This window comes from Zosterops lateralis, assembly GCF_965231275.1.
Source record: "Zosterops lateralis genome assembly, chromosome: Z".
NCBI classification, from domain to species: domain Eukaryota; kingdom Metazoa; phylum Chordata; class Aves; order Passeriformes; family Zosteropidae; genus Zosterops; species Zosterops lateralis.
In genome coordinates, this window is record NC_139800.1 from 32,202,173 (window position 1) to 32,346,351 (window position 144,179).

At 39.0% G+C, this 144,179-nt stretch overlaps 3 protein-coding genes across 3 annotated transcripts in view; 1 reads left to right on the plus strand and 2 right to left on the minus strand.

Moving 5' to 3' along the window:
* Positions 1–15,031: 15,031 nt before the first annotated feature.
* TTC39B (tetratricopeptide repeat domain 39B) lies at positions 15,032–83,031 on the minus strand. The gene is made up of 19 exons (XM_083883748.1): positions 82,908–83,031; positions 58,056–58,090; positions 36,437–36,541; positions 35,240–35,371; positions 33,391–33,467; positions 32,205–32,272; positions 30,203–30,267; positions 29,951–30,056; positions 28,566–28,631; positions 26,890–26,998; positions 25,990–26,057; positions 25,841–25,900; positions 25,378–25,539; positions 24,207–24,298; positions 23,801–23,921; positions 21,745–21,856; positions 18,349–18,466; positions 17,245–17,361; positions 15,032–16,289 (listed from the first exon to the last, which is right to left on the minus strand). Exons 1-19 carry the CDS (start codon positions 82,956–82,958, stop codon positions 16,193–16,195), a joined length of 1,761 nt encoding a protein of 586 aa, XP_083739874.1. The 5' UTR covers positions 82,959–83,031; the 3' UTR covers positions 15,032–16,192.
* A 31,081-nt stretch (positions 83,032–114,112) lies between these two features.
* SNAPC3 (small nuclear RNA activating complex polypeptide 3) lies at positions 114,113–127,986 on the plus strand. The gene is made up of 8 exons (XM_083884319.1): positions 114,113–114,184; positions 115,418–115,502; positions 117,772–117,876; positions 118,389–118,538; positions 121,041–121,123; positions 122,264–122,428; positions 124,057–124,164; positions 125,837–127,986. Exons 1-8 carry the CDS (start codon positions 114,120–114,122, stop codon positions 125,982–125,984), a joined length of 909 nt encoding a protein of 302 aa, XP_083740445.1. The 5' UTR covers positions 114,113–114,119; the 3' UTR covers positions 125,985–127,986.
* Positions 127,987–131,666: 3,680 nt separating this feature from the next.
* Positions 131,667–144,179, minus strand: part of PSIP1 (PC4 and SRSF1 interacting protein 1) — a 33,303-nt gene continuing 20,790 nt past the window's right edge. Inside the window, exons 10-15 of the mRNA XM_083883749.1 lie at positions 143,434–143,489; positions 141,785–141,855; positions 138,061–138,162; positions 137,155–137,374; positions 134,240–134,351; positions 131,667–132,433 (exon numbers count right to left, since the gene is read on the minus strand). Of these exons, the coding sequence (XP_083739875.1) occupies positions 132,370–132,433; positions 134,240–134,351; positions 137,155–137,374; positions 138,061–138,162; positions 141,785–141,855; positions 143,434–143,489 (625 nt within the window). The 3' untranslated portion in view covers positions 131,667–132,369. The remainder of the gene's footprint in view (positions 132,434–134,239; positions 134,352–137,154; positions 137,375–138,060; positions 138,163–141,784; positions 141,856–143,433; positions 143,490–144,179) is intronic.

Sequence of the window (144,179 nt, forward strand, 5' to 3'; positions counted from 1 at the left end):
TTTTTCTCCAGGTAGTGAGTTATAAAATTCAAGCTTTCTCATTCTTATAATAGTCAGAAGCAGATCTTAAGGACCATGATCTCAAAACCTTCCCCCATTTCTGTGCTTTGAGCCTCTCTTATTGATTAGGAGAGGAACACTTTCCTCACAGTAGTATGCTGCACTTTATTTCACATACAATACTGCTTATTCCTTACTGGAATATGTCTTAATCTTCCATTTTAGCCCCAGCAGAGCTAGTGTAAAGATCCCGGGGCCTCCTGAGGAAGGCTATGACCTCCCACTGTTTTGTTTTCCTTTGTAAGGGACCAGTTTTCCTCCAGGACATAAAACTGCCACATCCTAAACTGAGTGCATAGATGAAAATATGAGGAGTTGGTTGCATGTAGAAAGTACATTGGGAAAAAGAGGAGGAAAAAATAGGGCCAGAATACAGAGATAAAATCTCACCTTAAACTTTGGGAGATAACATGATTAAGATGAATGCAATTTCAGACAGGATCTAGAGGTAATACGGGGAATATGCAGCGTATAGAGAGAGCACAAGTGAGGAGATAGAAAATAGGCGTTGTATTGTGAATATGATCACACCAGGTGATTATGTTAATAGATCTACTGAGCCTGCTGGTTAAAGGATGAAGAAATACATGGCAGGGGAGAAGGAGAGGCAGGCAAGGGCTGCAAAGATAGTAAAGATTTGATCCAAGGATGAGAAAAGTATTAACAGAGTTCTCCCACAGAAAGACAATATGCATTCCTCAGTTTAAATGGATGGTGTAGGTTTGGGTCCTCCAGTTCAAAAAGCAGATGTTAGGTTTTAAAACAACTCCCATCATTGTTTCAGGCTCTCATAGTTGGAAATGCAAATAAGCAAGCACAGAGTAATGAAATGATCTGCCACTGGATGCATGGCTTGTCATCATTACCACTCAGAAGAACTGAAATTCCAGTTCAGGCCACAGTTCCTTTCCAATCTGACTGGCTTCAGTTTTCCCCTCCAACACACTTCATTCTTGCTAATGAGGAAGCAATTGCTTTTCATAGACCCAGAAATATTCCCACAGAGAACTTGCTTGCAGTGGAATAGAGGGCCTTTGTTCTTTGTCTAAATTCAATGTCGTTAAAAACAAGCCAAACAGCTGCAACAACAGTTTCAACCAAACAGTCATCCCAAGCCTGAACCTCCCTGTCTCTTTTCAAATCTTTGTTAAAATCTCTCCATTGCTTGTTTCTTTCCATAGTTCTCTTCACTGCCTCTTCCTAGTGAAGAAACAACACAGAAAAAATATCCACAGAAAAAATATGCACATTACATGCACGATGTCTTTTACTGTGCATATGATCACAAATGTTTCCAGGGTTTTTGAAAAGAGCTAGGTCACAGCATTTTATGTTTTCAGCTCTTTTCTTAGTGCCCCTGTGCATCAGATATCCACTTTTTTCCTTTCAAATTCTGCTAAGATGTAAGTTTCTCTGCAAAGCCCACGGATGATTAGCAGAAATGCCACTGGCCCATCCCAAGGCATATCTGGCTCTCAATTTCACCTGCCTACTTTGTGTCACTCCTTGAATTAGATTCCGGTTCCTGAAACACAGGAGCAATTTTTATTATATGCCAGAGGGACCTCTTCAGTTTCCTGAAGATGATCCTTGTTTCTGTAATATGAAGGATGCCGTGTGCTCCCTCACACTTAATGATACTAAAGAAATGGTACCACCAGAGGATACTTATTATTCCCAAAAGAAATGGCAGTGCTTTTTTCTTATTTTAACTAATGTTTGATCTATCATATAAAAAAATCAGACCTGTGTTTCATGGATACATTATTTTTCTTTTTAAATAGCAAAAAGGGACATTTTTCCTGTTGCTTATTCACTAACCTCAAAGAGCAGTACAAACGGAGAGTAAATACTCCATTACAGCAGCTATATGCTTTTTCACAGATCAGCTCAGAAAAGAAAATGTTTGAACTAGGGGCAATAATAGCTCCTTTTTGGCAAGCGAAAGAAGGCAAATATTATTTGGATGAGGTCCAAGCAAAGCTTTTCCAGCACACGTTATTTCATCTGAGGTTAAAGGCCTACCAAAAAAAATTCCACCCAGCTACAGTTTGTGAAGTTTGCCACCTACTGAGGAAAGCACAGCACAGCAATACCAGAAAAGACAAGGTGAAAAAAAAAATTTAATTGTGCTGAAGCTATTAGATGTTATACACGTATTTGCTCTCATAGACTCTTCATAAAGCCTCTATACATCTTCCAAAGAACCAAATAAACAATAAAAATACTTCTCCTCTTGCTCCTCCTTGATACATAAAGCCTTAAAGGCAGTGTTTTACCCTGAATCAGTCCTAGATTTTGCCTTATAAACCTAGAAATGACTGAAAAAAATTACTCCCACCTTCAGCAAGGAACAGAATTTCTCAGCGATCTGAGTTGTTGAGATGTCCTAAGTCACAAATTGCTAGGTAATAAAGTCATGCTGTAGCCATTGCTAGAATTATATTGGTAATTTCTATTTACCCCACAGGCCCATTAGAAGTACTGTTAAAAAACTAAGAGTCTGCCTTTACAGCAGGAGCATTGAGAAATACTACCTGTTAAAGTTCAGAAAGATCTGCTGTGGTGTGGAAAGATCTCTCAGCCTGCTTTAATGTGAAATGCATAGAATATAACACAACCCTGGAGCAAGCCAGAGGACGCTCATACAGGATGTAGAGACATCACTGAGCATGACAGGGTTGCTTTCATTTCACATTCACTTAGTAAAATAGGTATAAACACAAAAATGCTATTGATAACCTTAATGGAGCCATGGGGGGAAAAATCTTGTTTTTCCTTAGCACGTGATCATGAGGGTACAAAGAAAGCCTCATCAAAATATACCTCCCAACTAACAGGTGAGTTTGCTGCCTTGACCAGCAGAGAGCAACAACTACACAGCAGATTTCATCTGCCTCCCATTGCAAAAATCATTGGCTGTGGCTGCTCACAGGTGGGTGTTGTGAGTGAAGTGGGAGCTTCAGATAAAGTTTATTAAAGCCCTGCCACTGAGTGAAAAGGTGCCAAGAAAATTCCCTTCCTTTCTAAACTCCTCCTCAGAGAGAGGAGTCTTGGGGAAGTTGGATCTCATTTTAGCCTCAGACTGTCAGCAGTTTAAGTTTTCATAACTATGTCCCACAAGTTTTAAAGATGGCAAATCAGACATATTTATAAAAGATGAGTTGTTTATTAAAAGAAATCAAGAGACAGACATCCTGTATCAGAATTACAGTACAAAAGCTAAAAAACTACTCATCTATATCATAAAATGGCAAAATGCACTATATTAAAGCAATTACGAATTAAAGCTAGCCAAAGAAACTTTAAGTAGAAGTCTTGATGTATCTCACCACAGTTCTTTTTGTGGAATACTTCTTCCTCTTTATATCAATCCCTGGGAAGCAATCATGAAGAGGCATTCCAATCCATGGGAAAAACTCCATATACTTCACATGGAAGAATCCTAGTGAATGAAAGTACGCTGGATTTTTTAGGATAAAGAATTTGGCGACCAGTCATTTGTCTTCAGGAGAATTTAGCATCTTATCTGTCAAACCTTACTTCAAAGGGACAGACGTGTTTGAAGGTGGTAAGCCAAGTAAAGGTTTTAGGATATCCAATACCAAAAATTACTGGCACCTCCAGTAGCTCACCACAAATAGTATGCATTTTTTGTATCTTCCGACTGGATTCCAAGCAGATAAGCTTTGTCAGGGTGAAGTATTCTGCTCCAAGTGGGCACTTGTTTGAATCTGGGAATCAGAGCTACTAAGGTCATCCTGCACCAGAAGCAATCACACCTCAACAGCATCATCAGCATCATATCACTCAGCAAATGAGTATCTCTGCCTGAGCACGCGACAGTGACACCACCACCCTCTGGATAGAGGGAGTCAGCTGGGCTTACCTCCTACAATAAACCTCTCTGCGCTAGTGCCTGTGCTGCAGCTGCAGGGCAAGCATTAACACAGGAGAAATGTTCTCCAAGCACAAAGGAATTAATAATCTTAAGGTTGACATTGCTATGTGAAATTATGCCCAAGTGGAATAATTTTAATTTATTTTAAATACATGTTTAAATAGCACATATATTTATGCACATATTTTCATATGTATGTCTGTATCTGCAAGAATGTGTACATTTACATGGCAACCAATCTCAAACAAATACATTTCAATAGAGATGCACATGAAACACATGTACAATACAACAAAGATGCTGAACAAAGTCCCAGGTTCTGGTAAATTGGTAGCATCATTCAAAGTCTTCACCTCTGAGAGAAATGGTTCTGCAGAATAATATCCACATGGATAAATATGGAGAAACATTTCATCCTACACAGCTAGAAAATCTGTGTTTGGCTGGTACAGCCTGAAACTCAAAAATACTTCTTGACAAAAAAAATGTTACTACTGCAAGGCTCTGGGAGTGGCATATGCAACCCTATCAATTACTACAGACTCAGTGTGCTTCTAGCCCCACACAAAGGTTTAATTCACTACACACTGAGCTGGTGTCCACTGCTGTGAATGTCTGTGTCAGTGCTTTCTGAGCCCCACACTCATCAGGGCACTCATCAGGACTGCACAGAGCCCATGGGGCTCTGACACATGCAAGGCAAGAGTGCTCTGCTTCCCAGAGCACTAGGGGAAAAGTGTAATTGCTGGTCTTCCAGAATATAGGTTGAGAAAGTGACTGGTTGAGTGAATGGCTTACTTTTTCAGGGGGCAAATTGAACCCCCTGCTGAGATGCTTCTAGTCAATCAAATTGTAATGCCAGAGCAAAGCTGACATACTCCATTCATGCAGTGATGAAGAGAGCAGTGGCTACTGGAAAACTTGCTCCAAGAAAATTTTATAACATTGGCCCCTAATAGAAAAGTAATTTATTTTAAAATTATTGTAGTCAATTCAAGATTATGATATAGATTTGTACATGCCATACTTCTTTGAGTTTCTTTCTGGTGGGCTAATTAAGTTAGAGGAGAATGTTTTGGCTTTTAAGTGTATTAAAATCTTTATTTACTTGGAAGCAATTTGCACAGAATGTCCCAAAAAAATCAGCTGCATGGCCATCTGGCTCTGGTGCTTTATTAAGTAATATTTCTTTCAGGTCTTCTTTATTTCTTCCAAGTCATACACTTTGGCTAACTCTTTTGGTTCTCATAGCAAGAGCAGGAAGGAGCTGACAGGAGATACCACCTCTCTGGTTACTGCTATGCTGGCCGTCCACACTCACAGCATGCACAGCTCTTTTCTAAGTAGCCCCTAATTTACATTCCCTTCTCATTTTCAACATCTATCTCAAATCCCCTAGTTGGAAAGTTGAAGATTTGAAGTTCCGCAATGCTTGCTTTCTCTTCTGTGGGTGGAGCAAGAATCAGTGCATTAGGAACCTTAAGTGCAGTAACAAGCACCAGGCTCAGCTTCTATCTGTCCGCCACAGTTGCACTCCTGCTCTTCTCCAAAATAGGAATAGACTCCAAGTGTGAATTGCATGAGATCCAAATGGGCAATGCACAAGACTCAGAGAGGTCTGAAAATAATTAACATCCATCTGTCTCAACCACTCCCTCCAATGTTATTTCAGATACCTCTTTACCCTTCCCATCCCAAATGTCTAAAGAAGGCTCTCCAGCCCCCATAGCAGGCAGCTCCATGCTTTGGATTTGTCAGGCACTGTACCTACAGACCTCCATACCAAAGCGTCCTCTGAGCTGGTATTTTGGCTGTCTGCCCTGTCATGTACTCATGCACCTGCAGGCAATGCAGCCAAAAAGGCAATGACCAATTTACCAGTTTCTGGAACCACAAGCCCATGACATCAGTTTTTAAAGAAGTTTTGCCTCGGTGATACCAATAGCATGTTTTTTAGTCTCAAAATCTTGCCTTCTGCCTTTGAGAGAGTACTGTTTTCTCTGTGAGTAACCTTTCTCTATAACCTTCAGATGTCTGTATTCAGTCCTCCAACTGACTCTCCAGCAATTAGAAGACTGTCCTCAGTAACACTGCACACATTTCCAAGCTTCTGCTAATCTTATTACAGCTACAGCTATTTCTTTCATATCCTGGAAAATAAGTCCCACAGCATTTTGTATTCTCATTGTCAATTAGCTTCCATAAAGAGCAACCCCACCCCCTTTTTTTCCTGTTATTTCAGAATCCTTTGTTGTCTGTGTTGTCAAGGATGAGGTTAGCTTCTGGCAGCCAGTTCCCTGAGGAATAGTCTTTCCCTTCCAAGCAGCGCTGATCTCGTCATTTAAGTTATCTTCTTGGAACAATATAAAGACAGTAGAGGGGAAGAAAAAAAATGAAGAAGTTGCAAGATCCCATGACAAGTGTTTCAGTGTCCCTGCCCAGTACTGCAAGTCTGGGGCAGCACAATAAGCCTGCAGTTTCTGCTGTACTCATATTGACCAGCATGTTAAGACGTCTGGAGCATCTCAAGCTCAAGGCTGTTTTTACACACATAAATGTGCATATTACTTTCACATGAACATCAGTAAATATCTCAATTACAACCAGCTCTACATGCAAATTGTGATCGGGGATCAGCAGGGAGGAACATTTTGTCATTGAGGACTCTTCGAAACTGGGACGTTCCAGGCTCTTCTGCTCTGTGACACAGAGGTGAGTGGCTGTGACTAGTTTATTCTCACTGATGGTGGCCTGTCTCACATTCAGCAGAAAAGCTTGTTTTCTCTGCTGACCCATGGTTCTGGCCATCCTGTATCTCATGTTCTGCAGCTGAGCAAGCTCACAGTGTCTTTTTTTGATACTGCAGTCTCATTTTAAATGCTCTGAGTGTGAGAAATGCTTGTGTGATGCACCTCGTGTCTAGGAAGGTGTCAAAGCAGCAGTTCAAGCCTGGAGAGACTGCTAACCTGGAGCACTCTGCTTAGAGGGAAGTTCCACCATAGGAACCACTTAGCCCAGTTCCCAGTGTGCACTTCCTGGCCAGCAGAGATGACTGTGACCCCCAGCTGTTAGAAGGCTTACTCCATACTAAGGCATGCTGCAACCTCCCCAACAGACCAGTCCAAGGTCTGGTGAGTCTCCAATCTCCAATGTGCTGCTGCCAAAAGCAGGTCTGTGATGGACAACATAGGGTTCTTGTTTGCTGGGGATTTTTAAAAACGGCACCTTGCAGGCATCCTCTTTGTCTTCTCACTTGTCCCTGCTCATGTTCACCACGTATGCCTGCCATTAACCAGGGTCACTTCCACACACAGCCAAGCCAGCAGGAATGTGAGCCAGTAACAGACAAAGCCAAGTGACCAGGATATGGGCTGCTTCCCTGGCTGTAAATGGTACCCCTGGTGCATCTGTCTTCAATAGAGAGTGCCATTTCCCTGCTCTGTCAGATGCTGGACTGTGTCATACTGTCTGCCCCTCTCATTTACTTGGCAAACAGGGAGAGCTAGGCAGAAACCTGCTGATATACGCCTGAATTTTCATGAAGTTGGGAGAAGAGAGAGATGATAAACTACGTTTTGCTAAGGGTGGAGCATGGCAGCAGGAAATATTCTTTGAACAAGACCACCATCCCTCCCCGCTTCTCTTTTCCACATCTGAAACCTGGAAGATGCATAGAAGGCACTAGTCACAAAAGGAAGGTGAAATCTACAAGTGATGAAGGGCCTGTTGTCTGCTACAGAAGCTGGACAAGATGCCTACAAAGTAAGACTGAGTAAGCTAAATTTTATTCTGTAACTATTACTTTCCTGTGAAAAACTTCTATCCTCTGTGCATTCTGCTTAGATTGAATCACATAGTGTTCAAACTCCTGTCTGAAGTCCCAAAAAGAAGGGATTTTATGTGGCATGTGTTTGTGGTCAGCTACCACTAAGGTACCTTTGTAAATAAGTAAGAAGCAATGAACACTATTTCCATCTGGCATCTATGAGTCAATTTTACTGGTCTTGAAGGAATCAGAATGTATACAGCTGAGACTTGAATTTGGTCCTTAAAACAGTTCTAATTTGGCCTCTAAAAGGCTCTGAGGCAGCACTATGATTGTTAATAAACAGCTGTTTCCACAAACGGTGTTGGAGGTAATCCAATAGAAGCAAACTCTTGCTTGCAATGGTATATTGTTTCCTAGGGCCTGACTGGGAGCAGGGTACTGCAGGAGCAGGAAAAAATCCTACACCAATAAACTGCTAAACGGCACAGCAGGGCACTCTGGAACTCCATATGATGCCACTGCTGCAATGGAACCTCCTGTTTGTTTACAAGACATTGCAAGCTACTTTGAAGGCCTCTTCAGTAACCAAAACCACACGTGTTTTCCAGGCATAGAGTACAGATGCCCACAGGAGACTAGTTAACAGGATCAGAGAGCCAAGTTGCATCAAGCACACTGGAATCCACACGGACACACTGGGCAGATAATGGTGGATTGCTTGGCATATACAGAGCAGGAGTTATAATGCAGTCTCTCTTCTGCGACATCCAGTAGGGCTACTGACCCAGACTACTGCCATGGAATTTGGGTAGCAGCTGCTAATATTTAGTTAGGACAGCTTAAGTGTTCCTCAAATGTTCCCTAAGAAATAGCTGGGAGACAGAGCCTAGAGCTCCACTCTTCTATTTTCTGATAAGCAATGCTTTTGATTATAATATTTAACAATACAATGGACTCTAATTGCTATAAATGTTCGCCTATTGACAGAGCTGTCAGAGCCATGCTACAGAAACAACATTGTAACCTAAGAACATCCAGACGGAGGAACTATTTCTGAAATGTGTAACACCCCTGCAGGTTCTCCCTGTCGCAAAATGAGTGGTCTGGGGTTTTTTGGTTGGTTGGTTTTCTTTTTTGTTCTTGCTTGAGTATTTTTGATCTTTGTTGGTTTAGGACACCACCACCTCTGGATTACATTGCCTCCATTTAGTTAGTGAGTACTCTGCACTGTAATTTCTCTTTCTGGACACCTATGTCTTTGTGATAAAAGTCTTTGTTTCATCCTTTCATATTACTCTATTTGGTCCCACAGTCTAAGCTGACATCAATTGTTCACATGCTACAGAAAGTCCTATCCAACACATTCCTATTTTTTATCCTTCACAAATGCATTTCTCTTATATTTTCTCCCTTTCCTAGTGGGTATCCTCTTTCCCAACTAAGTGGGGGCAATTACCACAGGCAGACAAGCAGCTATCTCAGGTGCACTTTATTCCAGGGAAGCATGGAGCTACACGCTCATGAAAAACAAATTATTTTTCTTTGAAGAATCCTACCAATTTCAGACAGTCTAGAAGAAAGGTGAGAATAGGAATCCAACCTTGCTGTCCTAGAAAAGTGGTAAAAATGCAAGGAAAAAAAATTAAACCAAAGCTTCTTTCTCAGCTACAGAATTCTCCAGAAGTAAAACAGCTGTTGACAAATTCTCACTACTGCAAACAGGGTTTCAAACACCAGGAACATTGGGCATGTAACTTTCCAAAGTCCATCAAGACAAAATTTCCAGATGACACACTATTGGATATTCAGATTGGTAGACTTGGGTGGTATAGGTAAGATTCCTGAAGTTAAGGAAACTTGCTTGTTTCAGAAACCAGAATTCCATTTTTTGTCCTGCTAATGTCAATCAGTAAAATTTAAATTCAATTTTGCAGTGAAATCAGTACCAAAACAATATCTTTATTGCAAAATACTCTTTGAGTAACACATCAAATAAACATAGATGCTTTAATTAAATAATAATAATTCATAATGTAAGGCCCACCAATTTACCAAGCAGCACTGACAATCAGAAGTGTTTAGACAAGAAAATATATAACTTGACTCTAAATAGATTGCTTGACTCTAAAGTCCCAAAGGTATCAATGGAGAGAGATATCTCCTAGGGAGAAAGGCGTGAGGGGATGGTTGATGAAAATCTCATCATGAACTGACAATTCATGCTTGTAGCCCAGAAAGCCAAACCACCCTGGGCTGCATCAAAAAAAGCTTCCTGGCCAGCAGGGTGAGGGAGGGGATTCAGGACCTGTAGCAATAGAACAAGGAGGAATGAGTACAAGTTGAAGGAGGGAAAATCCATGTTGGAGATTAGGAAGAAATTCTTTACTGTGAGGTGCTGGTGAGGCACTGGAATAGGTTACATAGAGAAACTCTGGTATTGCTGAAGGCCTGCTTGGATAATGCCTTGAGCAACTTGGTTTAGAGTGAGATGCCCCTGCCCATGGTGGGGGTGGGGTTGGGACCAGATGATCTTTAAGGTCCCTTCCAAGATGTAACACTCTATAAGTAACTTTTCACATACAGCACATATCCAGCATCTTAAATTAGCTTATCTGGCTCTTTCACAGATTTCCTCAAAAGACTGACTTGTTCAGTAAGAACAGTAAGTAAGTTTGATTTTTCAGCCAAGGCTTATTTTTTTTTTTTTTCTGCCTAAACTATTAAAATCTTAGCTTGTAGAAAAACAGCCTGTAAGTTGATATTCACTAGATGTATTGTCACAGGCCTCCAGAGTACACTGCATTTGAAGTAATGTCCTGATCTAACTGTTCATCTTCTACAGCCACCCTGAACTCCCCAGAACACATTTCGCTTTCACATTTTTTTCCTTTTCTTTCAACTCACAAAAATCTGATTGAAAGCAGCTTCCACTTCAAAGATTCATTATGAAGTAGACACAATGATTATAGTATTAGTAGAATACTACTGATTGCAATAAATGAAGTAAGTTGCTTCCACAGCATATGAACAGTCTAATAAAATTAATGTAAACTATTGGAGGAATATTTTCCATTTGGGTTGTGAAAAGAAACTGATCTTGAACTTTATGTGTATTATAGGAGAAAAAAAGTCTAAACTTTCTTCAAAGTGTAAAACCGATTAATAGTAGGTGATGGAACATCTGACATTCTCTCATTATCAAGAAAAAGTTTTCAATGTTCCTATTTAAAAAATAATACAGATGGATTTGAGGCAACTTCATTGGTATGACTGGAATTTGGAGATTTAAGATATGCATCTTTTCCAAGTAAAGCTTGAGCATGTATATTCTATACCATTTACCATTTTAAACTACAGTTAGATTCCTTTTTAGAATACTTCTTAAGTAAGTTCATCAACGCATGCAATACAGACCTGCTCTTAATAGAGCAAGTGGGGTGGGATCAAGGCGGGCTGGGTGTTAAAAACTCAAGTTTTATATCTGTACCTGAGTATATTTAAGCATTGTGTTTTGCCTGGATGAAAGTCCATCACCTTGAGCAAAACTGTAATAAAAATAAAATCATACTTAAATTCATACTGCCCTCTTTTCTATAACCAACTTTAATTCTGAAGATTATCTAATGCTCTGGAACAAGTTACACCTAAGTATATAAGGTATATAAGTAGCATTAGCCTAATTTTACATATCCCTCCACCTTGACTGCAAATACTGAAGTATCTACACGTATAAACATGTCATTCAACTATGTCAATAAAATTATACTTACATACTCTTGTTCCACTTTACAGTAAGAAAATTGAGTTTTGAGGTCCACATTTACATGCTCAAGCAGGTAAGACCATTAACCTCTCAGGCAAGATTTTAGCAAAACTTTAATTTTTCTCACATTCACATGACATGAATACTGAGTATCCTCCATGTTTCTATGGCATAGATACTGAATCTGTCCTATTGTGATTTTCATGGAACAGAAGACCTAACACAGGAAACAGAAGTATCTCCTACTGCTTGTGTGTTTGAAGCAGTTCTCTCTTTAGGTAAGTGACTAAATTGACTCTACAGACTGGAACTACAAACTTACACTACTACATAAAGGAAACTATTTAATCTTGCAATCATTAAGCATTAAAGCATTAAATTATTATGATAACCATGGACTGCTGATCTTTTTTTCCAGAAGGTATTCTTCTATCAACTGTAAAGTTAAGAGCCACACTCTGTTTCTTTATGAAGCTGTCCTATAGCATTTTTTACTAATTAAGGAAAAAACGAAAAAACAAAACCAAAACCTGAAACCCAAAATACATTTTTTAAAAAAGTCCCAAAACACCAGCAGCACAACAAAACTGCCCAAAACAAACAAAACTCCCCAGTATCTTATTTTATATTTACTATCTACATTCTAAAGACCCTTTAGTCACTCAATTACCTTGACAGCTTTGTACAACCTCACAGTCTGGACAGGTTGTATAAGAGCTCTATGCCTAAGGTAGCATTTTTAAACTAGAGATCAGGACTTCTTTGATGATGATGCTTTGGTAAATCTCAGCTGAATGTTCTTGATGTACAACTAGAATACAGTGCCAAATTCAGGACTCAGTAGCACAAGTGTATGATTTATTCCTCTGAAGTGAAAATCCATTCCTATGCATCACAATGGACATTTCCACATGCTCTTTAAACCAGAACATACTTCATTCTCATTTTCTGTTTTTCTGCCCTCATTGTTTACTCATCAAGTATCAGATAAGAACATGTGCAAACCTCAGTAGATTAGAAGCAAAAAGACTGCAGCACCAGGGCAAATATAAACATTCTTTGTTGAACTAGGCAGTGTAAGAATATACAGAGACAAAAGACATGAAACATTAAGATTAGTAATAAAATAACTGCAAAGTCTAAGTTGAATTTGATACAAGAAATTACTCATTTTACACATTACTTTGCAAGGTGTTTAGAAACACAGCAAGATTTGATTATTGTACATTTCTCTGGCCATAAAGTGCTACATAGAGCTGCTACCCCATGTATACTAGAACAGGTATGTAACCATCTTGCATTAGCTTTCTTTTAACATATACTTGCTTTCAATTTCTGTTAAAAAGTGAAGAATGAAGACTTACAAACCATAATCAACAGCTTAAACATTTGACTGATATGTACAGACAAGAAGTTTTTTGTAATAGCTTCTAAGTAGGCAATTCTTAATCAAAGAGAAGCTTTGCCCTATAACCAGGCTAATTTATTATTGCTTACCTTAAAAAAAAGTACATCTATTATCAGAAATAACTAAATGATCTTTTGTCATAATGTAACTGTAAGCTTAGCTTTGCTTGTTTAAACTAACAAATTAAATTTGCTCTTGTATATATTATAATTCCTACTATTATCAAGAGAGGCTAAAGCATCGTAAGTAAATGACCAGCTTTGCTCAGTTAAGTCTCAGCACAATATTCAAAATTCCCATGGAGGATGAGCATGTGCGGTGAATATTACGAACAGCAGTTAAGATTAAATCAGAGCTATATTTAAGGCCCAGTACAGAATACACCAGATTAAAAAAAAAAAGTGTCACAGACCCTTTGTCTGAACTCAGACAGAAAATACAACTCAGAAGACATAATGTCCTAAATAATACTGCATCACTGATGCATTGTGTCAGAGACACATGCACTTTTCAGCAGCATTTGGAAAACTAAGCATTTCTTGCCGCTCTGTGGAGACCTAATTTAACTGAAAGGTTACAAATCACTCTCACACATTTATATTTCCACTGGTAACGACTTGGAAAAAAATATCCAGAATAAAGCTTAAAGCTAAGAATCCTGATCCATCAATCTTTCTAGCAAAGTTTGGAACAGCAGCACAGAAAGAAGACAAGCTCTAAATAGTGCTTAATATTAGGTCCTCGAAATTGCAGAGGGTACTGCAAATTTGTGTCAATGAGCCTGTTCTGTGGGGAAGTGCCAAAAGGCTGATCCCAAAAGAAACACAGTAAAACATACACAGAGAGCTAATATTACCTTTGGAAGGCTGAACTGAAGAAAATAGCTCTTTTTACTCGCTCTTCAGTCAGTAACATCATCCATGGAAAAAACTACTCTGCTTCTTGAAGCTTTGTACTAAACTTTGAAAAAGATCTGTTTCTAAGGAAGATATTTTTTTGTTAATTTTGATTTCTATCTCAAATCACCCACAAAATCTTAGCTGTAAGACATTCCCCACAAAAACAAGACATCAGAGACTACATCATGCTCCACCCTGTCTGAGAGAGTCTGTAGTCCCAGTTATAACTCTTCTAGAATGAAGTGCTACTTGGAACACCAACCACAGTTCTACTGGCAATTGCTCCCGTCACCTTCCACAGAAAAAAGCAGCAGACCTCAACCCAACAATCAGATTAAACCAAAATAACCTGAACTGAACATATAATGCCCACATATGCATTAAAAGTATTTTCTGAAAATATATGATTTTATGCTCACTACAGTTTACAATCAGATATATATAAAAATGGGCAAATCTTTAGAGAAGTCAATTGACAGCATACGCTAATCTCTGCTTTGAAGTTTAGCCACAGTTAACTGAATATATTTGAAAATAAGCACACTTATTTTATCAGTAATTCAGTGTCTTGGATATCTAAGATTCAAACCTACATGTGTATAATTTTACACAATAACTTAGTTACACATTTACAATAGGCACAAATCCAAACCAACAAAGAAAGACTTTGGATCAGGTTTCCATTTTGAAAGACCCATTATGTTTATTTAGCTAGCATTTTTAAATTCTTACTTCTCCTGTAAATATACCACTGTATTACAGAATTATAAGCAATTAAATGACCCCATTATTTATAAGTCATAGAAGAAAACTGTGTTCTCAGTAACCTGAGAAGCATTTAGATTATATTGACTGTTCGATTAGAAACTTTCATTACTCATTTACTGAGGACATATTTTTCACCCATTTCTTTTATCCTGATTTTGCTTGGGTGGTAGTTAAGGGCAGAAAATCACATACATGAGCACAGGTGCTATGAACTTACTGTGCAGAAATAAACATGCTGGACATAGATAAAATATGGAAATGGCAAGTTTTGCAATAGCTAGTGAAAGAAGAGTTATTGGGTGCATACTTAAGTAAAAATCAAATATATTTTTATTTTTAAGAACAGACTGCTAGAGAATCTGAGTATCTAAATAAATGGGAAATTCAATTTGATACTGCTGTTTGCATATAAGCATGAAAAGAAAAATGCATGCACTTGTAAGTATCTCAATTTTACTGCATATTTTTGGTAGAAGTTAGACTAGAATTATGGACATTTTCTTAACTGTAAGTTTAAAAGTGGATTCACTTTTTGAGGCAAAATCAGCTTCTGTTAATATGAATTATAAGTACTTATTAGGAAAATACATAAATCCACCAATTTTTTATTTACTTTGGTTGGGATCCAAGAACAGAGAATACCAACTAGGGTGCTAGTCTACAAATATTAAACGACTGCTTCAAAAAGGAAAAGAACAATTCTTTCTCTGGATCTATGACAGGCAAGATGGGAAACAATCAGTTTCAGTTGTGCCAAGAATTATTTGGGGTAGACATCAGGCAAATTTTCCCAGTCTTTTCTCACCGGGAAATATATCCTGTGTAAGATCCAAAATTACTATTCTCAGTGCCTTTTTTTTTTTTTTTTTTTTTTTTTTTTTTTTTTTTTTTTTTTTGGTTAAACAGGTGAAATAAATCTGTCAGGATCAACTGAAGACTGCTGATTCCACTTTAGAACAAGGACATAATATCCTTTGTAGCTCTGCTTTTCTACAAGTGAAAAATATCCCCTGTAAGCACTTCTTTTGAGTGAAACAGACCTGCAAAGACATTGTAACTGTAGCCCTGCTTACCTTCGTCTGACAGAGTAAAAATATTGCACTTCAGACAGATTCATTTTGTTCCCAAAATGAAATTAAGTCAAAGATGACTAATTCTTTCCTCTGGAACACAAATTTCAGAGTATGGTATGCCAAAAAACTGTAAGGTTATCTGCAGACATTCAATTTTTTTTCCAGAGGGAAAAAAAAGTCTCAAGTGTACTGCAGAAAATCAAACTTTCAAAAAATGCAGATATTATCACCAGTTCCACTGCATAACCTGCATCTGCTCTTATATTTTAAAAAATTAAGTATTTTCATTAAACTTTATTGCACCATCACCTTTTTTTTAAAAAATATCCCCCCTTCAAGTCAAATATTAAATTATTTTTATCAAACAAAATATAAGGTCTTCTTTAAAAGAGCGTGTAGATACAGTATAGGCGCTATACAGAAAACGTCTAAAGGAATGACATACATCAAATCAGGAAACAATCATTATGTTCTTTTCTATGATTAAAAAAAAGATTGTAAAAAGATTGTGTAGGCTATTTATTGTATGCATGAAAAGCATCCTTCTTCATTCAAGGAGTTGAAGCAGGTGACACCTTCAAGCTGTCAAGTGCTGCATGAATTCTGAAGTGCAACCTGGACTCCATTGAATATTCCTTGTAGTTGTTTCTGCAAAACAGACAACTTATTTTAGGAAAAAGATTTTGGACTGGATTGTTTCTACTTCATGTGTTTGCAAGTTAACAGTCTATTCCTTCAACAGGAAATGGGGATCGACACACAGATGAGTTATGATACATTTAAAGCTACATCCACAAACTGAGCAAAGACATAGACCAGTACTAAAATTAAATGTCCTGATAAACTGAACCTGTGTCTTAGCATCTCTTTCTCTTATTTTGATCGTTTTAACAGTCCTTCCAGTTACTGAAATTTGCTATGAAAAGGCAAGCCAAAATGCTACAGAAAAGGGTGTTAGTAGAAAATGTATGTTCCAACTCAGAACACAATTCTGCCAAAGTAATAAACATCATATTTATAGAAATTGTACTCTGTGAATCCCAGCTCCCTAAAACAAACAAACAAAAAAACCTATGAGGAGACATTATTACAAGACTGGGCTACTTCTCTGTAAACACAAGGGACATCATGCTGCTCTACAGTAAATTAAACTCTCAGCTGCTCTTCTGTGACACCATGTGAAAGAAAAAACGGGTGTGGTCAGATTGGTGTACTGGCTTTTAACCTATTCTTATGAACACCTTTAGCGGAGTTGATCTAATTTCCACAGCTGCCCTCTGGGACAGAATGGTGCATATCCCTTCCCTGGACTCTCCAGCTTCATCCCATGCAGGCAGTAGACCCTCGGCATCTCTGAAGCCCATATGAGAAGGAAACATTTTCCCTTCATACTGTGTCTTATTTGAATCTGTCTACTCCACTGTGTCTGAAGGACAGTTTCATGAAACTGCAAAATTCAACTATATTGGACAAGTTCTGAAAATCAAGAACACAAATTTATAATTACTTGTATTTTGCAAGGAAGCTGTCAGGAAAAACACTTCACTGCTACAAATACACAGCTATTCTTAATTTAGAAGGCGATTAAAAAAATTCCACTTACTTTGCAGTTTCTATGTATCTTATTGCTTTTTCTCTCTCATCCTGTTGTTTGTATAGAAGACCCAATTCATACAGTGTAAATGGCACCAAGTAACTGTCATATTTTATTTGCTTCTCACTAGAAAATCAGAAAAATACAGAAATGTTTACTTACAACCTTGTCTCAAGTGACCAGTTAACTTCTAAAAGGAATCACTGCCGGTAACAGCACATAGCCAGAAAAACCATTCTGAAGCCTTCTTTACTGGTTAATTCTGTACACACTGATAAACAGTCTTAAATCACTATTGCAGCCCTAAACATGTAGAAAATAATGCTGAACAAAATGTAGGTACTCTATTACCAGAAAACTTTTCCTCTCACCCATGCAAAACATACACTTTATGTTGTCTTTACATTTTTAAAATATCTCAGCTATAAAAGCCTGCCTGTTGCCATCTACCTTCGGAAAAAGATGTTTCAGAAATAACTGTTCCTTCAACTTGCAATCGATCAAGCCCCTCTGCCCTGTAACTTGCAATGTGCTTGACTAAACTCACATAGGATCTTAGAAACAATAAGAGAAAACAAGATAGCACAAGAATAAAAACATATGTAATTCTCAATAAAAAATTCTATTAATTATTAATTTTTCTGAATCACTTGGTAGAAATATTGCACATGTAAAAATGCTTCTTCAGCCCAAATACCTAAAAACTTCTATGAAGTTTTCAACTACAACCAGTACCTGACTCATGTTTTATACAGAAAAGCTATTACACCTAGTATGGATCTGATAACTGAAAATATGTAACACAGGAAAAAAGTCTTCAATTATGAATTGTCCTTACTCACAGGTAGCTCTGCAAATACAATTCGAGATGTATGTTACCTGGCACTTTGATTTATTTAGCCTCAAACACCACACATATAAAGCTATATCAAGTGTTAAATTACTACAGAAAAACACAGCAAAGTTTTCTGGTTCTCTGACTACTTTCATAGGTATTTTAATTGCAGCTCCTTAACACAATTTCTAATTACTCAAAATTCTAACATGACAGCTGCAACAGGAGTACCAAAAATGTCACCAAAAGCTAGAAAATCTAATTCTGTTATTTTTTACCTTTGAATGACTTTACTGAAACATAATTCAGCTTGCATGAGTCTTCCCAAGTGTTTCAGGCAGAGGCCTTTCAGTAGCTGCAACATGCATGCATCATCCACATAGTATTCACTGTGATCTAAGTGTAAAAGTGAAATATTTGTCAAACAATTTAAAGACATCATGAAAAGGAAAATTAGATTTTCAGTAGGGAGTATGTATTCAGACTCAGGACATTGTTTCTCATGTTCTATACCTCAAAATGTACATAACCTTCAGACGATTTAAAATACTGTCTACTAAAGAAGATGTGTCTATGACATCCATATCTTCTTCTTAAAAGACAGGCCAAGTAGAAACAGGAAGAAATTGAAACATCCAACAAACAGGCATAAATGTAATTAATTGGAGATTAAACAGTCATTAATTAAATACATTACATTACATAAACAGTCATTAATTAAAGATTTCTTACTTGCAATAGCTAAAACTACAGAGAGACAGAAACTACCATATTATTTGAATAGCTTCCCCTATTACAGAGCACTGGCAGACCTCCAGTAGTACCAGTAACATAAAAAAACCTGTAAAACCACACCATGACTCTGTCCTACAGAACACTTCAGAGGCATCATTTTGCAGTGCAAATTCAAGAAACCATGTTTACTAGCATTTTTATCACCTCTAATGTTTGAGAAGCCTCAGTAGTAATGTATAATATTCAAAAAATTAAAAAATTTTATGTTCAATAGGACTAAAAATACCAGATGAAAGAGGTGTTTGAATAAATTCAAAATTTACTTAACAAGTGTCATCCTTTTTAGTTTCCTTAGTTTGTAGCATTTGCTGGGTACAAGGAAGGAAAAGAAAGGAAAGAAAACACATATGGATAGACAGATGGCACCACATACATTAACAATTTGGGAAGCAAAACACCCTCCCTTCTGATCATGTTGTTTACAACTAATTACCAGCTCTCTAAGGTCACATTATTTTTTTTCCTTAACAGTCTGCCAAAGAAATCCTACGTAAACAGTTCTGAAATGTGCAAGACTAATGCATTTTAGGACTCCGCAAAGTGCTTTGCCACCATATTCAGCCTTATTTCTGTTTGTGTTTAAAGCCAGAAAGTCTTGATAGATTGTAACTGACAGACTGCGCTTTTAGTGATAGTAGAAGTGCAGTGCATGAGTACTTAGCATTCTCTCTAGCCTGTTTTGCTAAGCTAAGGTATTGGTTCTGCCGCTGTCTCCTGAAGGACTCATTCATTGAAATTCTGGGGGCATGCACCCGGGTCAGTAAGGGCTTGCCAGCCTTTAACAACTTCAACTACTAGTCTTATTTCCCAGAAGAATAAAAGCTATTATGCCAAAACATTAACACTAAATGACAACAAATGCACAGGCCAATTTAACACAGACAACTTTGCAATATATGTGGGAGAACCATCTTCGCAGCTGCAGTGCTCTACATCAAAGGAAGTATCATTACCAGGACAAAAAAAAAAAAAGGAAGGAATTATTTTTTCTTGAAGCTACATATTCTTTTTTATATATTGGAAATAGGGTGAAAAAAAAAAGATTCCCAGAAATCCTGTGGGAGGAAAAGAAAAAACAAATATCTCTAATGTCTTTCATTTTTTCCTTCTACGATCTCTATTTTCAGGTCTATACAACATAAAATTACTTTCAGTCCCTGAGAGATTCCATGCTGTGCCTGTTCATGTGATGCAAATGAAGTAGAAACAGTTTTAAGAAATCTCAGTCCCTAAGTGATCTTTGTGTATAATCAACATTCTTTTTTCACAGCACCTTAGCAATCTTTTGACATTACTACTACTATTAAAACTGTCTCTTAAAATTGTAATGTAACCTTGTCATACTCTGGTAGCAGCCTAACTCACTTTTTTTTAAGGGATTCAGAAGCAACTCTGACAATCAGTCTATTTTCACTGCTTCTGTATCTTTAAAAGTAGATCAAGATCACATGTGAAATCCAAAATAAAAACACATCTGACAGACGTTTTTACTAAAAAAATCACAGAGAAAGTATATACACTTCCAGACTATGTCTTGTTTGCAAACAGTGAATTTCCATAGGAAAACCACAGTGGTTTTATTTCCATTGCTTTTATTTTGGTACTTTGCATATCTCTACTTAGGGATTTGATAAGAAATTTACTTCACTGCTACAACTGATGAGCACTTCTAGTACAAACTTCTGCACCAATGCAGCACTGGATTCCCAGCAGGTTTTGCCAGAACCCTACTCGTGGAGTTCATGGGATTGACTTTATTTGCAAGTATCTTGCATATCACTGCACTTTTGTTTTAATATCACAGTAACAAAAAAGGAAAACACTTGAGATTTCAGAGGCACGCTACTGATTCTGCAGAAAAGTGAAGAGCAACACAAAATAAAGGAACCCAATTCAAACATGGCTATGCAGGTTACTCTCATCTGGTTTGCTATACCATCTGGATTTGACCATTATATATTTCTTGCATGTCCCTGTGTACTTTCTTATGCATTGCTTCAATTTACACGGTAAATCATACCTAGCAATTCTGAAATGTAAGATATATCTGTTTTAACTACTGGTAATATTAAGTCACTAAATTGTTCATAAGTATGACTAAAATCTGGGTTCAATAAAAAAATTATTTTCAGTGAATTATCATTTTTAAAGCTTCACATGCAAAACCGTTATATTCATTCTAAAAAAAAATCTAAAGAAAAATCTACCAAAAAAAATCATATGACGGCTGACAGAACCACACTGATAAAATCTGATAAAATCAAGTACTTGTGCAGTAAGCCAGTTGCAATAATTCCATTTAAATTCTTTCAGGAGTAAGTTATGGGCTGATTCTTTGAATGTTACCCCAAGATGTAAAACCATGCTCAAAGTTTATTTAAGTATGTTTCATTTTATGACTAATAAATATGTTTATATTTTGCCAGCAAGTAAAACAAAAAAACCAGACTCATTCATGCATAATACTTCATTATATCTTTTATGCTTTGTCATATTCTATGCAGCATGTGTCTTCTGTAATAAAGAGTGATATCAATTTGTTTAAAACCAGTATTTTTCAGACATTTAATACATTAGCAGATTATGGTCCAAGAACACTCTCAAAGACAAGAAAAACTAAGCTAGAGTAGTCATGTTCTGTAACTAATAATCTCATGTCCTTGAGTCTTCTGTAGTCATCTGCAGCATCCATCGAGCTACATAAAGAACATATTGAAGAACCACTCGTAACTTTCACGTGGCTCCAAAATTTCCATACTTGGAGTTAATTAGCACATGGTCAAAGCCAACACTTACTTGCAGAATATCAGAAGACAGAAGCATAGAAAATGTCAACACTTCTTATAAGATTAATAATTCCATCTTAATTCATCACTTACTAGTTTCGCTTTGTAGAGCTGTTTCTTCTTTTTCAATTGTTACCAGTAAGTTTTCAGTGAGGTCCGCCCTTTTGCCCACAATTGCAAATCCATTCCAGACATACATCATTTCCTGAGTTAAAACAAAACAAAACAAAACAAAACAAAACACCCCCCAAACAAACAAAAAGTTAAGAAAAACCCATGGAATTGCATAAGCATTTAATTAAAGAGTGCCTCTGAAAAGGCTGTTGTGGAACATTTTTGAATACACAAAAAATATTACCACAGCTTGTTTTGGTACAAAACATCTAGGAACAGGAAAGGAAGAATTATGTTGAATGTGTGTTGACAAAGTTAACCTGGGTTTCTAAGTTTTGAATGTTATGAAGCCTTTTTAATGGATTCTTCTTTCACATACTTTCACAGATCTTCAAAAATTAAACTGAATTTGTAAGATTTTATAAGGACAGTTTACCATCATCCACATAACACATCAGCAAAACTGGATGCTTTAGGTTCAACTTGTGGCGTCTGTCGCATGAACTAAATAAAGAGCTGAAAGTATTTTCTTTCCAAAGGATGACAGGTAAATTTGGTGTGCATTTGAGTATGTGCTTGTATATACAGTACACTTATTAAAGTATGCACTCAAAAAACACTCTTGTGTTTTTATACATGTATGTAGAGAGAGAGAGATGCTCTAATCTATCCCTTCTGTACAGAGCAAAACTGAAAGTAGATACAACATTCTGGATAAAAATGTAATTCCAGTACCCGCATTTTACTATAATTTCTACAAAATCTTGTTGGAAAAAAACCAAGGCAAATCTTGGAAAAAAATCTTTGCAGATGCCTCAGTACAACAGTAAGCAATAAGCTTGTTTTGATACATTACCACACTGTAAAACTTAAGGAGAATGAGGATTAATGCTAATCAAGAAGGAGCCAAGATCTTAACTCAGTCATCACATACTACAGTATCATTTGTTCTACTGCAATTGAAATTACACTGCTGAAATATGAAGCCTAATGTCATTTTGAAGCTGATACAATACATCAGTATAATAGTTCCCTTTGAATCTGCATGCTAAATATGTAGCTTTTCAGACAGAGAAAAAAATCTGGCTCTATCAAAGTGTTATTAGCATCATCAACTACATCATGCTAGATCTGTTTCAATTCTGCAGTCTTGTCTAACTCACACTTACTGAAATAAACCACTCACTATGTTTGGTTATGCCTAATCCATGATGAAAAAAATCCTAATTAAAAGATACTGGATTTGACAGCAAGACCAAATATATTATACTCACAACTTACAAGCACTCTGCTGTACAAGCCCAAGAAAAATTTTACTTAGTCCTCTACATACAATTTAATATAGAGTGAATTTTAGAGCCAGTGGATTCATTTTCTTTGGACTCTTCTTTCTATATCAGTGAGCTTTAACATAAGAAATTCCTTCTTGAATTAGGTTTTTCATGTACCGTTGTTGGTAAATTATGTATGTACAAAGATTTTAGCATACTCGTATGAAAAGTATCACTACTGTGCACATATAAACAGACTGCAATCGTAATGACTCTGAAGTTAAAATATGGGAAATTAGAATAGCATTCATAAATTATCTTTAACTTCTGCATGTTTCAATCAGACTCAATACAAGCAAAAAAACCCAAAAAACACCACAACAAAACCAAGCACCACTGTTCATTTCATCAGAAAACCAGAAAGTACCAAAGCACTCCACAATGTCCTAATGAGTCTAGAAGACAAGGACTAAAATTATGCCAGCCTAAAAAGGATGTGAACGCAGTTTTGTATATGCTGAACTTTTCACATAAAAAGTCTGGTGCTAGTTTCAGATTGCTGCTTTGCTGGTAATATGATCCAGTCCCTAATACTGTTCACGAAAATCACATTGCATGAATGTAGTACTTCTTTAAAAAATTTAAAATGCAGACACATAATACCGGACAATATTATTCCTTCCCTGTATAATGATGCAATTTTTTTTTATAATGTAAAATTCTTTTTTTTTTGAAAATTATGAAAACAAAGCAAGAATAAATACCAAGGCAGGTAATATCAGCTTCACTGGTTGAGGACATGCATAGCGTCGAGCTTTCCTTACTGCAAACTTCTCAGTTGGGATAGATTTTCCTGCAATTCTCTGTTTTAGACCATCCACTTGTCTACAAGAAGGGAAAATGGAACTTGTTTACTGGTACTGTTTTTTCACCTCATTTCAGTTAGATTTACTGTTTTTCTCTGACATGTAACATCTTAAAAATCTTAAAGTTGTTTTACACCATGGAGACCAGAGATGTAGGATATACCTTTGCTGATAAAAGCAATTTTAATTCTAACTGCAAAGAGAAAAAATGAAGTGTTTATGGTTAAAAGCAAGAAGTAAGTCACACAAGAGAAAGATATGGGAAGAAAAAGAGGGTATATTCAGCTGCTTTATAAAAGCTTACCTGAATAAAGACACTATGTCCTCACCAGTCCTCTTCAAATCATCCTCTGGAAGCATACACAGAATTGCTGCCTTCTGGAATACATATATTGCCTATTTCAAAAAGAAACAGAAACAGATTACTGCATCTGATTTTCTGTGTTTAATCAATACACTAAAGACTCCAATCTCTCACCCCCACTGCTACATCAAAGTCTTTCCATAATTATCAGGCAGGTAGAACTATAAAAGTTTAGCATTCCCTTTGTCGCAGAGTTTATGCTGTAATTTTTTTAATTGTATTTATCACTGTTTTATATTAGTCAGAAAGTTAAATTCTCCTGCAAAAAACAGGAGAATTTATTATGCAAACCACTATCAAAGAGATGAGGTTAAATGACTTAACTGTTCTAAAGTCCACAACTATTATTATATGATCTATTACATGTAGAGACATGCTTGAAAAGAACAAAAGGAAATATCTGACTACTGATTTAAGGGAAGCTTAATAACTGGGTTTTGCAGAAAAAAAAATCACAATTCTATTAAAGACACTTGCACTTCATATTGTATATACTATTCTCTTCCTCTTTTGCCAAGAATTAGATGTTCTAATTCTAATTAGATAGAATTATACCTTTTTAATTAAGATAATAAACAGTAATCTACAGAGGAACAGACAACAATAATGTATAAAAGATTACTGACACATTGTGCTTGGTTTATACTCTGAGAAACGTTTTTTACAAGGAAAAAGTTATTTGATAGCCCAGCTTTCCTTGTGAGATCCTGTCCCCAGCAGCTTTTCTCATTTTGTGTCACAAAGCATCTGCTGAGTAGGTGTGTCTGTTTATAAACACCAAACACAGTTTCTTCAGCCAAGTTTTACCAGTGAGTGTTAGAACTTGAGAGACAAGTTTACAATTTTCCTATCCCTCTTCCTCCTTCCACCTTGGGCAAGCACCTCCATTTTTGGAGAGACCAAAGCATTGCTGCTTATGGCTCTGCTACTTCAAAACATGAAATAAAAATTCACCCTTTACCACCCAGTTAAAACATTTTGGTGTCATTGTGTTTTTGCTTACGAGTTTCTCAGGAAGGCAAGCATTACACCTGTTGTGCAAAAAGAAAAGTAACTCTAACTGTAGAGACCACTGGTACATCACAACAAAGTCTACCACCTGCCCATTTACCTTAGACCACCTGCTCTCTTTGCTGAGCAGGTCTGCATACCGATAGGCTTGAAGCCAGTCCTGCTGGAAGGTGTAGCTCCACATAAGTTCCCAGTAACACAGATGATGAATCTGTTTCCACTCTTGCTGGGCTGCTATGCAGTCTTGGAACCTCAATTGTGCCTATGAGTAGTTAAGGAAGAATGATGAAAACTGGCCCAATTACAACTCCATGTGAGACCAATGTCTAATTACAAAGCAAATTCTTACCTAGCACCCAGGTGGAGAACACCTGACAAGTAAAATGAGATAAACTTCCCTTTCAGTATTACTTAGATAGAGAGCTGGAATCAACACTGACAGTGAATGTGAACAGGGATAACAGCATACTTAATGAGTCCAACTGATATGTAGATTAATTAATTATTTTCCGCCCCTCAGGCTAAACACTAAACAAGAACCTGAGAAAGAAAAAATTATTTACCTTTTCAAAATTTCCTTTCAGTATATCTATTCTGGCGGCATAAAACAGAATAATGGAACCCTTGAAAAGAGATGGGAAAAATAACCAGTTAGGAGTTTGAGCTTAAGGAAGTATATATTTCTGTTGTAAAATTTATTAAAAATACACACCTTTGGAAATTTCTGGAGGTAGGGTTCTAGGAGACTGTCTGCTTCCTGAAGGTTGGCTTCCCCTGTACCTAAAAAACATAATAAACCAACCTCAATGTACTTTAAAAAATCCAAGTTTCGTAGAGTAAGATTTTGTTTTCAAATCATATTTGACAGATCAATGGATGATTGCTTTATGTGAAAGTAGAATTATTTCATAATATTCTGTTTCTATAAAACTAAATTCTTGTCCCAAAGACACTAAGTGCTTTAAAAATACTAAATGTCTGTAAGGAAAAACAGACTACAATTACAGGAATATTTTTTAGATTGTTCAATTATTGATCCTAGTTATAATTTTAAATCCCTTTAATTGTTTTAGCAAGTTAGGAAAACATTTCTCAGCTGCCTCTTCTCCTTATCTTGAACTCAGTAATGACATACAGGTGATGCTGGAATAAATGAAGTTCTCCTTAATTTCCTGATGAGCCTGAGGGACAAGTACTAAAATACTTAAACATTAAAGAATGTGAAAATATATGGCAAAGAAGCATATAGAATTAATCATAACTTTTAGCTCTAAATGGCAAAAGCAATTAATTCTGGTGTATAGGCTTTTTTCTGGAGATAGTTTTCACAACATCTGATGTTAATTTATGTATAATGACTTTTCTAACTTAATACTGCTTTGCAATATTTTGCTGTTGAGACAGCCCTGCAAATGGAGCAAGATGTTGGTATAATGCTATCCACCCTCACTGTTTCTGCAGACACAGCTTTGTCATGGATATTAATTTTAGATCATAATTAAGTATACAGCAAATTCCTATTTGGCCACTATTTTGAAATTCAATTATAAAAATAAATCACAGTATCTATCATAAGGTGTAGCATGACTGAAAAGCTACACAGTGGTCTCACCAAGGATTAAGGAGACGTAAGTATGATAAACCAACAGGGTGAAAGTACACAGAATGGCCCTCAAACTGCTGCCAGATGCGCCTTCCCGTAGTTGGCAGAGGCCCAACTCCTAAGAAATATCACAAACACATGCAGAATTAACTATGAGTATACAGAGTTACTATTAATTTTTTCTGGCTAACCAAAATTCAGTTTTCCTTTCAGATGTAAGTATTTCGTAATTCAGTACTTATCTCAAATCCAACACATCCCTCAACCAAAACATTTCTGTCACAGCAAATAGCACTCAGGAAGGAGAAGACTAATCTAACTCTTAATAAAATCATGCATTTCAGTGCTCTGGTGAAATGGGAACACCACATGAACGATGCAGACACACAGGTCTACAACACTTTCCCATTATGTTCTGACTATGAGACTTCCAGAATAACATCCTTCAACCTGTGTTTGGTGGTAAACTCTCCCAACTGCTCCCGTGCTACTTTTTGGTGTGAATCTTCCTTCACAGAAAACCCTGGTTTATCCTCAACTCTCTTCCATTAAGTCAATAACTACTTTGAGGTTCTGACCAAGATATTACTTCTGCTGATACATCAGCATCGAAGGACAGATCCAGATTCATGGAGCCTTACGAAGCTCTTAACACATGAGATTTCCCTTATGTTCCTGTTTAAACCCACTGGATAACAGCTTGACTTTTTGGAGAGTGTTGAGATGAGTTCAGAGCTTCCCTGACCAAAAACAGTGACTTCTCAGAAACATAATTTTGCCTCAAAACAAGTATTAACAGACCAGTTTTATTGCAGAGCAACTTGATGAATTATAGGAGAATTCAAGCACCACACAAAAAAATTGTGATGATATTTCAAAATTGCTCCTTTTCTTTCAGCACTTATTGCATTTTTAGTCAGGGAAAATGTATTTTGGAAGAGCTTTGGCATGAACCAAGCTTTTCAGAGGAAGAAACAGAATAAACAGGTCTCTACTGAAATCTAATTTTACAACAGGAGAACCATATTGTGGACAAGCTAACAGCAGTAAGACCATATGGTGACTGTAGCATTAGTAACTTAAAAGTTCAGTTGTGTACTGAATTCTGTGGGTTATTTTATTAGGGTTTTTTGCTTGAGTTTTGTTTGGGTTTTTTTCATTTTTATGGGGGCCAAAAGGAGTTTTAAAGAGCTGTAAAATACTTTAAAAAAATAACAAATATTTTTTCATCCACAAGAGAAAGACGTTCCTAGATTCCAAGGTGACACATGATATTCGGATTTTTTTTTTTTTTTCCAAAGAAATGGGCCGAGATTTTGGGTGGAAAAATGTAGAACTGTGATTTTTCCCTCAGTTACTGGCAAGGAATGTCAACTTCTGACTATATCAACTAGAAAATAAAGCTGACCTCCTCTACTTAAAGACCAGCAAAAGGAAAAGAAATTGCCTTGGCAGAATCTCCTTTTAAGTAAACTGGTCATTTCCTATGGTTGTTAAAGAGTGGAGTGTCACCATATATGTGCTTTTATGCCTGTATCATCTAATCCATTTATCTTTTTAACAACACTAAAATACTGATAAACAATCGAGATTATACTTCTAGTGTAGAATATATGACATCAAATCCATACATTCTTTTACTGGAGAAAAAATTAATTTGAAAAGGCAAGTATCAAATCTAATACCCTATTGCCAGAAAATCCAATAAATTCTAAAAGTCGGAGGATCCTTCCTGGTAAAAGTGACAGCATCTGAAATATATTTAAAAATAAAAGGATAATTAAAAATATGTACACTTTAAAAAATAGTTAGATTGCTATAAATGTGAACCAAAGAGGCCAGCTACTATGTTAAATGCTATTACACATTAGTAAAAAAGTAAAACACAAACGAACTTGAAAGTAAACTTATATAGTCAGAATTCTGATGATCAAGCAGCATGAGACTAGACAGAGTCCAGCTGTGCTTCCCTAGTTAATGACAGATGTATCTACCTTCAGCTGGTGAGAAATTGCTTGAAAATTGTGGGTCTTCTGGAATTAAAATCTTATCTATTTTAGTATTACTTACAACCTACAACTGTAACCTTCCTTTGCCACTATTCCATTTTATTGGGAGTATCACAGAAGCTCTACTTGTTCTTCCTGTGGGAGATGATTCAGTAATCAGCACAATGGTTCTAGAAATACCAGCTGTTGCTATAACCCTTTAGCCCTTTATTAAAGGCATCTTTGTTCCTTCTGTAACTGCATCCTCCACATCCTACACAACAGAAAATGTACAAACACCATAACCACCTTATCAAATGAGCATTAAGGAGCAGGTCAACTTAAGGGTCAGTTTTTAGAAAGCTCCATTCACCCATAATACATTCTACCCATCAGACACTTTTTCTGTTAAGCTTCCTACTGAGAAGACTCCATAAAGAATAGGAGAGGTCAGGACACTTAGGAACACAGTTGCTTGAATTTTAAAGTCTGGTGTGGATAGACCTGAGTTCTGACCATACTCAAAATTGGCCATCTCCAATCAAAAATGATACAGAAATTAACATACTGACAGAAATCAACTTTCATCATTGCCATGAGAGAGGTGTAAGTGTAGCAAAGCGTAAAGAAAACGCAATTTTCTTTTACACAAACTTAGTAAACTATTGTTCATTCTTCTAACTATAATTATCTATATGAATCTAGAGTATGTCACTGAAGCAAAAGAACAGGATACATGGGGAGCTAGAATTAAACAGTCACTCCAGCTATTCTTTAACCACAGTGCAAGCATCTTTTAAAATCCTGCTACACACAGGTAGATGGAGCTGCTTTTTCACTTCAGAAATACACATATTAGTTATTCCCAGAGAATCAAACAGTTCAGAATAAACTAGTAGAAACAACCCAGAAATCACACATGTCAGAAGTTGCAGCTGGTTTCATAATTGCATAAAGCCTCCAAAGCCTGTATCTCTACTTTAAAAATGTGTAAATGTTAAATCAGTTAGTACTGAATATACAAAGAAAGACAGTTCTACAGAATTATCCCAAAACCCTTTCTGTAGTGGAACAAGTCATACCAAGTTGAATGCCCCAATTCCAAGTTTTACTCCTCCTTCAAACTGGTAGTACGTTTCATTTTTGCTTTTGTTCCCCTGAGTCATCTGTAGCACCTGATGACATTCCCTTGTGATGGAGAAAAAAAGGAGGGAAGGGGAAACACGACATAGAAATTTTATTTGTGACTATGACTGATACAAAAATATTCCTTTCTATTTTGGGGGCAGTAATGCCACTCCAACTGCTTATATTAATGTTTTCTAATAGCTTACTTGTATATTTGGTAACTTGTCCTAATTTTGAGGCCACCTTTGATAAAGTTGATCATATTTTCATCCTGGAAGAAAAGGATATAACTATAAAATATTGTGCATTCATATTACACATAACAGGTACATAAAAATCCTCCAGGTACATTTACATTTATGTGGAAGTTAATGCCATAGGAAACACTGAAAATGTTTTTCAGTTACCAGCTGCGTATCTAAGACTGAAGTAAACACTTGCTCTAAGTTGTCCGGGAAACACTTCTTTGGTACATGTTACAAATCTTAAAACTGAAGAGAAAGGTGAAAAGGAGAGTCAAAGTGCTACTTTTAGCAGAATTTGCAATGGATATAAATGAACCATGAAAGCTCTCCACCAGATGGTGCTGCAGGAACCGTTGGAAATGGTGATTCTGACACGCACAAGGACGCCTACAGAAACTGGCAGAAGGCAAACTGAAGAACTCCCTGAACAGATGAAATTCCACTGCCAGTCAAAAGTAACTACATGTATTACTCAGTTTATGCACTTACTAACCTCTAGACAAATCAAAACAAAGCCACAATGTACTTGTCATCAAAACTAAATTCCTGAAAACCAAGATATGATCAGTTCAATGGAAAGAAATTTTTTCTCCTAGAGTTCACACAAAAGAACATGTGCTGGCATTTCAGAAATGCACATTTAAATACTTAGGGACAGTATATACAAGATGGAAAATGAAAAAGCACCAAAAAAAGGCCTCAGAACGATCAACCAAAGGAAATTCTGGCTTCCATGAAAGGATCACCATTTCAAAAGACCTCTTCTGTCTTGTCTGCAAGTCTGAACACCCAAATGAAAGTGTTTTTAGTACAAGAATTCTATTTCCCTCTGAGTGGTTACATTTTTGTTATCATCACCATCCTAAGATGAATCATGGTCAGCCAAAGATAAAAAAATATGGGGCAGCACAGCAACCAGCAGAGTGGAGTATTTCAGTCAAAAGCAATACAGATGTGGTGTTTTAGAGAAAATACACACCTAATACACATTTTTTATTATTTGATACAGTCCTAACTCACCTCCTTCAACAACTGTTTCAAAATTCTTTTCATGGTTAAAACAAACTTCACCCACCCAACAAAAATAAAGAGGGTTGCTTCCACTTAGTTAGTAAAGGAGCAAGCTATAGGAAAGACTAACATACCATTAATAATATTTCCTGATACTTCTGGCCAAATAGTGGATCAAGTAGTTTATATGTATTTGCAAAAGGAACTTAATCTGACCTTAGTATCTATGTGCCTTGCTTCTTTCCCATAATTTATACTGGAAGAGATTATCTAAAATATATTCAATAAATACTTGTTAAATGCTTACATATGTTAAAAAAGTATGACTAACTCCTGTTTTCAGGAATGAAATTCCAAACTGAATTTGAAAACTCTGTAGTATGAAGTTCCTGAATCACAACCTAAATCAACAGCACCACACAGTATAAAATACCACACCCTTCTGTGAGCTGAACTGTTACCTCAGCAATGCTAAGGCATGCCCATTTTATAAACATTTGTTACTGCATTATTCATGACATTACGTACATAGAGAGCAAGACTGAATTGGAAATTACATGTGTGTACTGGCTGAAGTTATGTTAGCTGGAAAACATTCTACCTGTTTATGCAAAAAATAACTTGCAGTTTCAAACAACACACTTCCTCATACTGGAATGTATTTTTATACGGGCACAGGATGCCGTTCAGTGTAATGCAAATCATTTGATCATACCACCTTGGATAACAGAGCAATACACCTTGGTATCTGAACATTGTCTTTCGTTATTCATACCAAGAGAGAACTTTGTTGAGCAGTACAGGATTTACCATACTTTCAATCACTGTCATGAAATAACATTCACTAGCAAAAAATATGGTTTTAAATATCACGTCTATTGTTGGAATGATGTTTTACAAGTACTAATCTCTCTCCATTACACAGTCACACAAAATCGAAAATTGGCTTTACCTGTACGAAGGTGAGAGCTGCTTTCTGTAGTAAGCATTCAGCATAGCAGATTTCAGCATGCATTTCCTCTATATAAGAAAGAAAAGTTATTTATTATCAGCAAATTCATTGTCAATATTGTCATCTTGGGGTCAATGGAACAAACAAAATGCTGCCAAGACAAGGAAAAAAAAAAAAGGAAGCAAAATTCTGCTGTTGCCATTTCAATAACTGAGTAGTAGCTGTAACACGCAAATCCCAACAGAATTCTATATCCCTTCTTCTCAGACAAAACATTGTCAGAACTCACCTCAGTCTATGGAAAAAGCTATTTGACATTCTGGTAGATGGTCTCCTGTATTTTTCATTGACTCTAAGCCTAACAGCCCACAGCAACTCATTCCTTCAGCCCTCCTTTCACATCTTACAAGAAATTTCTGTAGAATGAATGGTAACCCTTACAGAGGTTCAGGCTTTTTCTACATCCACTGAGACATTATGAACAGATTTTCACCAAGTCATGCTTAACAAACTGAAAGCCCCAGGCAGATTTTCTCTCTTCATGCAGCGCTAAAGTACATTTGATTTAACACACATGACACGAGTTGCTCTGCACCCATGCTGCAAGACCAGCCACATGCACAAGGCTGCTGTATGTACAGTGCATACGTGGTGAGTTTGATGTCCAAGTATTAAAGAGGATTCTTGTGCCAGGTTAGAAAAAAATGCATACTTGATTCTGCCTGAATCAGAAATAGGAGATCAGCATTTTCAGAGCCATGAACAATGTACTGATACCATTTCCCAAAACACCTTAAGGCAAAACAGACAAGCACAAAACTTGTTAATATATTCAGATTCCAATGCAACTAATGACAAGGATGTACTCCTCTGCATCAATGACTCTTAAACTTTCGGGAGCTGTCTTAAGTAAGAAAAAGGAAATTTCCCTTCAGCCCTATAATGTGTTGTGAAAGGCATTCCTTTCTTAATTCATGCATGCTCAGAGACAAAAAAAAAATAAGGCTGAATTCTCCACTGAAGCTTTGCATTCAAATTAGAAAAAAAAATTATATACATGGTTTGCATGTTTATTACTGTAAGATACTACTCAAGTCACAGAGTTAAGCATATTTGTACACATTGGCAGGGATAGTTTTGAACTTTATTCACTTTTTAATTTTAACTGTATTATTTAACCACTTACCTTCACTCAACTGATCCACTGTCTGTTTAGAAACTAGATTGGACAAGGATTCCACCACTGTGTTTTTTTTCCTGAATCTAAACAAGTTGCGCAAGGAAGAAAAGAAAGCCATACATTTTAACACAAACCTGAATTTAATTATTGGAATTCTTAATCATTTCCAACCAAAATTTACAGAGATTCTTAGCAAAATGATCATTTGTCAACTTTTTCAATTCTTTCAGTAGTCTAAAGACTTGTATGCCCTCTAGGCTAAAAAGCCTACCCAACATTAAATGCATGCTTGCAATTTCAATTCATCTACTTTAGATGTATGGCAGCTTCAACCTCACTGCCACTCACCAGAAGCTTGCCTCTGATGCTGGGCAAGACACTTGAACTTGACTTTGAAGTTTTACGAATTGTTTTTTTCTGTTTTTCAAACTTGTGCTCAGAATTAGAATGAAAAATCGAAAAGGAACTGTTTTCAATATAAATGCTTCAGTATTTTATGGTGGTTTATGACAAATAAAATGCCAAAACAGTCACATAGTTTACTTCCAAGAGATCTCAACTGTATTTCGTAATTCCAAAAACTGATTTTTGACAACAAATTACAAACAACTCAGCTTTATGAAGAAGCTAGAGAAACAATTCTACATTTAGAAAATGAATGCACTCCGTAAGCCAGAGAGTCACTCACTATAAATACTAAGCATTAGATTATAATTTGTTTACACTACTCTTCACATTGACAATTGTTGGATCCTGACAATAAGATTATGACATTACACATTAATATAATGCTTACAAGAATTAAGGTACACAGTTATGCTAATTATTCACCTTTGAATGTTTAATTGCCTTTCCCTTGCATTTTTATGAGTTTTGTGACAGACTAGATCAGAGTACTCATGAATTAAAGTTTATATCCTGCAGAGATGAAATCCTGTACTGCAGCTGTCCAGACTAGAGGAACATCTAATCTTCAGACACACTGAACAACATAGCTCAGATGAAACTGCGAATTGATAGCACATCTAAAAAAGATGCAGAAACTGCTGACACCTTCTCTTCTTCAGATAGCATCTGATAAGTGTTTCTTTTCTTTTTTGCCATGGCTAAGACAATGATATTAAATGTCAACACTAATATTTAGCAGGAATTTCTTAAATCGCTGTGATAAAATATAGCCTAACTAATATGATGAAGAACTAATAAACCAGAAATCTCTTCTATTTTTGTCATAAGTTTGTTAAAACTTTAGCTTTCACAACCCATTTTCTAAGGATTTTTTTGCTGTTCAAAGGAGGACCAGAAGCAAAATGTTCAGTGGGGTGATTTCTGATGTGAGTAACAGCTCTTTCATTTTACAGGAAGCTAAACACATTTGTAAAAATAAAAAAAAACCCTTATTTGGTTTTCAGAAGAAACCTTAGTACAAGCTTAATTGTTTTAGACTCTTGGTTCAACCTTTGGAAACAACTTCTTAAAAAAGAATGTTTTCACGCTGAGAGGGAAATTTCAAAATATAGGCCTTTAAAGTGTTGGAAAACAAAAAGTCACAGTTGTCAATAGCTCAGACAGTTCAATCATGAAATGTCAACTTACGTGTAGGTTTACACAGTGAAGCAATCTTTAGTGGCTATTAATACCCAGACAGGACAAGTCTGTTGTTTCCACAATACCATGAGGAAAAATATCCTCACCAGTAATAATTGTGTAGTGAAACTTACTCCACCTTTACAAAATTAGACTACTATGATACAGACAAGAGTCTGCTTTAAAAGCATACAGAGAACTGGGGTATTTCACCAAGAATGCTTATTGGATTTAATATCTCATAGCTGTTGGGCTTGCTTGGGCTTACCTTTGGCAGGTTTGCAAAGCGTCCTTCATAGTAGAAATTCCCACTTGTATATCCTGCTGTTCAAAGGTCATTGCAGCTTGCATAACTAAAATAGTGCTGTACCCAAGTGCATGGTACATGCTATCTTTGGACCTAGGGAAAACATGAATCGTGTGCATTTAAGCAATACTGTACATTGCAATACAAAATTAAATGCAGAGGCGCTTGTATTAATTTGTGAAGAGGCGGAAGAATTAAACAGGGAGGTAACAGACCTGAGAATATAACCTAGTAATATCACTGTTCAAGAAGCTTGAGTTTAACTACAGCTAATTTTAAGAGATAATACCCCTGGCCTACCACCTTCCTCACTTGAGCTCTCCAGAGCACTAAAAGCAAACACTTGGTAACTGTGTCATACTTCTCATGTTTCATTTAAAGCTGTCTTGAACTTGTTTGTACAACACCAACACATCACCCTTAATCCATTCTTACTATCACCAAACTGCAGAGGAAGAACATTACTCCATTCTATTAACATGGGCTACATATATGCCTCTTGCCAACACACCCCTCAGTGCCACATGCTCCTTTCAGACACAGACAGGAGAAGAACAGTGGAAGGGATTCAGATCCCAGTCCTAAAGGTCAGCTACCTAGATCGCCTCCAAACAAAGTCACAGATAAGACAGGTTTCACCTGTGAACCTCTTCATATTCTTTAATTCCCTACATCTCCACTGCCATGCTTTTCTTCTCAGTGGACGAAAGGCAACAAGGGAACAAGGAGAATTACTTAGAAAATCAAGATCAAAAGATGAGCTTAAAGATAAACACCAGACTCAAACATAATATAAAACACAACAGAAAGAGTATTCTGGAGTTTTGTTCCAGCTTTTCTGTATTGTCAAAAGCAGTTTTATTGTACAAATTATTTGATCAAAGATTCATTGAATAAGGTCTTGCTCCCCAGCTTTTCTCCTCTGTGTGAGGAAAGACAGCTTGAATAATAAATTCAAACATAACAATTCAGTGCTTAATCAACAGTTTTTGAATTTAACAGTTTTAAATTAAAATAACCCAAATAAGGAGAAATGCCTTCAGGTAAAATAGAATAAATTAAACCTACTATCCTCAGAGGCTTTAAATTAATCTTCAGGTACTAGATACTGTCTAGTATCTAGTTGTACAACAACTTCAGAAAATAACAGAATCTCACCATGGACGAAGTAGTTCCAGTGCTTCAGAGAACTTATTATTTAGAAATAAGTTCAGTGCCATCGAACATTCTTCCAGAGCACACTTGAGATCCATCTTGGATGCCCTAAAAAACAGATTCTTAGTTTACTCAAAATAAAAGATAGACAAACAAACAAAAAAGTCTTTTCCTTATGTAACACAGAAGGTCTTTTGTGGTGATTTTGTTTTATTTTGCTTTCAAAATTCAGCTTTTCAAAACCAAACCATATGCTTAACACTTTATCTATGTTACCCTGGTGCACCCTCTGCTCATTTAAGCAATGTTTATGGCTTTGTCCTCCTATTCTTACTGGAGAAATTCTCAAAATTTATCACTAAGCTGTCCATCTTTCCTATCAGTACAAATGCTGTTCCAGACTCTGTATCCATATCAGAATCTCAAAAAAGGTCACATCATAAGGTAATATTTTCATAAAAAAACCAGCAAACAGATATTCATTCACCAAAGAGGTTTACTACAAAGCGTCCTGTCAGAAACCTGTAGATATGCCAGAGCTTTTGTTTGTCCTAATTCACTTCAAGTAAAAGCACCTGCACTTGCTTAAGAAGAAGCCATCTCAACAAATCCATTCTTTGGCCAGTTCTGCTTAAAATACTCAGAAGCACTCACGAATTATTCTGTGGACCAAAATGGGGACAAGGTGACAATCGCGGTAGCGACATACAGTAGAAGCTACACAGCCACCAATGTGCACAGCTGGATCTGGAAAAGATAATCTCTCTACAGCTTTAAAACAACAGGTTTAAACTAGATAATGGGCTTTCTCCAAGTAAGGTTAAGTGGTAAGCAGTGGTAAGCAACAGATCATGTCAATGAGATAAATATTTAAGTAGTGACCAGAAGAGAAGAACTCTAAAGGAGGAGTTTAAGAAGAGAATAGAGTGCAGCTGCTCTAAATCTAACAGTAAGACACATGCAAAACAAAGAGACGTGGACATGAAAACATGACGAGACAGGGGGCTTTTTTACCCTCCAAAGAACAATGTTAAAAAAATTTTAAAAGGCTTGCTTATAAAGACCAAATATTTCTTTAACCACTCCATTTTATTAGCTAATTGCAGGAATACCATCTACTAGCAAAAAAAAAAAAAAAAAAAGCCAAGTAAGTATTTTTTAGCTGGATTTAAAGACTGATTTTCTTCCTACTACACAAGCAAGGACCTGAGATAACACATCATCACTAACCCCTCTGTGTTCCCATGCTTCTATATCTTCTTTTCACATTTGTGTTTACCAAAACTCTTTCACTTGGTCCATGCCTAGTTAAGATTACTCATTCCATTTGCTCTGCCTTTCCTGCTAGGAAGAATGGGTAAGTTGCTTTCAAAAGTTTTTCAAGAAGGTAAAAAAACGTGGGAGGAGAGTGGGGGATGGAAATTTTCCTTCCTTTAAGTACCAAATTGGCACTGGTTGTCTTTAGTGGCAAAATAAAAAAACACCACCACAACAGTAACTGAAGTTCATATCTACTAGACAGCAAGAATGAGTTTTTATTTTTTCATACTTGCACACTACAATTATTTTTTGACTAGCGCTGAAGCTGTGGCCTATTCCAAGTCTCTTCCCAAACAAATGCCAGGGTCCATACTAAGGTGAGTGGAATCTTCAAAATTACAGAGGACAAATGGCCCTTTTGATCCACTCCCCTTTGCAGGCATGATTACTAACTTCGTGGTGGGCCGAGAGCTCTCTCAACTATGGGAAAAGAAAAACCCCATGTGAGGCAATGTTCTGTTACACAGATTATGGAGAATATGAACAGTCATCTGAAGTCAAGAGAGGGAAGAGGATGGTAAGCAAGATATGTAAGAACCACACAGTTCATAAAACAATCTGAGGGAAGGCAGATCACTGGTAACTGCAGGTAATTTAACAACTGATGACATACACTTAGTTTCAAAATACTTCTGTTTAGCTTCAAAAGTGTATTCTTCTCATGTGAGAAGCAACAGGCAGAGAAATAGTGTTACAGTACTCTACCACTGTAGCACTTTTCCAAAGACAAGGATCAAGGTGCAAGGGCAGTGTTTTGTTTCCAACTGCTTAACTAAGCCTCATCTTAGTGAACTCATAGTGAAATACATTTTCTTTACTTGTATGTTGTAAATCTGCACACTTCCTACTCTGCAATCAGAAACTGCTGGAACTTCTCCTGGACAGAAGATCAAATCTTTATTTCATCTAACACACCCATGGACATGATAGCATTTTTGAGCTGTTGATATGGATGGTTTTCCATCAGGCTCCCAAATCCCATCATACCAGCAGCTTGAGCATCACCACAATACATACCAGTATTTGCAAAATGGTTCCATAAATGAGAGTCCTTAAACAACTGGCACCACGACAAACTATGTTCTCCCAGTTAAATGGGTAAGCAGCAGATCGCTCCAGCACCTGGCTCTTATGTTTTTTCACTCTATTACAGACTAGTTACCCTGACTCTGCCTATATGAGACTGAAGTGTGCAGACAATGCAAACAGTATTCCTTAAGTTAAGGAATCATCAAGCATGCTTATGAAGCCACTCTGCGACTTCAGATATAAAACTTGGGAAGCTAATTTTCTCAAACTGTTATTTCTGATAAGTGAATCATTTTCTCTACCAGAGAATTCCTGATTCCTGTTTCATTACTCTTCATATATATTTTCTACTGTTTTCCTACTTTCTGCAGCAGAGGAACTTAACCAGAAGGACTGATTTCAACTCAGATTCATAACTTGATACCAGAACAGTCAGAAGAAAGAAGTACACTGACTCAGAAGCAACTTGGCTATCTTTGCTGGTATTTCTATAAGGAGGCTCAGAATAAGCACATTTCTAATCCCAAAACATCACAAACCAACTTCTATAGCTAGTTACCAGACTGATGAACAGTTCAGTCAGTAATGCTACACACTCTGCTTCTGACTCATGTTGATTTCCTTCTATCTTATTTTTTCCCCTACTGCCACTACAGTTTTCCTGGAATGGACAGAAACTTTATACATTTTAGCACATCGGATGAGCATATTCTTCAATTTACCCCAGAGCAGACTGGATTAACACTGCTTCAGTGATATTATTATGGATTTTACACCTGGTGTCATGGTTTAACCTCAGCTAACAGCCAAGCTCTATGAAGGCACTCGCTCTCTCACTCCCCCACCAGCAGGAACAGCGAGAGAACTGAAAGGGTAGAAGCTGGAAAACTCATGGGTTAAGATAAAGACAGTTTAACAGGAAAAGCAAAAGCTGTGCACACAAGCAGAGCAAAACAAGAACCTAATTTACTGCTTCCCATGGGCAGACAAGTGTTCAGCCATCTCCGGCATAGCAGGGGCCCCAATCACAGGTAACAGTGACTTGAGAAGACAAACACCCTCACTACCAATGTCCACTTTTCCTCCTTCTTCCCCCAAATCTATATACTGAGCATGACGTCATATGGTACCCCTTTTGGGCCCAGTTTGGGTCACCTGCCCATGATGCTGGGTCTTTTCCCAACTTGCCACATACACACAGTCTCCTTGCTAGTGTGACTACATGAAAAGCAGAAAAGGTCTTGCCTGTGTTTAAGTCCTGATCAGCAGTAACAGACACAGTTCCACATTATCAACCCTTTGCTCAGCACAAATCTGAAACACAACCCCCTACCAGCCACTGTACAGAAGGCTAACTCTACCCTAGCCAAAACTAACACTCATCCACCCCTTTATTCCATACCCCTTATGTCACAGCAATTTTCACACTTCCCAATATCCCACCACTTCCCTTCTCATCTATTTTGATAGATATACAGACAGACATTCCTCTAGTCTGTGGAACACCTCTGTCAAATATTTGTAAAACATCCACAAAAAAAAAAGTTTGCTGAATCCATGCAGTTGGCCTTCACCCATGCTAACAGCTTTCCAACCAGGCAGTGATGTCTTGCCACAACTTAGCAGTCCAGATGGGCTCACTCCTAGGTTGCCAGTTATTCTGCTTCCATTGCTGTCACCACCCCCACAGGGCCACCCTTCACAAATCACTACAGAGATTAAAAAAAAAAAAGCATTGGCCATTTCTCTCCTTCTGCAATGTCTAAGGCCAACTGGATGGCTTTCATCTCTGCGTATTGACTCAATTCATGTTCTTCTCCAGCAATTTCTGTGACTTGTCATAGGAGACTCCATACAGCTGCTTTCCCACAAGACAGAAGGATTCATCAGTAAACATGGCATATTGCTTCTCAGTTTCTGGGAATTTATTATCTAGTGGGGCCTCTTCAGCAGAAGCCTGGTGACATTCCAAAAATCTTTGTTGTCTGGCCAGTCCATGATTAATTCTAAGCTTACTGTATGGCAAGGATTTCCTATGCAAATTCTTTACGTGATCAGTGCAACCTCTTTACTCCATGTAGCATTTACTGCATGATGATCTTCTGCTCCCTTTGAGCATCCATTCAGTGCAGGTAACTGTGGTGCTAGAAGCTGTGTTTCAGTACCAATCATTTTTGAAGCAGCTAAGACACTTTGAAAGCTGCCAGTATCTCCTTTTCAGTTAAAGTATAGGGGGCTTCAGATCCTCTGCATGCTCAGCTCCAAAAACCTAGAGGTCAGCCTCAAGACTCCTCTGGTGCTTTCTGCCAGAGGTTCCAGGTAGGTCCATTCTCTCCAGCTGCATTAAAAAACACATTTTTTACATCTTGCTCTGTTCAGATTGGCCCAAGGGCTACCGCATGAACTATTTCCTACCTGATTTGTCCAGTGGCTTGTTGCTGCTCAGGGGGCTATTTGAAATCATTCTTCTTCCAGGTCACTTGGTAGAGAGGGCTTACAAGCTGACTGCAAACTGGAATGTGCATTCTCCAAAATCCCACAACACCTAAAAAATCTTGTCTTTTTCTTGTTAGCTGCTGGAGACATCACTGTTGTGTTAATTACAACCACTGGGACCTGACATTGTCCATCTTGACATTTGATTCCTAAAAGTTGTATTCCTTTACCTTATACTGTTTTATGGCAAAAACTTTTAAAAGGATCGGATTATTTCTGTCCTGTGGTCAAAAACTTCTGCTGCATTTTCTCACTAAATGGTATCACTAACACATTGCAGGGGTTCCAGAGGTTCACCCTGTTCCAATCTTCATCAGCCTGTGGCAGATGATACAGCTGTGTTTCTTTCCCACCTGCAGTCAATCCCAGGTACTATAGACACAGCTCCAAACAAAAGCAAACTGTAGCCTGCACTCCTCTGCCAAAGGTATTAATAAAAACATAATAGCAGTATCAATTGTGGCACAACATGGCTGCCTTTGAGTCCAGTTCATGTGGAATTTTCAATATCTCCAGTACACCAGGACTCAGAGGTGATACAACTTCATTCAGGCCACAATAGTTTACTGTCGGCCTCCACTCTCCACTGGACTTTCATACTGGCCATATGGGGCTGTTAAAGGGTAAGCAGGTCTTGCTGATCACTCCTTGGCTCTCGAGGTGACAAATTAGTTTATAAATGGGGATTTACAGAGTCTAGATTGTGAGACACTGCTTCTGTTGTACTGTTGTGGTGGCAATTGGCACCTACTGTTCTTCAGCCCAGAACTACAGGACATCTGAAATTTCCTCCATCTACAGGGCAGTTATACTGAAAGCCCACCAACAGCCTTTTGAATCCTTGAGATATCCTCTCCTGAGATAGTCTATGCAAGGATGAATGGAGCCTCTGTTCCCATCAAGATAGGGTACTTCTGCCACTCAGGCCAGTCAGGCTGGTCTCAGCCGCCAATACAGTCTGCTGTTTGGATCCCTCTGTCACCCCAAAAATCCAAATGGATTCCATCCCTTTGTAGCTTGATGACATCAAGGTACACTGTGCACCAGCACCTACTAAAGCCTTGTTCTCCTGTGGGGCAGCTGTGTCAGGCCATCAAACCCACACAGTCCAATAAACCTGGTTATTTCTCTCCACCCTCAGGTGAAGGTAGGGCATCTCCAATAGTGGTCACAATGTTCCTCACTAACCCCTTGCAAAAATGGATTAGTAATTCCCACCCATAAAGTCAGTGGTTTGACTGTATCTTTCAATCTCCCTGAAAAACTGTTCACGGGAGACTGGAGCAGCAACTTTCCTGGGAAAACTTCCAGTTATGGTTGTTTTTCCCTGCAATTCCAGCACCAGTGCATGTAGAATCGAGGTATTCCCATCCATCCCACTTCCTTCTATCATCTCCAAGGTCCCACAGGTAAAACCATAGGATACCCCATGGTGTATATCTTCTATATCCTCTCTCTTGAGGAAGAGGATACCTGCTGTCAGTTACTCAAATACAGGCCCACACAGATGGGGAGCATGACATATTCCCTTTGAATTGCTGGAGCTCCTGAGTGAGTTTATTGGTTAGCTTCTCCACAGATGCTATGATGAAGGAAGGAATATTACTTCCTATTTTTTTTAATTATTTTCATATTGTTTTCATATTACCTGAGCTGCAAACCGCATCAACTGCTGTTGGAAGTGCATCATCTTTCCAAATCACTGTTGTCAAGGGGTTTCACGTGCCCTTGCTGCACTCCAGAAATTTCTGCCACATGGGTAATTAACAGAAGATGTGGTGTGGATTGGTGGGGACCTTGGCATTGTTCATGTCAAAATACCTCATTTCCTTAACAGTTAATTCCCTTAGGAATTGAGTCACTTTCCCTATTGCATTCCATCTGTCTAAATTACATGGAATATAATCTTTACAGGGATACCTTTCCACCTCACACTTGATAAGAATTGCATCCAGAGACTAAGACTTGTTTTGTCTTCCCCATTGCTTTGTTAATGTCTGGGTCCTCAGCAAGGGATCCCAGCCTGGCTTCCTTTACCCTCTCATTTTACACTGTTGGTTCCATTGTCCCATCAGCAGATTCGCCAGACAGTAATACCCTTATGGATGACTGCTGAAATCTTTTCTTGTCTCCCAGAGCTCACTCAGTCCTGTGATTAATAATGATAATGGCTCTGAAAAATCGCCCTTGTGATAGTTTTGCTGCATCATCTTCATTCTCCTCGTCTTTGACTGTTTTTGCTGTTTTGACTGAGTGATTTTCATGTACATTCCTTCTGCTTCTGTGCAAGGGCCACTGACACCAGCTCATGCTGGTTCTTTGCTTTAGTGGTTTCAGTGGCAGTGCCACAGTCAGTGGGAGTGGAGCAGTCACAGTGTCTTTCAGGTGGCTGGAGCAGCTGCAGGGCATATTGTCATCTCACTGTCATATTTAGAGGCCGCCTTTTCCTTCTGCAGGTACTACGCAGTGTCGAACATCATAACAGAACAACTTTTTTCAGTATTTTACTAGTTTTTCTGCACTTGTTCAGGAGTAAGGTGCAAGCACCCTGAAGGTGTTCACTTCCCTAGGCACTGGTCCATACAACCTCAAACGCTCTGCCATTCTGAATTATCCAGCTTTTGGGCAGATGTCTGAGTTATTAGTTGTTTGTCTGACCTTAAACAAGACCTGAACCATATGCAACAATATGCTGGCTCCTAGTGAAAAAAAAAAAACCCAGGCTGGTTTCAAAGGATATTCAAAATCTTTAAAATCTTGACTACTGTAACCAGCCTGGAAGACTCCTTTCAGTCAGTTGTAGAGAATACAGATACTGTCACTATACAGAATGTTTATATACCTCCTGAAGTAGATTTTTCCCTTTGCAGCAATGAATTGGTGCAAAAAACCTCAACATTGAACTGTTTATGTTCTACCATATCAAAAAGAGTAACTATCTTGTTGTCAGTCTTAAAAAGCCACAACACAACCTCCTAATGGCAAGTAACAGTTGACCCTCAGTAGAATCTAATCCACAGTTCCATTTCCTTGGCTAGAAGGCTCTGGGTATTTCTGTACACTGCTCTACTTCAACTTCACAAACCCTTGGAATGTCCAAGAACAGTGGTAATTTTAAATCTTTTTACTTGATAGGATCCCACTTTCCCTCCCTCCATGTATCACAGGGATTATGTGCAGACCACACTATGCTTCTTCCACACATGTGGCCCTGTGCTGTGTACTTCCATGTACAAAATAAACTCAAATCCAGCCCTGTGCGGGCTGGAACCCACTGTTTCCTTGGAAGATTTTCCCCCAGCCAAGATCAAAAGCTGTACTAAAACTACAGTATCAAAGGTCATATTTTACAGATTACAGAGATATTATTAAATCATCACTTCATGTTCATGCCTTGCATAGCTTTACACTGCCAAAATGCACTTGAAGGCCTCTTGCCTGGTTTTACTACATAGCAAATATCCGAAACACTTGAAAAACTGTCACCACCATATTACTACTCTTTCTTTAGATTCAGTTGACCCAGACACCTTGTATTACTGTAGCAGAAGTTTTTTCCAGGCATTCTGCTTTTTCCTGTGTTTTAATTTTAAACTATGCTTCAGATTAGAAGTATATCACTAGAACAAGAATACTAACATTCATAATTCTGCAATATTTAAATTTTTTTTTTTTATTTAAGCATAAATAAAAGAAAGAAAAAGGAAGTTGTTAAGGAACAGGTTCTTTGTTGTTGATTTCTGTCAGTCTTCAAACATCCAAACACTGGAACAAGTCCTGTCATAGTCCACTGTTACTTTGGTCTCAGTAAAGTGGAAAGAGTCATTCTTTACTATGGCAGAGATTGTTTTACAGAGCTAGGCTTTTTTTCTGCCTAGCTCTGTAAAATACTAGTACAAATCTCATATCTCTTATTTTCTTCCTATTTTATCTTCCACCAACATGTCAATTCCTCTTATGATTCAACAAGACCTTGCCTCTGTAAGGTGTCATATTCTTTCAATAAACTTTAAGCAGAAAAGACAATCTGCGTCTCTGTCTGTGGGTAACAGGAAACATCTCTACCATGTTTATAAAGGAAACACCAAGGAAGTATAGTTCTTAGTATTTAATGTTCCTCCAAATAGAGGGCAGTCCTCTATGTCTGAAAAGCTTGCAGGATTGCTTATCTTCTCATGAACATTTTTTGATGTTATTGTCCTTGAAATATCCATTTTTAGGCTGCATTTGATGTATTTATATGCACAGTTAGTAACTAAAAAGATCTGAAATATTCAGCAGGAACTACTTTCACATTAAGACTAGCATATGTCCATTGGTATTCATTTTATCTGAACAACCTCACAGAAAAGTCAGATATTACTTCTGCTGTCTGGAAATATTTCTTCATGTTTTGAAGCACTAGATTCCTTACCATTAAGTTTGTCATTTGAAAAGAAAAATGGCTTTTCCATCTTATGCTCATCCATCATTCCTATATGAGCTAACAGTAATACTCCAGTTTTCTGTCTAGTGCTCTGCCAAAATTTAGTTTAGATCACTTCTTAAGGGACAGGATTATCCACTATCACTTTTTTTAGTTGTTTGCACAAACAAAGTTGCAACACAAGTCATCAAATAGAACGTGAGGTACTTGAGGTACTACCTATCCACCGCAGAGCGGTGTATTGCACTAGTGCTCATGGCAAACCCCCACCAAGAGCATCATGAAATGAAGCAAAACAACTTGTTGCAAAATCCTACTGAGATACTGTGTTAGGTCTACATTTTATGTTCTAGAGTGAAGGAATTAGTGAAGCACGGCTGAAGGCAATATAATCCACTGACATAAAGGAAATGCTCAAAAAACCAAATGGAAATAGCTGTTTAGTTGTGCTGGATTTTCTTATCCAAGGGATTACTTATAAATCTCCCAAGTGAGAGACTTCTGTATGATTTGGTTTTAAACAAAAACTAGCAGAAATGCATGACCTTCAGGAACTATTCCTGTATCAAGTCTGAAACGAAGGAATTATCACAGAATAACATTCACTGTTCTGAGGGAATACTGACATGCAAGGAACTGCACATACACCTCAATCCAAAACTACACTAGAGCTGACATGTCTTACGGTATCATGTTGGACAGGTACAGGACTCAGCCTCTGAAGGGCCATCAGAAAAGCCTCATGAGGCTGAATTTTATTCCTTCACCTACAGACATGCTAGGGATACCTCTCACCCAGAGAATGATTCAGAAATGCAGGATCTAATTGAGTAACCGGTCTCACAGTTGAACATTTCTTGGTGCTAAGATATTGAAGCATATTATACCCTTAACATTAAAGGGATCACAGTATTTTTAAAAGGCCAATCACATGCAGTATATGAACAAAAAAGATTCTTAAACCATTTGTGCTAGTTTAAAGTTATCCTGGAGAAATATAAGATCACGTGATCACTATTTTTTAATGAAAACAGAAAAACTGTTTTACCAACTCTTATAATTTAATCTAAAACTAGGCCTTCAACACCACTTATAATCACACAACAGAAAAATGGCTAAATGACATAAGAAGAATGCCTTAAGGCATACTGCTAAGCATTTGAAATTATCTGCAATATATATAAAGCAATTCCTATCCAAGCCTATTACTATTAATTCAGAAAGTCTGAAAACTTCAGCCAACTGCTCGATATAGTAAATAATAACTTTTTTTACTCATGTATTAAATCCACTAGTCATACCTCCACACCAAATTCTGCATTCATGATGCACACACCCCTTTTATGAGAAGCATGGATTTTATGTAAATAAGTATTTATGATAAGCACTGAAAAATTTCTTGCCAATGCAAGGCAGACTTTATTCCTTTGAAGCCTCCACTGTCTTACTGTTTCAGACCTTCACCAATGTCTGCAATATTCTGTATGCTGAACATTCCTTTAAAAAAACCCAACTGGCAGCAAAACTATGCAGTACTGTGCTAGCCAAATTTGCAAACAGGCAGAGATTACTTTAAAAGCTCACTATAATAAAATACATTCTACATCAGGCAATTTTTTAAAAGAAAGCAACGAACAAAAATAATCATTTAAAAAACCCACCAGAAAATGCACAACTGACGAACACCTCCTAAACGGCTACTTAATTTAAATTACTTTAGGTTACACAGCTTGGTAGTCATGCAAAACCATCAGGGTAACACACTTATTTTCACTTACTCTCCCCTTAGTACTTTCTTTCACTGTATTTGAAGTCTTATTCTACAGCAGAGAGAGACAAACAGCATTGTTCTTACCAAAACCCTTCCTTGGTACTAGCTTCCATTTGAATTTCTGGACACATCTATGCACCCAAAGAGCTGGTAATAGCACATGAAGCAAATACCGTGCTAGAAAGCAATTCACATCACTGTTGTTGCACCTTCCTTCTCAGCACTACCTGACTATGAGATAGCCACATTTAGCCAGCCAGTTGTAAATCTGTATCAGTGAATTTCTGGATCATTGCGGCAATACTAATGGATCTGCCTATGCAATCCTTTGAATGATCAAGCCAATTCACCGCTAGGGCATTTTCCTTTCCTTTAATAGCACTGGGGGGGTTGTTTCATTGTTCTGGGGTTTTGCTTACTGGATTAGGATTTTCTAAATTATTTCTTCTCCCTCACCTTACAGCTGTGGCAGAAAATATGATGCAGAGCAAAAAGAAACAGTAGCTAGCTGATATTACACATTTGTATACATAAAGAGAAACCATTGAAAACTATTTTTCAAAAGGAAGAGCTGTGGAAAAGAAGTTGGAACTCTCAGAAAAACAGTGAGAAGGAAGGAGGTAACTAAGGGAGAAAAAAGGAGGTACCTGTTCCTATTAAAAACGAACTATTATTAAAATAATATGCACCAAAATGAGCTGAGAATGGCTTTACAGTTTTTATAATTACCTTAGCATTGTCAAAACAAGGTCAAGCTGACAGCTTTTCATAGACTACCAGAACTTCACTGACAGAGAATTTTAATTGATCCACTGCTATACGTTAATAGGTATAATGTTACGTGTTATGTAAAAACAAGGCAAGGGCAAGGACGGCAGATACACCCCTGTCTTACAGGGTGTATGGGGGGACAGGGGAAACTGCTAGTTTTTTTTTTTGTTGTTGTTGTTTTTTTGTTGGTTTTTTTTTTTTGTGCTAGAAGTTCCATTCTTAGCTCGTTCTATTTTTGGAGTTATTACTGCTCACAGCAGCAGAAGTATTTGTAATGCTGTCTTACAAATAAAATGTAAAATGTAAAGGCCATCAAACAAACCAAAACTCTCTATACAAACAATAATTCCTTCTTAGAAGTCTCATCTGATCTTGAAATTTAAATGTCACATCACCATGTGTCAAGAGACAATAATGTTTATTTGCTTTACATTCTGCATATAAGTTTTGTTGCGATCTCCAACTTAAGAGGGCATGCCTTCTAGTCAGAAAGCAGCTCAGCACTCACAGTGCTAAATTCCCTCTAAGTTTAGCCAGCCCACTAAATTCCCTCATGGGAATCTAACAATTGACTACAAGAAAGTGATCAAGAGGTTTAGCTTCCAAATATTTTAATGACTGAGAGGGCAGGGAGGGACGATGAGATAAGGAACTTGCCTAGTGGTCTGTCTCATTCAAAACATGGATTTTGCTTATCTACGTATCTATTATCAATGCAGCATCTAAACACCAGAAGAAAATACTGGTGAAACCTCTACAGATGCAACAAAGCAACCGAATAAGCACAAACAAAGAAAATCTAGGCAAAGGTGACCATCTGCTTGATTTCAGGTGCCACAGGATATAGCGCCAAGATGAAGCTCATCTTGCTGGCTTACTATCAACCCACCATTGCCAACCGAGTCTGCTACTCTGAAAATAACACAAGCTACGTTTCTTTACTATCTCATTTGTGTTTTTGAAAAGAAACATGAGCATAGCCAAATGCTTCCATTTTTGACTGATTATTATTCATATTCAGTAAGCCAAAAATCAATTTCTTTCAAGTCAGACATTTTATCGTCCAACAAACATCAGCAGCTTTATCTGACACCAAATTTTTAAGTTCAACAGCAGATTGCACTGCACATGGACAAAAGGGAGACCCAAATTTCCCACAAGGACTCAGCCATATTGTGAAAACTAGACATGCTAACTCCTTAGGTTACTATTTACCCACCTGAATAGGCATACACAGTTCATCTGATCACTAAAATGATTACAAAATAATCCTATTTAATCCTATATCAAGCCTCTCCAGCATGAATTTGACACAACATATACATAAGCTTAAAAACTGCCAGCAAAACAATCAAATCACAGGCATTTAGAATTGACCGCAGTCTGATTGAGAAGGAAGAAAAATTAAATAAGTACCAATATTGGTTTGCAGGTAGAGAAAAATCTGATTGATACTATTCTGTTCAACACTAAAGGGAATACACAGCAGTATAAAAGGTTATCAGATGTATTTAATGGAACTCAGTGGTTAGACAGCATTTTTAGATGTAAGTTTTAACATGAGATCTTTGCAGGTAAACTCAGTATTTATTACATTTGAATACTCCTTATCAGACTAATAGTTTATATCAAATAATTAGCTGAGGTCAATGCATGCATTACAGTGTACAAAAATGATCACCTGAACATGGCAGAGAGCAATACTGCCAAAACTTTATATACAGCATGTAGATAGAGACAAATAGATGATCACCACAAAAAAATACATAATTTTGATCTGTTCAACATTTCTGCTTGAAAGTAGGTCTAAATAAGGCATGCTGACAAGAAAATAGGTTGAGAAAAAACCTCCTTGAAAAACTAGCATATATGAATAATAATGACAGTTCAGTGGCAGTTTTACATGAAATGAATAAAAATTTAACTTATCTTGCTATGAAAAAAAAGAAAAAAATAAATCATGCTGCAAGTAGGACACCAGATCAGGCCAGATGTTTATGGGACTAACACTGCGTCACACAAATATTGGCCCAGATCCAAAGAGACAATTAGGACACCATGATCCCAGCAAGACACTCTTCCGAAACTTCAAACCAATTTACTTGAATTTATTACATAGCAAACTTACAGCCTATGCTGGAGGTATTCTGAAATAATTAAAGTCTCTAAAAGCACACTGCATTATACTTAACATTTAATACTTTGAAAGCACTGCACTGCATCCCATGAAATAAATTATTTATGTTTAAGTAAAAAATTATATAACCTCAAATGGTTAAATCAGCACAGCTACCAGGAGCAGGAGACATAGTCTATAAATGGAAAAAGTAGCTGTAAGTCTGATACTGTCCTTAAATTACCATATTTTAAAGAATGGCATCCCAAAATACACACCTTGCAGTGTTCTACATGCTACAGTATCTGAGCTGATTAAGCACTGACATCAGCAGAGAAGCTTCTGCTCTCTAAAAGCATTGTTCACCACTGCAAAGTGCACAAAGAGAAACATTATTTCATAATCCCACTGTGAATATATAAATTTTCCTTTATTTTCAAGGAAATCTACAGAAAAAAACAATGTTGTAGTTTGACATACATTCCAAAGCAATTTTCCCAGACAAAATCCCATGAATCTTACTACCACATTCATGATTTCAAGGACCAGTAGGCAAAGATAATATACTTACAGTATTAATTCAGTTAACTTCAGGTATGTAAATACAGTCCTTGCGTAAAAATAAGCGCTGTTTCTTTCACTCTTTTTCCACCGTGCACACACACACACACAAAAAAAAAAAAGGCAAAAAGACAAAGAAAAGCATAAAGAGAAAGGTGATTCTGTTTTATTTCTCGATATCCATGAGGTTTCATTAATGAGTTATCAAGCAAAAAGACTAAAAGTTTCCATGCCAGCAGCTGACAACAGAGGCACTCTCCACAGCCGAATTCAAAAGAAATGTCAGTGAGAGTGGCAGCAGCTACAGTCAATGCTGGAAACTGATGCCTCTGCAGGAAGAGGATGCTGGGAGATTCTCCCAATCTGTGCTGCAGCCTAATTCTAATCCATCACTCCTAACTGCAAGGGGAAAATGGAGACATGAGGAATGCAAAGTAATTTATATTTAAAGACAACAAAGGAGTCACCTTAGTGTTTCCTGAATATATAAAAAAAGAAGCCACAGTTAAAGTCAGATAGAAAAGGAAAAGTATGCTAATGACACTGCAGTAAAGTATGTTAAAGCAAGTGCAGGAAAACTAGATTAAATGCATGAGAGTTGATAGCAAGCAACACTGAAGAAAAATAACTAGCTCATGTTTGATTTTCTTTATTTGACAGTACTCAAACATCACTTTTTTTTAATTAACCCTTTCACATTTTTCCCCCCAGAAATCTAAATTTTTAGCTAGAGTTCCAGGACCAAAACAAATTACTAACACAGAGTGCTGTTAATAAACAGTTCTCTTCATGAATATCAGCTGCAATAGAAGAAAGCAGGAGTCAAAAGCGAAACAGCTACAACAAAGATAGTTTCATTCCCTTGGTCTAATCTCTCTAGATGAGATATGGTGAAAGCTCAGTAAATGAGAACAACATGAGTGGAAAATTAAAATATGTCCTCCACTATTACCTTCAAAAGGTATTCTTTAAAGCTGTTCCAACTGGACTAATAGTACCTATTTTTAGCTATGTTTACAGTTACAAACTGAGATTTACTCCCAAAATTCTCTCAAACAAGTCCTTTAATGCAAAATGCAGGAAATCACAGGTCTGCGTTTACTTGTTTTAGGTGTGTGCTAAGTAGTATCAGCAGTAATACTTCAAACCAATTTATTTAAACAACTTACTTTTCTTAAAACATTCTTACTTGTAACATACTGGGAAAGAATTGCATAGTATTTCCTACAACACCTGTGCGAAGGGCTATGACCAGGTAAAGGTTTCATAAATCTTGTAAACCTTTCAAAGAGATGAGATTGATACCTTTAATTTATGGACAACAGCACCTTTAAAATCAGGACATTCTATCTTTTCCATAAAACTTGACCCAGTAGTGTTAAAGACCAAGGAGTTCAGAGGTATATATTTAAATTCTCTACCATGTCATTTGAAGCAGTGTTTATGCCTACTGTCAGTTAATATACTAACAATATTAGGGGCAGGGAAAGTTAAAAGTGCCAGGATTTCTGTGACCTTGTCTATACACGAAGAGTAGACAAGTTTCAGTCAAGGTTTCCCAGTCACATAGAAGTCAACTCAATTTCCCCACAAAACATACTATGTTCTGTTTTTAACACGGTGTAAGTTTCAGACAGTCCACATTTGATGGCTCAGAAACTATTTTTTAGAAAAAGCTGAGTGAGTCAGGAGAACACTTCCACAAACCTGACAAAAGTAAGCTTTCTGTCTGCAAATATCAACCCATGCTTGAAAGCTTCTTCCTGGACTGACTTAAAAGAAAATAATTTTTTCTACTAAACTGAATACACCTTCCACTCAGATTGATTCCCAAAACACTATGCGACAGCATTTAATCATTAGGGAAGGGGAAGGAGTGGACATGACATAACCAAATCAAACAACCAAAACAACATTATAAAAAAACAGGATTCTTTTTTTTTTTTTTTTGTTAGATAGCTTAAAATAAACAAACAGGCAAATCCGAGTTTCAATCAGTTTTCCTTAAAAACAATCCTACTTCTCAACATCTGACCAATTCATTCTTTTTCTTCATCAATGAGTTAAAACTCATCTTTCCATTTTCTTATCTAAAGCACTTACATCTTAACGGTTGTACCACTAATCCAAAAGTCTACATCAGTTCCCAGGTTTTTCAGAAGTTAATCAGGCAAGGCAATTCTTAAGCTGCAAGGCTACCAATAGTGTTATGCAGTCTTACTAAAGCACAGAAAAAATATTACTTTCTTGAAAGACATTTAAAGAAAGACAATACTTTTTGATCATGCATTCCAGCAGAATATCAAGACTCCAACACGATACTTAAATAAATTCCAGAAGTCTCCAGAAAGCCCCACCCCAAAAATATGATGTGAGTTTAAAGCCATGGTGTTAATTAATTTGCAATGAAAGAACAAGCCACAGAGCAGCAAAAAAATACTTAGGCTCAATTAAGACAGATTTCTTTTGGTGAACATGGGATAACAGAAAAATATGCTGTGGTATCTTTCTGTGCAGTGGACTTTCAGCAAAGGCTTGCAAAAAGATTAACAGGGTGTGAAAAACATGCAGAATTTTGGGCATTTCCATGTACAATGTCTCTGAAACAGTTTGTTTGGCTTAGGATCTTTGTCTACCTCCTCTCTAAGGAGATATGAACGCAAGTGGAAATACACACTTCAAAGTGAACAGAAGATACCAATACAAAAAATAGCACGGTGTGGCCTGAAGTCTTCAACTGAAATACAAACCCAGAGAAATCCTACAGCACAGGCAAAAGATGTAGTGGCAATAAACATGTGTTAGGAATGACAAAATTACTGCCCAATGAAAAGCTCTCCAAGTTTAGGAATTTATAATCCTGGAACGGTTTGGGGTGAGGAAAGATCAGAGAGGTAAGGCTGCTGTACCATTACTGCTCTTTCAAATACTGAAACTTACAATATAAAGTAACTTATTGTGTCATATTCTTATATTTATGCAGCTATGAAAATATTATCTTCTAGACACAAAAACTGCCTTTACTGGATTTTTTTTTCCCCATTAACCTTGAGGGTCAAGCATAAGAAAATAAAATTTTGATCCCTTAAATTGTCACAGATGTTTCTCACCATCTCAAGACAATGTCAGAATGTGAGTTTAAACTTATGAAGACAGTAACTCTTTGTAAAAGTTATTGGCTCTCTGAATTAAAATCTGAATTTAGAGCCATTTCTTTAACTGTTTAGTTTTGTTCACTGACAAAATACTTGCAGGTGTAACTGAAATCTTAACTACACATCTAAGATTACAAGGATAACCTGCTCTAACTTCCTTAAACACTTCTGGTCCTTAATCCATCACCCCAGTAATACCAGACAGAGCTGCTTTGCTAGGATCAAGGATTAACAGCTTTGGATAGGCAAAGACAACGTGAAAGAGAATCAATGCCTCTTTTTGCTGAAAGTGATAAAGACAAAAAATACCAAGAGTTCCATTCTTGATCAAAAATCATCTGTCTGCTTTGCTTATAGAATAGATGCTCCCACTCTACTCTTTCAATGCTTCATGTTTTAAATGTGTTTAAATGAGATCTCACTATCTTTCCACTGATGACATAACTCAGGGTTTGGTGTCTGAAATTTCTATATAAATAGCACAACATGAAGACTTCCTCTGCATATGAGCTGCTTGCAGCAGTCAGGCAGACTACTCTGCTTCTTTACAAAGACAGCTACAAAACATCTTCTATAAACATACCCACACAGCTATCATAATACAGTTGCTCTAAATGCTGCTATTCATTTCCATAAGCCTCCGATATGGGGGTAGTAAATAAAGGCACTATCTAAGGAAGATTGCATGGACAAACACAACAACTTGATGGCTACTTAGTCCTTTCACATACAGATGACACTTTAAGGAACAGTAAGTAAAATGAGATGGACAGAAATACCAACAGAATTAGTATTTCATACATGTTCTAAACAAATTAAGAACTTCAGAGCATAAAATACATACAGAAATCAAAATAGCCGTGGCAAGGTTAGTACACGCTAAGTGTAATACAGTGATAGTTAAAAACTGTTGAGACCTCAAACCATTTTCAGTCTAGTTGTAAAGCCAAAGACAAAATAATTCAGAAAAATACACTCTGGCAACAGAAAACATGAGTATCTGCATTCTACAAAGAGATATTCAGAATAATTTGAGTAAAAATTAAGGTAGCAGAAATACATTGAAAAAATTCTAAGAAATAAAGAATTATCTTGTTCAATAAGACTAAAACTAAAGTTGCCATTTTTTCACAGTAAGATTTGGGTATTGATGAGGCATTTTTAGCAAGCATTAAATAAAAAAAATAAACCACACAGAAATCTGTTCCATTTATATATGTTTTTGAACCTGTAGATGCTTGGCAGCTATTAGGTAACTTCGTCAAACACATCCACCCATCCCAAACCTCGGAAGCAAACACTTCAGTGGAAAATGGTAAAAAGCAGCATACCACCACAAAACTACTTGGCAGAGGCTTCCATTTCCACAACAGAAATGACAGTTTGTCTCCAGTTACTCAGTTCCTTTTACAACAGAATACACCAATCAAACTAGTTCTGAGTTAACACAAACAGGCAATGGTGAATTTACTTTGACATATATCCCATCTAATATCTTTGGAAGGTTGAAGATGTTCTGTCAAGTGTTACTATCAAACCAGTACTTTGAAAACTCAGTTACTTTTGTTGGCAGAGAAGACATTAAACACTAGTGCTTGCTTTAAATAAAATAGCAGAGTGACATAGTGTAATAGTCCTTCTTCAGTTTAGCACCAGTGAACAAAATTTACAGTAAACAACTCTATTTAAAGGTTTCTTCATTTTTCTACAAAGCAAGTATTTTGTGATCATTATATATTTTGGAGTTGCTGTTTATATCTACAGTAGCTACCATGGGTGGAAGATGACAAAAGAGTCTAGACAGAGAACCGAGTACACTTAACACCACTGCAGCAAAGACTGATTTCCTCCTGGGCCTATGACAGCCAGCACATGAGATTTAGAGAAGGATTTTGCCATATTAAGGTAACTCATTGCCCTTTCAACATCTAACCGGCACAATCTGGTATCTACAGGTATGAAATTATACTTAAAGAATGAGCCAGTTAAAGTCAAGAATAGAAAAACCATTCACTAGCATCTACTGCTGCAAAAGACAGAGCCATGTTATTCTGTACATATTTTATACCAAGAATTGCAGAGTGGTATATGAAATACTATGAAGATCTGGTTGTTACACATTCTTTCCCAACTCTCTAAACCAACATGATGATCTGACAGAACCTGAACCAAAAACTGATCTCAAAAGTAAATATGAGTATTGATTGACACAACTCCCTGTAAAAAAGGTCCATTTTAGTTAAATTCAATTGGATATAACTAACTGCAAAAAGGACTCAAATTAATGTCAGGCATATCATCACAGAGCTCTAACAATGCCACCTTCCTATCCAAAATAAGGGAGAATGAAACACTGACACAGGAAAACGAGGAAAGTGAATGTTACCAACAGCAAAATCAAAAAATAGAGATAGCTTCCCAGAAGCCTGAATCTCTGGCCATTCACTGTTTCAATATAGTAATGAAAAACCTAGAGTTAATTCCCTGTTAAAAGAAAAAGGTCAGGAACAACCAGTATGGCATTAGACTTACTAAAGGCTCTCCCTTAGGCAAACTACTAGCATCATTTGAAAACTACAATCAAATCATTTTAAGAAAGATTACACTGAAGATTTGCACAAAACATTCAAAGACTTTTTTTCCGTTCCTTAGGCACATTTTTTTAAATAGCCATATCTCTGAAAGAATTTGAGAGAGTCCAGTCCTCTAAAGAATCTTGCCCAGATACAAAAAAATACACACATTCACTATGCTAAATGTGATGTTAAGTAACAACACAATTTTTTGTCCCATCAATACTCTATAATCTTCCATTTACTTTTCTATATAATGCTTATTGTAGATGGAAGCAATAGCAGCCAGAATAAACTGACATCATAACTTCTATCATAAAAAGTGCATCCATAAGACAGCTATGAACACAAAAGAGACACTCAGGAAGAACAAACCAAACCTCTGCATGCCAAAAATAAACAACCATGCCCAGCTCAGACATTAACAGAAAACAATAAAACCACTTTCTCATAAAAGGAATGAATATTGGATAAATATTCTCATACAGTATTTCAAAGTTACTCTTGTCCCTGTCACAGGGGAAAACAGTAGCCAAAGAGGTAAGTTACCCAGTCATACACAAACCGCTAGGCAGTCAAAGGAAGATTAAGCAATCAGTAATACAAAGAATTCTCAACTTGAACATACCAGGTTCTTGTCTCCTTATGAGTGTCAGCAAACAATGTTTAATTTTTCTCAGTTTTACACAGATCGGACCTTCCTACTCTAGGTAAGATACAAACAGAGGGTCTGGCAAAACTGTAAAATACAGTTTGCCAAGACCATGGATGTTCTGGCCATGAAGTTCAGGCCAAACCTACTCCTGGGTCTAGAAGTGTTTTAGCAATCTGAGGACTTCAGCAGAAGTCCCCTTCTCATGTGCTTCATGGCACAAAAATGCAATAAAATCCTAGAGAAGAACTAAAACCACTTACAAACAGCATCATGCGTTTTCATCACAGTTTAAGGAAGGTGTTGCTTCAGCATGAGACCTTACACCAGAGATGTTACTGTATTTCACTTCATTAGGGGAAAACATCTGTGGAGCAGCATATTACAAGACACAGCAATTTCCCTTTGAAAATCTTGCTTAGATGGTCTTGCATAATGCGTGATCTAAAGTTTTCCTAATAATGTTAAGCGCCTATTTTTTCACCACACAAAAATGTCTAGAGCTGCTGGTATGTAACTAAGTTACTATTTTTAATTCTTTACGATTGTCATATTTGTTGACAAATATTTCATGACCTATATCAATCTGATTACACTTCTGTTTCTGAACTCTTGAAGACTTCAACTGTTCTGAAAAACATTAATGTAGTCAGTGCATATAAAATTATGTTTCCCTGGAATGGTGTGCACACAGTATTCCACTCCTGCATAAGCAGTTTTAAAAAACAAACATTTTAAAAAATTCTACTTACACGGGGATGTTTTCATAGGCATCTTCAAAGTTTTCCTGCAGAAGAAAAAAAAAAGTTTCAATCTAATATATGTATATACACATGTTTGTATTACAGCTGAAATTTACCATTACCAGATAGCAATTACTTCTGCAACAGGCAGTAAATATCAGAATTTTCACAGTCTACTGACTGTTGGTAAGCTTTCATTGCAAATCATTACACAGAGAGATATCCTATGTGCCTACAACATCAGACTACAGATAAATTAAACCAAAGATCTTTTCCTTTTTAGATTCTAAACTTCCACCATGCAGATCACAGAAAGCAATACAGGCTTATGCACTTGAGATGTGTTTGGGATGCACTAGCTGAATAGTATACCTACACAGGAGATAAAAGGCGTTCTGTGCATATACCGAATTTGCGGGTTGTCCAGAGTACATTCAAGAGATCTGGAGTGCATGACAGACAGCACACATGTACAGCCAGCTCACACATTAAAAGCAGTTATGTGAACAGCTTAGTCCAGAAACCTAGAAGTTGTTTCTTTCCACCTAGATTCAAAGCTCTTTCAACCTAGGTTCAAATTTCGAATTGAAATAAAGGGAGAAAAGCACAAAAGTGAAAATGAGCCGAACAGCTCAGCTCAAAGATCATTTATTTCTGTATACAGTTTCCAAAACTGCGCTCTAGAAGTGTTTGGCAAGAACAAATGGGCAAACAGCCCTCCACCTCACACTTTCCAGCCTCTGGCAACTATGGGAATTCCATGACTAAATACATTCATCTTGTGATTTTCAGTAGATCTCTGTTCCAAATACCAGTCTGATTTCCTCAACCCCACATAGACTTTGTTTTATTAATGAGTTATATTATTAATAAGGAATTTCATGAGCCTGATACCCAATTCATGCAAAAGAAGAATTTCTATTTGAACTCAGCTCCAATTACCTTTGTTTAACAATCCCTAGCTTCATTTATTCAAAACCAGTAAAGAATCAATTCATACTTGCTCTTTCCTTGACACTTAAAATTTTGAAAGCTTTTGTTACATCATTCAGCTTATCTCTCTTCTGAGACAAAGACTGCTACGTTATTCAGTCGACCTTCAAACAGAAACTATTTCCTACTTCTTTGTAACTGTGCCTTCTGCTCTTTCCTTACGAAAATTGGAAGCATGATGGAACAGATTTTTAGCATATCCCAGGAAGATACCTGGAGGAGACTGATCCTCACTTCCGTACAAACCTTTTCAGTTAGCTGTGGAGAGTCATAAGATCTCTCTGGATTCTTCCTTTCTCCAGGCTAAACATCCCCAGCTAACTAAGCCCCTCCTCACAGGATTTGTGCTCAAGACCCTTAACCAGTTCCATTGTCCTTCTCTGGACACACCACAGCATCTCACTCTCTGTCTTGGAATGAGGGGCCTAAACCAGAACACAGAATTTCAAGACTGGCCTCACCAGTGCCAAGTACAGGGTAAACTTAAAAGAACTCAGAAAAAGCCAATTAAATGATCCTCCTGGTCTGAGGAGAACTGGTGTTTCAAAAAGCTGAATAGAAAGCAACAGGAACATCCTGAACAGAAATTTTGTTACCTGTGTCTCACCCCAGACACTGAGAGAAGTCACCTGTCTTCCAACAAACTCCTTCTCTAAAGTCTAATTGCCTCCTTGAGACACTTCAGGAGACAAAAGAAGAAATAACAGAATAAAAACAGAATAAACAAGCAAAACACAGCTTCTTGAGCACAATTCCAGTTTCTCCTAAGACAACAAACTTGAAAAGCAAGAGTCAAGGTACTTTTAAACATCAAGTACTTAATAAAGAATAATAATGACCGGAAGTTCGATTCCTGTCATTCACACTGGTCAAATGGCTGCCCAAACATTTAAAAGGATGAAGTACAACCTAAGTGTTTTTCCCCAAACATCAAGGCATAGGGAATAGTCACAGCCTTTCTGTGTGACTTTCAGGGACTCCTCAAAGTCCATTTTTAGGTTTTTTTCTGAAGTTTCTCATGTCTTCCTATTCCCACTGCCTATGAAATAGGTATTAGAAAGTATTCAAATTAGTATCTCAGTCCCATTTCCACAGACTTACAGAAGTTTGCAGTTGACTCTACAGAAAAAAAGCTGGAGGGAGTAGAAGAGAAGCCCAGCCATTTTGTACTCCATTTCATGCCCATTACAAAAAAAAAGTGACATCAACCTAAGGTGTAAAGAAAAGGACTGCGACAGAAGTAATTAGAATAGCTCCTCCCCCATCAAGTTCTACGAGTGATCACATTCCTACCAAAAAACAAGTAATTTAAAAAGTACTCAGAACATAATTCACTTCTTTTCCAGTAGCCTGGTAAAATCTATTTGTAATTAGGCCTGTTCAACAAAAATTTGAGTGAAGTGTTACATACAATGCACCGCATCTTAAAGGCCTAAGGCCATATTTAATATACAAATATGTACATGTATGCATATAATACACGTCAATATGAAAAATAAACTCAAGTGATTGGTAATGTTTGTGTATTCTTCAGAGTACAGAAGGAGACCAAATGCACATTCTTGTGCAATTAAAGCCTAGTAAAGTGTCTATTTTCAAGAGCTCATTCCAGCACTGCAAGTTTCAGATGACACAGCTGAGATGCCACAACAGTTTCCAGAGGTGCTCATTCATTCAGGCTGCAGCAAAGCAGGCTATTTAATGCAAAGGAAGCGTTTTTACTTAGCACCAATAAAAGGGCATTGTCAGGCATTGGCCTTCAAGACTGAATGTGACCTCCACACTTTAGCACAGAACACTCTGTCCATTATTTATTTACATGGCTGAAGAGATTAAGGTGGATGCAGTCCTCCGTTCATTTCCTTCACCAGATCCAGGTCTGTCCTGCAGCAGGTCCCAAAGTTCCTGCTCTAGTATGTCCTTGTTATAATGGTGTTCTGTCCACAGGACATACAGCAGAAACCTGGAAATATGACCTGTAGTTAAATCCACAAAAAGGACAACCAGATCTTCTACTCAGAAAAAGAAACATATGAACACATAAGCTAGTACCAAGAGAAACAGTGTAACAACCATCTCACTCAGTACAACATTGATTAATGCTGCAATCCACAGATTTTTAGTGCACTTTTTCCAGAGTGCACATCCATCCAAGAATTTAAACTGCAGAAATATACGTAAAACTGCCACTAGATGGCACGACTCAGACATTTTCAAAGATTTTAGAAAATCATTAGCACAAAATTTAGCAAAATCAAGCTGTCTCAAAATTATGTTTCTTGAATCACAGTCTTTTTTTCTTTGTTTGTTTGATAATTGCATTATTTCTTTAAACCTTTATGATGTATCCTTTCCAAAATGCAAGCAGGCTTAAAAACAATTAAGTTTACAAAACTTAGAGATACTAATATTTTTTGAAGCAAAGAAAGTCCAAGTCAGACAGACATAAATGGATACTTGCTAATGGAGAAAAACAGAAGAGTTCCTGCACTCTAGCAATGAGAGCAGAAACAAGGACTCACAGCAGACACTTCATCTCTCAAGCCTCACAAAAGTAGCATGTAAGGGACGTTGTTCAACAAATACAGGACATATATCAGTACCTACACTTTTGTTCTAACGCACTGGGAGAAAGAAGAAACACTGCTTATTAGAGATTCCAGCATCAAATGGGAACTCTACTTTTTTCCACACTCATCATAAATCAACTCTAAGGAAATTCCAGACTATATCCCATGACTCGTAAACTGTTAAGTTCACCTAATGTTTTATCAAGTTAAGTGTTTAAATACTGCTCTTTTCAAAATGAAGCAGGCCAATTTAATAAATCTAAACTATTCCTTTAAGCCACTCTTTTAAAATTCAGGTTTATGACAAGATATGACTACCAAGTAGGGTATAAAGCATCTAGATCCTCCACACTGAAAACGACGTAACTTCAGAAAACTAAATCCAAATTCAACAGATAAATGAGATCGCATAAAATAGTTATGAATTCCTACCCAGAATTTAATATTATTGCTGTGCCACATTACTTGTTCTTGTCACAGCTTTACTTTGTCAGTAGTAAATAAACAACAGTTTTAAGGTGACTTGAAAAACCACAAATTTATCAGTAACACCCTCCTTGGGAAGCGCACATATTAAGGTATTGCAAAACATGGGAATCTATAAAGACAGTTGCATATTTAGGAAGTACATGCACTTCAAGATGTTTTGTCAAAACTTCTGTTCAAGTATGGGTACATCTAACTACTTTTGTACTCTTTTGTAATTCAGTCCCACAACAACCTTCTCAAAAAAGAAATCAATGCTAGGTGAAAATGATGCACAAGAAACCCAGTCTCTGGCCTGAGGCATGCTGCCCTGCCTACTCCTCATTGCCTGCAGCTGCCCATGAGCTGCCCTGAGCTGCCCACTAGCTCAGTTACTAGTTTGGAAGTCGGTGACTGGATTCTATATAAAGAGAAAAAGGCTTCACTGAGAGGTCTAAAATTTCTCAGTTGAAAAGAAAGGGTAACACACCTTTCACTGTGTTCATGTTAAAATTATCATTCTGTATGCAGATTCATCTCACAGAACTTAAGGGATTTTAAATAAATAAAACTTAGCTGACAAGCTCAGAAGCAGCTTTCTAAAATCACAGGAGAGGCTTCCTATTGACCTTAGCTAAAAGTTGGCAGACAGCCAAAATAGCACGAGTATATACACTGCATCTGAGAGTATGAATTAAACCTCTTTTCTCTTGGTAATAGTGAACACAGGAGAAACACGCAACCACGGGAAGACAATGGGTGAGATATAAGAAGAAACTGACCTAAAATGCTTATAAGATGAACTGAGACTACAGAAGAAAGACCTCCCATATGGTCTTCATTTCAACAAGGAAACCAGTTTCTTAGCTTCTCTAAGCCACCAGTCACTACACATTTTTATTATCAAATGGAAGAAATTATAAATACATACACCTTTTTTTTCCCCTTTTCTGTTATGAAACTTTGTGAATATTTGCTTCTCCTTAGCCTTAATCAAGACTACACTAAAAATGATTCAAAGAAACTGGTGGTTAAGAATTTTACACTTCAGGTCCACTGAAGTGATAACTTAAAATCACTGCTCATTTAAAACTTACCAAACATTACAGCAATATGAAAGCTCCTTAGAATATTACTCAAGGATACCAAACAACAGCATACTGTCTCTCCCCTTAGTTGACTTGACTGAACTGAGAACTGCTAACAGAAGCTGGAAAGTAACAAAGAACAGCAGCGCAATCAGCAAAACTCCCAGAAGTACAAGTCAAGAAGATCCTTGCTTAACTGAACACCCATCCCTGTGATTATGTAACTTGCATGGAAATCACTAACTAAACAAAATAGAAGGGCTTTACTTTGGTGATTGTTAGTATTGAACTCTGTGCACAAATAATGGCACAGGAAGTCTGGTAGGGCATGTTTGACTTGTGGAATGCCACAGAGCATCCAGGCTGGTGCAACTCTGAAATAAATAATCAATGTCTCTCTTGTGTAATTACTAGCTTGCCGCACATCAGTTACCAAATCTGATTTTTGTGGACAACACTTTGAGGCATTAAACATCAGAAATTGCTACTTCATAAAAAAGAATGATGGAGATGAACAACAGAGCAACTCACTGGTGTTAAATTACGGAAATTTAGCCTGCAAGACTGCTCAGTCCAAAATAAATACATTTGGCTACAAAAAATGGGTTTGATTCACCTGCACTTTCTTAACTGAATCTCCTACACACATCTACAAACTACAGACAGTACCTGCACCAACTCAAAAAAGTAAAGTAGTTCTGAGAACCTGACTTATGAAACATAATCTGCTATGGACACCTTTCCTGCATATTAACAACCAGATGACAGTGTCACGTAAGGACAGAATTCAACTGTTGCTTAAATAGGCAGTTGCATGAGAAAACACAACTCAGGCCTGCATATTTTCCCACACATTAAGAAACAAAAATACCCAGCATTACAGCAGGACCCAAAAGTTAATTTGTCACATATCTTCAGCTAATTCATACAGTACTGATGTAAAGAATAGGTATTTTGATGAGGCAAATAAAATTTAGCTTTAATCTCAAAAAAATAAGATGCTTTTCATTTATTAATATTTCTGTAGAACTGACAATACTCTGCATTATAAAGTGCTTAAAAATCCTAACATTTTAGCTACTGCTTCATTATACTTCATAGCAATTTCTTACAGAAAAGAGCAGTCTACTCTACAGACCAGCAGAAAAATAACATGGAAGTTAACCTACAACTTTATGTTTACTGTCAAAACATAACATAGGAGAGAAACATAGGAGAGAAACATCATTTCAATATTGTCTTGGCAGAGAAACTACTTGGGGTAGCAGAGAAAGGAAAAGATATCTCCAACTTTCATCTCTGTCACCTACAGGTGCTTTATGTGACACTTCAACACCAGATCCTGGTATTAATAATTAATAGCCTAGGAACAGAAAAACATGAGTAACACTCAGTTCAAAGAGGAAGGAGATGATGAAGCTGTTACAAAACAGGAAAATTATTTCCCCTTCCCAGAGACAGAAATATCCTTGAGGCAACAAAAATGGAAATGCACAAACTCTGCTCCATACAGTACAACCAATTTTCATACTAAAAGTGAAAAGAGAAATTCATTCCTCTGAAAGAAAAAATGCACATATTTCTGTGGTTACATAATACTTCAGATTTATTTGTTTGAACTATAAACATAACTTATCTGCTTTTTAAAAATTCCCAAGATTATTTGCCTAAAATAATTTGCCAGCGTTTTTCCAGAGAGCTGAGTGGACAGACAACAGCGGTTGTTTTGGAGAAGCTGTGTTTTCCACCACAGATGAAGAAAGTCTGTAGTCAGAAGCCAAAGATGAGACTTGGTAATTCAGACTTACTTATTCACTCTCATCTAAATAGAACATGCAACATTCAAGACGTGACTGGAAGTCATACTTTAAAGAGCAAAAAACAACAACAAACCATACTAAAACCAAACACAAAACGAAACAAGACAGCAAATATCACAACCCCAGAAATATACCCACACACCAAGAAGAAACAAAGGATTGGTAAAGTAAAACTCACTTTTGCTAGAAGTTAGGTTAACTAAAGAGCTGATGAACAATTAGAAATTAAAACAAATTTCAGTGTCATTTAGCTGAAAAATTAGATGTCAGTAACCACAAGAACAAAGGTTTCTCAATTAGTATAGAAGGCAGCGGCGCTTTGATGCTGCTGGTCGCCCAAAAATTTCCAGAAGATATAAAAAAAATGAAAATATCTACCCATTTTCTACAGAGAACAGACATTTGCAATGGAAACAACTGTTATAAATAAGAGCAGCTAATCAACACGTTATAGAAAGTGGACAATTCCTGCTCTGCCTTCAGCTGGAAGCAAGCCAGACAATTCTTAGACAGTCATACTGTATAAACCAGGACCAAGAACAAATCTCAACCAAAGGAACTGCAGTCAGACATTGTCAGTCAGGCTGGTTGCATGCCAGAGGCAGACTCAAGATGAAGGTTTTTCTGAACCTACTTGTAAAGATGGGGCACCAGGCAGTCACATTTTAATAAACTGACATCGCTCTCACCGTTGTAAACAACTGGATGAGCTTCTACTGTTTTAAACAGCACCTCTCCCTCATGACTGATAAGTGGAAATCAGCAGATTCAGTTACACACTCACCAAGTAAAGCATAACAACTACTTTAAATTACATGCAAAAGGCTGGTGTCAATAGTTATACATGTTTGGATTCATATCCAACACTGTTGTGTTGTGTTGGATTCATATGCAAACTGTAGTTTCTGCTGTCCAAGAAAGCAGAATAGAATTTCACTTAAAAGTTGGCTAAACACCAAGACACCTTTCCTTACTGTTTATAGTGGCCCCTCCTTGCTATTCAATCTGCAGTTGTTTCTGCAGAGAAAGCACTTCTAAGAGGCAGAAGAATAGGTAGTAGCATAGAACTTCACTGCTGCAATAAAGCTCTGATCTTTCTAGCTGATCAGAGCTTTATTGTCTCACACAAACCTCCTGGGTCATCCCCAAGACTACAGGAGTTTCTATTTGTTTGAAAGTGATACCAGAAAAAAAAAAAAAAAAAAAAAAACCAAAATGCAACAGAACAAACAAATTATATACTCAACCAAGAGTTCAACATTCAGTACGCTTGCAACAAAGTGCACTTCTCATAGAAAATATCTGTAAGTATCGCATATGATGCTATTCTTGGTCAACTTCATTACACAAAACTGATTGCCAAGCAATCCTAAACTGAAAGGCAAAAACAAACAACCACCTTGTCTGGGCACATATTCCTTTTCCTATTGTAGGAAGAGAGATTTGAGAAGAATGCGAAGGCAACTAACGAGCCTAAGAAGACAGAAAGATACACAAGCATTCTTCTCAAAACAGACAGTACACAAGGGAAAACACTAAGTTTGTCCTTCCTAGCCATAAGAAAGATTATTCAATCAAATTAATTCTTCTTGCAGCAGACAAACTTCTAAGTATTGCAAGAACTTTTTGTCAAGCTCATCAGTTTTTGTAAAATCTTGTACCATCATTCAGTCATTCCACAGAAACTGCATAAAACCTCAATGAAATCAAAACAAATTTTAGGATGCTATTATTATATTTACAAAGTTAGTGAGAGTTCTGCTACATCTTTCCAGTCCTAATAACTCGAACACCATAACCAGTAGGTACAGCTGTATTTTCCAGGACAGTGGTCACAAACATGGATGAGATACCACTGCTGAAAGACCAATCTAATAAAGACTTTCCTACTTTAAGCCACACAGCTTAACAATAAACTTTTAGTAAACTTCTGTTGGTTTCCAAATAAGACTATTGTTATTTTTCATTCAGTGTAAGAGGTAGACACAATGCAATTTCAGAGACACAAACAGAGAGTACTTTCAGATACTAATTGAAGGTAGAGCAGCAGAAACAGAGTAAGTGTTTACTCTCTTAATGTGCTGTAGGCAAGGCACGAGCAACTTGAAAATCACTAGCCACACTGCAACTCAACAGAAAAAGCTTGGTCTTTCCTAATCTAGCAAGGCTAGTATTTCCCAGTCAGTGACTTATCATCTATTTTAGTTCAGAACTCGCTCTCTCTCAAGTTTAACCTTCCACGACCAGGTAACAGTCATAGAAACTTCAGCTCAGTTTTGTCAAAGGATCACTAGACAGTTTGCTGATAACAAAATGTTATCACTTCAAGAGATACAGTATCAGTAGATAAAAAGCTAAGATACTTTTTGCCCTCACTTGAGTCAACATAACATACCAAATAAAATTAATGTTATGTGAAGAGGAAAGAAAAACATGGTTTGAAGATCCATTTAACAAATACCTGAAAATAAAGCTCTTCTTGGAGATGGAGTAAGGTGCTTCCTGTCCCACAAGGATAGGTCTATTTAGCAGTTTTATCTAACCTTCCCACCTTCATTCCCATACTTCAGTGTTTGTGATGGCACTGATGAGGCAGAACCTATCAGTTTTCAGTTACACATAATTCACACATATCAGGATGGATCAAACACAAAGACACAGTGAAAGTCAAGCTGCAATTACAATTAAGAGACAGTCTTGAATCAACATAAGAAACAGAGTGGAATCCACTTCCCACTAAAGTAAAATACAGATAGCTAAGAGGAAGAGCACATTGTGTTGTCCTGGACTTTTACCAAGCAATTTTATATAAAGATGCTTGATACTTACTGCTTCCAATAGACATCTAAAGCTACCTGGAAAAACCCTAATTATGGTTTCCCATGCACTTAATATACACTATCCAGACAAAATCAAATTACAGATTCCCTAGAGGGATATTTGGACAATGTTCCAGAATGCTTATCAACCACAATGTAATCAACAATCTTAACTAAGTCTCATTAAAGACACATTACCTTATCACTATTGGGGAGCAGAGAAGGTTAACCTCATATTAAAAACAACCTCCCTATAACTAACCAAGGCCAGCTTTGCATATAACTAAAAAAAAAAAAAAAAAAAAAAAAAAAAATGAGCATCTTAGGTTTTAACTTGAGGTCTTCCTCAAGTTAAATATCCTCTTGACTATACAGCTGGTCACTCATTTGTAAAGAATGCAACAGCAGTTGCTGCAAATTTAGCACCACAAGGTCCTATTTTATAGTGAAAAAAGCAATTTAAGTTACTCTTCTTGACTGTTTCATTTATTTTAAAAGAAGATCTTACTGCATTAATGGTGACTCCAACAACTCTAATTTTGATAAAGTTGTTCTTACTTCAGAACTTCAAAGTCTCTGATATTTTCTGATCCATTAGCACGACAAGTACTAACTGCAGTAACAGAAGAGACCTTTAGAAGTCAACATTATCTGGAGTTAAAAGTGTCTATAATACAAGATTAAAGCAGTAACTTTCGGCCAGAGCACAGGTTGTTCTCTCTGTGCAAGATCAGTTTCCATCTCTTCTGGAAACCACTTTATATTCATTAACAGAAAAGTACTGTCTCAAGGTTGTGGTAATTTAACTTCATTACTTCACCACTAGTATAAAATTAAATAATTATTAACTGATTTATACTAGCATTCTAGAGAGTTTGTTCTTTCCACCAGAAAAAAAAAGCCAAACACCTAACACTAAAATACAGTGTCACATTCAGACCAAGTATCACATCAAATTATGCTAAGCAGAATCAGATCTTGACTTAACCAGCCAGTAAGCTAAAGTGTTAGTTTTTCCTCGGCTACTTAGAGACAAACACAAAAAGAATACATTCTCACTTGAAGTTACAATAATTCTTACCAAGAAAATAAAACAGAAAAACAAATAGCACAAAATTTCATCAACATAAGTAATAGTTAGCATGATAATGCCCCCTAAATTTTGGTAATGTATCAAGGGTTCATAAAAGTCTACAGCCTTCCTTCCTCCGTCATGACTCCCTCAATATCGATTCTTCACGCAGTCCATTCCCAAGCACACATGGGAATTCTTCAGGTACTGCAGGACAGCTACAGGATCCAGAAGAGGGACACCAGACAGACTACACAGGCGCACTGAAAGCATCCTGCTTTCCCAGTTGGAAGTCGTAGCATTTGACAGACATTGACAGACAGTCACACTTCCACCTTCCAGCATGCATACCCCCATACAGCTTACTGACCTCATGGGGAATTTATAGCCTTTGAGAATTCTAGCTGGCATGCAATAACAAGGACAGGATTGACACAGAGTTGTCACCAGATTTGTCACTCCTTCTACCCAAAAGGGTTACTTTACCACAAAGGTAAGTTTACAGTATGTCAGTGCCTCTAGGCAACTGTTCATGCACACAGACTCCCTCCTCCTCCTGCTTCTAAGTACTCATGGGCAACCAGAGCACTGTTTCCTCTACAGCAAGCCCACACTGCAGCACTTGCCTCTGGCTCCCGTGACTCACATACTGCCAAAGGAAATCCTGCACAACTACACTATGCTTCAGTACAAAGCACTGAGACTCCCCTTGCAGACTTCTTCCTTCCACCGGCACCCAGAGATACAGAATAGAAAAAAGCCTCATGTTATATGAGGTGTAGAAAACTTCTTTTAAATTATAGAAAGCGAAGTACCAGACAGACAATTTTCCAGGCTGCCAGGAAACTATTTATCTCTCAGCTGATCTCTACCTATTGCTAGTATCCTTATCTATTTTCACTTTAGCCCACAGTCATTATATACCAGAAAGGCTTTATCAATTGGTGGATACTGTTGCAAAGGCTTTTTGAAATTTCACATGGATTTTTTAATTACTTCATCAGACCACACCAATGCTTACCAAAGGTTGAGTATTTTTTAATGTTAGAAAGATACCATTTAGGCAAAATTCTGCAACGATTAAAATCTAAGGTCAGTAGCTACCACACCTCATATACATAAACTGAGACATCAAATGCTATGGTATGATCTACAAAGACATGAACCATGAAATTAATATAGAGTTTATCTTCCCATCATAAAACTGCTTTATCTCTTCTACATTAAAGAGCAGACCTAAAACAAAGGAAAAGGATCAGACACAAAACTTTCAGTCAAGGATAAGAGAAGCATGTTTCAGAGACAACTGCGAAGGAAAGCCCTATATCCTTGGTTGCCATCACAAGATGTAACCTGAGCTTCCCCTTCTTGCACTCCACCTGTCCTTGTAACACCAGAGGGCTTCACAAACATCAAACACAAAACAACACTTTATGTGCGTTTAAAAAATAAAAAGCAACTAAGCCAAAATATTAACAACTGGATGTCAGCTCTTTCAATTACGTCAGGTGACTTCCTTCCTCTACTCCACCAGAAGAACACGCACGCTCAGAAACACTGACAGAAATTCAAGGCAACTGTACAAATCCCATTGGCCAAGCCAAGCTGCTTTTTGTAGAGAAACTAGCTAACACAGGACCACAAACCGTGTTCCATATTGCAACTCAAACTATTCAGAGAAAGTGCATAAGCCACTTCTACCGTGTAATCTCTAGTCTTTGTCCCCATGATGTTTTCTTTACTATTCCTCCAGTTGTGCCCATGCATAGCTACCCGTGATGACACACCTGTAACCTGAACATCCTGATTCAGCATGAAACCCCCAATGCAAGGCACATGAACACAGAGGTGTATAGTCTATCCAGTAATTCTTGCCTACTTTCCCTTAGAGACCAGACTTGAATATCCTCCTCTTCACTCACACACATTACTATTTAAAAATACAACTACCTTTTCAGTGCTCCAGTGTACAAATTCATGACAAGCACAAACTGAGAAAGCAGTTAGGAGAAATCTTTCACAGTGGAACTCTGAACTGCAGAAGTGAATAAATACAGAGTACAATTTTCAGAAAGATCCTCCTACCTGGGACCTGATTTATGACACTGACATAGACCCTATAGTTCTGTTTTCAGTTCACAAGAAAGAACTAAGCCAGGAAATCTGCATTTAGTTTGCACTTCCATTCAAAATGTAACTTAATGAACTCAGCAGCTAAAAATCCCACCATTCAAATAAGTAAAATGGATTTTTAAACACCCTATCATAATTTTGTTTGGTTTTTTTTACTTGGATTTTAAGACTCCTTTGGTTCCACTTGCTGAGAAATACATTCACTCTGAAGCTTAACTATACAACTTTGGCCATCCCTTCAACTCAGCATGACGTGAAATTACATAGTTCACATTTAACAGAAGATACAGCACTTTGGCAAAGCAGCAAACTGAGTATGCCATCCTCTAGAAGTGAATGGCCAGGAGCTAATTTCCAGAGCTATAACCATAGATGGCACTTTAATTCAAACTACATTACAAGACACATACTGAGCTGCTACTGAATGTCTCTTTCTCAAGGTTTTAAGAAAACTTTGCTTAAACCCAGCAGACCACACCTTAATAGAGCCAGCTACTTCAGTTGTGTCAAGCAGGACTATACGGGCAGGTATGTTTCTGCTAAGATTCTCCATCTGGACATGGCACAGATTTTAATATTCTTTAGCAATATGCTTAAACCACCAAGTCTTATCTTAAAGTTCTTCCTCTGGTCCAAACCGCACACTTAAATTTAGGCAGACTGCTTTGTCTCCAAAGTTTAGTTCCTAAACTTTTCACATTTCTCTTGAGAAGGAACATAATATCTAACATTATAAGATTACATCTTTATTGTCTATTAACAATAATATAATACTTAGATTAAAATGGCTCAAACCCCATCATTCTCCCTCAATGTAGTTAACAGAATTACTTTTCTAAATACTTTTCTTACTGGAAAGAGCAAAAAAACTTCTACTTCATTAAGTATTAGGTTATGCCACAGTTTATCAAAAAAGTAAAAAAGCACTTCAGTTTCACATTCCATATTATATATGACTTTTCTCAAAGTAATTTTATATTGTTTCTGTAACAAATTACTGTTTCCCCAAATTAAGGTTGGAGAGTTTTGTCAAAAATATGGAATACTTCAGTTTTTGCATGTTTCTTCAGTTCCTTCTAGCCAGCTGAGCTAGAAGAACCTTTAACATCTGTGTAAGAGACCTCACTGCTGCTTTTGGCCAGGGTAGACTTAATTTCCTTCACAGTGGCTGATATGGGCTGTGTTTAGGATTTTCGCTGAACACAAGAGTTGATAATAGAGAGATGTTTTCATTACTGCTGAGAGGAGCTTACACACAGGTAAGGCCTTTTCTGCTTTCTGTATTCCGGTCTGGGGAGGAACCTGGGGGTACATGGTAGGTTGGGAGGGGACACAGCAGGGGCAGGTGACCCAAGCTGACCAGAGGGATATTCCAGAGTATGCGGCATCATGCTCAGTACACAAAGGGGAGGAAGAAGAAAGCAGGGGAATCTATGGAGTGTCTAAAGACATTTGACTTCCCAAGTCACTGTCACCTGGGAGGGAGTCCTGCTCTTCTGGTGATGGCTGAACATCTGCCTGCCCATGGGAAGCACTGAATTAACTCCTTGCTTTGCTTTGGTTTTGTGCACAGCTTTTGCTTTCCCTAGTAAACATTCTTTCTCTCAACCTATTAGTTCTCGACCTTTTACCCTTCTGATTCTCCCCCAAATCCCACTGGTGGGGGAGTGAGCAAGTGGCTGTGTGAGCTGTCAGTTGGGCTTAATATTCAGCTAAAAAGAAATGGATTTTCCAAATCCACAACTGGTAATTCTACTTCTCCACCTTATTTCCAGTGGCAAGCTCAAGTTTTGCCACAGGACTTTGGAGCAGCCATTTAACCATAAATTACCATACATACTAAAGAGGGGGGAGAAAAAATATTAAATATTTTCCAGGCCTGCAAACTTACTAAGTTTGCAGAAAAGGGAAAAAAATAAAACCAACCAAGCAACCAAAACCACAAAAAACAAAAATAAACAAAATCCACCAATCTCAAAACACATACAAATAAACAAAAAAAAAACACAAAATCAAAACAAAAACAAACAAACACAGACACAGCCATGAAGTCATTAAGTAGCTGCCTCCCTGAATTTGGTGAGAGTCCTAAGGGAGAGAATCCAAATAAAACATCTTCATCTTAGTCCATTATTTCTTGGTGTAAATAAAAGCCAGTGTGATATACTCTATCACCACTATAATCTCACTTTGCTCAACTAAAGCTAATAGGAATATTTTTTTCTTTCCTCTGGCATACTACTATTTACTGATAAGTATTTCTATTCACCTACCCAACACTACACTTTTTAGAAGAACCAGTTGTCAGACACACAATTATTTTCAGGAATAGGTCTTCCACAAACCTCTCTGTTTGGATGACAGACTGTCCTTGTACACCCTCCAGTGAGAGGATTTCTGGAGACCAAGAGTGTGTGTGACTTCTGGGGATGACAAGAAATCAAAGGAGTGTTGCACACCCAAACAATGGCTTGCAAAAGTTTATAAGTGAATGCGTAAGAGAACTGGAGTAAAAACATGATACATTCACCGCATCACAACAAAAAATACCATTGCTACTAAAATATTAGATTATCTTGCGTTAGTATGGGGTAATAGCACTACTTCCTTACTCCAGAATAAGATGACAAGCAAGTCTTGACTTGCTTGCTAAGAAAACTTTACCATTAGCACTTGGTGTTTGGGCATAAGTTCACATGTCAGTGATATTTACTTATGTTAACTTAGCAGAAACCTTTTTTTGAACCTAAGAGGGCTTAGAAAAGGAATGTTTAGCTCTTACAAATTCTCACATCCCCTACAATTGGAGCAGACACGACCAACTGTGGCAAGCAGGTCTTGGCTATGTCCAGGTTCTAATCAGAACACATACCAACAGCAGCGTGTGTCCAACTCTCAGACTGCTTCTCAAATCTTCTCAAGTCTTTAGCTGCTCAGTTTTGCTGCCTTTTCAAAATGCGTGTGGTGATCCAACATTTTTGTTCCCTCTAATATCATTCTGTTTCTATTAATCTAGAAGAAACAGCATGTGTTAAATTTGCTGGGCATGGTCTGCTGGTCTGTATTCCTGCCAGCCTGTCACCAACAACGGCAATCTTATTGCTACCCCCTGTGCTGGTGTCACACAGGAAAAGAAAACCATACTAGTTGCAGTAGCAAGGAAATTTTCAATACATCCTTATGGTTAGGCAAGCTATAGGGGATTTACCTAAGACAGGAGGTGTAAGATCAGACATGCCTGTCACCTACTCCTATGCTGAGTCACCCTGGCCAATGCTGGTAAGTAATTCACGGTCTGCCAAGAAGCAACTAAGTCCCTTTCCTCTTTCAACACATAACCTCTTTGCCAAGAGAGGGGCCTGGCAAGAACTTTTATCAAAGCCAAGGCATCAACTTCTAGCCATCTCAACAAGCTCCTCAGATCTAGGAGTTTTTACAAGCATATTGTAAAAACTCATTGCATACGTCAGCAAAAAAAGAACAAACATTTGCAGAACCAAACACGTTTCTACAAATTCATAACTCTCACATAGATTGACTGGAACTACAAGAAGCAAATCATTCCCCTTTTAGCTTATATATGAAACAGAACTGTCTTTCCATATTGGTTGTGGAAGAAATACAGCTGTCTTTCTAGAGTTGTGGACGGCTCAACCCTGGTGGCGTTCAAGGCTAGGATGGACAAGGCCTGGAACGATCTGGTCTACTGGGAGGTGTCCCTGCCCTGGGTTGGGGGGTGGGTAGATTATCTTTCCCTTCAATCCCTTAACATTCTGTGATTCTACAGTGGCTGGCGAGCTTTTAGCTACAATTACCAAGGCAATTGTACAATTAACAATTGTAATGACAGTAACTTCCACTGCTCCAAGGAAAGATATAGGATGCTACTTCCCACACCAGAATAGCAGCAGTTCGATACACAAAGGATACCCAAAACTTTAAGAAAACAGCTAACTCTTCCTTTTGGTTATACTGTTTTCCATTCATATACAAGTAGGTACTTAAGCATCATCACTTCACACCCTTCATCCAAGAAAACAAACAAACAAACCCAAAAACCAAACCAAACCTCAGAAAAGTAAAATAAAAATTTACTTCTCTTTAAAAATTCACTTCAGAGGTACATAGCTTTCCCAACTTACATCAGCTATTTCTCCCTAAGAGGCACATGGTTCTTTCCACAGTGATCTCACCTCACCTTTTCCCATATCTTCTGCATTTTTTATCTCTACCTCTGAAGAGAAACGACTCACAGGTTAATAATAGTGAATATTAAATAAGAAAATTTAATTGGAATACTGCATACTCCTTTTTCCCTCCAGTAAATCAATAAAGACTTGGTTTCTTTGGCTACCCAGCTTTCAGATTCGGTTGCAGTCAACCAAGGATCGCAATTCCATGACTCCAGGAAGTAAATAAGAAATAGAAAATCACAAAAAATACAAGTAAGCCATCTCAGAACAACACAGGTAGTATAAAATTGGAGTACATATCGTTATTTTGAATAGTAGTCACAAGGAAACACAGTACCTCTTAACAGGTACACAGGTATACTCAACAGGTATAAGTAAAGCAAACTTATTTGAACTCAAGAAACTCAGAATCTTGGAAGGAGACACAGCAACCTAATTTTATTTAATAAAATAGAAATTACTAGTCATGTTTAGTTTTCCATTTGTGCTGCTGAAACAGAATGATCCTCATCTTAGATGCAGATGTGCTCTGACTGTAGAAAGACCAACACAGAACCTGGAAAAATAGATGAGCCACGTGCCAAAGAACAACACTTTGGAAAAAGACAAGCAGAGTACAAATTTTACATTCTTCAGTTGACCAAAGTCTACTTCTCAAAGAAACAAAACCATACAAGTCAGATGAGGATGTTTAAAAAAAAAATTATTTATCCTTCAGCAGAGGAAGTACCCCCAACTACCACTTCCCACCACATTCTAGTTTTTAAGGTGAAAAAGGCAGCAGAGTAGCTTGCTTCCGGTTTCTCAAAGTCTCTGTGGAAATGCAGCTACCATCGCCTCTCACCACTGAGACTGCTGAAGAATCCTCAGCATAAACATGAGAGAGAAAATAGCCAGTGCTGCACATTCTAAAGTGCATTATTTGATTAAGCTACCGATGTAAAGAAGCATACCACTAGCAAGTTCTTTTATCGTAAGTGCAGCAGCTGCTACAGCAGTGGATGAAACTCTTGAGTACTTAAACCAAGTACTAACCGGCTTTTGAATTAAAAGATGATGCTGGTTTCATTTGAAATTAGCTCTGAAGATAAACTGGCCAGGCTAGTAAAGCCAGACTATACAGTGTTTATCCCTGCTTGGGCAGTTCAAAAGAGTACAACATGCATCATTAAGACCTTCATTACCTAAATTTTCCTTAATAGCTTAGTTTAGAGATGAGGCGCAGATTAGCTGAATTGGCCAAGCTGTCCTTAATACAAGCCTGTCATGGCTTGTACCTACAACTAAGCCGGCAACTAAATACCATGCATATGCTCATTCACCCCATCACACCTCACATCCCCCACCCCAGCCCTCGAGCAGGGCTGTGACGCCTGGGGGACTCAGTTCCAGGTGTACCTGACATCTCTCCAAGTGAAAGCAAACTCTGGCCTACACTCTGCTGCGAAAGAGATTGAGAAAAATGCATTAACAATATCAGTTGATTCCAGCTGTTATTGAAGTCACAGCATGTCCAGTACAGCAGCACTTGGAGGTGGCATGACTTTGATCACGCCACAAGAGTCTACTGTCAAACTCCACTCTCCCTTAGATTTAACTGCTTGTATGGTGCTAGCAAAGGGTAAGCGGGTCCTGCTGATCTCTCCTTGGCTCTGGAGACGACTGATCAGATTCTGCGTGAGAACCATGGTGTCTCTGCTGGTGCTAGGCAGAGACACCAAAAGCCCACCGGCGCCTTTTTGAGCCCTTGAAATGTAGCCTCCTGAAGTAGCCTGTGCCAAGGATGCACAGGCCTCTGGGGGCCATCACAGTAAGGTACATCATTTGCCACTCATTCCCAGTCAAGCTCACTTCAGCCTCCAACACCATCAGCTACTGGAATGCCCTTGTCATTCCAAAAGTACAAATGGGCTCTAACTCTTTACAGCTTGAGTGTGCTCTGGTGTCTGCTAGAGCCTTATACACCCATGGGTCTGACATGCTAGGCCATCAGATCCACAGAGTCCAATAAAAATGCTTGCCTCCCTCCTCCACCTGGCTGGAGAAGGGCCCTTCCACTCCTGATCACTGGACTGTCCATTTCATATAAAGAAAACAAGATTAGAATTTCTTTCCAAAAAATAGGAGTAAGATAGGACTTCCCACTCTGGTGAACTGCCCACTGGAGACTAGAGGAACAACTTTCCTGGTAAAAAAACTACATGGGATTGATTTTTCCCTACAATTCAAGCACCAATGCCTCTAGGGTCAAAGGTAGGTTTTCTATCCCAGTTTCTCCGCTCTGCGATCTGTCAGATAAAAACACAGAGCAACACACTGTGTCTACCTTCTTCATCCTCTGTCTTGAGCAAAAGAACACGTACTGTTAAGAGCAGAGATAGTATGTCATACAAATGGGGAGTAGGATCTATCTTTTTTGTTGCTGAAACTTCTGGAACAGTTTTTCCCATTTTTCAAGCAGTTTTTCCATAGCAAAGACCAGCACAGCCAGGGACTTAGTACTACCAGAGCTGGCAAGCCACTCTGCCCACCACCACTGCCTCTCTGTCTCCCAGCGACCCAGCTTTGTCTCATTACCACCAATAAAGTGGCACACAACAATGGTGCATGGTGCACTCCAGTCATTACCACCACAATGGGTCATGTGCACTAGATTTCACCTGGATGTGTGGGTAACTGTACACTGTTTTGGTCATAATAAATCATCTCTAGCATGGTTAATTCCCTCAAGTACTAAACATGGTGGTCCACTTGCCTGGGTGACATTTAACATCTGCCTTGAAAGCACACCTCTCCTTCATACGAGACAGAAGTCATGTCCAGAGGATGACGTATCCTTTTCTTAATTGCTTTGCTAATGCCCCTTCTGCAGAAAGAAATCCCTGCTGCTCCTCTACTCTAAAATTCCAAGCTACTAGCCCTGTTACTGCAGCACCAGAGCCAGCAGATAACGATGTGCTCATCTGGACAATGGCTGAAGTCTCTTCACATATTCCACAGTTTACTCAGAGATAGGTATTGAATTACTGTCTCTCTTCCATCTTTTCCTCCTGCTCTTGTGATAGCCCTGCTTCACCCTACTTTATTATGAGCTAACTTCTGTGTCCATTTCTTCTTGTTTATACAAGTGACTGATACCTGTAAGGGTTGTTTCAGCTGCAATGACCACCACTGGAGTGAGAGCCTGTGACCTTCTTGGCATATCTGAAGACCTTCTCTTCCTCTGAGGGTACTGAGGAGGACTTTCCCTTACTGAAGCTATACTGGCTCTGACCAACACCTGCATTGTCCTTCTCTTGTTTTTCAGTAATTCCCAGAATAGTATTCTCCACACTTTTACCAGTCACTGAAGCGAGACTGAGAGGCCTGCAGTTTGCAGGATCATCTTTGTAGTGCCTTCTCTTGGGAAAATGTTAGCCAGATTGCAAACTGACTGGGACCTCTCCAGATTCCCAAGATCATTCAAAAATCATTGAAAGAGATCTTGTGATTAATGATATCAGCCAGCTCTTTTGAGTACTCTTGGCTGAATCTCATCAGGCCCCACAGACTTCTGGGGATCCAGCTAGTTTTTCATGCTCATGGCCATGGTCCTCCAGCTCAGGGTGCTGGGACATGCTTAGCCCATTTTCAGCCTTGTCTATGTCTCCATTTGTGAAGTGATCGTGATCATCCTCATCCTGTAATGGGCTAACGTTATTTCTGCACTGCCTTTTGCTACTGACATATCAAAAAAAAAACCACCCTTTTTTTATTGTTCTAACAGTCCTGGCCATCTTCAGCTGAGCACAGATTGCATGCACAAATTTTCTCCTTACAATGGGGAGCAGCATCTCTGTATTCCTCCCATGTCACTAATATAACAAATGCTTTTAAAAATTTGTTCTAACACATTCTAGTCAGATTTGTTATCTGAACTCATCATACCTCCTGTTGGGCACAAGAAAAAGACTGTCTTGGTTTAACACCAGTCAGCAACCAACATCCCACAGCCAGTCAATCTGCTCTCCCCTCTTGCCAGTGAGACAGGAATAAGATCAGGTGGAAAATGTAAAATCAATGGGTTGAGAGAAAGGCAGTTAAATAATTGAAATAAAGTAAAATTAATAACAGTATAGAAAGGGGAAAAGAGAAAGGAATAAAACCCAAAAGAATGCAGTGATCCACCATACAATTTCTCACCTCATCCAGACTATCCCCAGGCAGTGACTGGCCCCTCCCAGCCAACTGCCCCCAGTTTATATATTGGGCATGATGCTCAAGGGTATGGAACGTATCTTTGGCCAGTTCAGGCCACCTGTCTTGGTCATGGTCTCTCGCACCTGGCAGTGCATGAGACACTGAGAAAGTTCTTGGTTTAGGGTAAGCACTACTTTGCAACAACTAGAAATCACTGTTATTCAAAGGATTCTCATACTAAATCCAAAACACAACATTGCACCAATTAACTCTATCCCAGCCAAAGTCAGGACAAAGCCTTAAGATTTTACCACAGCAAGGACACCAAATCACCTTCAGATCTGTAAATAATCCTTAGTCTGGCTCCCTTTGGCCAAGCCAGGAATTCTTTTAGCATCTAGATGTTTCTTGATCCTAAACATTTCTGTCTAGCCACAACCCTCAGATGTATAAGGACCTTGGTTGGGTTTGTGGGTTAATTTTTTTTAATTGATAGGGAATCCCCAAGTAACCAATTAAGCTGGCTTTAAGACTTTGAAAAACCAGGGCAGCAAAGAGTGAACTTAATGGGAAGCAGATCTGTCCCGCTATTTTAAGTAATCTTTAGACAGTGGGGGGGGGGGGCAGCAGGGGGGATGGGAAGAGGGTGAATGGGGAGAAGAATTAAAGTTTTGCTTGAAGACTCTAGTGGCTGGGAATGCTACTTTGCCCTTAACATTAAGTATATCTGTCCTATATTTCCAACCCATTCCAAAGGAATACCAGTATGAATTCTTTTAGGGGGTGAATTCGGTATCATACAGCAGTTTAAGTGGCGATGGTATTTCATGTTTGAGCTCACAACCGGCCACACCACAAGTCAGCAATTTAATCATGTAGTAATCAGGAAATTGCTCCCTAGAAGAGAATGACCACAGACACACTTCAACACCACAGAAGCAACACTGCACTCAGGAAAATCGTGAGTTTAACAGCAATTTGTTTTTCCAGATGGTATACCCATAACACTAGCTCATTTATACAGCCTCTTAGTCTTAAGTCTTTGGTTCCTCTTGGTGGGTTTCTTTTCCTTTAAATAAAAAACACCAAGAGACTAATACACTTCTCTTAGTTGGGTTAAAAAAAAATCCAAAGATTTATTTGCACTTTATACTATTTTCTTGATGTTCCCACCAGAAAGCCACTGCTGCAGGACAATGAGACATAAATCCGCAAAAAAAACCCCAAAAAACAAAACAAAAAACCAACCCATGATATCTGGCGCTTCCTTGAGCTGCAAGAAGCACCAGGAAAAGCACAAACTTTATTCAGGAACAGACTACAGCAAGGGGCAGCTACCTGGTACCATACGCTTGGATTTCAGAAGAAAGGTTCTTGCTAGTCTAAGTCCTGTTAAGTAGGAAACAACTTCAAGGTTTAGCTTAACATACTCCTCTTTAAAACTTCAGGAGAGAAGTATTCACAAGTCCCTGCAAAGCAAAATTCTATGCTAAAAGCTATATTCATACGGTACTAAGCGTTTACACTTAAATCAGGAAGCAGAGCTACCATCCACTATGCTCTGTGTAAACAACACTATTTAGAAGCATGCAGCTCATAAACAAAACGTTTATAGAGGTGTTCTGCTACCTCTGTTTCTCAGCATCACAGCCACTGCAAACACCAAAAAAAAAAATCTAAGACACTTAAAAACAATTACTATGTGCATGAAATCACAACAAGCTCATTTATTTGTTAGTAAAGAGACTATACTGAACCTGTAGGCAAAGATAGTCTACAGTGGTCTAAACAACTTCTGTTAGAAAAGCAGTGACTATCCCCAAGATAATCATCTGCCCTCTCCTCCTGAACTCTGGAATCTGACCAGGAAAAATCTAAGTACTTTTTGCATTACCACTACAGGCCTGTTTCAGATTCTAAAGAATCAAGCACATGCAAAGGGCATGAGATCTTTCAGGCTTATACTGAGAAAACTTTACACTTTCTGCAAAGTATTGCTCAAATAACGCCTCTTTCATGGTCTTTTATGCCTATCTTTCCTGGGTTTTTTATGTCAGCTTCTTTTCCTCTAAAAAGCATCAACATTTAACACCAAACTCAAGGAAGTATATTCTTTCCTATGTTCACACAGAACAGCCAGGCTACAACGAAGTTGCTGACTATCTGTTTCAACAACCGTGAATTTCGACTATTTGCTTACTGAAAGCTGCAAGAGCTAGTTAATAACTTTTTTCTCCCTACTCTGGAAAAAAAAAATCTCAGCTTCACAGAGATGACTTTATCACTTTACAGTGATTCACTCTGCAAATTCAAATTCAAGCATTTCATATCCTCTTCACTGCTGCCACATATAACCTTACGAAGTAGAAACTTTCACAGCATGCTCTGAAATACAGGCTAACATACATTCCCGTTCTCTAACTAAGAACAAGGACAAGCTAGCTCCACTGAACTACCCAGCACAGCAAGCCCTGCATTAGTCACTTGTCCCATCGTATAAAACACTGCCACATCTCAAACACCGGGCACTGAATTAAACCCAAGCTATTACGTACTCATTCATAAACTGTCTTCAGCAAAATTTGGGCAGATTTGCCTTGCCAATTTTCCTGAAGAAACTGCTGGATGCATGCAACACTAAAATCGTTCATTCTAGACTGTGCAGTCAAAAATCAAGTCTCTATTCCCAGGCACGCACGCCAGGACTGCCATCGATGTTTAAAAGCACGTTCCAGGTAAAGCTGCCTCAGTCTGGCAGTACCAAAAGCCCACCTTAGGACAACACTTTACAATCACCAGTTTCCGAGAGGTGTTGTCAAGGAACCCCGGTACCGTGTTCTCCTAGACTGACAGTTTAACAAGGAAAATCCTCAAGCGATCGTTTGAAGGGATTTCTGTCTGGCTGTTTTGAAGGACCTTTAATAAAATAACGGCGAAATTACAAACGCATCTTACATCAACTACAGCGGTGACTGACAGCATTTCCCGGGCAGATAAAGCGCCCAGGGCAGAGCCCAGGCACACGGGCGCCCCGGGCAGCCCGGGACAGAGCCGGGAGTGGCCGCTGCCCGCACACCTGTCCCGGCCCGCCCGCGGGGACGCGCACCGGAGCGGCGGCGCGCCACGCTCGCACGGAGCAGCGCAGAGCTGGGCTCACAGGAAAAAAAAAATTAAAACATAAATTTAAAAAAATAATTTAATTTTTTTAAAATTAAAAATAAATTTTAAAAAATTAAAAAATAATAATAATAAAAAAAACCCCACCACACCAAAGGAGGGGAATGAGGGAAGGGGCCGCCTCCGGGCGGCCCCGCTGCCGGGACAACTCTCTCCAACTCCAGGACTCGCCCCTAGACCGGCGGCCAGGCCTGCCCCTGTCTCGTCCGGCCGCCCGCCCATCAGCCTGCACCGCGGGCAGGTGGAGACCGGGACGGCCGGTGCAGCGGACCCCTGTCCGCGCCTTCCCCGCCGCCGCCGGCCGCTCGCTGTCCGCACGCCCGGCGCCCCTCGGCAGTCGCCCTCCGTTTACCTCCTCGCCGCCGCCGCCGCTCTCCTCCGTGCCGTTTCCTACGCTCGCCATGTTCCCTCTCCGCTGCCCGCCGCGGGAGATCCCTGCGGCCGCCGCTCACAGCCCGGCGGCGGAGCTGCCCCTCGCCCTTCCCGGCCGCTCCCGCTCGATCCGGCCCGCTCCGGCCCGGCCCCGCCGCTCCCGCCCGCTCCGTCCGGGGCCCCGCTCGCCGCCTGCCCCCGCCCCGGCCGCCCCCCCTCGTTTGCATGGCAGGGCCCGCCCCGCCGGTCGCGCCCCGCGGGCCCTCGGCGCCCGCCCCCGCCGCCCCGCCCGCGCTGCCTCCCGCCTGGGGCGGCTGCCGTGCCCCGGGGCCGCCCGCTCCGGGGGCGCTCTGCCAATGCGGCTGGACGGGTCACAGCGAGCGCGCGTCGTCCCAAACTCGTGTCGAGCCCCCGTCCTTCGTCCGTCCTGCAGCCCCAGCGCCGGCTGCGCCGCGGCTCCGCGCCACCGTGCCCGGCCCCGCTGGCCGAGGGGCCGCAGAGCTTCCCGCGGCCGTGCCCGCCGTGTCCTTCCAGCGCCCGCGTTATTGCGCGGCGGCCCTGGCCATCGAGCACGCCTAAAGCAGCGGTGGCGGAGCGGGCCCTGTGCCGGGCGGCGCGGGGTGCCGAGGCCGGGGGCGCTCGGGCAGCGCTGTGCAGGCCCCGCCGCCCCGAGGCTGTCCGTCAGCTGCAGGCTGCTGGGCAGTGCCTGCCGTCCGCCAAACTGGCACTTGCAGCCCTTCAGCAGGCGGCGGCCGGGCTGTGGGGAAGAACGGCTTCCTCGCCGTGCTGGCTGTCACTTGCAAAGAAAGTTCACCAAGTTCACAGCCAGCTCCCTGAGAACTGTTAGAGTCCCCCACCTCACCCTGTCCTGTCTTTAGTTCGCAGTATCATAATGCTCTTTGCTCAAAATGTACCAATTTCCACTTTTCTGTATTCTGCCAGTTGAGGTCAATGCCAACTAAAAGACAGGTAACATAATGCCCAGTTCCTACTGGCTAGTTCCCTGTCACAGCCCTTGTTAAAAAATACATACAGTTTTGGTATCTGCCTTCCATCAAAACTAGAGAGAGATAAGAGAGAAAGAGAACGGAACAGATTCAGCTAACCAGGAGGTAGATACTGCCTAAGAACTTTTTGCAAGATTTAGGAATAGTCTAGATGGACACGAGGTCCTGAAGTCTAAGAAGAGGCAGAAGTACAGGCTTTCAATGTAGACTCACAGCTGAAGTGTCCCTACTAATCTTACGTAGACTGCTCTGCTATATCTGCTATTTTTACCCAGCTCAGCTAAGTAAAAAGGGGAGGGGAACCTAGGATAAATATATTCATCTTTCCTTCAACATTCAGTTAGGGTACCACCGACACACTGTTCTCCTATATTCATGTTGCACTTGAATGAGTTTCTTCACTGGCAACTTGGAAGATACTCCAGAGATATTAATATTTTTCCAGGATTGAACTGAAGCACATGAAATATACCAGTCATGCAAAAGCAGCAGACAGGCTCATACATGCTTTGTATTTGACTCAGAGCACAGTCATGTCTGCCCACGTCAGCTCCACCTGAAACTGTTATTTATGCTGTTCACCAGAATTAATCTGCAAGTTACCATTCTCTTTTGAAAACATGGTTCTCTTTCTGGTTTTCAACTCCAAAGGCAACCCTTTGAGGTATCCTTTAGCTTAGAGCATCATACTACCTCCATTTCAAACTCAGTTTTAAACCACTGTTATTATTTAACAGAATATCGTGGGATATGTAGTATATGTGTGGGATAACTAATACATAAGGTCTGTATGAGAAGTGGTTATGCCGTTCTGTAGAAGCCACACGTCTACACAGTTACACACTAGCAACAGAGAATAAGATCGCTGAATTTCTTGTAGAAAGTGTTAATGAACTATAGCACCAATGTTTCTAAAGTTAGGTTGAGGAAATCCCAATAATGTGCAGTGTTAAGTCATGGGTGGTTACTCTACGTGTGGAACACATAACTCCATGAGTCAGAGGTTCAGTTAATGTACTCAGCAAACTTAAGATCAAGGACTAATTTATCACCATTTTGTCAAAATTAGCTCTTGATAGGTTTCATTTATATTATTGTATTCTTTCTTGCCCACCAAGTCCTTTAGTTCACTTATACTCTTGGGCAGATTTATGGCTATATATAGCAATGGCCTTTCTCCAGTCAGAACAAAGATGTGTACTAAAATAATTGTGGAAGAGAGTACTACATCAAATTGTGTCTGATCGAGGTAACTAAGGCATGAAAATTGCTACTGAAGTCTGAATACAAGCCCTGGGAATGGCAGAGCTGTTACTGAGTTTTGCTTGGTCTTTCACAAGCTTCCACAGTGCTTGCTTTTGCTAAAGTCATTGTAGTAATAGTCAAAAAGGACATCTCAAAACCACACCCTAGTTGGCTTTAATTAAGTATAATAATTCCTCCCCTTCTTGCTTGAAATGTAGGCATTAAAGAAAATCCTTGTAAATTCCTTTTACGGTTTTCCATTTGAAAAAAAATAAACATAACCAAACCCACCACTTCTGAAATAATATGAACAAGAAGTAAGTAATAGGTCTTAATCTTCTGAAAAGCCTGCAGCAGTTCTCAGGCAGCTCTAGTTTCTATCCATTTGACTGTAGGTGTCTTGCAGCAAGAATTAGGAAGATTATGAGCTGATTACTAATCTTTCAAAGAGCATTCAGGGAACATTCCAGTGGATGTGTTGAAAGGGTTTTATTGTGATCTGACAGAGGAGGCAAGACCTCGAAAGTCTGTTCTCCTCTGTCAGGTATAGCTGGATAGAATTCCCACACAGAAAAAGCCTGCCTACATTTTCCTCATTTTCACAGCCATCACTTACATGCTTCTGTGTGTTAACACTATTTGGATATTTGATAACTCTTCTAGTGTATCCTTTCACAGTATAGCTATTCACTGTGAATTTACCTTACTATAAGAATTCTTGGGACAATTTGGAAAAAGAAGTACTTTTTGAAGTTTTTGAGCTTCAGCAATTAATTACAGATCTTGCAAGCATGAAAAGTTCTATTCTGTGCCTCATTATTAGATAATATAGAAGAATAAAATCCACCTCAGTATAAACACTTGGTACTGATACAGTTTTCTTGAGGACTAGAAAATAATCTTTGAGAATAGGCTCTCTGTAAAAAAAGCCTAGGAAATTGCCCTAGCAGTCCTACAGCTACTTTCCAGTAGGGTTACTCTGTCTCAGACTCAAACAAACAGCAGAGCTGTAAATAACACTCATTAAACAATTAGCAGGTTCCATGATGGAGATGAGGCAAGTGAGCGGGGCAGAAACCAACTCCCGCCTAGTTCCACAAGTACTGTTTCATAAACTACCTACTAGAACAGTGAGTACTCTGAGCAGTAGAAACTGTATGTGATTCTACCCACAAAAATACCTTGTGAAATATTTCTTGAGAGTCAGAATCACCATATTTAAGGAACACCTTTCAAGATCAAGAGAATGAAATTTCTTAGTGCTACACTGAGTTAGAAGCTGGCCAAAAAAAAAAAAAAAAGGCACAAACCACAGACATATATATTTGAAGCAACTTGTCAGAGATAATATTTCATTAAAAAAAAAAAAAAAAGGCAAGATGTAACAGCCTAGAGCAAAAAATTGCTGACAGTGTATTTCCCTTTGGATTATAACTGCCACACCATAACCTCTAGGCAATTAGGGGATTTTAACCAGCACTTATTTTGCCAGTTGAGGTGAAGCAACACATCTTCTTGATGGGAACCAGAATGAAAATATTATTTCTTTCCGCAAGCTGAGCTAGTCCGTGGCACAAACAGTATTTCAGCCATTTCTATAGCAACAGCAGTAATCCCTTTAGAATTAAAACACGAGAGTGCATTGATGCATATATGTAGTAATATGAGGAGGCTAAGGTAGATTCTAAGATAAATTCAGTTCCTGCACATATACAAACACATACCCCACCCAATCCTGCAGCAAGTCTCAGGTTTTACCCTAGGCTCTAGAAGGAATATTAACTCTCAGTCCCAGCACCCATTTTCCCACATCCAATTGAAAGGAGAGTGTAGCAAGACACAAAACAGCCCACCTAGCAAAGTAAATGCAACAATTAAAGGCACTGAAGAGTAAGGCAAGTCAGTGTGGTCAGGCAAGTCAGTATGGTCAAAACACATAGTCTGGCCTTGGGCCCCAACAAAACCCCAAAAAGACTGAGCTAAGGAACTGAATTAACACACCAACACACATTTTTAATGAAAGGTGTGGAAGAAAGTTGGCTTTCCAAAACACCTAGCATGCATAGAGGCAGTACTACAGCCTAAAGTACTCACATTCTGCAGACTACAGACACCAAACAAAGCTTAAAGTACTGGGTTGTTACACTTAGGAGTGAAAGTGTACTACCTGCAGTAAGCTGCTTCATCTAAACCCTGTTTGTTAGACCTCTCAAGAATTTTATTTGGAAGTGAAAAACTTAGGTGTTATTTCTTTCACAAATATATATATGCAGAAATTTTATTTGAATACTTGGACTTTCATAATCTGCTAGGCATTCTTTTAGGGAACCAGCATGGTTTCAAACTCTCAGATCTTGCTTCCATATTTAGAAGTGGTGGCCATCTTGAAGTAAAGTGTCTTCTTTTTGTCAAACAGGCATATTTGCCTTCACTCACCATGTTAGTATGAATCAAATTTTGCAGACATAGAAAGACATACAAAACCCTGAGACTGGGGGAGAATGATCAGGCATTTCAGAACAAACAGGATCTTGAACAAGACACATGAGAAAGTCTCCTCTGTTCAGGGAAGCCCTGCCTCTTTCACAAAGCCAGGGTAAGGACAACAGTGAACTTTGGACATGGTACAGAGATTTACCTTGGTTACCATGTGACTTGTTTCTGTATACCTAAGCCAGGTTGGATAAGTGATCTTTGGGTGAAAGCATAATACAATTAACTCACACAGATTTCAGGCAGCCTCTAGTTCTTTTACCAATGTATCTACGCAGACATTGTTTGCATAATAGTTTCTAGCGGCATTTCTAAAGGTGCCATCTCTAATTTACAGGCGATACTTGGATTATTTTCTGTATGCCCTTACAAGCTTCCTAAGGGAGAACCATGAAAGATGCCACTAGGAAAGACTACTTAAACTTTCTAGCCCTAGAAACAAAAAGTTCCTGCCCCCCGCCCCCCCATTTACATACATTTCTCGTGCTCCAAGTGGAGTCAAGCTGTTCTGAGGCTGACACCATTTAAACTGGATTTATCCAGAGCCAATGCATGGCTTTTCACAACAGTATAAGTCACAGAATACCTAATCCACCCTCTGCTGAATGTACAGCCAAGCTCAAGGTTAGAGAAGGTTGCACTAGACACACACCTTAGGAACAGCTAATACACTACCTAAGTACAGACCTCTAAGCAAAACCTCAGAGTACTAGGTCAGACTCAACAGGATGGTACATGAGGAAATTGGCAAGTCATACAGAAGACCAGCAAACAAAAACCAAACCAACAAACAAAAACCAACCAAACAAAGAAAACAAAACACCAAAGCATTATTATCTTTTAGAAGGCTTAAAAGTTCCTCTGTTTTCTGTGATTTTAGACAACTAAGCCAAGGATCTACCTGGCATTTCACTGCATTTCAAAGTGCAGGTAGGTACCCCATCACCTACACACCTCCTAACATTACTTTAGTCAATATTCTCTCTTCTCAACATTCTTATCCTGTTCCACTTCACTCCCACTCTCTGACATTCCATTCTATTTCATTCTATTCTGTTCCAGCACATTCTCTCTCCCCCCACCCAAAAGAAAAAAGAGAAGTTCCCTTTGTTTTTCTAAGTTTTCATATGTTTTCTGTTTATCTCCTATACTGCTCATTTATCCAACCAAAAGCATTTTCTAGCAGGGGATTAAGAGGCCTCCCCTATAACGCCTTACATCAGACCAGATAATTAACCCTTTCCTCTCCTACAGCTGATGGAAGTTATTTGTCTTGGTATCTGATGTCTACCCTCCTCTCTCCTGTACAACTAAGCAGTTTTCTGCTACTTCAGCAAGATATTCTCTGTATTTCTCCCACTCTTATCTCTGAGCCTCTTCCTCTTCATGATCACATTTCATCTCATTGGAAGTATTTGACAATGTTTTTCCCAGCCTCTTGTCAAAATGGATTTGCACACAATTACAGATTAATAGAGGTCAGAAATTACCTCTGTGGCTGTTCTCATCCAACTGTCCCTTTTTAAGATATAAAAAGTCACACTAAATGATGGTACTTGTGTAGAAAATAAAATACATTAATGTGCCACACTACCCCTGATACTAACATGATCCTTGATGACATATTGTACATGATAGAACACCTCTTCCTGCAGAATGTCTTGTTAAATAAACACTGAAGGATGTGTCTGCATTGCTGCACCAAGGTTAATTTTTAATTGGCTCTTTTTTTTCCCTTTGAAACCTTTGGTCTTAATAACAATCTAAACTGTGTTTTGTTGTTTGATAGTTTTATTAGCTTCAATAAATAGAGCACCTTTTCTGAAAATTCTGCAATAACTGGAGACAATGACATCTTTGAATTTATATTATGTAGCTGAGTCCTTTCCATGTGTTTTTTCATTACATACTGTACTATTTGAAAAGCAATGAAGAAACCTCTAACTGCACCTTACAGAAATGTTCTTTGCCTTAATAACAAAAGTTTTCAAATATATGCTTGCCAGAAAATATGTAACATCTTTTGTCTATTCATTTTGTCGTTCTTTCATTGCTCTGAAGACAACATGTTCAGGATTGAACCAGCTGAACAGATGGTTGCTATGTGTCCAAGTCATCAGGGAATGAGAATGCCTGAAAGCAACCCCTTCCTTCCCCCCTCCAAAATAAAACCACTGAGACAAAATCCAAAGTGCCGCATATACAAATCAATCTTCTTCTTCTTACAAAGAAAAAGGATCTTCACTCAGAGAGCATGCTGCTAAATTCAAAGACTTTCCCTTCACACTGTTGGAAAATACATTTATTGATTTATTTATTTACATAGTTGTATTTTAATTCTTGTTAATTGATGGATTATCCATATTATAGATGCTTTTTCTAAAAAACACAGACCTACAAAACCAACAGTATTCCTTCCTCTTGTCATGTAGGCTGCCATGTTCTAAAGCTCCTACTGTAATTCTAGGTCTGGTCCCTCTTCAATGAAGAGATTTTGCTGCTGTTTGGCAAGGAACTGTCTCTGTGTTTTGCAGCAAAATGCACACATTTAGCTGAGAAAAGCCTAAGGTGTCTCATCTGAGAACATAAACCTTGTTCTGTACATAACAGCACTTGGCTAGTATATTAGTAAGAGCTCTTAAAGGTTAAATACAACTGTTCTGGCTTCAAAGTTCTACATTAGCCAATGGAGAGAGAGACACATATTAAGAATAATGCGAGTTGGTGTATTTTCTTTCTAATATTTATTAGAGTGAACAGTATCCATTAGGAACTTGAATACAAGTACTGTAGGTTTCAAGTACTTTGTTTCTTAAGTTTACTTTGATTTTTAACTGCATCCATTATTTAATTAGCTCATTCAAACCTCCTGTTACTTTAGAAGCCCTAAAAATGTAAGACCTGTGTAACAAATTTCTGTTAAATGTTTTTATTTACTTTATTAATTAGAATTTACTAATAGATTTAGAGTATGGATAGAATTATAGATGGATCCAAGCCTCCCTTGTCCACATTTTACATTGGTTGTATCTGATCTGACTCTAATCAAGAGCTCAGTAGGCATGTTAAGATGATGCTGTGGCCAAACTAATATGTTTCCATGCCACTCTGGTGTGCAGCAGTTTTCCACTGTTCCTCCGTTAAGGTTGAAATTATGCATTCTGTATCGAAATGTTAACATAGTACTTTGTGGGAGCTCACTTGTCCAATGATTTGGCAGACTATCTGAAAGAACTGAGAAGTGAAGAAAAAAAATCCACAAAGGATCTAAGGATAAGTGAGTTTGTGGAGGACTATGCAGAAAAAGCAGGCATCTGGTGAATTTACAGACTTTTTGTAGCTAACTTTTGGCTTCCAAGACAAATGAGCTAATACATCTTGTAGAAAGCTCTCCTGTACCTATGCTCTTTGTGAAAATATTTCGTTTTGCCATATGCTGACTAGAGGCCACATGAAGACCCTCACAGGAAAATCAGTGTATTATGGGTGTGCATTTACTTTGATTTGAAAAACCATGAAACCACTAGAAATTCTATTGGATGGATGGAATTCATATGGATGCTTCTGTCTGCAATGAAGATAAATTCTCTCAAGTAATTGTGGCTTGATTAATGTCATCAGCTTGTGTGGCACACGTCTGGGAGATGTCAAAACGTCAAATAAAGGGCAGATATTTCTCAAACAAGCATTTCCTTTACTGGCTGCATATAACCTAAAGAAAATTTTCTGTTCAGGCATCAGCAAAATACTAAATGTTGAAGAGCGTGTAGTCAAGGATTAATAGGCTGTATACAAGCTCTAAAGAGAATGTTTTCTCAGTGTTCCAGGATTTGGTTTACAGATAGATGAGAGGGGAAGATTTCATCTGAGCAATAAATTGGCTGGTCACAGAGGTATTCTGAGCAAAAAAAATATATTATATTCTTGTAGCAGGATATGAGATCCTTTGGGAGACAAGGTGATTTGTATTCCGATCAATTATGTAGAGAACAGGTTTTTAGTAAGAAAATGAAGGCTTATATTGATAAAGAGTCAGCTCAGACTTTTCATAGTATTTACAGTTTCCATTCAAAACCACGAAACTACTTTTATTGAACAAGGAGATTTTCTAAGAGGACAGAATAGATTTGATTTCCTGTGTTGCAGCAGAATGTAACACATGAGTAGATCAGACAATATTTTGCCTGTTTTTAATTTCTATATTGGTAAGCTAAAAAAGCTTTCAAAATTAATTTTTAACTGAAGAACATCATAATTACTAAGAAGAAGAAGAAACATTTTCTCTTTCTTTTTTTTTTTTTTTTTTTTTTTTTTTTTTTTCACTTAGAAGGCTACGTTTGGAATACTTCAAAGCTTTTCGTGAACTGATCCAGCCTCATTTCCCAAGATTAAAAGACCTGATTTTACTTTTGGATTTTTACACTTCATTATTTCTTCAGGGTGCTCACTCTGAGAAATAATTTCCCATCATATGACTAAACCAGAGGAGGCCTTTTCAACACCAGTATGTGAAGTACTAGCTCATCCTCAGAATATGGGTGCACTAGCAAGATACTGTGAGATATGAATGCAAAGTGAGTTAGTCATTATAGAACTACCAATCCAGACACTTTCACTTGTTGAAACTGCAAGGGAATTTTCTGGTGAAGGCCAGTAGGATAAGCAACTTCTCATTCTCCATTGCACAAGTATTGTTACCTAAAATATTGTAAATCATAAATTTTAAAAAAATAGATATCTTTACTCTAATTAGCTTACATTTGTTTGATGTTTCCTTTTCTTTATTCTGGCTGTTGGTCTATCCTGGAATCACAGAGAATCACACAATCAATTAGATTGGAAAAGACCTCAGAAATCACTGGGTCCAACCCAACACTGAACACCTACTTTCATGCCAGCTAGACTGTAGCTCCAAGTGCCATATCCAATTTTTCCTTAAACACCTCCAGGGACAATGACTCCACCACCTCCCTGGGCAGCCCATTCCAATATCTAATCACCTTCCTGTGAAGAATTTCTTCCTTATGTCCAACTTAAATCTCTCCTGGCACAACTTAAGCCTGGCTCCTCTTGTCCTAGTGCTGGCTGCCTGTGAGAAGAAATCAACCCCCACCTGGTTACACCCTCCTTTCAGGCAGTTATAGAGAGTGGTAAGGTCACCCCTCAGCCTCCTCCTGTCCAGGCTAAACAGCCCCAGCTCCCTCAGCTGCTCCTCACAAGGCTTATGCTCCAGACCCTTCGCCAGCCTTGTTGATGTCCAACACCTGAATGTCCTTCCTGAACTGAGGAGCCTAGAACTGCACACAGCACTCAAATAAGTTGTGGCCTCACCAGTGCCAAGTTCAGGGGACAGTCACGGCCCTTGCCCTGCTGGCCACACTATTGCTGGTACAGGCCAGGTGCCATTGGCCTCCTTGGCCACCTGGGCACAGCTGGCTCATGTTCAGCCACTGTCACCAGCACCCCCGTGTCCTCTTCTGCTGGGCCACTTTTCAGTCACTCCACCCCAGCCTGTGGTGCTGCCTGGGGTTATTGTGCCCAAAGTGCTGAACTCAGCAGTTGGCCTTGTTGAATGTCACAGCACTGGTCTTGGCCCATGTCTCCAGCCATTCCAGCTCCCCCTGCAGAGCCTTCCCACCCTACCACAGATCAATACACCAACGCAATTTGGAATCATTTGCAAATTTGCTAATGGTAGACTCAATCCCCTCATCCAGATCATCAATAAACATATTAAACAGGACAGGGCCCAGCACAGACCCCTGAGGAACACCACTGGTGAGCAGCCACCAGCTGGATACAGCACCATTCACCATCAGTCTCTGGGCCCAGCCATCCAGCTGGTTCTTAACCCAGCAAAGAGTGCTCCTGTCCAAGCTGTGGGCTGCCAGCTTTTACAGGAGATAGTGCCAAAAGCCTTGCTGAAGTACAGGCAGACAGCTGGTTATAAAAGGTGACTAGGTTGGTAAGGCTGGACCTGCCCCTCCTAAACCCATTCTGTCTGGGGCTGATCTCTTGGATGTCCTGCATGTTTCATGTGGTCGCTCTCAAGATGATCTGCTCCATAGTTGCCAGGCACTGAGATCAGGCTGACAAGCATGTGTCTGTCCTGTCTGTCTGTCTGTCTGTCTGTCTATCTATCTATCACATGCCCTTGTATCTGCCCAAGATTTATGCATATTTGCTTTATTTAACCAAGTATTTAAGGTAATTTCTAAGTAGCTCTCATGTTTCATTGGATTCATAATACTTTACTCCCAGTACACTTGAGGGACAAGAAATAAAAGCTTAAGCAGAACAGTTACATTATTCTTATCAGTTTGAGGAAGTCAAAAACGAATCATGTGGCAAGCAGACAACAGACTCTGCAGTGCTGTCCAAAACCTTGACTTTTCAAATCAGAGCAGTCAATGCCTGGAGGTCACAAAAGGCTTTATAGAAAAAAAGAAAAGTTGGCTGATGGCAATCAGTGAGTTGTTCCCAATGCCACCATGCATAATATGCATTCACGAACACTTGTCACAGAGATGATTTTAGTTCAGATTCTCTCTCTCCAAATGCCTCGTCTTTTCCCATGGCAGCAGCAATTCACCCCCTGGCAGTGGGAGTGGTTGCACAGTGAATACGAATGCAGGACAATCCCATGACTGTTTCAGGTGCTGCACATGGCCTTTAATCCTATGATGTAAGAATATGCTGGAATTTCTTCATCTTTTCAACAACCATGGAACCACCTTCCCTGTTGAGTCAATTTACTTTTGTTAGATGTGGGCAATGTGTCTTTTATGAACAGGAATAAGCCAAAGAGTATTTCCTTGTCCTGGAGGTCATAAATTGGTAAGAACAGCTGTGCTTTACATGTTCCACAAATGGGTTCCTGTATGATACCTGAAATGTGGGTGTGCTCTTAACACCTTATAAAATATACTGAGTCCTAAATTGATCTGAATTCCATTCTTTGCCAATGACATCTATGGTTTGAGCCTTTTGCATAATCATATTCACAAATATATATGTAGGCTAGCAGAAACATAACAGAGTTGAAAATAAATTTTGTGGCTATTCCTGACAGCAGCATTGATTTAAAAGATAGTTTGCGGACATTCTGAATTCAACTGGCATGGAGAAATAGAGAGTTCTCAAATACCAAATGGAGGGATCCCTAACATCCCTCACACACTTGGGAAATTCATGAGTTTTTCTCATTGACATTTTGACTGGGTCTTGAATATCCAACCACTGCTAAAGGACCAGGTAGGATTTTAGGCAGCTAATAAATGTTCCACTAGTACTAACAACAACCAACTAGCAATTCTTTCACTTGCTAATATTGTAAAGGCATCTTTGAAGTACTAGCTCAGAGAACTGTTAGATTTCTTAGACCTCAAAGAAAAGTATTTTTGCAGACACTGATACCTATATGGAGACACTCTGAAGAGGAGAATATCTATGGACAGTGAAAGAGAAAAAAAAATAAAAACTTTGGGGTTGATACTGTTTACAGACTAATACACGTGGGCGATGTCTTACTGTAAACACAGATGGCTGTGAACTAGGTCATGCTGAGAAGCCAAGCATATATTTGCAGGCTTTTTATTCTGCACTGAAGCAATCATTACTCAGCAGAAGAGCATATATTTGTAGCCCTTAAAATAAAATCTTTTTGATCAGACAGGTTTGAATTAAAATAAATTATAGATCCAGCAAATTGAAGCTTAAGAATGATGTGTCTGATCATGTTTTCTTAACTGACTGCAAATAAGGCCTGTAGATTTAATTTTTGAAATTTTCTTCTAAAGATGGAATAGGAAATGCAATGTCGTATCTCAAGTATTCACAAGGTTTTATGCCTGCTTGAGACACTATGCAAGGTAATCCATAATGGAAAACAAGGTAGAGCACTGGGATGTAGCAACATAAAAAGACAGATGGCTAGAAAGGACAAAACAGAAGATAGAGAATTAGTAGGAAGCTTGAGTAACTAGTTCTACTGCCTGTCCAGGTACATCCTGGCTGGATGACCTTGTGCTGGCTGCCCGGACTTTCCTGCCACAGTACTGTAACAGGGGATAACAAGACTAACTTGCATAAGCAGGGCTTCATTAGGTTTGATACTGTCATAGGTATTTGCATAACCACATAAGACCATATAATTACCTAGAATATATATACTCTACCTGCCTATAATAGGTCAGTGGACAGATAGCACAACCTCCAAAGGTTAATGGGCTTATCTCCAGATTAGTCTTGGCTTATAACTACATATTCCTCTCACTGGGAGCTGTGGGAGGTGAGGAGACCACAAAGACTCTTGTTCTACAGATGGTTTTTCCTTGGATCAGTCAAACCACAGCTGCAGCCTTCTAGCTAATAATGACCAAATGTCTCCTAGGGAGCAGCAGCAGTACTTAAACCAGTGTTAAAGTTAAACTTAACTTAAAATGTGTGGTTTAAGTTTATGTTTCTGGTATGGGGACATCATAAACACCTAGGACAGCTGAGATTTTGGGGCACCAATTCATTTACTTGTACTGGCTACAAAAATAAGATGCCACTGTGTGAAGTTTCTGCAGCGCCAAGTTGTTTTTTCCATAATGAGAAACACAGGAGAGTGCAGGGAAACAGTTGACCAAACGGTGGTGGTTTATTTGTTCCTTTCCCTTGGATTACTGGGTTGGTCCATGGTTCAGAGGAGGATGTGGAGAGCACCATCAGTTAAGAAGTCCTGTATGACAGAGAGCCAGGCTCAGCCAGCTGCTGTCCAGAGGGCACATTGCTGCACGGAATGTGGACAGCAGACATCCTGGGAACTACAGAAGTGGCAGTACAAATGCAGCCAGGGAGAAGAATATTTTGAGGACCAAATTAGAGTCATTCTTTGAGGGCTCAAACCATATGTAACCATGCTCCTACTCATATTGCTTATCTCATAGTGTCTAGTTATATAGAATAACTCTCAAAAATTCAATGCATTGAAATTATCCATTTAACAAAATGCAGATTTATTAGCACAACAATGAGAGATAGTTATTCAATTTTATTAGTTGTAGAAAATCTTATTAATTGAAGCATCACATAAATCTCCAAATTACCATTGGTAAGAAATTGAAACAACTTTTCAATGCAGTAATGTTCAAAATTTTCTGTAACACCTACAAAGCTTACCTGTATGATCAGTGAGAAGAGGGGCACAGAGAATACTCTCCTTGAATTCTTTGCCTAATTAGGCCTCCCTTGAGGCCTAACAGTGATTGAAAACCACATTCCTTCTTCTGGTGCTTCCTCTTCTCTCCCTTTCATTGACAATAGTGCTCTGATCACACAGTAAGATGAGCTCCATGAGCTTCCAGATTTAAAAAAATGCAACAGCAACAAAAGCCACAGTTTAAAATTAAAAACAGTTTTCAAATAGTTCACATGGACTGGCATTTCTGGTTCCAGCTGTGCCATCTGGTCTCACAAAATATCTGATTTCTTCCAAAAATGTCATGCAGCATAGCTTCCAAGGTAAAAATGAATTATAACAACTTCCTTTTTTTCATTTGGCCTAGTCTAAATCTCTTCTACTTGAAAGTTGATTTCATTTTTCATCTGACATTCTTTATTTTTACAGGCTTTAGGCAAGCTTCCTCCTCTGCCTCCTAGAGTTAATTTTTTTTTTCAGCTTGAAATACTATGTGCCTTTGAAGTAAATATAAAACAGTATTAAACTGACGCAGTCCAGATTTCAGCTACTGAGTACTACTTTTTTCCTAACAAAGACTCATTGTTAGAAGTTAAAATAAAAAATTTAACCTTCATATCCATGTGAAAAACTGCCATGCTGTCCCTATTTTAGAATGTCTAAATCTAGAACACATTTGCAATCAGTGAGTAATCACTAATAATTATCATCAGCATTCAATAGATTTGTTTAGAGGAATAGCTTCCAGTTTCTGATTGCAATGTACCTCCCTGAATTCAGCCTGCACAATGAAAAAATGTGTCTGATTATTGCCAGTCATGTCACTAACAGCTGGGCTTTATTTATTAGATTGGAAATTATTTTGTTGGCAATGGAGTGGGAAGCCTGTGTTGAAGGAGGTTACCATGTATCTTGTTCAGAGGACATCACTTTTATACTACTCTAGAGGGGGAAAATTAATTTGCTTGGCTGCATGAATAGTCTATCTGCCTCACACAGCTGATATTTTTAATAATGAAACGGGATGTAACTTTCATGTCATACCATAAGGAGAAGTAAGAATCTCTCTAATAACCTGAACCACAGCAAGATATGAAGAGGATGATTGGCATGATGGATTTAACAAAGAATTCTAGAGAAAGCCACAGATGAAACAAAACACACTGCAAGCAGGACAAAATCAGAGTGCTTCAAACCTCACTTTTATGCTTGTGGTTTAACTCCAGCTGGCAACAGAGCACCACAAAGCCTCTTGCTCATTCCCCCACGAGCAGGATTGGAAGGAGAATCAAAATGGTAAAAGCTAGAAAAATCATGGGTTGAGATAAAAACAGTTTGATAGGAAAACCAAAAGCTGCACATGCAAACAAAGCAAAACAACAAATTAATTCACCACTTCCCATGCTCAGTCACTGTCAGGAAAGCAGGGCTCCATTGTGCATTTTGGTTACCTGGGAAGATAAACACCAGCACTCCAAATGTCCTCCCACTTCCTGCTTCTTGCCCTTACTTTATATACTGGGCATGATACAATGTGGTCAGGAATATCTGTTTGCCCAGCTGGGGTCAGCTGTCCTGGCTGTGTCTCATCCCAACTTTCCAGGCATCCCCAGTCTTCTCACCAGCAGGGTAGTATGAAAAGGGGAAAAGGCCTTTGCTCTCAGTATTAACAAAAACATCTCAACACTGTTTCTGGCACAAATCCAAAACACGGCTCCATACTAGCCACTGTGAAGAAAATTAACTCTAGTCCAGCCCAAGTCAATACATTTTTTAACCACTCAGTGAGGGTTTTTTAAAACTAATTCATTAAAAAAAAAAAAATCAGCATGGAAAAACACATGCTTTCAGTTCCATGAAATGACACTGAAACTTATAGGAACGTAGATCTATTTGAAATCACCACCCATAGCTGAGATTTTTCTGCCTGTGATTGTCTGGATACTAAAATATTGAAAGGACCCACTTACAGGGATCAGAAGTCATAAGCTCTCAGCAAAACATGATATAATGGGGATTTGTGTTCTCCTTGCCCCATCAACATTTCACTCTTTGCAGCAGCCACCTTCAACCTTCAAAGCTTTTACAAAAACCTCACGATTTTAGGGTTAGTTTTTGTGCCAAAGGAAAAGCCAGTATTCTGTAGAATGCTATTTGGCTCTTGCTAGCATTACAATCCATGTTAGCCCTTGCTTTTCAGAAGACAAGTGATTTTTTCCCAAGCTGTCTGATTTTATACACTGCTACTAGTGAGACAGAAAGTGATTTTCTTGTGGACAGCACTGCTTCTTGGTAACTTGGCTCTACTTAGAGTTTTGGATGCTATATAGAGTGGAACACTCCATCATATCTATTCAGTTACTCAAGACAAATCAGATTTGCTGGTGTGGATATAAGGATTAATATACCTTATTACGCCTTAATAGATGGATGTAAGTAACAAAGACCATGAGTAGTGCAGCACAAGAAACAGCCTCAGAGGCTTGAAACATCTTTCTCTGGATGTCCCCTCAGTACCCAAGGCAATATATCTTTGTATAGGCAAACTGGCTTGCCTTCACATTGATATCTAGGAAACTTCTCACTGATCTAACCAGAGAGTCTGACAGCTTCAGTGGGGTTTACTAAGCAAAACTATAACTACACACAAAAAGGTGCTCCTACCTAAACTTGCTTGAAACAGAATTCTTCCAGTCAGCTTTGTTATCTAAACAGTAGTTTGTTACTTTATTTCTTCCTGCTCAGGATGCCTCAATGGTTGACACAAGAAAAGAAAACAGCATTGATCCACTTGAAAACAACTTCACCATGAGAGCATCAGGCACAAAGCAAGAAACAAAAGTGATCCCCTGCAAAGCAAACTGAAAAATTTACACACAATTTATGTCAGATTCAGACACTTGTGACCAAAACACTACAGAATGTACTCTGTTCACTGAATCTCGGCAAGAGGAAAACAAATGTACATGGATAGACTCTGGCACTCATTCTGGCAAAACTGAACGTTCATTACTATTCTCAAGAAATGGCAACAACCAATTTTCAACAAGAAGGTTGTATCATCACTTGGTAAAATAGAAAGCCCTTTAAATTGCACAAAAATTGTCGCTAGGGGTAATCTATGGAGATGGTACAAAAGGCAAGATGGGGACAAGACCCTCAGGTGCTGTCAAGAATAATCATCGTCATGCTTAAATAGGGTTGGAATATGGATAAACTCTTCAGTAGGACATGACTGCTGGCACTGTGGGTAGAACACAGTGTTGCAGCTGTCTACTCAATAAACATGCACTATAGTCTTATCCTCTTTTCTCTATTTATTTTGTGTACAGGACAAAATGGAGTCCTCATGTATGACTAAGGCTCTTGGGGGAAAAAGAAGGTAATTATAGAAAAAAAAAAAGAAATAATAGTTTATTCCCTAATTAGATGAAGCAAATATTCTGAAGATCAACAGAGAGGTCTATATTTACATTTGAAAGTCAGAAAAACAATAACTATAATATAGTCTATAGACTACATCCATCTCTTTGAGTGGATGCCTTAACCATAAAAGGATAACAAAATTTAAGGTGTTACAATGCTTTTGGACTGGAGACAATATATTTGTTAGTTCACCCTCCTCTTACTTAAAAAGGCTGCAAACATTCCAACACTCATTTGAAGTTTTTGCAAGTCAGTCTCTATTCAGAACCTTTTCTTTCATTTTCTTCCATTCATTTTTTAAATTATGCCAAAGTGTACAGATTAATATCTGGTGAATATAGCATAAAATAACTATAGAAATTACCCAGCTGGTGTATTGAAATACCTTTCTGAAATAAAAGCCAGAAGGATATTATTGACTAAATTTCTAGGCTACTAAAATTTCAAGGCAGGTTAGTTGAAATTAGCTCATTTCTTCAGGTTTCATGAATAAACTATAACAGTTCAAATCAGGGTGGTTTTTTTTAGATAGATAAAGTCTTCTGTATTTCCAAGATAATGAAACTTACACTGATATTAAATGCATCTTGCTTTTCTTTGGAAGATAAACTTCTTTTTCCCAGCAAGTATTGAGTACTGCTGTAATCAGACCTCCAAACCTATAAAAGAGAAATTAAACATTCCAGCAATCAATTATAGATTTGTGTGAGAAGGTTTCCTCCATAGTCTTCAAAAGGAAAGTTCAGAACTGGAGGAGATAGCTACACATCATGTAAATGGAAGATTTGCAAATGATAGATTGTTACTGAGTCTTCAGCCCAAGGGAGAAGATGGATCAGGTAAGACACCTTGCAGAAACTCAGCTATAGTCCTGCTTAATGTACCACAAAATCTTTGTATGCTTTGACTAGGAAATACTTCAACTAGAAAGGAAAAAGTGCCTGAAAGAAGTTTATAGTTCCTTAGGTCTTGTACAAGTACACTAGAAGTTGACACTGGAAAAAAGCTAAGCAATTTTGTTGTAGTCCGACCTATCCCTGCAAATCTGTGCCTCTTCTGCATTATTTCACCTTCTTACGTAAACTAGTATAGTAAACATTTTACATTTTCTTAGTCTTCTATTAGATATGTGACTTAGCTAGACTCACAAAAGATTCCTATGCCATAAACCTGTAGTTTGGCCTTAGAAAGTGAAGTCTTGTTGACTGTCATTGAGATTCAGATCAAATTTTCTGGAAAGAAAACATAAGTTTGATGGTGGAAAAATTTTGGCAGAAATTTCCTGGAAAAAAATGTGTATGATAAAGACCCGTGTGAACCTTGAAAAGAGAGCCCACCAAGGTGGATCAAATACTTAATGTATCCTGTATCTTATAATTTTAAAATTTAATTGTCCCTATTGGCAGCTGTCAGAATGATGTGGTTCAGCAACATCTAAAAACCTGTTTGATCCGAGTTGGATTACACCCATCCCTATTCTCATCTTTCTCTTAAGCTTTTCTTCTTCAACTTTCATCTGTTTTAATGGCAGGTAAGAATAAGCATTAGAGATGGATTAAAAACCTTGAGGGAAATAATTCTGACTACTCAACACTCATAAGATGAAAGTATCTTGTACTCAGTTGATTCTCAATTAAGTTATGTAAAACCAATATTCAGACATGAAAAAATTCAGAAATTACCAATCACATATATTTGCTTTCTTTTTTGTTTGCATGCGGTTTGGGTTTTTTAGTTGTTTCTGCTTACCTTGGGTGAGAGCAAAATACTATATACTCCAGCAAAACAACAAGCTACCCTTGGGAAGTGGTCTCACTTTCAAGAAGAGATGCAAAAATCATCTGAACCAAATATGAACTGAACCAGAAGTGAGTTAAACATCTGTCTTCGGACAGAATTATATTTTAGTTACACAGCTTTCAAATTGCCTGCAGTTTCATATTTAAACAAACATCCATGTTGAGCCATTATAATGTGTTACCATGCATTAATATTTTATTGTATTTATAAAAGTAATGTAAGATATGTTTCGTCCCAACAATAGCTACATTTTAGGAATGTGACGTTCTTGTTCAGGTATAATAGTAAAAGATACTAGTGGCTGACTTTGAGAGTCTTTGATGCCAAGATTGTTACACCACTAGACCACTCTTCATTGTCATGGGAATTTTGAAAGCAGTGACAGGACAGATGTTTCTAGGCCTTCCTTTTTCTTCCCTCTCCTGGTGGGCATGACTGTCCCTGTGCGAGATTATACTATAAACAGTACAGCTTAGCATAGGCCAAGTTAAAAAATCCTTACTCAGAAGTGTTTGGGGAGTGTCTTTAACTGGGTTTGATCAGTTCTTTGGGTGCTGCTGTCCAGGAGTCAGCAGCATCCTCAGAACAAAGGCCATATGTCACAATAGAACATGAAATAAAGATGCTTGACTCCAGTTGGAAGGGAGTAGAAATTAGAAGGCTTTATTTACAATGCATGCAGCCCTTTTATAACATGCTGTGCTAAAAAGGTACATTATTGGTCCATAGGACTGACACCTCTCCCATTGGCTGATTAACAGAAATAGCAAACAACACCTGTTGTTATGGGAAAGGAATATTATTTACACAAGGTTGTTTTGGAAAAAAGAAAACTGTTGAAAAGTTTCCCTTGGGAAGAGCTAGCAGTTCTCAGGCTCAGAAAATACTGGGTCCACAGGCAGAAGTAGAGTGCATGACAAAGAAAAAACTGACAACAGCTGAAAGCTTATCTCCCAAAACTATAGCGCTCTGCATAGTTCTGTAATTGCTGTGCTGATACAGTCAGTGCTTAAGAAACAGTGGCAGTGTTCCTTGTCTGTCAAGGTACAGTGGTAACATAGAGCTCAGTCTTGGTGTTATGAACAAGGATTAAGCTAATTCTAAAATACTGAATAAATATATCGTTCAACACCACTTTGCCAAAGATATTTTTGGACTACCTACAAATGCTGTTTGTTAGACGTGATACCATTGCTGGAGCTTAAGTGATGATCATTTTGCTTTTTCTGGATTGGAGTGGAAGCCCAGTAATTTCAGTGATGTAAGACAGGGCTGAGACCAGCATAAAATTTGATTTATGATTAAGCCACAAAACTACCCTTTAATAAGCATTCTCATGTCATTATATTAAGGCTATGTCAGAGGAAGTACTTACTATTCAATAGTGCCATGGAATGTGATTAGCTTCACAAAAAATTTATGCACTTCAGGAGTTGTGTGAATCAAGAAAGGAATGAGGGGTGTTTCTTGTGTTAGAAGACTAGCCTGGAACTCAGAGGTTTAGTCTTAACTTTAGATTCACTGGATCATTTAGGATTGGCTTTTCAAAGTCTTATATATCCACAGCTTTTACTGACTGTAGCTGTAATTGTGGACATAGAAGCTCTGAAAACTAGTCTTTCAAGCTCACAGGATACCACAGTACTACAAAATACAGGCTACCTGATTACTTTAGGAGCACATTAGTTACAAATTTTCTTGATTCCTCTTGCAAGTACAGTACTTTTATTAGTTTGTTTCCCAGGTGTCTTTTGTACTATTTTCTCTAACTCAATGTACTTTCGATGCTCTTTGGATTTCATGACTTGTTAAAAACTTTAGCCTAATTCCTGTAAAGTTTATACTCCTTGAGTTGTTCGTACATCCTTCATTGCTTTATTGTTGAATTATTAAAGTCTTTCCAGCAGAGAAAAGTAAATACTTCTTGGAAACCTTGAAATGCCCATGTGCCTTATGCTAACATATAAAGGGTAGATTAATTCCAAGCTATAAAAACAAACAGCTCTCTTTGTTCTTAAGAGGATTTGGATTGAGTGGAGTGGCTTTATAAGTATATGATTGCTTAGTACTGAAGTTTGGAAACAAAACAGAAAACGTATTATCCATTCATGGTTAAAAATTACCAGCTTCTGTATTTTCAACTTAGCTGTTCCTCAAGCTTCTTATTCAGTCTTCTCGCTTGAGGTTTGTGTACTTTAAAGGTTTGGATTTTTTAAAAATGAATATAGAAGAACTCCAAAATCAAATCCACCATGAGGAGAAGGAAGAGAGGCAGTGAGGGAAATTCATATACTGAACTGAAAAGCCCAAGGGATTATGCCAAAAAGCATTAATAATTACAGCACAGCAACCTCTAGCTCCTTCCAAACCTCATTCCCCTCTGTGACAGTGCTGTGGTTTGCAGTGACTGCCCTTGTGCTGGGGAATTCTGTGATGTCATCTTCACATGGTCTTACAAAAAGACCCTGCCCACTGATTTCCACAGTGTTTGCTTTTATAAGGAAGGTTTTTGAAACAAGTGTATTATTTCCTTTCTATGAACACTAAAAATCCCTGATAGATTTCCGGAAGAGTAGGGTTTAATCCTGCAACTCTTAGCTGAAATTCCTCCCACCTGTTTATGTCAACACTGCATTTAGATCAGTACAGGCCTGTCATTTCCACCCTAGATATGGCTAAATATCTAGAGAGGGTGTTTTCAAACTTCAGGTAATGTTGCAAGTGAAAAGGTATGTTCATAACATAAACAGAGCATAGGCAATAACAACAAATGCATAATAAGGCAGGCAAATTGGAATGAGATTCCTCATGGGACAACTAATAGGTTTCAGGGAGGATACAACAGGAAGGGAGGGCAACAGCCCTTAATCAGGAGATTCTTCCAGAGCTGAGGAGTGTCATGAAGCACAAAGGTGATGGATGAAGAAAGCAGAGGGTGTATCTGAGGAAGGTAACAGAGACTGTCTATAATTACAGGAAAAATCAAGCTTAGCACAACTTTCATAATGAGGAATAATAACTACAATTAGGAGGCAGAGGTTACTGAGAGCTAGTAAAAGAATTCAGCATTGAAATGAAATGCAAGTCTAAATATAACTGGAGGAGGTATACGGGCTTTAGGCCACATTGTTATTGCTAAGCTAAGCAAAATATACTCTGTCTGGGTTTTCTTACATTCTTAACTCCCCCTATATTACTTTGCTTTGTGAAACTAGCAGGCAAATCTCATAACCTTCTCTTGGCATTCTGCCCATTCCATACAGTGTGCAAAAACCCAGTTCCCTTTCATGAACTTTTTCAGGTCTTATCTTCAACACCATCTGATAATATGTCTCTTTTTCCAGCATTATTTTTCTAGTTAGTGAAGTAAGAGGAATAGCTGAGAGAGCTGGAGTTGCTCAGCATGGAGAAGAGAAGGCTTCAGGGAGATTTCACTACGGCCTTCCAGTACCTCAAGGGGACTGAAAAGGGAAAAGAGTTTTTAGAAAGGCAGATAGTGACAAGAGGCAATAGTTTTAAATTAAAAGAAGGCAAGTTTAGATTAGATGTTAGGATGAAATTCTTTACTAGGAGGGCTAGGCACTGGAGTAAGATGCTCAGAAATGTTGTAGATGCCCCATCCCTGGCACTGTCCAAGACCACCAGCCTGGACAGGGCTTTGAGCAACCTGTTCTGCTAGAAGGTATCCCTCACAGCACTGAGGGTTGTAACCAGAAGATCTTTATCTTTAGGTCCCTTAGCACTCAAACCATACTCTAATTCTCTGATTCCATCAATATTTTGTCTTGCAGCAAGGGCAAAGGCTGTGGTTCAATGGTATGGGCATCAGGTATACAGGTTAGGGCAATCCAGAATTACTTCTGTTGTCTTCCTTAACAGGTTGTGCTCATGTCAGCTTTGTTGCACTACTTCAGTGGGGAATTTCCAGATGGTTGGCACGTATATATCCTCTTTAGGCGTTGGTGTTAGTCACGTAAAAGTTAATGCATCTCATCATTGTACCAATGCATTAAGTTTTCACTGGGGGGGGCGGAATAAGCATATTAAAGGAGCTTGTAGACAGGTGAGGATTGGTCTTTTTCCCTAGATAATAAGCAGCAGAATGAGAGGACAATCTTAGGCTGTGCCAGAGGAGGTCTAGGTTGGACATTAGAAAGAATTCTTCACAGGACGGCTGATGGGGCATTGGAATGGGCTGCCCAGGGAGGGGGGAGAGTCACTGTCCTGGCGGTGGTTAAGGGAGGACTGGATCTGGCACTGAGTTTTGCTGGTCTAGATGACAGGGTTCGATCATAGGTTGGACTCCATGATCTCACAAGTCTTTCCCACCCTAAATTCTGTGATTTTTGCGTGAAAGTGTTTCTACCGCTCTAGAACAACGGACACGGTGCGTTTTTTTGATTAACTGAGAAATTATTTTGGGGTAGTGTGTGTTTTGTTTGTTTGGTTTTGATTGTTTTCTGCCCAGCGAACACTGCGAGCCGCTGGCACCCGCCGGCACAGGCCCGGCCTGTTCCCCGGTCCCGCCGCCCCCGCGGCCCGTGACGCGCCTGGCGGGGCCGGGCCAGGGGCGGGCCGGGCCAGGGGCGGGCCAGGGGCGGGCCAGAGGCGGGCCGGGCCAGGGGCGGGCCGGGCCAGGGGCGGGCCAGGGGCGGGCCAGGGCCGGGGCAGGGGCGGGACGGGCCAGGGGCGGGCCAGGGGCGGGCCAGGGGCGGGCCGGGGCAGGGCCGGGGCAGGGGCGGGCCGGGCCAGGGGCGGGCCCCGGCGGCCATGGCGGAGGCGGCGGTGCCCGACTACGAGCCGGCGGAGCAGTACACGCGGGCCTTCCGTGTGGGCGCGCTGGGCCTGGGCTGGCGGCGGGTGCTGGGCCCCTCCGACCTCTCACTGGCGGCCGAGGCGGAGGAGGCGGAGGCGGACGCGGCCGTGACGGCGGCGCTGGGCTGCGCGCCGGGCACGGCGGCCGAGCTGCGCTCCGTCTGCAGGTGGGGAAGCGCGGCTGTCTCCGGGCCGGGATTGGCGGCTCCGGGCGGCGGGGATGCGGGGGAGGCGCTGGTGCTCTCGAGAGAGGCGGAAGGTGCTCGGGCAAAACCGCTTGGGAGCAGCCTCTTCCGGGCCTGTGGCACGCGTTCGTTTCTATTTCCCGAGTAAATACAGAATCACAGACTGTCAGGGGGTTGAAATGGACCTTAAAGACCGTATAACCCCATGCCATGTCCAGGGACACATCCCAGTAGCCCAAATAGCTTAGAGCTCCATCCAGCCTGGCCTTGAATGCTGCAGAGTTCCAGCATTCCACTTCTCTGGACAGCCTGTTCCAGCGCCTCACCACCCTCACAGTAAAGGAGTTTTTCCTGATGCAGAATCTAAATTTGCCCCTCTTTCATTTGTACTGAATACTCCTTATCCTGTAGTACAGTTCCTTATGAAGAATTGGTCACCAACACCTCTGTAGGCCACATATGCTGTGAAGGAAAACAGTTTTTATGGAGGGTAGTGCTCCGGTGGTGGAAACTTTGTTACATCCACGAACTTGAACAAACAGTTTGATGCTTAAAGTTATATGGGTAAACGTTTAGCAACATGGTACTGGTTGAGCGCTTAAAGGTACCTGAACATCTTCATGGTTTTAGGAGACCTCAGTTGCACAACACACCTTCTTGAAACATGCACCTTATATGAAGAGATAAGCCAGGCATCTGTTTGTATTAATGAAGAATCATAAAATCTGTACTGTATGCTGGCAGCGTACAGTACCTGTTGAGCGTCTCTCGGTCCTTAGCTTCCACTGACTTGTTTTTCTCACGATGGTGGTGAAATCAGAGCTATGTAAATGCTTTGTGGGTATTGAAGCAGCAGCAGTGTCTAACACATTGTAGCTGGAAGGCTTTCAGGTCATGTGGATAGTGAGAATTGTCCTTCACCTTTGGAAAAGGCCTGATTTCAGGCAGGATTCCTGTAGAAAGCATCACAGTTGATTATTTATCCGTAGTCCATTAATAAGGAAGTTCAGATCCTATCTATGCCGGAGTTCTTATCCTATCTGTATAGCTATATCACACAGTTCTGGTGACTAGCATAATTTTTTACCATTACTAGACTTAGTAAAAATAGAGGATGGTGTTGGTTTAAAAAAATGTATTCTGGTGTGGCGGAAACTGTGACAATTACTTTGTTAGCTCTTCCAGCATAGATGGGCCCTGATTGCTCCTGTGCTCTTTCTTCTCTGTGACAACTCTGTTGCTGTTTTCATTTGAATTCCAAGGAGTTTTTCCTGTGATTTCTTTATTTTTTCCTGCATTCCTCCTTCTTTTTTGTTCTGTTCTGCTTTCTTCAGTGTACACCTGCTGCACGTCACTTGCTGTCTGCATTTGCTGGTGTTACAGAGCAATGCTGTCTGTTTCAAGCTGTGTACTGTGAACGGTGGTCATTTGGGAAAGAGAAAATGGCTAGTGATCTAAGACAGGGAGAGAACTGATCATCTGGCAGCCTTTTGTTGGCTTTGCAGGAGAATGAAGCTAAACCTGGTGTGACCTGTGTGAAGGTCACATCCTGGTGTGACCTTTCCAGTGTTCAGGCGGGAAATCCCAATCCATAATCTCCATGTGCTTTTGCTTTTAAATTAAATAGCCCTAGCCTCTTGAGTCTCTCCTTGACATTGGCCAACCTCAAATGACTACATTTGATCACTTTGACTCACCTGCTCTGACCTGTTCATATTCCTTTGTTGAGGAGAGATGAGAACACTGGGCCTCACCAAGATCTGGAGATCACATTTATTGCTGGTGTAAATATAACTTTATAAGGTGAAATGCACACTTAATGGATATAAGTACAGATTTTTCTGACTAAATATTTCTAAGGAAAATTCTGACAAATTAATTAGGTTGGTTTTGGATAGAAGAGAAATAGGAAGATGTGGATACTCCTACATCTATTTTTAAAATAGTGTTAGATTAAAAGAATCTAACATGGATTCAGGATTAAGTTTTTCAATAGCAATCATTAAATCTTTCTTAGAGTAGTGATATAGTGTACATTTAAGTGTTTCTGACAATGTAGAGTCTTCTAGGGAGGAGAAATGGTATCATGTTTAAATAAATGCTGTTTAACTCTTTGGGCACCCCAGTGCAATGTGGTCATTGTGGGTTTTTTTTGGTTGGTGTCAGGGTCCACAAACATATGCCGGGAACCTGATGGTTCGTTTTAGGGATCTCAGAGCGCAAAAGACACAGCGGGGGACAACTCAGTTTACTTAAACAAAAATTGCACCTTTATTTAGTGCAAACAAATGCAATAGTGGGGAGAGAAAATAAAGAATAGTGAGAAAGACAGAGAAAGAGGGGAAGGGGATTAGAGCTACCAACATGAAGGGACGAATCCTCGAGGCCTAGAGATGCCTATAGACACGATCTTCTCCAGTGGGGTGATCACAAGAGTGAGCGGGGGTCTCCAGAGTTTTTATAGGTTGGTCAAGGTGGGGACCAAAGCAAGGGGCACAGAGCCAAGGCAGGAACCTTGTGTTGAGGTTGGATGCTCAGGAACAAGCTGCAAGCCGTGCCTCTGGTACGGACAGACCGGTTTGGAGAGGCAGCCTCGGCTCCGTCCACTATGACTGTAGTGGTGTGGAATTGGGTTTTTAATTTTTGTATAATTTTTGTATCTAAGTTCTGTAAAAGGTTTCTTTCCTACCCTCACATCCCCGCTTCCCTTGATGGCCCAGGCCCAGTTTATTGTATGTTATCAATAGCCCAGGCTAGCCCACTGTATGTCTCTCATAGCCCTGGCTCCAGTCGTTAAGAACCCATTGTATCTTATCTGTGAACACACCCAAAGTTCTTGACAGCCCGAGCAGGCCAGATGGCCAGACAGGCCTCAGGTAACATCCCACCCCTTTCAACCCCTAAATGGAAATGTCACATCCCCTCTTTTTGGGTTACTCCCCTTAATTTGCATTCAGTTCCACCTCTGTTCATAAGAGCAAGACAGACCCAAAAAGCTCTCTCTGGTCCCTCACTCTCGGACACACACTCAAGCTTTAACCACCTGTGCCTTTGCCCTGAATAAACACCTTCTTACCACCGATTGTGAGTAGCTCCATCTCTGAAATAAGCACACTTCTGCCCGGGGTCCAGACCTGCCTATAACTTCACCATATCACAACAGAGCCCAGCAAGCCGGAGGGCTCTCTGGGAACAGTGATATGTGACCAGTCCCATTGTTCTTGCACTCCATTCTCATGGAGATGCATACCAGTCCTCCAAGACTTGGCAAACGTTCCACCTCAGCCAGGCCAGGGGCTCCTTCAGAGTCCGGGGTCCCAGTCCCCAACCATCGGAGACAGTTGTGAGGCATATCACATCCTTGGACAGACTCTGACATTTGGGTGTGGGTTTTTTTTTTTTTTTTTTTGGTGTGGTTTTTTGTGTGTCTGTGTGTGGTTTGTTGTTGTTGTTGTTGTTGTTTTCTTGGTTGTTTTGTTTTGTTTTGTTTTTTTTTTTGGTTTTTTTTTTTTTTTTTTTTTTTTTTTTGTTTTTGTTTGGTTTTGGTTTGTTTGTTTTGTTGGATTTTTTGTTTATTTGTTGGGTCTTTTTTTGTTGTTTTGCTTGATGTTTTTGTTTTATTATTATTATTTTATTCCACTTTCTTCCTAATACATTCCTGCAAACAGAATGCAGGAAAAAAAATTGTATCTTCAGTCACTTGCATTTGATTCAGTAAGAATGCCTTGCATATTGCTCAAGTTGTGTGCTGATAATCATTATAGAGATTGCTCATGTTTTCATCAGATCTTAAACAGGTGTAAAATTGTGTCTTTATCTGGAAGACTTCATCAGCAATTCTCTTAAATAACCAAGATGTCAAAAAAGTAAAATTCTAGGTTTTGTTCAAATGCCTCAGGACTCTGTGAACGAGGAAGTACTGGTATTCGTAATTGGCGCTTGGGTGACTAAAGTCTTGAATGTTGGAGATGCTGTTAGTCTGTTGGAGCTGTTATTATTCTGTTTTGCCCTCTGTGTCATTTGTTGCGTGCATGTATAGGGCAGCCTAAGCCTCAAATCACTGTGGGTTTTAGGTCGGTCAAGAGAGGTGAGGCTTGCAGGTACCTTATTCAACTTCAGCCCTAATTCACCTTCTTGTTTTATTAGAAGGGGTAGTTGTAAATATCTCCTGGGATGTGTTATAAAGCTGCATTAAGCTAGCATTAACGTCTTAACATATTAGTATTTAGCGTCTTGTGGTATTAGTGTCTCAAAGGTGATGAAAGTACTACCTTTAAAATATGTGCAGTATAAAGAGTAATATGAGCACTATCTGCTTATTATAGAGTATCAGGCAAAATACTAAATTATCTTTGAATTTCTAAAAGAGAAAACTCATTGTGCTGCTAGAATATTCTAGGAAAAGTAAAGCCACAGTGATGAAAGGCTTCATTGGTAGTCTGTTTCCACGTCTACATTTCCAGAGAGTTCTCTTTAGCCTTTTTATTTCTGATCGCCTTAAAATATCTTTATAGGGGACATGAATTCATATAACACTTTGCATTTGGCTTTTTTCTAGTGACACTTTCAACTATTTTTCCTCATTACTATCTTGCACTTCACCTTCGTTTCCATTAAACAGCATGGCCATTGTTTTCCCCTCTTTTGTAACTGTGTGCACTGAGTAAATTTGTTGTGCATGCAAGGAATAATAATAGTCTCTGTGGGGACACAGTGGGATCCTAAGGTTGTGGCGGTCAGGAGTGAGGTGTTCCTAGTGCAAACTCTGTATTGCATTCACTTCTGTGTCTTGGGTGTCTGACATTGACTTGGCTTTAGTTTCTGGAGGACCTGCATATACTTCCTGTTTGTAAAGCCTGGTTTCCTCAGGACTATGGACCAGGTATTGCTTATGTGGTTCCACTGGCAGCAGTGGAGTTACTGCTCCAGCATGGCCTGTGTGTGAGGCACACAGAAAAGCCTTTGAAGACTTCAGTGCATGTGATACAATGATATGTGTAATTAGCCTGATTTTTAATACTAAAAAAGGTGCTCTGCTTTTCCTTTAGAAGTTGAAGGTTTTTGACTTTTCAGGAGAGAGAAAAAGCAGTACCCCTGCTTGCAAGGTTCCATGGAACTCGTCAGGGGTTCACTTTACACTAGCTACCTTTCAATTCTTAAAAGAAAAAGAGGAAGCAGTTTTAATGCCAATCATTTTACTTAGTGTCTGCTTGCACCAGCTTTTCTGGGGATGTTAGTTTTTTCCCTGAAGCAGGCAATTAATGGTCATGGTGTGGATACCACAGCCAGAGACCCCACCTAGGGCTGGCTGTGGGAAGAAAGAAAAGCACAAATGTTGTTAGTAAGTTCTGACATACTGTTGGTGGGTTCTGGCACAGAAGGAAAATGGGAAACTGTCACCTTTGATGCAAGTGAAACTTCACAATGGCAGGTAATAGACGTTTTCAGATCCTGGAAAACAATACTTGTGGTGTTTAAAGAACTGAGTACAAAGTCATTTCCTCAAAATGGTACATATTCAAGTGACTTGCACTCTTTGGTGAATGGGATCACTGATCCATGTACCAGAAGACTGTGGATAAATAATTTGGTCATGTTATCAGTTTTACAGAAGGTGTCAGTTGTGAGTTGATCTGTCAGATGATATCTTTTACTTGATTATGTGGGCTGCTCATGACACAGCTCTATGCTGCCTGGAGAACAGCCCCATCTGAAAGGCTCATGGTTGAACTGTATTCTCCAAAGTGCTGCTCTCCATCTTTCTGTTAGTTAAATTTCTGTTTCTCACCTGTGTTTCAGTCTACATGTGACACAGGATTCACTTGGTTGTCTCTGCCTCTGCTTCCTCAAGTGGGAATTTAGGTTCATTCTGTTTTGAAGAGGTTGTGGCTCATTACTGCAAAGTTCCTTTTAAAATGGTGCTTCTGAAAGAATCACATTTTCGCAATAACTTAAAAAATATTTTCTGTTTGAGATGAAAACTGTGAAACAGAAAGTTTTAAACTTTGTATGTTGCTGAATGGTAAGTAACTAAACAATAGTAAATTCATATTACTGTTAATACAGCATGACTTTATTTATATGGCTCATCAGAACAAAGCCACCTGTCCACAGTCAAGATTTTATCTCTGACTTTTGCTTATTGCCAGCTGATAACAATTGATTCAAGTCTTCTATTTCTCAATTACTTTGTATTCCTGTGGAGTTCCACTCCAGAAGGTATTCATTACTGCAGTGATATTATTGTTGATGTAGGGAATGTTATAAGATTATAATGAACAAGAATATAATGAAATCATGGATATTATTGAGGATAAATGGTACAGTCCAGCAGGTTTTCCTGGACTTCACCAGTGGTAATTTTGTCCCATAAAGAGATGGGTTTGCACAAGAGTTTACTGGGATTCAAACTGAGGGTGGACTTAGGCATTGGAGTAAGCCCTGCCTTTACAGAGTCCGCGAAAGTGGAGAGACAAAAGCAATCAAGTCTTATTCAAAGGCAGGTTCTCTGTTTTAAATGTTTTTGTTCTCAGACTATTTTTAAGCTGGATAAAATCCTATTGTGATTAATTCAAAATGCTTCTGGGAAGGACTACCGACGAAGGGATGTGCATATGATGATTCCTCTGAATCTGGTGTGCTGTAATGCACAACCTGAAATGGGGATTGTAAATGGGTCAAGGTGGCGAAAGCACCTCCAGGGCCCTGCCTCTTATACTTCTCCACAGACTGTGAGAAATCACTGCCATGTCCAAAGAGGATAGCTCTAGATTTAGATAAGGTATAAGGAAGAAATGGTTTACTGTGTAGAGACACTGGAACAGTTTCCCCAGAGAATTTGTGGATGCTCCATCCCTGGAAGTGTTCAAGACCACTGTTTGGATATGCCCCTGAGCAGCCCCTGGGCCAGTGAAAGGTGACCCTGCCAGTGCTGCTGGGGAGACTGCTACTAGCTGATCTTTTAAGGTCCCTTCCAACCCAAACTGTTCTTTGATTCTATCTGTTATTTTTTTTATTGTTCTAGCATTGATACATTAATGCCTTCTGAAAAAGAAGAGGACCCAGATGTTATTCCTGAAGACAGCAGTCTGCTTACTCTTCGGTATGCTGTTGCAGTGCTCTCACGGTACCCTTATTTGAGGTGGAGGGGAAAATCAGCATGGAAGTGCAGCTGGCTGCCTGTTCCAGGCAATGCTTTCTGAAGCACCCTATGAAAATACTGTAAAGGTGGAAACACCAGCTTATGATGGGGTCATTGGTATAAGTCTTCTGCTCGAGTGTTGCTTAGGAATTTTTTATTAAGACATACAGAATATGCCATCTTTCTTGCTGGAAGAGGATTTCTGGACCTAGGTGCTTCTGAAGTAGTGCCTAAGTTTGGAGTGTGCAGGGGCCTTCTGATAATTGTGTGTGTGAGGTTCCTCCAAAGAAACCTGTCGCATGTATCTAGTAACTCACAGTCATACTGTAACAGCCAGACTGTAGGTACTGATTCCATATCCAGATAAACTCTTTATCTCAACCCTCTCTGTTTTGTTGAATTTTGTTTTGTTCATGGAATTCATTGATACTGCTGGTGCATTTCAGAGGTTAACCAATGTACGTAAGGTTTTTAGCGGTTGGCAAACTTGGCCAGTTTGGCCTTTGCTGTACTTTACACAGCACTAATATAAAGAAATGTGTTTAGACTGTGATCAGTGTTAAGCCTGATTGTTACTGAGGATCCTTGGGAAGGTCTGGAGGATGAGTAAACTTGTCCTGGGTGCTAAGAATTGGGTGTTCATGCCACTTAACCACTGTTAAGTACTTGTATTTTAACAGGCATTCTACTTTTGATGCTCTTTCTCCTATAAATGATAATGAAGGTTTGTTTTGGGGTTTTTCTAAAGTGTCTATGCTGTGGGGCTGAGAAAGAATGTACGTGGGTTGCTTTTTCCTTGTGTTTTGCTTGAACATCAATTCAGTTTTTTGAGGCAGAAAAACTGTTGAAACAGCTTCCTACAAGGTCACAAAGTGTTTTGTCCTAAAACAACTTCTTCAAATAATGTTTTGCTGTTTTTTATTGTGAGTGTAAAATTGCTCACAACCAACCTGTCATTTGCACATAAGGGGGAAAAGCCCCACAAGCTGAAATCCACAGGCTGGCCTCTGCCCTGTCAGGTTTTATGAGGGTCAGGAGATGAGTATTTTAAATTGTCCCACTAAGACAGACAGGAATCCTGCTCGTTAAAAGCTGTTCTCTAGTAGTAGCTTGTGTCATTTAAAAACGTGGCATTCTTGAAATTCTACATGGAAATTGTTGAATGAATTTTTTTCTTGTGTTCCTGCCCCTCAGAATTAGAAAGAAGGAATTAGAGAGGAGAGAAGAAACAATTATTGTGGATCGGGCTTGCAGACAAGAAACTCTTACCTATGAGATGGTAAGTTGCCTGTTATCTTATAAGCTCTCAAGACACCCGAAATCCAATTTCTGGTTGCTTTTTTATTCAGTGCTATGAAATGAACCCTGTAAATGTTTGCAGATACAAGTTTGCAGGTAATTATTAAGCATAGAGGCATTTTATGGAAAGATAGGACAGGAAGTCTGCTCTAACTGTCCATTAATACTGCATGTAGTTAAGGAGGAGCTCCAGCTTGTTACCACTATGTGGCTGTTTTTTTAAAGTGCTGTGAACTTACAGCTAGACATAGATATAGATGAAATGTCTGATGGTTTTGCTCCTGGAGTCCAGTGTTGGAAACTAAGCTTCAGTGTGTCAGTGGTTGTAAGCTAGTTTCAGTAGGGCTGAAAGAAGAAAACAGTAGCAGCACAGTGGTGGTAAATTCCTGCTTCTGAGCTTTGTAACCCAAGTTTTTCAGTCATTCTGAACTGCCAGGAGCCAAGAGTGCGGTCATCAGCCCCTCAAAAGCCTTATTGGAATTTTTTAACTATGCTTAATATTTTTAAATGATTTCTTCACAAACATTGAAGTCCTAAACAGCAAAACCTCATTTGATAAATGTTCATATCATTAAGGTTAAAAGACCTTTAGGATCATTGAACCCAATCATTACCTTATTACTGCCAGATACACCACTAAACTGTGTCACTAAGCACCACATATACACATTCTTTGAACTCTTTCAAGGACATTGAAGTGTTGGAGTCGGTGGCTTGAATAAGCCACAAACTGCTGTAAAAATTAGGGACAGAAGTGTTGTGAGGAAAGAACCTCATGTGACTATTAGACTTGTTTTTCCCCTTGAGGTTTCCTAGTCTGTCATGAGTTATGTTTCAGCTGTTCAGAGACCCAGGCACATTATGTAAACAACATGATGCAACTACTCTGCTCTTGGCCTGGAGAGTATCTGAGAAAATATTAGCAACAGAAACCTTCATAAAGGTTTTCAATGAGTGGTGTCTTACTGCTGTTTTTCTGAAGAATGAACACGTGGTCATTATTGCATTCTTTAAGCAAGCTGTGTCAGAGCTGTGATTCTGTGGTTGGGACCACGATGCCTTCATACAGGAGGAGAGCAGTAAGAAATGTGCATTTGGAATGTGTCACATGAAGAAGGCAGATGCAAGGCAGAGAGCACAAGTATCTCTGAGTGTCACAAGAGTACAAGTTCCTGCTACTAAATCTGAGGAGTACTCCATATTGCTGGGAGTTGTTTGTGCAGAGCCTGACCAGGGATACACCTGAGGTGGACTTAGAATGGTCACAAAATGGACAATCCGTCACGAGGTCTTACAGTTTTATAAGTTTTGGTTCATTTGCATACTGGGGTTTAATTGCTCAGCTGGGGTTTAATTGCTCATATTGGGGTTTAATTACAGCTTCAGGTTGTGAGGTCTCATCCTTTTTGTTCCTCTCTTCAGTCCAGTGTTGTTTATACTTTTGGGCCTGAAAGTTGTTCTTGGTCTTCAGCAGGAAAGGATTCTACTCTGTGAAGAGAGCTTACCAGTACTTAATATGAGGCTCAGAGCTACACGCCTAGGCAGCAGAGAATCTGAAAAACATGAAAGCTAAAACTTAAGGCATCAGTTGGAAAAGGAGGCAACTGTTACAGACAGGAAACTGTCACTGTACTCTCCCTTATTTTCACAGCTGGGCTGTGTCTTGAACACAAAGCTGGATGGAAATGTAGGACTACATTTACTTATTTTCTAAAACCCAGTACTGTGGCAAGCACAGTGCTGGGTTTTGGGTTTGGATTCTGGAGAAATTGTGACCTCCAGCTATGTCTAGCTTCCCTAATAAGAGGAAGTGTTGCACTGACTGTAATTTTCATATATTTTATTCTGTGTATACTTTCTAGGTTAGTGTTTCCCAAGTTAAGGGTTGCAATCCCCCTTGACATATGAAAGCATTCAAAGAGCATTTCAAAGGATTAAGTGGTAGAAGTTGGTATCAGCTAGGTTCCATGAGGGCAGAATGACAGCAGCCTCTAAATCCTTTATGCAGGGCCTCTCAATAGCCAAGGAGCAGCGAGCTGTCTTGCAGCAAAGCTGAGAAATGAAGGAACATGCTTGAAATCCGTAACTGGAGCAGTTTTTCACCCTTCTGTCTTGGAGGAAGTAGGCTGTTTTCAATTCAGAAGGCTACATAGTCATAAATGAGTTAGCATTTCTCAGACTGTTACCCATGGTTTATTTTTCTATATCTTTATATACCTTCATATATATTTACCAGTATGTTTTTCCAGGAGTCACATGCAACTGGAAAGAGACCAGATAATACAACAGATCTAATTGAGGAGGGAGAACTGCTTTTAACTTTGAACATCTTTTATCCTGTTATATTTCAGAAGGTTGGTATTAAATTCTCTGGGTTGTATTCTGATTTTTTCGTATTCAGATAATACCTTGCTCTCCCAAGCAGTTAAAATCAGTGAGTCTACTGAAGACATGTGGTAAACTCTTCAACACTTGTAATTTCTTAAGGCTCTTTCAGATTCCGGCTTTCATTCTGTTAGTTGTTTACATAATAAAACTTTTACAATAATTACACAATAGTTAATTTATTTTATAGAAAGCTCAAAACCTGAAACTAAATACATGAAAACTAAAGTATTCTTTCTGGATTTGGGATAAGTGAGCTCAGACTTTCTGTCTTTACTGCACTCTCTGATGGAGAATGTAACTTTTGAGTTTCTGAATAAAACTATTTAGTGTCAGTCTTAGGAGAGGCTATGGCAAGATGCTGTTCAGAGAAGTGATGTGCCAGATGCTGCCAGTAATGACCTTAAGCCATCAAAGAAAGAGCAGTGCTGATGCTGACATGTTATAATTTATCTGAATTTGTGTGCTGTGTTCTTTCTAGCATAAAGATCACAAACCCTACCAAACAGTCCTTGTACTGGGCAGCCAGAAACTCACTGAACTGAGAGACTCAATTTCCTGCGTCAGTGACCTCCAGATAGGTGGTGAGTTCAGCAGCCAGCCAGATCAAGCACCAGAGCACATCAGCAAGGTAAAACTTTCTATGTGGAACCCTCTACATGTATAAGAGTCTTGAAAACATAGAGAGGGAGGCAGAGTTTTGTTTTGTTGTTTTTTTCTTCAGCACTAAATTCACCTGCATTGTTTCTGCCTGTTGCTTGCGCTGCGAGTAAATACTTCATAGTGGCATTACCAAGATGTTCTGTTTTGTGCAATATCAAGAAAAACATTATCATTGCTGCTGCTACGTAATAGAAACACAAACAGTGAGTTTACTGTGGACTGATTTTATTTTGAACTGTATTCTGAAACATCAGAGGTAATAGCTTAATCCCACTAATAATAATAAGCTAGACCATCCCACTATGCTTTGTTGTTTGCAACTGGATGCTGATCAAATGTAGGGATGAGGATTATTCTTCTCTCCCAAAGTTGCTATGTGTTCCCTGGATATAAACAAAACAAGTTATCTAGTTGAAAATACTGAAATTGAATCACTTTGATCATACATTGTGTGACATATAATGTATGTCATATCATAGAATGGTTGAGGTTGAAAGGGACTTGTAGAGGTCATCTGGTCTACTCCCTCTGCTCAAGCAAAGGAGCAGTTGTCCATGACCATGTCCCAACGTTTTTTGCATATCTCCAAGGATGAAGGTTGCACGACCTCCCTGGACAGCCTGTGTCAGTGTCAGTAAAGAAGTGTTTCTTGAGGTTCATGGGAAACTGTGTGTATTTTAGTTTGCACTTATTGACTCTGATCTGTCACTCAGGACACTGCTAAAATAAACCTGGCTCCATCCTCTTTGCACCCTCCCTAGAGGTATTGTGTATGTTAGTAAGATTTGACTACCTGAGTAGTGGAATCTTTGTTTTCAGGGTGTGAGCTCACAGCTCTCTCAGCTGCTCTTTTTAGGAGAGATGCTGCTGTCCCTTCATCTTCATGGCCCTTATGAGAGCCTTTCTCCAGTATGTCCATGTCTCTCTTACACTGACTAGCCAAGAACTGAAGACAGGCCTTTAGGCATGGCCTCACTAGTGCTGAGAGAGCTGAAGGATCGCCTCCCTTGACCTGCGGGTGATATTTTATCTAATGCAGCACGGGATCCCATCTGCTTCATAGGCTGTCTTTGCTGCAAGGACATCTTGGCTCATGTTCAGTTTGGGATCTACCAGGATCCTAAGCTATTTGCTAGTTGCTCTCCAGCTGAGTGGCCCTCAGCATACGGGGGAGCATCAGCTTGTTTATCCCCAGGGGCAAGACCTTACACTTCTCCTTGCTCAACCTCACCAAGTTCTTTTTGACTCATTTCTCTGGGCTGTTAGAATCCCTCTGGCTGGCAGCAGGGTCATCTGGTGTATCAGCCACTCCTTCCAGTTTTTATCAGCAGCAGAGAAGGTAACTGTAACAGATAGAAGTGAATCAAAGAGTCTGAATGTGAAACACATTCCTACCACTGTGTCTTCATGCAGGCCATCTGAGAAGTCTTGTCTTTGGTCCTGGTGTCTGCTTTTCCTGTGTTTTGACAGCCTAGAGTTAATAGCTCAGAGAGACTTCCGGGCGTAATGTTGCCATGTCAATGGCTTGATGTCCAAGTGGAGAGCAGTTGTCAACCAGGAATTGATACTGGGACCAGTGCTTTTTACCATTTTTGTCAGTGACATGGACAGTGGCATCAAGTGCACCCACAGCAGGTTTGCTGACAACATTCAGCTGTGTGGGGCAGCTGACACACTGGAGGGCAGGGATGGCATTTAGGGGGACCTTGACAGGAGGCTCAAGGGAGACATTATTATTTTCTACAACTGAAAAGAGGGTGAGGAGGGTGTAGCCAGGTAGGGAGTCAGTTCTCCTGGGTAACAAGAGACAAGGTGAGAGGAAATGGCTTTCAAAATGCACCAAAGAAGGTTTAGATTGGATATTAGGAAATGTTTCTTCACTGCAAGGGTGGTCAGGTGGGAAATAGGGAATAAATAGGGAATAGATCTCCTTTTTATTGCTTTGCTTCTGCAATGCAGTCTTTGCTTTTTCTCATTAAACTGCCTTTATCTGAGCCCATGAGCTTGCCTGTCTTATTTTGTTTCCCCAGTCCTGATAATAAAGAGGAGCAGCTGGATAGGTATCTGGTAGCCACTCAAAGTAAACACACTGCATCTTGCTAATCTTTTAAAATATTAATATTTTTTAAAGTCAGTGCCTTGCAATTAATAAATTTCTGCAGTGATGCCTATGTTCTTTTTCTGTGTTTTTGTAGAAGTCCATAACTGCTATGATGAGAACAGTATAAGAGAAGAGCATTAAAGTAACCTGTAATGGTTTGAGAACAATATCAGCAGAATAGCTGCATAGTTGTCACATCAGTTGTCACATCAGTATCTACAATCAGAGCAAAAATTTTCTTAGACACCTGTAGAATGAGGTCTCTTAATATAATTTAGATACTGAAAATGCCTAGATTTTTGGCGTGTTCTTGTTTAAGGTGTTTATTCTCTTATAAGACTAACGAAAACTTCTCTCTCTGTCTCTCAGGATCACTACAAATCTGCCTTCTTCTATTTTGAAGGCATATTCTATAATGATAAAAGGTACCCAGAGTGCAGAGATCTGAGCAGGTATGGTATTTGTGGATGTTGACTTAAGGAAAACCTTAAGGAGCATAAAATTTGTTTCATTTTGTTTATGACTTGTGGTGTTACAGATACTGGAATATCTAGAGTATTAAGCTGGAATGGACTTCTCCTACTGTTTTTCCATGATGAATTAGTTTTTGCAGAGAAGTTTAACTTTACTTACTCTACTTATTCCTTCCATTTGCTTCCCTTTTGAAAAGAGTATGAATCCGTTTTTTAACCTGCAAATTCTGTTTTGCTCTGTTGTGATGGGGTTTCTGTATAAAGTGACAGGTGCCATTTAGTACAATGGTTGTTCTGCTCAGTCTTGAAAATATGCTGAATGCCTTCATTGTAAAGTCAACATGGGATCTCTGTGACTGATCAGAAAAGAAATCTGATATTTTAAGGAATTGTGGTCTTACTGATACACTAGTGAGATTTAGGAGATAAAAATGTTTAAAATGGCTGGTATGGAAGAGCTGACTGGATCCTGTTATTTTGCCAGATTTTGTATGTGACTTCAAGGAAATTAATATTTTACTTCTTGTCTTTCTGTCTGTGAACAACAATGGTCATCACAGAAGGGCTTGTCATAACATACACAGCTTGTAGAGTTAGAGGCCTTGTGTGTAAGAGTGTGCTGAAAAGCAAAAATTTACAGTGGCCAGTACCCTTCCAGTGCTAAATTTTGGAAATGTAACTGCACTTGTCAGCTTTATGCTTCTCCTTGACAAAAATAAGAATTAAAAAAAAATTTAAAAAGTGATTTGTAATACTTTAAAATGAACTCATTGACCAAGGGAGCAAAATGACCTACTAGTAACTTGGATTATTGGACTACTTAAGAAATACTATGCTGTGACCTGGATGGTGCCATCAGGAGCATATACTGACTAAAATTCCTCAGGAAGCTGCCTCGTGAGGACTGAAAGGCAGATGTTCCACAAGAGCAGTGAACAGTTCTATAGTGTTGTAATATTGCTGTGAAATCACTTAAAATTATTACAGAATGTTGTGAACTGTTTTGATTTTCATCATTTAACTATATCTCAGTGAAGGATTTTGCATGTCCCCAGGGGATCTTTTTCTCTGCATTCACAGTTCATAGCTTTGCTATGCTGATGGCCTTTCTGTTTCCAGAACAATTATAGAGTGGTCAGAATCTCATGATAGAGGCTATGAAAATCTTCGGTCTGTTAAGATGGAAGACTATGTATTTAATGACTTATCCCTGAAAATTGGCTTTCCATACCTTTACTGCCACCAAGGGGACTGTGAACACATCATTATAATCACAGATATAAGGTAAGTTACTATTCTTTGGGAGTCCTTAGGCAAATGGAAGTAAGCCTTCTCTGGACAAACTTCAGACATTAAATGATGAGTGTTTGTTAGACTAACTTACTTGCTTTAAGATTATTCTGCTGCCTTCTGCAGAGCTTAAATTTTTCTTCCATATACATGGGAATATCTCTGGAAGGAGAGTAATCTTCCTTGTTTTTTTCCTTTTAGTTTGTGTACAAGGACTGCTTTGTAATAAGTGTGCTATGACTGCTGTATAACAGGAATGGCAACCACAGTGTCAAGATCTTTCTATGTGGAGCCAGTACATACTGATTCTGCAGCATCAGGGAGCAGAATGTTGTAGGCGGTGGCTGGACTCAACTGGACTATAGTTTGAACTTGAAGCTAAAGGGCGGGAACTGAAAAGAGAATGGAGGAATGGAAATAGTGGGCTGAGTTGGATAGGCCAGAAGGAGAAGGTTATAGTGACCATGAGGTGGAAACCACATCAACAGTAGAACGATTGTGTAGACTTTGCTCAGTGCACTAGAGAGAGCACTCCTGTGGTTGTCTGTAGTGGGTGACATTTTCTGTTCCCAGGAGCCTGATGTATCAAAGTATTGATAATACATAGTGGCTTCCAAAAGGAACATAACCCAGAAAAAAGCATGTTGCACAATGATGCTCTGAAGATTCACCTGACAATACCTTGTTAGGAGATAGATATCTCTGTATAGGAGATAAAAGCTTTAAAAAGACTACAGAAAGGAGATGGTCTGAAGATTTCTGAGTTAGTGCACTGTCCTGGTTTAGGGCAAATTTGGGAGAAAACATCCAAAGGGGTCCATCTAGAAAGCAAATTCAAGTGGCCCTTCCCACTACTGATCTAGGAAAAGATTTCCTTGAAGAAAAGTGGAAAAAACTGTTTATGTTCACAAACAAGAAAAATGAATAATATTAAACAATAAAACCTCTCTCTGTTCTGAAGAGATGGCAAATTCAGAAAGTCTTTGCCATGGGGTGTAGCTTTGCTCGCTCAGTCTCTTACTAGTCCCTTCTGCTCTGAGAAATGCCACATCCTGGGCCCCAGTGGGTCACAGGTGTGAGCTCTGGTATTTTCTGGGTTTTCAGTCCAGAGCAGGCTGATCAGTTCTAGAATAACTCAGAAAGAATAACCGCAGTCTGGGGAAGTTCTCTGCCTCAGCTATCTAAACTAACTAAAAAGCAAAGGAGAACTCTCTCCCTCTGTCTGTGCTGCAGACAACACAGTCCATGAGAAGGATGCAGGGGAGCAAGTGCAGTTTCTGAAAACAAACTGTGCACTTTTTCTCCCCACCTTTGCTCTCAGAAGCAGTCATAAAGGTGCAGAACTTAATATCCAGCATAAACAGAACAGATAATTGGGACTACAAGCGTCATAAAGTTGCCATAGGATACTGAATTTAGTTGTGACCATAAAATCCACAGATGGTGCAACTAGCAGTGTATCTCCAGATCTTCGTATGTGTTAAAAAATGTTAAGCAGAAGTCTGGTCATAATTTACATGGGAATTTAAATCATACTTTACCTTCAATGTCCATGCTTATGTTCAAATAATTTAGAATATGACAACATCTTTATTGTATGTGTTGTATTTATTCTCCTCAAGGCTTATTCATCATGATGATTGTCTGGATAGGAATCTATATCCCTTGCTTGTCAAGAAACATTGGCTATGTACCAGAAAATGCTTTGTGTGCAAGATGTATACAGCAAGGTATGCTACATTCTTGATGCTATCATTGTCTTAATTAAGTCTTTCTAGGTGCTGCTACTAACTTTAAAAAAATAGTAAAAATCAAAACTCTGTATGTGTTTCGTCATCATCATCATAATCTTCACTCTTCAAGCAGTTGACCTCTCTCTAACCAGGAAAAGGCTTCCTGCAGGTAGTGTTCATTTGGAATTGATTCAGAAGTTTCAAAAGAACTAAATTAATAAGAGATTAATTATTTGGCTCATGTTCTTTTGCATATCTAGAGTTTGCATATCTTATCAATTACTTTTGAAAATCCTGCTTTTGGGGGGAAAATGCTGCATTTTCCTCTTTTGCAAGATATGTGCTTCACCGGAAATCATACAGCACTTCTGTTTAATCTAGCATCTATGCAGGTATAGATCTGTCAAACTCTAATATAATAAAATCTAGAGGTTTTTAAAAGGCATTCAACTTTCCCCACAGGAAACTTGAAAACTGTGCTCTGCAGCTATTCTTGAAGGAACTCTTCATGATTTTCTGCACTTAAAAGAGCAGAACGTGAATTTGGTGCTCTTTATACACTTTAGTGATGTTAATTTATATACAAGACAGACTTTCAATTAACAGTAGAAATTTCTCTAAAGACTAGGCTAGACTCCCTGATTTTATAGATCTGAATGATTTATTTGCAAAAACAGTGGTTGCCTTTTTTCCCTCAGGACAGTTTATGCTCTCAGCCTCTGTTAGGCACAGCAACTGTGTCTTCGTTGTCTTGCTTGTTTGGCCTTAGTCTTCCTGGGATCAGGCAAAAAGCCAATTCCCCTTGAGATGGGAGTCCATCCCAGTGTTCCTAGCAGAGCCCTGAGGATGCCTTCACAAGGGCCTATAATCTGTGAGGCATTTGGCATAAGGGGAGGTGGAGCCAAAGGGTCAATATGTGGGAAAGATGGGATGGAGAGGGCATTACCAGAGGTGATGTAAATGCATTAAATTAAAACCAGGATTAAGCACTAAGCTTAAGTGGGGACATGCTAAACCATAGACAGCAGAGCTGCTTTGGCTAGCTGTCCAGTGTGTTCTAATCTGTGCAGATAGCATCTGTAATCACCAGAGGCCTTCAGCTGTCGTGGCCTCTTGAGTGCTATTATAAATTAATTACTCAGTGACATGGCAGGCCCTCTTTGTACATGTTAACTTGTGTTCATGTTAACTTCAGTGCTTGCTGGAATGTGCTGCAGTCCCCACCTTGTCTTGTCTGCATCATTTGGGTTCTGCTTTTAGACTCCTAAATTGTTTTGATTACTCAGAGGAGCTTAGGTCACTACATGTCTGCTCCATTTCACAGTTTCTTGCATTAAGGGAAAAAAAAGATCTATCTTTTGTGACTTAGATGGCCACAGGGTGGGCAGAAGATTCTTGGTTTGTTTTTTTTTTTTTTAAATGCACAGTACCAGCTACACAGGTTTGAGGAGTTTCTCAGGAAATGCTGCTGTAGCTGCTAGGATTGACGTGGAAAGGGTGTGGTGTTTGGAAATGAGCTGTATGCATGGGATGGGAGATATGCAATATGCAATACCTTGTGTATATAAAATTATTACTGATGTTTGTTGCTGCCATCTCCAGTCCAAAGTAAAATTTGCCACAAATGTGTTGCACTCGTGAAAAAACACTTGTGTTTTGTGACCTGCAGGTGGGTAACCAACAGAGACAGTCTGGCGCCAGGGGATCCTTGTTTCTTCTGTGATGTTTGTTTCCGGATGCTCCATTATGATGCAGAAGGCAATAAACTGGGGGAGTTTCTTGCATATCCTTATGTTGATCCTGGGATTTTCAACTGAAACTGACATGTGCCAGGATTAATGCAGTGAATGACATTATTGAATCTGTTGTTCTGGCTGTTACAACCACTGGAAAGCTTGAGGTTTGAGCATACGGCTAGGTTTCAGGTCAGGCGTGTAATCCTCTCCTGTGAGCTGGAAGGAGCCTTCTGCACACCAGAAGTCTATCTGGTATGTTCTTCTGAGTAAGTATGATTTTACAAATAAGTTGGCATGGAAAAATATAATGCACTTTTACAACATCACAGTAGTTTGGATGCTATTAACTGTAAAATGTGGATGTTTGAGGATACCTGGGAAAAGAAACCCTGATTTTGAGAAGCTCTGTGTTTCCAAGGCTCTGTAAACCTCTGAGGATGAGGACATGGTCTGTATATATCTTACCTTGAAAACTCAGGCAGTTGCCATATTTCAACAAGGGTGGATGGCACTGAATTTGTAGGGAGGAGAACGCTTTCTGAGAGAGAAGGTCAGAATACTGGTTAAACTCTTGAGTCTTTCCTACAAACCAAAGCTTGCATCTGAAGGCTTCTGCTGTCCCTGGTTTCTGTGACTGATTCTGTGGAAACAACATTTCACCATTACTGAATTGTAGCCTGCCTTTTAAATAATTTTGTCAAGTGTTTACAGTGTATGCAGTGTTCATTGTGCATCTTTTGTTTTAATATTAGTATCATTCTGTTATTGTATTTTTTTTAATAAAATGTGGCAAATTTGTAGTTCCTAGTCTTTCGTTAAAATGAAACTGTCAAGACAGGATATTCTTTTTTTTTTTTTAAGTCTTCTGGAATTAAGAGGATGTTAGTGGAGATCTTTGTTTTTTAGGAAATTTAGCACTAACTGCTTTTCTTTTGAAACCTTCAGCTAGTTCTGGTTGGGGGAAGACAGCCTGCTCTGACAATCTGCATACAGACATGTGACAAACTGAATCCTGTTCAGGTCCTGTAGCTGCAGATTGATTATCTTAGATGTCTTGAAACAAAGGTATCTGAAGCACTTGCAGGACTCCATTGATCACGCCCGTATCTTACTGGTTTCTGGTGGTGTATTAAGTCATGTGAATATAAATCTGTGCTTTTTTTAGGAACAACAAAAAAAATTTTTTTTCCCTGTCTTGTAAACCAGCCAGCTGTAGACACGTGTATTGTAATGAACCAACCACTTGTAAAAGCAGATGGTGATAGTTCTCTTATCCTTCAGGAATCTGCAGAAAAGGAGGTACCCTGCTCATCACAACTTTGACAAATCCAGCTGCTGGTGTTGGGCTGCTTTGTGGTGCAGCAGCTGCATTAATGGTCTTCAACTATACAGCTCCTGTTGCAGCCTCAGCATTGGTCTCACAAGTTGCTACTCCTCATCTTTTCCCTATGTCCTCCTCTATCAGCTGCCTGCCATAAATACACAGGCTCCCCAGTCCTCTTCAGTGTTGGATCAGGGATCATATAGAGAGCTAGCTCAAGTTCTAAAGCAGCAATCAGTAGGTTTTTTGTGGGAGCATTTTTTTTTCTTTCTTTAGCCATAGAGAGAAGGGAGTGGCAAAATGTGAGTTTACTGTCATTAAATTAATTTGTCTCACATATGCTGTCTGTCACACAATGCATTTATCTTCTTAATTAAAAGTTAACATCAAATGTATTTCAAAATTGGTGCCCCTGCAGGTTAAGAAATTTTAGTGGGCCGGTCCCATACTTCCAGTAAAGCCACAGTCTAGATGTGGGAGTTCAGAGCATTCAGCACTTAACTACAAAACAGAGAAGAATTGTATTAGAAGCTTGCCATTTGTACGATGTGGTCCTGTTTCATATTCAGTGATTCTTTTAAATGACAAATGAAAGAAAAAGGTTACACTAAGTTGTAGGTTTTAAAGATCCCAGAGGCTGTCACAGGACAATTGGATCTTGATTTGATAAGTCTTTTTGAATGAGTCCTCTGAGTAAAATCCAGCATTGCATACAGTGTCTATTTGTATCTAAATTTCTATGACACCAGCTGGATATTGGTTTTAGCAACTTATTAAATGCTGCAAATGTTTTGATGATGAAAACGTCCAAGCAGGTTTATTACTTCATGGCAAAAAATTAGAAAAAAATCTTTTTTATAATCCCTTGTCTATGTGTTGCTAGTTGAATCTCAAAAACATTAACCTGAATCTGTGGTTGGCTTCTGGGTTTGATTTTTTTATTAAACACTCAATGATTAGGCAGTATGATCCTTTACAACTTACTTCAAACTTCCCAAATATCTTGCAGATTTTCTCCCCAATGAAAGTTTTTGCCTTGTTGACAAAGGTGATACATAACTGTGTTTCTTGTAGTGATGAAGAGGAGAAGTCCCTCTGATTTTACTGTTAGTATGAAGTTCCAAAGCAAACCGTGATTCATATAGACAGTGCTATACCACTTCCCAGTGCTATCCAGGCACTTGTAACATTACCACAAAAGTCCCCTATGTACCTGAATGATGAGCAACTCAACAGGGCTACACAATATTTTAAGCTGTAGTAAACTCCATTCTTGAAGTAGGGGTGCTATTATTAAAGTTAACTCTGCTTTAAATTTTGTGCATAGCTGTGTTTTCTTTATTGGGAAAGAATCAGCCTTTTGAGACTTTTGCCTAGTCAGTCTCAGCTCTTATGTTTGTATCTTTCAAGAGATACAGTTTGGAGCCACTCAGGCATCTTTGAAGGTGAGATGACCCTTTCTACAGTCATGTCAGACTTTGTGACTTTAGGTTATTTCTGGTTTGTAAATGGGCAGTAAATTTAGGCAGTAAAAAGCCCAAGCAGCTGTATCTACAGAGTTGTAGCATCACACAGTCAGGACCTTCATCTCTGCATCCAGTCTCAAGTCTTTGAAGCAGTGGCACAGTGACCCATTGTTTCTGAAACAGTTGTGACAGATGAGTTAGCTTGTCAATACTTGTGTGACAACTAGGTGGATTTGGCAATTCAGCATCCTTGTGAAATATGCTTTTTTCCCTTTTTTCTTTTTTGTATAAGGTTTGATAAAAAAAGGATTATCAAAATTGAGAAATGCTTTATGTGAGGATTTCCAATGACATCTTTACAGAAATCCTTTCAAGGATAAAAGTGGAAGTTGTTCGAGTTTCTTGAGGTTTCAGTAAAGTACATCTTATGACTAGCTGCAATGTGGAAATCCACAAAATCCAGTATATAGTAACTAACCTCGATTTGTTAGCTAAATGAGAATGCTGCTTATCTGATGATCAAGCTGTACAGTCATTCCCCTTAACATCAGTCTTTTGTGAAGTGCTAGTGATTGCCAAAAGTCATAGTCTGTGGAGGCCAATCATTGTGGCCATCTGCCAAAGAGAGTTCTGTGCTGCTATGCTATGGTGATTGAACCTGCAGGTTTAACTTCAGGTATTTTTCTTGAAGATTTTGTTGAAACACAGGAGCAGGCAACCTCAAAATGTCAGAAGCCAACCTGCCAAAGCAGGCTGCCAGGTTAGCTGAAAAGGGATATTCTTTTTGAGTCCAGGCAGACCAAGAAGGTGTGTGCTTAGTGAAGCAAGGACAGGGAAGGGACATGGGAGAAATATGGAAATGGTGTTCCGTGCTGTAGGGAGAACATTCATGTGGTCAAAGCTCATCTGGGGTTGAAGGTCTCCAGAACTGTGGGCACAATAAAGAGAGTGGATTTTTAAATATATCAGTAGTGAAAGGCAGCACAGAAAAGCCATTGGTCCTCACCTACAGGATAAGGATGGTCACCTCACCAACAGGGACATAGACAAGTCAGAGATGTTAATGCTTTCTTTGCCTCTGTTCAGCATGGGTTATGGGGGTTCAACATGGTGGTCCCAGTGTCCTGAGCTGGAGGACCAGGACTGTGAGAATGATCAACTCCCAGTGAACCCTGAATTTCTGCAGGATCTGCGGGATCCCTTTTTAGTCTTTGGGGCTTGATGGGATTCATCCAAGAGTACTCTAAAGAGCTACCTGATGTCACTGCAAGGTCTCAATGATTTTTGAATGGTTTTGGGACTTCGGAGTCATCCCAGTGAACTGCAACTTGGCTAACATTGTCCCAGTTTTCAAGAAGGGCAAGAAGGATGACCCTGAAAACTACAGACCTGTCAGTCTCACTTCAGTGACTTGTGAAATTATGGAGCAGATTATTCTGTGAGTTCCTGAAAACACCTGAAGGTTGTTGACAATGCAGGTTTCAGTCAGAACCAGCACAGGTTCATGATGGGAAAGTCCCACTTATCAAACCTGATTTCCTTTTATGACAAGGTAACACACCTAGTTAATCAAGGAGAACCAGAACATGTAATCTTTTTGGTCTTCAGTAAAGCTTTCAATACAGTCTTTCACAGTATCCTCCTGGGAAAAAAATGTCCTGTGCACAACACAATAAATGCCTCCTGAAACGGGTGAGCAGCTGGCTCATGGGTCAGGCACAGGGGTTTTCAGTGAGGGGTGACAGCAGACCCATGACTTGTCACCACTGGGGTTCCACAGGGCTCCATCCTTGGCCCTGTGCTCTTCATCTTTATTAACAATCCAGATGCAGGACTTGAAGGAATAGTAAGTTTGCCAATGGTATTAAACTGTGGACTCCCTTAAGGCCAGGGAGGCCCTGCAGAGAGACCTTCATAAAGTGGGAAGGCTGGACAATCACCAACCATATTAAGTTCAACAAGGGAATGTGCCAGATTCTGAGACGCACCAAGGATGGGGCAGCCCTGGATGTCTGGACAGACTGGGAAATGAGATGCTGGAAAGCAGTGCCATGGAAAGGGACCTGGGGACCTTGAGTTAGCAGTGCCCTGGCAGCCAGGAGGGCCAGCCCTGTCCTGGGGAGCAACAGGCACCAGCCAGGCAAGGGCAGGGATTGTCCTGCTCTGCTCTGAGCTGGGGCAGCCTCACCTCGAGTGCTGGGGGCAGTTTTGGTCACCTCAAGATGAGAAAGACATGAAACTACTAGAGAGTGTCCAAAGGAGGGCAATGAGGATGGTGAATGGCCGTGAGGGGAAGTTGTATGAGGAGTGGCTGAGGTCACTTGGTCTGTTCAGCCTGGAGGAGACTGAAGCGAGACCTCATCAGTCTACAACTTACTCATGAGGGGAACAGCAGGGGTAGGCACTGATCTCTTCTCTGTGACCAGTGACAGGACCCAGGGGAATGGCCTGAAGCTGTGCGAGGGGAGGTTTAGATTGGATATTCAGAAAAGGTTTTTCACCCAGAGGGTGGCTGGGCACCAGAACAGCTCCCCAGAGCAGCGGTCACAGCACCAGCCTGAGAGGGTAAAAGAAGTGTTTGGATAGTGCTCTCAGGCACATGGTGTGACGCTTTGGGTGTCTGGTGCACGCCCAGGAGTTGGAGACTTTGATGATCCATGTGGGTCCCCTTCAACTCAGCATTTGTTCTGTGTGTATTCTCAGGATTTTCAAACTCTAATTTCTAACCTGGCTGTCCTCTGTCAAAAACCACATACAAGTTGTTCTAGTATTGGGCAAAGTCTGTGCTTCAAGAACCACTCCTCAGAGAGGTTTGTACCTCTTCTATTCCCTTTCATGCTTCCAGGAATTAAAAGACTTTACCAGTTCTGGGTCCCCAAGTTAAGGTCAAAAACAGTAAAATCAAAATAGTACTAAAACCAGACTCATGTTTTTCTTATGAATGGTTCTGTCTATACAAGGATGTCTTAATCAGTTCAAAATTCTTTAATTTCATAAATTGTTCAAGACAGCGTTTTCCAACCATTCTGCATCAACAGGTTCTGTGAAAACACCACACTTTTCAGTATACTTACTATACCCAAAAGCAACAATAAAAGTCACATTGCAGTAAATTGGCACAACGTGTTTTGCAAAAACAGAACTAAACTTATTTTTAAAAAACCAAACAATTAAGTATACTCATACATTAGCATTGTAACAGCTATAAAAATGCGGCTTTCAACTCCTACAAAACACAGTGAAAAGACATCCCCAACAAGAGTTGAAAAACTGCACAAACAGAGGTCAGTATAATAGGAGAGGAAGTTTTATACAAATGAAGCAACTGAAGAGTTAGAAGTATTTACACTTTTTCCTGCTATTAACTAGACAAACATACAGTAGTAAGTTAAAAATAGACTACAGCTCTAAGTCCTGTAACATGTAAGCATTTTCTAACTGAGATTTTCATCTTTTGAAATGTATTACCTGTTAATACTGGATATAACTATTGGCAAAAGTGTTTAAATACTTTAAAACCAAGATTAAAAGGGCCTTTATTCCACAAAATTTTACTTCAAAATACTATGCTTATAAAATTATTTAGAATTTCAGCAGTCTATAGATTTAAAATGCAAAACTTAACAATCCTCTTTAATTTGTAATTAAAAAAAAAACGAACAACAAAACTCCAGTGATGTCATTTGTTTTCAAAGGCAGAATCATCTGCTGGCTTTTCAAGCTCTCTCTCTTCACCACATGTCCTAGAAACAAAATAAAGCAATGTTATTCATCACATACAAAGGCAGCAAGCAAGCAAGACTTATTCCTGGTGATTGTACAATCTAGAGCAAGTGATGCTGATGAACACTCATGAAGTCTGGAGAACTGAAGCTGTTAGCGATGCCAGTTCTTATTTTACCCCAAGGCCCTCAGATCTGAAACCAAGCTGGCAGTGAGTGGCATCACCATTGACTGTATGTGATGGGCTGTGAAGGGCAGTCATTCGGAGCTTCATTTGTATCTGTACGGTAGGTCAGTTTAGGTGGAAAAGTGCTCTAGCTTAACATGCCTTACCTCCTGCCACTGAAATCCACTGTATCCCCAAACACTGAGGTAACCTCGTGGAGCAGTATGTATTTTTATCAAACACACCATGAAAAATGTTCTTAAGTGCCAGTCAGATCAGAAATTTTAAAGTTACAGAGCTTTTTCCGAAACTCCTGAATTACATCTTCAGAAAGGTACAGACGTGTCTTCCCTCTAGCTGAGGGAAAAAAGTTCAGAACTTAATATAGTCCTGTGATTTAAGAAGTTTACCAGCTCTTTGCTTAGACTGAGCCACACAGGTGTTTTGGAAATTATTTATTTTGTTTACTTCTTTCTCACTTCTAAGAAACCAAATATGGCAAATAAAAATGTTCAAAAAATACTGAACAAAACGAAGTTTGTATGCTGGAGAGTCTGGAGCTTGAATTCAGACATGTGGATGCATTTCTGAACATGCACTGTATTTGCCAGGGGTTTATTTAAAAATCTGGTTTGTTGCTGTTAGTTAACAGTAAGTTCACAGACCCTGTGTCCAAGTAGCCATACAGTATTTTTTTGGCAAATGAGTTTCTTTCTTGTGTTTAACGTTACCTTAGTGTAAATAACAGTTAACATTCCACTCTTTTGTTTTATTCCACTCAATTTTAACTTGGCAGAGAGCCAAAAGAATGCCAGGCATGTGCAGTTTCTCCTGATGTGCATGAAGACACTGATGAAAGGAGTTTGCTCTAATACATACTGCTAAACAGAAAGAATCTCCGCATGCAAGGTACAGAGTGGCTGGAGAAAACACACTTCAACAAAACAATTCAACTCTAGGATAATTCTGGGCCTTTTCCACATTTGTGACTAAATTCTATTAAGTGTTTCTGTTTCTATAAGATATTCATTGCTTGTTGTTTCTGTTTACAAAACGTATTTTTCACTGAAACAAAGTTTAAATAGTTAATGCAAGGCAAATTAAAGCATTCTTATGGCTTTGTGTTTAAAATGTTAAGTTGCATCCACCTCTATAAAGCATTCAGACTTCTGGAATTTCACAGGCTTAAGTTCTAGCCTGCAGTTTACCTGCATTTGGGTGCTTCTATAGCCAAACTGCAGAAAATTATTCAAAATGGCTTGTCTATTGATGACAATACATGAATTCACAGAAAAATAATAAATCTCCTTAGTTTCTATAAGACTTGGTTCAGGCTTCGTTTGTTTCCAACTGAATAGCCTAAAACAGGCAAATTGCTTTTACTTTGCTCTGGTCCACCTCATGCTGATTCTCTCCAATAGAAGGACATCTTGTAATGTTTCTTGAGTCTCCACCACAGCAGTGAGTGAAATAACATTTAAAATATTCATTCAAAACTTAAACGCAAGATTTGCACACTGTTACTCTCCAAAGCTGAGAGCAAACTGTGAAGAAAGCAGTACCTCAACATGATTAAGTACCTTCAATCTACTGCTGTTCCATGTCACATGATTAAGCTAGAGCAGAAGAGATTCTCAGCTCAGTAACGTTATTAACTCACTTTTTCTTACTGCCAGCTTCATGCCTATCTTTCTTTTCTTCAGCATTTTCTCCATTGTGTTGTGACTGGTTGGTGTCCTGGGATTCAGACCCTCCATTCAGAATCTTTGAACCTTTAAAATGAAAGACTGGAAAAGTGGTACTTGCAGGGAATAAAACTGCATTATAATAGCCCCCTGATAATTTCTTTACCTTAATCAAATCAAACATTATAAATCTTTTCCCCTCACCTTGATATTCCAGTAGCTGCAACAACACAAAAGACACTAACTGATATGGCTTCAGCTTCTCAACATTTCATGCAATGTGCTTCATCCCACGGTTTTAGCAATGGGAATTGAACAGTTTATATTTTTCATGCAGTTTCAAGTTCTTCCTGTGCTTGCTAGGCTACAGATCATAGGCCTAATGCTTGTTTGTATTCTGAGCAGTGAGAAAATATACTTCAGTATATTTTTTTCACTGCTCTAACCAGGTCAGATAATTTTTGGATAATATTGTTACTTTAACTGTAGAAGTTAATAGTTCCATCACATCTCTTTTACTCTTGACTCCAACAAATTATGTATAATCAAAATACGAGTTATACAAGTAGAAGTGTTTAACGATAATATGGATTTTTCAAGCAGGAAAATATCACTGGCAAGAAGGTGTATTTAGAGGAGTCAGTGCAGAAATATTTAACATCTTTTAGAATTTCTATGATGACCACATGTTTTGCTGTGGTATTATGAGCCAGTGAATTCCGTGTGAATTGCTGAGGAATGTAACTCTCTAACCAATGGTCCATTTTACTTGAAGTTGCAGATTTATAAAAACTCCTCTATTAAACTACTGAGCTATAGTAAGAAAAAAAATTACTCATCTGAGTTTTTACAGTTTATCTGTTTATACTATCTCAGAATCAGTTCTGAACTCAAAGGCCACAGGAGGAATTCGATAAAACAGTAAATGCTATATTCCCTTGTTACAAAGCAGATAATCTGATGCTGTGTATTAAGTACCATCAATTACAGCATCATTCTGTACTGACTATCATTGTGAAGATAGTCAGGGTTCACCAGTTCAGTTTTTAAAAAGGCAAAAGAATACATGTAATGATCAGATTTTCTTTTTACAGCAAGTAAGAAAACCTACTTCCATAAAATATCCTTCTATTCTGGTAGAGTTTCTTCCCATTCTCCACGTGACTGGGCAACAACATAGTATTTCACTGTGTTCTGCTGAACACAGTGTTAGCCTTATACGGAGTAGCTTCACTAGCCAGACTATGCCCAGGAAGTCTCTCAGTGTAGCTTCTTTATTAAAGTATTAGTTGTCCTGATCCCTGGTTTGGGGAGAGATCTGTATGGAACTTCTACTTCATCATACATTCTCCTGCCAGAAAATGGTTGGATTTTAAAATCATCCTTGCTTTTTTAGCAATTACAAGTAGTGACATTCCTACTACAGTTGTGTTGAATCCTTGGCACCTCAGTTACAGTAATTTGTTTAGTCTTGATCTGGGTGGTGTAACTTTTAAATGGTTTTCTGAAAAAAACCCAGTTCTGCTCCCAGAATTCAATTGCAAAGTAAATGTAGTTTCTGTGAAGTGCTTGTGGAGATCAAGGATCTAAATAATTTGAATATACGAGTAGAACTCTTACATCGCAACATAGCTTTCCAGTGTATCTGTCTCATTCATTTTGTTCCTCTATTTAAAAATGTATCTATTGTAGTTCTGATTTAAAGTTATTACTGAGCACACTTACTACAGAAAGCTTTTGATACTCTGTTGTACAAGTGCTCATGATTGATGTGGAACTGTACTGTTAAGAACACAAATACATTCTTCTTTACTGTTAAATAAACTTTATTGTTTCTTTACTCTTAGGCTGCTCTACTGAAGTTGCATGAGGGACGTAACATAGAAGTGGGTTAAAAGTTGCGGCTACACATTGTAGAGCATGCATGATATAGAAAGAGGCTAATGAAGGAAACTAAGCAGTTTCAAGTTCTTCCTCAGTGGCAGAAGCTTAGGTACCAAAAAGCTACTGGAGGAATGGAAGATTGTGTTGGTTTTGGCTGGGGTAGAGATGATTTTCTTTCAAAGTGGTGAATATAGGGCTGAATGCAAAGTTGATAGTAGAGATGTTTTTGTTACTTCTGAGTAGGGCTTACACACAGCCAAGGCCTTTTCATGTTCCCACACTGGGGAATAATTTGGGGTTGCATGGGAGGTGACACAGCCAAGACAGCTGACCCAAACTGACCAAAGGGACATTTCAGACCATCACGTTCAGTGAACTAGGGAGGAAGGATGGGGGAATATATTTGAGTGATAGCGTCTGTTTTCCTTTTATGTGTGAGGGTGCCTGCTCTTCTGGGGACAGCAGAACACCTGCCTGCCCAAGGGAAGCACTGGATTAACTCCTTGGTTTACTTTTATGTGCACAGCTTTTGCTTTCCCCATTAAACTGTCTCTATCTCAATCCATTAATTTTCTTCCTTTTATGATTCTGATTCTGTCCCTGATCCTACTGGTGGAGGAGTAAGCGATGGGCTGAGGGGCTTGGCTGCTGGCTTGAGTTAAAGTGCAACAATGGTAGTATGTCACTCTACCTCATATTTAATGTATTGGGGTTTTTTTTAATTCTGTAACATTATCAAGTTAGATAATTTACAGAAGTAAAAATTGCAAGACTTGATTTTTGCAAAGGCCATTTCCTTTAGCCAATTGAGATAAAACTACCATGGTAAATGTTACATTGAATTTGAAAGTTATTTGTAGCAGTACTGTCCTTGACAACTTCATATATAAGAAGGTTTTCATAGGCTGGTGAAACTCCTACATCAAGGATATTTTGAAGTTGGCTGAAAATTTAATGGAGACTTAGGTCTTTTATGTGACAAGAAAGTAAAGCCACTGTGACTTACCTGTGTGGTCTTTTTCCTTTTCAGTTTTTTTGTTCGCTCCTTTCTTCCCCTGTTCTTTGGTTTTATTAGCTTCTTCATGCTGCTTTTGCTCAGCAAGTGATTTATTTAATACTTGGGAAAGAACAGAATCTCCTTCCCCCACCAGAAACATGGTCTTGAACTTGTTATATAGCATTGTAGATTTTTCCATGATAACTTGGCTAATTTTAAATTTCCGTATCTGAAATCGAAGTAAAGAAACAGGCTCCACTTAGGTCCTTAAATATCTGTGTAATTTCATTACACACTAGCTTAAATTCTTCATTTAATATACAATGAGATTATAGAATTTTGCACTTGAAGTGTCACAGAAACACAGAACTGCCAGGTTGGGAGGGACCTCAAAAAATCTCCCAGTCCTACCCTTCATATGGGAAAGGGACTCTGGACCACATTATCAAGCACCCTTGATCCCATTGCATCTTGAAAACCTCTAGCAATGGAACTCCACCACATCCCTGAGGAGGTTGCTACAGTAAAACAATTGTTCTTACTGTAAAAAAAAATAGGTTTTTAGTATCAAAATAAAACCTTTCGCAGAGCAACTTGTACCCATTGCCCCTTATCTTCCCCATATGACTTCTGGTGAAGACAAAAGCCTCAACCCACTCTTTGCAGCAACCTTTAAAACTGCTGGAATAACCTTATGACTTTCCCAGAAAGGAACTAAACCCTTTAGTCTTGGGTTATAGGGCGGGTTCTCCAGCACTTTGATCTTCTTCATGGCCCTCCTCTGGGCCCTTTCCAGTCTATCTGCATCATTCTTGATCTGTAGGGATCCAGACTGCACAGAGTATTCCCAATAGTAAATAAAGCTGATATCAATTTAAGAAAACATATACCTTACTTTAACATTGAAAATCTCACCTTCTTCAGAGTTAAGATCATCTCTGTATGTTTTTGAGCTTGTTGCATTGTGACTTGAAGGGATGCAAGTTCATCAAGAGCCTCAATACACCTGTTCACATCCTGTATATAAACATGAAATTAATCTGAAGACTTTTATGTTAGTAATCTTTAATCAGCCATACTAATCTAACTTCTGTGCTCAGTGACACCTTCCATAATATCTTTAATTAGACTATGTACTTAATTTTAGAACAATTTATATAGTCAAACTTGCCAACAAAAATTTAACATCAGTTCTCTTAGCTACTCTCATAAAAGACAGATTATATTTGACTAAGTTGTAACATCTAACAAGAATTTTATGTTTTCAACATACATAAAGCAAGCTTTAGGCTGCTTTCATGTGTCTAGTATTTCTATGCTGAAGCTGTTCACCACAGTCAGGCTGATTAACCACTGAGAAGGGAGGAAAGCACCTTAAGTAGATCATAGTTAATACAGAGAACTGTCCTTATACACTCCCTGCCCCTCAGTATGCTTTGCCCTCTTTTTAAGTAAGTTTTTGCAGAAGCACAACCATCCAGTCTGAGGGGCTCAGCCATGCTCTGCAGTGGTTCCTCCACTGGAGCAGGCTGGAACTGATTAAGTCTTAGCACAAGGCAGTCCCCACCACTCCCTACCAAAACCTTGCCTCCAAGACCCAGAACAACTGTGTTTCCCTAGCTGGAACAGCTTGCTGCTCCTCATGCTGCCATACTTCTTCATTCACACTTATTTTCTTATCTTTGTATTTTCTCCAGACTGAACACTGCCAGCTATCTTGGCCTCCTCTTTTTCAACACATACTCCAAGCCCTTAATCCATCTCTGTGGGCCTTTACTGGGCACCCTACAGTAGGTCCATATCTCTATTGTTCTAGGGACACCAAAATACAGTCCAGTGTGTCATCAGAGCCAAGTGGAGGGCAACCACCACATTACTTCCACATTCTGGTAATTCTCTCTCTGTGCAGCCCAGAAAACTGCTGGCCACTTTACCTGCAGAAATGTATTGGTGGCTCATGCTAAGCTTGGTGTCCACCAATACCCCCCGGTCATTTTCTGGCAAACTGCTATTCAGCCACTCAGTCCCCAGCCCACGCTGGAGGCATGGGGTTATCGCTCCACAGGTGCAGTACTGGAATTAAAGTTGATGAAGTTTCTGTTGGCCCATTTCTCCAGACCGTTCAAGTGTCTCTGGATGGCAACACTCCTATCAAACCTCTGATTTCAGTTTTGTATCACTAGCTATAGATGTGGTTTGTATCATCATCCCAGTCTTCAATGACATGTTTTAATAATATTGACTACTAGTAACTGGCCTGTAGCTGGACTCTGATTAGTTTTTTGTGCCCTGCTGTTCAGCCAGCTTTCAAACCACCCCTTTCTATCTGCCTTTTTAGTTCAGACTTAGTAAGTTTGTCTTAGAAGCTGTCCTGAGAGACAGTGTCAAAAGCCTTTTTTAGTCTTAACAGAAACAATATCCACTCTTTCATCCACCAAGTCGGTCATCTCCCAAAAAGGGCATAATTTTAGTCAAGCATAATTTAATCTTCATTAACCCATGCTGACAACTCTCAGAGCTCTTACTGTACTTTGTATCATTGGAAACAATTTCCAGGAGGATTTTCCCATCATATTTCAAGGGGTTGCTGTGAGATCAACTGGCCTGTAATAACCTAGATCCTCCTCCTGGAAGATGAATGTGACATTTGCTTTCTTCTAGTCCTCAGGAACCAGCCCCTCATCACCATGACTTTTCAAAAACAAAACAGTGGATGGACAATGACATTATCCAGCTCCTCTAGCACTCTTCCACTTATTCTGTATTGGGTCGCTGTCTAAATGTTCTCTAATTTGATCTTTGTCCTCTGAGAATCAATGTTTTCTTGTTTTAATCTTCCCATTATCTCAGGGACCTAGGATTCCTGAACAGAATTATACAAGCAAATTGAGATCAAGATGACACTGGTTACCGTAACCATCTCCTTTTTTACTAGAGCACCTATTCATCTATCCTATTCAGCAGTAGGTCTGCATTTTCCTAGACATTAAGATGAATCCACCCAGAGAAGGAGGTAACCCCTAAAAGTGAGCCAGATCTCCTTGTCCTGTCTTCCCTCTAGCATGCTCTCTCAATCCTTCCAAGCAGATCCCTGTAGAGGTCAAAGTCTGCTCTCCTGAGTCCAGGGCTGTGATCCTTTTCATCCTGCTCCCTTCTCCGTGACCTTCACTATCACAGTCAGTGCAAGGTCAAGGTTGCCCCTGACCTTCATATGCCTGACCAGATCTTTGCTGTCTGAAAGATCAAGTCTAACAGGGTGTTGTGCTGTATCAGCTCCTTCATCACCTGTGCTAGGCAATTATTGAACTCCATAAGCTTCCTGCACTGCTGTGTTATCCCCATGTCCATTCCTTCAGCAAATACTAAGATGTTTTAAGCTTCCAGTCAGAATCAAAGGTGTCTTAAGATAACTTAATTCTCTACTTCTCTTTGATCAGGTATCTGCAGTAGACATTCTCAGGATGTCATTCATTTTGGCTGGCCTTTTAATCCTGACCCGTAAGCTCCAGCTGGTGTTTCAGCTGACCCAGTGCAAAGCTCCACACATTTCAACTGGGCTCTCACATAAAGTTATCCTTCATCTTGTCTTCCCAGCACCCATCTTTCTTAAAGAGCCTGTAAACATATAAGACAAGGCTCACCTCACTTCTGCCTGAATCTCTGATAGCAATGAAATCACAGCCCTGCAACTGCAGAGATGTCCAGTTCCCCATGGTTGCTTCTCACACTGTATGTATTAGTGTACAGACATCCCTAAGGAGAAACACAGTTGTGCTGGCATTCCAGAATGGTTATGAGATTTCCTCATTATGCTGGGCTGCCAGCAGTTCCTCATTCAATGTCCTGATGCTTGTGGTCGTGCCACTTCAGTCCTGTTTTGCAAAGAAATTCTGCTGATTACAAGGTCAGTTTACATCACCCTGCTGACATCTGTTTACATCTGACTGCCATCCTGCTCCACCATTTCCTCCTCTTCTACCATTCCTAGTTTGATGCTCTTTTACTAGGCTGGCAAACCCCTTGGCAACACTACTTTTTGGTGGATCCTGCCACCTCCTAGCACATCTATCCATTTCTTTTGGAGACTTTTTCTCAATAAAGGGATCACCACCTGGGTCCCCCATACCTTTACCATTACCCTCAGAGTCACACCATGCTTGATAGTGTCCCCTGACAGTATCACTGCTGCCCAACCTAAAAACCTGCAGCAGCAAACAAATGCTCATAAGACCAGAAAGCCTCAAACATCTGTCAGTAACATTCCAAATCCAAACCCCTGACGAGCAGCGGATTTCCCTTGACAGTGAGTGGAGTCAGTGGACTGGAGCCCTAATCACTTGCATCCAATGTCCTGGTGTTTCCACGTAGCTCAGCAAGCTGATCTGGCACCAGATGTTCTATTTGACGTAATTCTATCTCATTGTTTCTGGTAAATAATTTATTATGGAGTATTTTGAAATAAAACAGATTTCATTTGCTGACACTCATCTTTCACTGCCCATAGTAACCACATTTACGCAGCAGTTCTCTCTCATAGGGAAAAATTAATTTTCAAAGTATTAATTAAAAACAAGAACACATGCCAAGATTTCCTACTGGAATTTGAAACATGAATAAGTTAAAAAAATTATATACTTACAAGATTATCAATTTTCAGGGAATTCTTTATTTCTGCATGTATCCTTTGAAGCCTGGAATCCACTGAAGTTTCTGAAGATTAAAAATAATACTCATGAATATTTGTTAATCAGATTAGGTTTGCTTTTGCAGAAATGATTCTGCAAGTATGAACCTCATATAGAATGCAGAAGAAAACAGGCAGACATCCTACATGCAGATGGCACACATAAATATAATTAGAAAAAAAGTACACAGCTTTTTAAAACTGAACATTATTGGCAACCCACACAATTTTTTCCTTAGGAGTTACAGCTGAAAAGAATTTTCTATTTCAAAACACAGCTGTCATTCTCTAATTGTAGGCCAGCTTAACATGAAGTTTTAATATATATTAAGAGTTACAAAGCTGGAAGACCTTCCATGACAGGACACCTGGATATTGATGGTTTGTTTTCAGTAAACTGGTCATGATTCAAGTCACAGTCTGTGGGAACTGACAGTCAGAACATGGATTCTTAGGCTCCAGGCAGAAACTTGAAGCCTGTGGGAAAGCCAAGTACAGAACTCTTGCAGTCTGGCCTGGGAAACCATAAGCAGGAACTAAAAATCTTGTAGATACTGTCCTCCTGACACTTGATGTTTTCCCAACTTGTTTACTGGTAGAGATGTTTAGAAAAAGGTGGTGCCCTGAAGGACCAATCCTATTCATTGTATCAAAACACTGTATAAAAAAAATCTGTCTTTCAGTAAACTTTGCTATAATGCCCTCTGAAGAAATTGGAGATCTACTTGTTGTTACATGAGCTGTCCTGAGTCATAACAATAACAGTCCAAGTCCATCCAAATAAAATGTTCCCAGTACACATGCTTCAGACGTGTGAAAGATGAATGGACATTGCATTCCGTAATTCACATGCTGAATGCCTGCTTGGATTTGGTACGTATTCTGAACAACAATGTGAGCAAACAGTTTCCTTTAAGTCAAACCCGTCTTGGATAGGTTTAGGTAGTTTTTATTTGCTCTCTTGCTGCAACATTGGGTTGGGTGGAGTCCATGCCACTGGATCTGTACTATACTACAAATTACAGATTACAGACACTGGTTTGGATTGCCCTCAAAGATGGGAGTATTGAAAAAGGAACTGACCATGAAGGTCAGTCTGCAGGCATGGGTTAGCAGACAAGACCATAGAAATCAGAATCCAAGCTTCCTACTTAGTGAGACGTAGTATCTAAATAGTTTATATATCTGTATAGTTTTATATCTGTATCCAAATAGTTTCAAAAGGTCCCTCAGAGCACTGTGCTATAAGAAGATACAAAGAAAAAAAATGATGGAATAACTGAAGTGATTTATATCAAATTTATTTCTTGTGTTCACAAACAGAAGAGATTGAGGTTTAAAAGCTCAAATGACAGTGAAGTCAGAATAGCAAAGACCTGTTCTACTGCACTGCATTGTAGAAAGAACATAGAAGGACAAAAATGCACTGTTTCACAGACCTGAAAGAAGAATCATGGATCAAACATCTCAGACTGAGATCTCGCACAGCCACCCTCAGCAGTACATTATCAGCCACCCTCAGCAGTACATTATCTTATCGAGGAAGAAATTCCATTGAAAACATAAAATTACCAAAAAGTATTGTTTAGATTCTTTAAACTAACCTCTCTTCTTCTCAATCTTCTTAACTTCTGTTTTCTTGCCTTCTTCTTTATTCTGCCTATCAAAAATGTTGAAATTTTTTTACAATGTTGTAAAGCCTTTTTTTCCCCCCCCAGTTTCTGGATGAGATGTGATATAATGAGGTATTATCTCACTAGAACATTAGTGGGCAAAAACCACAAAGAGCCAAAGCCTGCTTTTCAAGGATAAACAATTTAACAAAAATTAATTATCTAAGATACTGATGAGAAATCCTCCATACTCAGAGCTGTATTTTTCTAGGAGCTGCAAATTAAACGATTTTAAAACCAAATAATTTCCAAACTGTACTTTGGTTTTTGTTGCCTATTAACATAACATATTAACCGGTAAAATGGCATTATATGGAACTAACTTATGGAAAGAAAATATTTTAATTTTCATGACAAAAGGAGTAAAATTATTTACCATTACCACAGGGAATTTATGGAGAGATCAATTAATCATAATCAGTTCTTATATGACTATTTTATCAAACAATTAATTGTAACAATATACATATATTACAACTGGCCATGAATGCATCAGTAATAATTTTAAAGTTCTTGAAAGAAGTAGTAATACAGAAAAAAAACATTTATTACAAATGCAGTGAAACCTCCTTGATCTTTCCCCAATTGTATCACTGAAAATAAAGCTGAGACTCAAGACAAACTAAAAAATTTGTCTACATTTCAGTTATAGTATGAAGACAGACAGAAATCTTTGA

Coding starts and splice junctions, on each gene's coding strand:
- TTC39B (XM_083883748.1), bottom strand. CDS start 82,958: ATGGCGAGCGTAGGAAACGGCACGGAGGAGAGCGGCGGCGGCGGCGAG. Junction 30,268..32,204: donor CAGCTCTCACCTTCGTACAG/GTAAAGCCAATT, acceptor CTTTTCTTCCAG/GATGAAAATATGATCAACTT. Junction 28,632..29,950: donor GAATTGGGGCATTCAACTTG/GTATGACTTGTT, acceptor AATATATTTCAG/ATGCTGTCACTTTTACCAGG.
- SNAPC3 (XM_083884319.1), top strand. CDS start 114,120: ATGCCTTCTGAAAAAGAAGAGGACCCAGATGTTATTCCTGAAGACAGC. Junction 114,185..115,417: donor AGCAGTCTGCTTACTCTTCG/GTATGCTGTTGC, acceptor CCTGCCCCTCAG/AATTAGAAAGAAGGAATTAG. Junction 115,503..117,771: donor AAACTCTTACCTATGAGATG/GTAAGTTGCCTG, acceptor ATGTTTTTCCAG/GAGTCACATGCAACTGGAAA.